General features: G+C 46.1%; 1 protein-coding gene across 1 annotated transcript; it reads right to left on the bottom strand.

The window, feature by feature from the left end:
• Positions 1–9,571: 9,571 nt before the first annotated feature.
• On the bottom strand, positions 9,572–99,631 carry NCAN (neurocan). Its single transcript, XM_087704958.1, has 14 exons — positions 99,613–99,631; positions 97,638–98,078; positions 92,409–92,583; positions 85,941–86,068; positions 73,713–74,006; positions 60,266–61,249; positions 43,195–44,571; positions 35,158–35,274; positions 28,603–28,716; positions 23,375–23,533; positions 22,153–22,235; positions 19,449–19,593; positions 12,489–12,671; positions 9,572–9,720 (listed from the first exon to the last, which is right to left on the bottom strand). Exons 1-14 carry the CDS (start codon positions 99,629–99,631, stop codon positions 9,572–9,574), a joined length of 4,368 nt encoding a protein of 1,455 aa, XP_087561084.1.
• Positions 99,632–144,179: the final 44,548 nt, after the last annotated feature.

The raw sequence follows: 144,179 nt of genomic DNA on the forward strand, positions 1-144,179 counted from the left end.
GCGTGCCAAACACTCTCTCATAGAAGCAGTAGGAAAAGATTTGGAATCCCACCACTGGTTGATATCCTTCAGGATCGACTGATTTGATCTCCTTGCAATCCTTGGCGTCACCCGAGAAAAGGGCGAACGCCAAAACCGCGCCCAACTAAACCGCATCGCTAAAACCGCGGTGTCATCAACGTGCCGACAACAGCGCGTCGACAACAGCGCGTCGACAGAAGGGCGATTTACAACAGCGCGTCGGCAGAAGTTTAAGTTAAGGTAAGGGTTAGGGTTAGATTTAGGGTTAGGTTTAGGTTTAGGGTTAGGGTTAGGTTTAGCGTTACGTTTAGGGTTAGGGTTAGCGTTACGTTTAGGGTTAGGGTTAGCTTTAGGGTTAGGTTCAGTTTTACAGCGCGCTTCTGTCGCCGCGCTGTTGTCGGCGCGATTCAGCGCTCATTCGTCGGAGCGCTTTAGAACATGCGGTTTTGTCACCGCGGTTTAGTCGGGCGCGGTTTTGTCGTTCGCCCTTTTGTCAGTGAACCAATCCATGGGACTCTCCAAGAATTTTCTCCCACCCCACAATTCATAAGCATCCATTCTTTGGCATTCAGCCTTCTCGATGATCCAGCTCTCACAGCCCTACAAAACCATAGCTTTGACTTTGTTGGCAAGGTGATGTCTCTGCTTTTTAATATGCTGTCTAGGTTTGCCATCGCTTTCCCCGCAAGGAGCAAGCATCTTTTAATTTCAGGACTGCAGTCCGCAGTGATCTTAAAGCCCAAGAAAATAAAATCTGTCCCCGCTTTCATTTCCTCCCTTTCGATTTGCCAGGAAGTGATGGGACCCAATGCCACGATCTTAAGTTTTTTTAAATGTTGAGTTTCAAGGCAACTTTTGTACTCTCCTCTTTCTATGATGGAAGTTTCAAAAACTGGCTTGCGTTTGTGATACTGTGGTGGATCCTAGAAAGAGACTTTGCCTACCGTGTTTCCCCAAAAATAAGACAGGGCCTTATTATCTTTTGACTTCCAAAATTTATTTATTTATTATACTTATATACCGCTTCATAGGGCTTTCAGCCCTCTCTAAGTGGTTTACAGATATATTTTTTTAGCAAATTGAGTCAGCAACTTGCCCCCATAGTCTGGGTCCTCATTTCACCCACCTCGGAAGGATGGAAGGCTGAGTCGACCTTGAGCCGGTGAGATTTGAACCGCTGAACTGCAAATCACAGTCAGCTGAAGTGGCCTGCACTACTGCACCCTAACCTCTGTGCCACCTCGGCTCTTGGCCTTATTTTTGGGGAGGTCTTATTATTTTTGAGGTGCAGGAGGCAGCGAGCGTGGTCACCTCACGGCTGCTGCTGTGTTGCAATATTTTTCGGGGAGGGCTTATTTTAGCGCATGCGCTCAAAAGCCCGATTGGGCTTATTATCCAGGGAGGTCTTATTTTCAGGGTAGATTTCAGATTTCTTCCCCCACCTCCTCCACTTTTTGAGCTCAATGGAATTTCCCAAGAGTTTTATTTGCTTATCCATCTTTCGCCGTTCATTTCGCTTCCCCAATCCTTGGGACTGCATTATGCCAAATAATGCTTGCATCGGTAGCCCTAATCAAATCCCACGTAAAAATGATTTACAGGCTGCATTGCTGTTTTCTCATTCTTGTCATTTATTATACTTTAAAAGGGACATTGGTGGGGAATGAGTTTTGTCTTGCCAGCTGTGTCTTGCAGACAGATAATGGTCCTATATGTTTTAAGTCCATGGCCCTGGCACTTTTCTGCAGGAAGCGCAGCTTGTGGGCAGGTTTCACACAACCGCCACTTTTAACCTGGATGCGAATCTTCGGGAATATAGCAGTAGACTTATATACCGCTTCATAGGCCTTTCAGGCCTCTCTAAGCGGTTTACAGAGAGTCAGCATATTGCCCCCAACAATCTGGGTCCTCATTTTACCCACCTCGGAAGGATGGAAGGCTGAGTCAACCCTGAGCCGGTGAGATTTGAACCGCTGACCTGCTGATCTAGCAGTAGCCTGCAGTGCTGCATTTAACCACTGCGCCACCTTGGCTCTTATAAAGGGAAGAGATAGTGACAATGGAAGAAAGCAGACGGCGGTCTTAGGAACTGTTAAAAAAATTTATTAAAATGTCCAGCAGTACAGAAACCGCAAGGGGCCTTGTTTTCTCTCCCCCACTTCCCCCCTTTTTTGTGGGGGGGGGAGGGAACCACCCAAGGGGCAGGAGGGAGGGGTTACACACAGAGGAGGACTGGACACTGCAGTTATGTTGAAACAGCAGAGGTTGGAAAGGTGCTGACGGCACACACCGTACTCACACTTTTGTGTTTGCGTGCCCCGCATCCACACATATAAACACATCCACACTTGTACATACACCCACAAGTCAAACCCGGCTTCAGATGGGACACGTTTCGCTTGTGCAGGGAAAACAGTTCAAAAGCAATTGCATTCGCAACAGGATGTGGTTGGGTTGCGCACATCACCTCAGGAACCGAAACGCCCACCAGAACCTTTCGGCAAGGACAGGGTTATATTTCCTGCCACCCGTTCCTGGGTAGTTCCTCTCTCTAGTATTGAGGGGGACCTCAAAGGTCATCTAGTCTAACCCTCTGCCAGTGCTGGAAAACAGGTCCTCCATGTGACTGCTTGATAATTCTATGGTCTGTTTTATTTAAAAGCCAAGTCCACCACTTTAGGAACTCTGCTTTTTTCCGCTGAGTGGGAAATGGAGACAAATAAAAAGATTTCCTCAAGGGAATTATTCTTCTCTCCGTCAAGGGGATCCCTGTGGTCAGAAAAATTAAGGCGGCAGCCATGGCTTCTTGGCAGTCCCGAGTGTGGCCACCATTTTGATCCCTTCTTCCCTGCAGCTGCCCTCCCGGATACAATTTTGCCTCACCAGATCTTTATATTAATTCTTCAGGCGAGGGGTGGGGAATGATGGCCCTTTTTATGATTTGTGGACATCAACTCCCAGAATTCTTGAGCCAGCATAGGGAATTCTGGGAGTTGAAGTCCACAAGTTGTAAAAGGGCCATTGTTCCCCACCCCTGCTTTAGGCCTTGGCTTGGATGCGAGCCCCACTGAAATCAATATAGGTGGGTACAAGGGATACAGGAAGTCCTAATCCTACACCTGTAGCCATTTAGAGACTGAAGTTACAGTGGCACTGAAAAAAACCGACTGACATGCAGTCTTTGCACTTACCCCCACCGCAACACCCTACAATCACGTGATCAAAATTTGGGAGTTTGGCAACTGCCATGTATTTACACTAGTTGCAGCATCTCGAAGCGATTTGACTGTGATTTGAAAACTTCCCAGGGGTGTTTCAACAAGTAGATTCAATGGGGGAAGCTGGTTATGCTTAACAACTATGGCGATTCACTTAACAACCATGGCAAACAATGATGTAAAAATGGGTCTGACTCACTGAACGATTGCATCTCATAGTGATGGAAGCCGCAGTCCCAGGTGCGGTTGTAAGTGGAGAACTACCTGTACTCATTTTGGAAAAATCTACCTTTGTGCGTAGTATAATTCATGGCAAAGGAAGTCTCCATAACAGGGTGACTATACAATTTCGTGCACTTTTTAGTTTAAATAACTTCACTTCCATGTAAAATATAAGCCATCTCTGGAATGCAGCAGAGGAAGAATTTAGCCTTTGTATTTACAGGAATGGTAACTTTCAACATCTCTCCCACCCTTTTGGAGGCCAAACATAGCACAATTTTGACTATGGAGATTCTCCGTCATCCAGGTCATGGTTGTCCCAAGGGTGCTTTTTCAAGAGGCAACTGGACTTTCTGTTTTTTTCTTTGAAGAAGACGTTTCACTTCTCATCCAAAAAGCTTCTTCAGCTCTGACGGAATGATGGGGAATGGGAAGATTTATTCTCCCCGCCTTCAAAGAAAAACCAGGAAGTCCAATTGCCTCTTGAAAAAGCACCTTTGGCACCGCAAAGTTTTGAGGGTCTCCAAACACATTCTGCGGTGATGACATAGGTCAGCCTAAGATTTGATTCAATCTACATTTTATTGAAACCGTGAACAAATTCTTCTCTCTGGTATTTTACTAATGGAGAAGTGAGTAGAAATTGAAGCTGCCAAAAGCCTTTATAAATCTCCTCCGTTTCACAGTAACCTGGGGACAGCAGAAATCCAATTTCATTTTGCCCCAAAGAATTTGGCCAGATCCCAGAGGAGAATTAAATCATAAACAGCTGGAACTGTCCTTGATGATCTGGAAGTGCCCAGAATAGCCAAAATATTTGAGGGGAGGGGGATCTCGTAAAGATTGAACAAAAAGCATTTCAATTTTTATGAGGGGATGGCATTCTTTAATACTTCTGGTGATGGAGAAGCTCTGGATGTTCACCCAGAAGCCTTATCTTCCTCTCTTGTATTTATCTGATCTCCTTTGCAAACACTTCTTTCCTTTTTCGATCAGAGAGATGCAAAGTGTTTCAAAGAATCACAGATGTAGCGATGTTGGAACCCTAGGAGGACCGATGAAAAGGCTGACTTATGTTTTGCCCGCAGGAGGATCTGATCCAAAGGACTGTGAGAATGCTTTCCCCCACACACACCCAAATTAGCGTTGTAGATGTTGGAGCAAAATGTAATTGACTAATGCAGGGCCACAGATTTTAATGCTCCAAAAAGGCAACGTGGACAGGGCCACCTTCCAAAAATGGTATCCACTGAAGGAGGAGGCAAAATGGATTCCTTAGGCCTTTGCATCACTTAAGACATGCATTTTGCTCTTTGTAATCCTCCCCAAACCAGCCACCCCCCTCCAAAATGGGGACAGCTGGAGTGGGTCTAAAAGGTATTGCTACAACCTGTGACAATAATCTTTTGCATCGTTTTCTTAGAGGGAGATTCCTAATTGTGAGTCCTTTGATGGAGGGATATATTTTTTCCCCTGGGGCTGGCGGAAGCTCTTTCAGTGAAAAACAGTTAAGGGCCATCTCCTTGAATTCTGCTTTGATGTTCTTGCATGGAGGAGGCTCGGGGTTGGACTAGATGACCTCTTAAGTTCCTTCCCACTCACTGCATCAATATCAAGGTTGGTTTTCTGCTCTTATCGCTCCTGCAAATCTGCTGGAAATCCAGGGCAAGAGACCAGGAGTTAAATATAATCCCCCCCACCTCCTTGTTGCATCTTGTTTCCTCAACCCAAAGTTTTTTTTCCAAGGAAAAAAACCCCCACAAAAGTCCAAAATGCAACTGGACTTTCATGGTTTTTTTTTTCCCCCTTGAAAACATTCCGCTTTTCATCCAAGAAGCATCCAAACTGAAGAAGTTTCTTGGACTGGAAGCAAAATGTTTTCAAAGAAAAAAAAACGGGAATGTTTTTCATCCATGACCTGGATGATTGAGAATTTCCATAAATCCTTGTTCCCTCAACTACACATCCTTGCGAGTGTGTCTCAGCCAAAGACGTCCAGATTTGAAACATTAAGAGCTGTTTTAAAAAGATAAAAAGATTAAATGAACTTTCACTCCATCCTGAGACACACACACCTCATCCCACCCACCCTCGCCATCCCGTCCCTAAATTTGACTCTGAATGAGCACTGAATGGCAGCATGGAGACTACTGATCAGATCAATGATAACATTGAGTATTGGCATGCCATTTTTCGAGGGTTCAAAAGGCTTAGCCTGACAACTGTCCTGTAAGGTAGGCCAGGACCAGAATTAACCCTGTTCTGAAATTGAGGCTGATCAAAGATGGCTTTTTTTAAGGCCACCTGGAGAATCTGAGATGAGGTTTGAAACGGGACATTTGCCCTCCTAGTCACTTTGCTCAGAGACCTCTGCTGAGAGAGTCAAAATGGCATCTTCAATTAAAGCTGCCATCTTCATTCTCCACCCCCCCCCACTCCCCTTTTCAGGTGTCTCAGACTTTCCTGCAACACATTTTGATCTTGATTTAAGTGTCAAAAGATGCTGTATCTTGAATTAAAGCAGAGTTTCCCCGACTTTGGCAAGTTTTAAGTTTCCGTGGACTTCAGCTTTCGGAATTCCCTGGTCAGCCATGCTGGCCAGGGAATTCTGGGAGTTGAAGTTCACACGCCTTAAAGTTGTCAAGGTGGGAAAACCCTGAATTAAAATGTACTTTGCAGCCAATTCAAGCACATCTCTACGGCCTGTGTCCTGCTCACAAAACACCTATTGACTGAATTTTATTTAGTGGCCACCGATGATGGGAGTTGTAGTGTCCAGAGATCTGGAAGGCCATTGCGGCCTTAGGATGCAGAGGCCACTGAAAGATTTTTGTCAAGGATGGCCTACATCTCCTTGTAGAGAAAGCCATCACGGCAAACAAATATCCGATTAACACACGCAGCAACATCACCAAGGATGCGCCCGGGGAGGGTCAAAAAAGTCAAGATGGTGGCTACATTTGTGTTACTGAGCCCCCTCCCTCCATTTTATTGTCCGTAAAAAGAGGCAGGTGTCAGGTCTGGAAGCCGTATTTTGCATTGGGCCTTCAGGCCTGCCACATTTAATGCTGTGGAGAAATGGGAGGAGGGATTATTTGGAGTATGGGAAGTATAGTTAAAATAACATTCCTTTCTCAGAGAGTCAAGGACATCTTGCCCTGCACCTAGAGTGGGGTGACTGGGAGGCATCTCCAGTTGAGTACAGTGCCTGATTGGGCCATGTGATGGACATGTGGGTTCAGATTCGGGTTTTCCCAGATGTGCCAATATGACATCTCTAATAAAATGGAACTTTGAGGAAACTCAAGCGTCGGAATCATCTTTCATTGGTGTGTGTGTGTGTGTGTTACTTGGATCCCTGACAGCAGGGATTTGATCACAGACTTCCCTGCAGATTCCCATTTCTGATTTAAGGTGAAAATATTCCTTTCCTTCCATTGCTTTATGCTGGGAATATTCAGTTTGCCTTTCAAAGCTGCATCTAGCCCCAGACAAGTGTTACCAAATTATTATTATTTTTTAATGTGACCAAAATAGACTTTATTAAATGCTTGGGGAATTTTAGTCAGGTAATTTAAATTATGTTTGAATGAAAAATAAATTTAGATCGAGGGGACTTTGCTGACAGAGGGCCTTGTGCTTATGGAGGCGAAGAGAGCAAACCACCAAAATTAGTATTTATATCGGTTGCCACATCATTCATGGCCATCAGATGGCAGCAAACATCAAAGCCAAGCACCTTCCTGCCATCTAGTGGGTTACTTGAGTTTTGCAACCTAGATATGCTAGTCCTAAGAACAAGAACAATACAGAATTCCTAATTTCTGCAAAATGTAAGCAAAAGAATTGAGGCCAGTTGGGAAAGCATCGCTAGATCTGACATCTTCACAACCTGTTTTAAGATCATGCTCCAGGCTCAGATTTCCCAGAGCCAGTATATTCTTGTGAATGTAGCTGCTGGGCTGGGCAGCATCTGTCTTAATTTTCCATCAGTAGCCCAAGATTGTGCTATGTCAGAGCTGTGGGGCATGGTGGGAAATCCATGACACCTTGGAGCAGTGCTTGTCAACCTTGGCTATTTTAAGATATATGGACTTCAATTCCCAGAATTCCTCAGCAACCAGCCAAGCTAAAAATCGATGAATCCTAAAGCTGCCAAGGTTGAGAAACATATACTATGTTCCTTCCACATCCTAACGATGATTCAAAGAAGCAATAGAATAAAAAGGAGATCAGAAAAGGAGGGACTTGAGGTTTTGGGGGAAGTTCATGAGAATCCCAGATCATGTTTGAAGAAGAGCTCAGCTTTCTCTGGATGTATTTGCAGCCTAAGGCAGTGGTTCCCAAACTTGGCAACTTTAAGACTTGTGGACTTCAACTCCCAGAATTCTCCAGCCAGCAGAGCTGCCTGGAGAATTCTGGGAGTTGAAGTCCACAAGTCTTAAAGTTGCCAAGTTTGGGAACCACTGGCCTAAGGAATTTAGTCTCCTGGCTGGTTTATACAACGGGCCTGTGATGGTGTGTGAGAATGGCCTTGGGAGCGGGAGCCACAGAAAAAACCATTTCCCAAGGTTTCTGTCCTTCTGTGGACTGAGACATCTTTTACAACCTGGTTATCCAGTCTGTAGTTCTCCCACCTGTCTGCCAAGGTCATTCCCACGTACCACGGATCTCCAAATGTGTCCACTTTAGGATTTTTGGACTTCAACTCCCAGAATTCCCCAGCCAGCCATATCTCAGGGCACCTATTTCCTTTAAAGTGGGAATGACAGATGTCATCCATCCTTGGAACAGATGGCAATCGAATAGAATCAGAATTGCCTTTCCCCTTTTGGATAAATCCTTGCAGAAGCTGGCTAAGTAGCAACAAGAGAGAACGGGCAGCAAAAAAAAAAAAAAAAGTCTTAAGCCAGCTATGTTCAATTCAGATAGTTTAGACCAGTGTTTCTCAACTTTGGCAACTTGAAGATGTCCGGACTTCAACTCCCAGAATTCCCCAGCCAGCATTCGCTGGCTGGGGAATTCTGGGAGTTGAAGTCCGGACATCTTCAAGTTGCCAAGGTTGAGAAACACTGGTTTAGACTACAATTCCCATCACTTGATCAGGCCCATGGTGGTGGGACATCCAAACCTTCAGAAGAGGCAAGATTAAGCCACCTGAATCTTGTGAAGAATGTCTCTCTTCTAAAACGATGCAAAATTTTGCAAAACTTTGTCCTCCTTTTGTTAATTTGCAGAAGGTTCTAATATGGGGAAGGAGGAGAGGCTCGGGGTGAGGTGGGGACTGAGGGGACCAAAGCAGAGCCGGCCAACTCTCCTCCAATCACTGGGCAATTGGATTGCCCCTCTGAACTTTAAGCTCCCGTTTTCCAGAAGATCTTTGCAACCAAGGTGAGCTTTTGCAACATCTCTTTAAAAAACGAGAGCTAATTCTCAGAAATTTGGGCTTGGCAGCCCCAATTTTGCTGGGGTGGGGCGGGGCGGGGGAGGGAGGAACATGTCGACATGACTGGAATCTTTTTTTTTTTAAGTGCCAGGTTTTCAGCGCATCTGCATGGATGCCTAGTGCAGTGATGGCGAAACTTTTCGGCCCCGAGTGCCCAAAATGAAACATGCGTGTGCGTGTGGACGTATGTGCGCCGGAATCCCGAAAACTTGAAGACCAGTTGGCCAGTGTGCATGCCAGCCACCTGGTTTCCTGCTTTCCGGTGTGCGCATATGTGCTGGCCAGGTGGTCTTCATGCACACTGGGAGTGTGCGAAGATCAGCTTGCCGGTGTGCATGTGGGCACTGGAAACCAGTAGAGCAGCTGGCGACGGCCCGCGTGCCCACAGAGAGGGCTCCGCATGCCACCTCTGGCACGCGTGCCATAGGTTCGCCATCACGGGTCTAGTGGGTATACACTGCACGGAATTGTGCCCTCCTGCAGCAGGCCCTGGGAAGGGGTACGAGAGGGGAAGAAAAGGCGATCAGCCATTCCCATCACACATGGAAACTCCGTCACATTCTGGATGGTCGGGAGGAAAATGGGGGGGAGGGGCTGGAGATACGGGAAGAGGGGCGGGGTGTCAAAGCTTGTGCTTCCATTGGGGGGGTGGGGGTGTCAGAGCTTAAAAGTAGTTGCTGCCATCCTCTGCCCAGTCCAGCTTCGGACGCTGCTTCTGGTGTTTCCTCCGGTCCTTGCGGGATTTGCGGTGGTGGTGCTGCCGGCGCTGGCGGTGATGACGATGGTGCCGCCGGGTTCTGTGGGACCGTCTGGCTACAAGGAATCAACAGCCAGGAAACACGGAGACATTACTCACTCAGCCCAGACCAGGTGGTGAATGCAACAAGGGCTAGCTTCTACCACAGTTCTACAGGCAGGCAGTCCTCGTTTAACAACTGCCTCGTTCAGGGACCGTTTGCAATGACAGAGGTGGTGAAATAAGTACCGTATTTTTGGGAGTATAAGACGCACTCCCCCCCCCAAAAAAGAGCATGGAAATCTTGGTGTTTCTTATACACTGAATACAGCCATTTTTGGCCTCCTGAAGCCCCGCCCCCCACATCCCATTTTTGAGAAAAATGGGCAAACCATGAGCCGTTTTTCGCACAAATTGAGGCATTTTTGCCTTCCCCCAGCTCCCAGAAGCACTCTGCAGGGTTCAGCAGGGCTCGGGGAAGGCAAAAATGCCCTCGTTTTTGTGAAAAATGGGCCGTTTTCTGCAAAAACAGGGGTGTTTTTGCCTTCCCCCAGCCCTGCTGAAGGATGCAGAGTGCTGCTGGGGGCCAGGGAGGACAAAAACTTCTTTTTCTTACTTACCTCTCCGAAATCTTATATAGCGTCTTATATACCGGTGCGTCTTATCGTCTGAAAAATACGGTAACTTTGCAACCAGTCCTTGCCTTTATGACCTTGGCGGGTCTGTAAAGCCACGGAAAGTTCAACTGCGATCGTGAACAACATTGCAGCTTCGCTTAGCAACCATTTCCTTTAACGACTGAGCTCTAGGTGCCAATTGTGGTTGCTAAACGAGGACTTCCTGTACTCCACTTTTCTAAAAGACATTGCCTGCACAAACATTGCACACCGAGAGCCATTTTGACAAAAGGGCAAAACTGCTGGACTAGAAAACTAGGAGATTCTGAGTCCTATTCCCTCCTTTGGCAGGAAAGGCAACTGGGTGACTTTGGGCCAGTCCCTCTCTCCTAGCCCATCCCACCCAGAGGTGGGTTCCTGCCAGTTCGCACCAGTTCAAATCTACCGAACCGGTTAGAAGAGGATCCATCAGTGGACCCGGAAAGCAGGCCACACCTACAGAAGAGGTTCCAAATTTTTTTAAAATCCACCATTGACACACACACACACACACACACACACACACACACACACACACACGGACAGAGACTCACACAGAGAGAGAAAGAGAAAGAGGAAGAAAGGAAGAAATAAATAAATAAATAAAAAGAAAGAAAAAGTGAGAGAGAGATGAAAGAAAAAAAGGAAAAAGGGACAGAGGGACAAAAGGAAGGAGAGAGAGAGAGAGAGAGAGAGAGAGAGAGAGAGAGAGAGAGAGAGAGAGAGAGAGAGAGAACACATGGCCGGCAAACCACTCCCACCAGGTCACATGGCCGGCAAGCCACTCCCACAAAGGAGGCCACACCCACATAGTAGGTTCGAAAATTTTTTGAAACCCACCACTGATCCCACTCCACAAGACTGTTGTAGTGGGAAGAGATGGAAGAAGCCTTATGAGCGACATTTGCAGCTGTACAAGCAAAAGTGGAATATAAATCAAATAAACAAGACATTCACTGATCCATACTGCATATTCGTTATCCACCTATATGTGTCCTGATGCCACTCCTCTCCCCCCCCCATATTTTCCTTCCTGACCTAGGTGTGAGCACCCAGCTGCCCTTGGCTGATTTTGGAGGCGAGTCAGACTTGATCACACCTTGAGAACGGGAGACCGCTAGGAAATCCCGTGATGTTGGAGCAGGATGTGGAGAGAAGAGTGGGGCAGGGCAGCGAAGGGCAGGGAAAGAGGGAGGAAGGAAGAAAGGGAAAAAAAGAAAGAGGGAGGGAGGGTGGAAGAAAGGTAGGATAAAAAAGAAGAGGGAGGAGAAAAGAAAGAATAAAAAGGAAGAAGGAGGGAGGAAGAAATGTAGGATAAAAAAGAAGAGGGAAGAAGGGAGGGAGGAAGGAAGGGATAAAAAAGAAAAAAGAAGAAGGGAGAGAGGAAGCAAGGAAAGTAATGTACACCAACGTGTTCATTTTTTAAAACAAGAAATATGCTGGTTTATCTGGAGGATGTACTTTCCCAGAATTTTTATCCTGTCCAAATACTCTGGTGCCCTTCCCCCATCCTCCCCCCGCAATTCTTTTTTCACCCCAAGGAGAAAAAGAGCTCTCCCACTCTGACCCTGGGAGTTGTGGGTTCTTAGAGCAATGCGAAAGGCACCGTGAACCCTTTCCAGGGGTGGGATTCCAAAAATTTCAGCCACGGGTTCTCTGCCCGGTTGCTGGGTGGGTGTGGCCTACTCGGCCTCCTGCACCACGGCAGGAGGGGGGATTTTCACCCTCCCCAGGCTTCGGAGGCCTTCCTTGAGCCTCTGGGAGGGTGAAAACAGCCTCCCCTGGGCTCCAGAGTCCCTCCGGAGGCCGGAATTAGGCCTGTTTCTGGACTTATGGAACTTCCGGGAGGACCATTTTTCACCCTCCCACAGCCCTTCACTTACCTGGCATCCAAAACAGGCTGCGCTGAGACTCCTGGGGAGGGGAGGGGAGTGGGCAGGGCCAGCCAGTCCTTGTAACTACCGGTTCGGCAAACCAGATGTAAAATTAGCATCCAGTTTACCTGAATCGTTCCGAACCGGCTGAATCCTTCCCCACTCCTGGCCCTTTGCCAGGTTTCCTTCCCCAGACCCCTTGAAGTCCTGCCCAGCCAACAGGGCAAGCAGGAAAGGGGAAGAGAAAGGGAGATTTCTCAGCCCCCCAGCCCTCCGTTTCCACCCTCATCCCTGAAAGTGATGGCAGGAACTCACGTTTTGTGCAGAGGACTTTGGGGTTCTCCCACAGGCCGTTGACGTGACATTTGATGGTGGGCAAATGTCTTTGGAGGAAGCCTTCTGCGCACTGGTATCGGACGGTCGAGTGAACACTGTACCTCTCCTTCTTCTTTCCGATGGGGGAAGCGTTTTCCACCAGAGGAGGCGGCCCACACAGCACTACAAAGACCATACAAGTTGTAGGAGGGAAAGCGTTAGAAACCCCCCTTTGCAACAGCTGGGGATTGATTTCGTTAGGCATTTCCAAAAGGCGGCCTTCAATTTTACAGTTTTTAGACTGATGGTTTCCAGCCCAGGGCCATTTATTTTCTTCCTTGGACATTTTCACCCTATCTACTAGGAATCGCAACTTAAATCACCTCGGCATCCGTGAGTGTCATAAGGCAGCAATTCTGCAAAGGTCTACTTAACCCGTGAGCGAGCGCTTTGGTGCGCCGAGTGAGCTACTGCCACTTATAACTTCAATAAGCAGATAGTCACGCATCGCGCTCGCTCGTTACCTCCCTGATAGACCTTTGCTTGCTCCGGTAACATCATCACTTTCCCGAAGTCCACGGCCGTAATAATAATTCCCTTTTAGTGACTCGTAAGGTCTGATTGTTCACCTCTCAACTGGCTCTGTGCCGATTGTGTTCTTGAAATGCGCAGAAGGAAAAAGGTCTACAGCCACGAGTAAACATTATCCGATTTTACTCTCATCATGTATTTTGGAAGTCTTTTCAAACTGATGCATGACCCGCCCCTTTGAGGCTAATGACAGCACTATGTCCTCCCTCTGGACCAGGGGTGAAATCCAGCTGGTTCTGAGAGGTTCTGGAGAACCGGTAGCAGAAATTTTGAGTACCTTGGAGAACCGGGAAATACAACCTCTGGCGTGGCCCAGAGTAGGGTGGGAATGGAGATTTTGCAGTATCCTTCCCCTACCACGCCTACCAAGCCACACCCACAGAACTGGTAGTAAAAAAAATGAATTTCACCACTGCTCTGGACCAAGGTGGGTTCCTGCCGGTTCTAACCTCTTCTATAGAAGAGGTTCCACAAATCTACAGTGCCATTTAGAACCGGTTCCAGCTCCCTCCCCCGCCCGTCCACACATCATCAAGATGAAGAGCCAGAGGAGGAATTCTGGGAGTTGAAGTCCACAAGTCTTAAAGCTCTCAAGTTTGAACACCCCTGAGAGTTTTTTTTCCTAAAGGGTGAGGGCTGCGAGGGTCTTGTAACTTGACAGCTTTAAGACTCGCGTGCTCCAAATGCCAGAGTTTCTGAGCCAACATTTTGGTTGCTAAGTAAGAGCGTTGTTAAGTGAGTTTCACCACATTTTACAAGTTGGTCACTCCCACCCAGTCACACGGCTGGCAAGCCACTCCCACCCAGTCACATGGCTGGCAAGCCACTCCCACAAAGCAGGCCACACCTACAGAAGAAGTTCTAAAAAAATTTGAAACCCACCATTGCTCTGGACACATTGCATGGAGAGGCCTACAAGTAAGAATCGGACAGCTTGCCACGACTAACTCACCACGGTCAACTCATTGTGGCCAATTCGCCACCGCCAACTCACCGCAGGAGAAGACAACAATTCAGTTTAATTATTTAAAATAATTAAAACATTATTCACATTTCATATAGTCTCTCCTTTGGCATCCTTTCTTTAATGATTCTATTCCACTATTACTTTGATGTTACTATAACTCTTGTCCCGCAACAAGTTGTCCTGTGGTGTGTTGGCCGCAAGAAAGTTGACTGCGGCGGGTTGCCATAGACCTCCTGTTGTGACCCACCAGTGGCCCGCAAAGTGGCAGAAGATTCAGAGAGTGAGGAGGTTGGGGAGGAACATGGGCCAGTCCTGGAGTCTGGGGAAGGCTCTGATGAGGGCTCTGTGTCGGAGGAAGAGAGGGGGCCAGGGCTGTCTAACAGTTATCAGCTGCCTTCAGAGTCAGACATCAGTGAGGCAGACAAACAGCTGGAGCCTGTTCCCAGTGTGCGCATGCGCAGAGTTGCCAGACGAAGGGAACAGCTAAAGAACAGGGGTCGACTTGGGAGTAAGGGGAAAGGGGAGGGAAGTTTGCAGGAGACAATTAATTCGCTTAATTGGTTCGTGATTCTCCGAGACTCCTTGCCAGGTTTTGTAGCTATCGGCCTGTCAGCTCTCCAAGCCAGATAAGGTCTGTGACTGTAAATCCTCCCTCCAAAGACTCTGCTGAATGTGAATGAGCAGAATTCACAGTCAGTTAATAAAAGGGGTTTTCGTCGGGACGAGGAGTTTGCTTCATGCTCTTGGGAAGCCTCGGTCAGAACACCCCCTAACAGATAGTCCTTGGCTTAGGAACATAATAGGGGCTGGAATTTGGTTGTAAGTCATTGTGGTTGTTAAGTGGATCACCACGTGACTGTTTTTACAGTGGGTCATTACAGTCGTTAAGCAAATCACATGGTTGTTAAATGAATCCAGCATATCCAATGAGTGTTTTTTGCCGTCTTCTGCCAGGAAACAGCAAAAAGAGACATATAATATAACTTCATATCATATAACTTCAAGATGTTACAACTGATTATAAAGCAAGTTGGTTATCAACCACCTGAAATGTGATCACATGACCACGGGGGGAAGGGTGTGGCAGTTGTAACTTCAAAGATGAGACGTAAATACAAGTAGTCCTTAACTTACCACAGTTCATTTAGTGACCGTTCAAAGTTACGACATTGCAAAAAATAACTTATGGCCATTTTTCACACTTACGACTGTTGCAGCATCCCCATGGTCACCTGATCAAAATTCAGACCCTTGGCAGCTGACTCACAGTTATGACGGCTGCAGTGTCCTGGAGTCACGTGATCCCCCTTTGCAACCTTCTGATAAGTAAAAGTCAATGGGGAAGCCAGATTCACTTAACAACCGTGTTACTTACCTAAAAACTGCACTGATTCACTTAACAACTGTGGCAAAATAGGTCTTAAATTGGGGAAAAAATTACTTAACAAATGTTTCACTTAGCAATATAAATTTTGGGCTTAATTGAGGACTTCCTGTAGCCTTTGTTGAGTGCATCATAATTTTGAATGGTTGTTAAGCTTGTTAAATGAGGATGACCTGCTAGCACTGATAATATTACCTACTTGGGTAATGAAATGTCTGCAAGAAAACAACCAAGTTCAGAGAGCACCAAAGACCCCACATGTTCATCCTGTTGCCCAAAACAAATGACATTGAAGTGTCCCTTTTAAGGCTACAGAGATGCTGGATTTGATGTTATTTTCACTATTTCCCTCCTGCATTTAATCAGATTCTCTGTGGATGTTTCTGTGTTCAGTGACATGGATTCAAATCTGAGATTGCTCTGCTTTACAAAGCACAATCAGGGAACAAGTTGAGTCTCTGCCTCAGAAGGTTTACAATCTGTGTTTTATCACTGTAAGAGATGCAAGGAGAAGGAACCGCATCCTTTACAAATTTAAAGGAAGAAACCATCTGAATTCTGAAGACACACTCAAGGGACTTTCTTTCTGCTTAAGCAATTTATTCAATGGTGGTTTTCAGCCGGTTCGGACCGCTTCAGGAGAACCGGTAGTGGCAACCTGCGTGTGGGCTTCTCCACCCTCCCCAGCTCTATGCTGTCCTATTTAGCCACGTTTTCTAAGCCGCGCGCAGGCATGCCAGCCTCACATGTGAGTAAAGGGCATGCGCGGAAGGCGCATGTGTCACGAAGCAGTTTCGGTGCATGGAGAACCAGTGGTAAAATTAGGTCAAACCCACTTCTGAATTTACTTACAGTATTTTTCAGAGTGCAAGAGGCAACTTTTTCTCCCAAAAAAGAGGGTGAAAATCTGGGTGCGTCTTATACACTGAATGCAGCATTTTTGGCCTTCCAAATCCCGCCCCCTTCACAAAAAATGTGGCGTGCAGAGGGTTTGGGAGGTTGGCAGAGTGCAAAAACTTTTTTTTTTAAATTTACCTCTTCAAAATCTTGGTGCGTCTTATACTCCGGTGCATCTTATACTCCGAAAAATACGGTATATCTTCAGATGTTCTAGGACCTTTTATCAATCTAACCGATGCCAAAGGGCCTATCTGGCGATGAAGTTATACTCCATGTTCTTGGGGTACGTGGGAAAGTGGGATTTCTATACTTAATTAATAACTTTTATCAGAGCTAATATATCATTAGTGCTGGAAATGGGAGACCCATTTCTCAAGTCTGTCACAAACAGCTGGAGGTTAATGTGACTTTTCCAACAAGCAACTTGGAGGGTCTTAATAGTTTTAATGGGAGAATTTCAAAGGCAAATTAACATAAGTGGGAGAAAAACGGCCCCAAAGGGGCTCATTTCGTTCCTGCCTCCACCAGCTGGATAACAGAGAAATTAGGCCCCCTGAGTAAGAACTCCAGTGGTTTTTGGAAATAATCTCTGATGTGGGGAAAGCCGCAGCTTTAGTTGTCCCCCTCCCCATCTCCCTTCTCTTTAAAGAAACTGTATGGATTAAGAAACTGTAAGTATGGATTAAGTGCGGTATTTAAAAAATCTCATTTCAGATAATCCTTGGGGCTTTGGTTTATATTTCTTTCTTTCTTTTGCTGCCAATCACCTCCGCTAGACCGATTAGATCCCACAGACTAGGCCTCCTCCGAATTCCATCCGCCGGCCAGTGTCGACTGGCGACTACCCGGAGGAGAGCCTTCTCTGTGGCTGCTCCGACCCTCTGGAACGAACTCCCCGTGGAGATTCGCACCCTCACCACCCTCCAGGCCTTCCGCAAAGCCCTTAAAAACTGGCTGTTCCGACAGGCCTGGGGCTAAAGAACCGTTGCCCCTATCTCGAATGGTATGATTGTTGCGTGTTTTTAAATTATGTATTGTTTTGTGTTGTTGTTAATTTGTCTGTATCCCCCTTCCCTGGTTTGAGTTGTGAGCCGCCCTGAGTCCCCCTTCGGGGGAAAAGGGCAGCATACAAATGAAATAAACATAAACATAAACATTTCTTTCCTCCTAGAGCAGGGGTGAGTGACAATGGCCCTTTTACGACCTGTGGACTTCAAGTCCCAGAATTCTTGAGCCAGCCAGGAATTCTGGGAGTTGAAGTCCACAGGTCATAAAGGGGCCATAGTTGCCTCCCCTCTTTCCAACAATCTGAAAAATGGCCTCTTGAAAACACACACACACACACACACACACTTACTTTCCCACAAGCACAGGTTGAATAGAAATTAGAAGGCAGGACAGGCAAGCTTCAGAGATTGACAATGTTTGCTTCTAATACAGGATAGTCCTCAATTTACAACCGGTCGAATTCGGACCCGACTTACGACCTGTGAGTTTGAAATTACAATGGACCTCCCTGGAGGATACTTACGATCTGGATTCAAAGTTATGACAGTTCCACCACTCCAGTGGTGAGTTCAGGATCCCGTTGCAACCTGTACGGTGCAATGGGGCCGGGCTTCCACCTCATGAACGTGCGCATGTGTACTTACTGCCCGCGATGCTCCGCAACGCTCCAGCTGCTCGGCGGAGCGTTGCACAGGTGACGTGCACTTTGTGCGCAGGAGCCCTGAAAACCTCAAATACCGGTACGAAGCGTGGGCGGGCGGATGGGCCCTCCAGAGCACTGTACCAGAACGGTACCTGGTGCTTCCGGCAGGCACCGGTACGCCCATACCAGGGTGTACTGGTCGGAGCCCACCATTGCCCCCCTCCCTCCCCAATGTGGTCACTTCGGTCAGTCAGAAACTAGCCTGAATTTATGGACATTGGCAGAATCCCACAATCATGTGACTGTGTTTCATGATGGTTTGGCTGAAAACCAGCATCGGCTTTTAGTTTTTTGCAAAGACGCACCATCGGTTCACTTAATGACTGCAGCATTCACTTAATAACCATGGATTTGTTTAACAATTGCTGTATAAAAACATGTTTAATCATGTTGGTCACGGGGAGACCTGATTTACGACCGTCATGAGTTATCAGCATGATGGGCAGGCTCTATTCTGGTTATATTTGGATCCAGGCTTCTTTTCGCCTAATAGCTGATTAGAACATAGGATCGGGTCAAACAGCATGGGAGTGAAATTGAAGAAAAATAGGTGACAATATGTGAAACTTAGCCCAGGAAAAAAGGAAGTTGTGAAAAAGAAACTCAAGATTGCTCCACCTTGAGTTGTTTTGATACAGGTAGTCCTGAATGAGCGACTACATTTCCGATTAAGATTATAAGTTGTGACAGTCGTAAACTAGGTCACCACATGACAGGACCGGTTTTTAACGACCTTTTTAGTGGCAGTTGTTAAACGAACGCTACAATTAAGTGAACCCGTTGTTCATTGTGGGCTAAGAACCAAGGTGGCGCAGTGGTTAGAGTGCAGTACTGCAAGCTACTTCTGCTGACCGCTGGCTGACTGCAATGTGGCAGTTCGAATCTCACCAGGCTCAGGGTTGACTCAGCCTTCCATCCTTCTGAGGTGGGTAAAATGAGGACCCAGATTGTTGGGGGAAATAGGCGGACTCTGTAAACCGCTTAGAGAGGGCTGTAAAGCACTGGGAAGCGGTATATAAGTCTAAGCGCTATTGGTGCTTTTGCTGGAAACTAGAAGTAAATTTTGGGGCAAAAACATTGTAAATTGCAGACATATGACTGTGGGATACTAGAAGCAGTAAATGTGGGTTGGTCACTGAATACCCAAAATGTGGTCATGTGACCCCCCCCTCCCCAGGAGGACGAACGCAGCTAACAGAACCAGGTCACAAGAACCTTTTGGGTGGTCCGTCATAACTTTGAACGGTCCTTAAGTGACCAGTCATAAATCGAGGACTACCTGTTTAAGGAGGGAAAAAGAAATGAAGGGCTCAAACCTGAGCCCGTGAGCAATAGCCAATGAGGATTCTCCAAGCTGGCCTGGAGGAAAGCATTTTTAAAAACCTGCAAGCGATGCATATATTTTACCTGTATCTTTTTTGCAGACGTAGGGAAGTTTGTAGTTACACGGGACATCGTTCCATTTGCCAGTCTCGTGGGACACCAGCACCACGCAATCCTCGCCGCCGGCAAAGAAATTATCTGGCTGGTTTTCACGCCAATTCTCGTATTGCTAGCAAACAACAAAGAAATTTTAAAAAAAATTCCCAAGATTGCACATTCGTTGCCTCTTCCTTTTCATTTTTCTTTTTTCTGGATCAGGGACGTCCAATCTTGGCCACTTTTAAGACTTGTGGACTTCAACTCCCAGAATTCCCTAGCCAACCATGGGAATGAATGGCTGGCTGGGGGATTCTGGGAGTTGAAGTCCACAAGTCTTAAAGTGGCCAAGATTGGGTGTCCCTGATCTACATCATGAATGCACAAAAGGGGTGGAGCTTGCATAGCATTGGCACAGTGCTGCTTTTATAATTTGCTGCTTGGGTTGTGTATCTCTGGGACACCACTATTCTAGTGGGGAAATGCCTTGTGTCATTTCCACCACTTAGTGGTTTCTCCGGAGTTTCAGCAAAAAAAGTCAAGGTGGCAACCCGAAGAATAGGATCAAAGCTTTGTCTGTTTTTTTTAATGTGCGTTGCACATAAATCATGCAACTCATATACATACAGGCAGATCGTACTGTTGTGTCCACCACCTGGACTGTTTCACTGCACCTGGCTTCATTGCACTTCCCATCTTTTATTTGCATTGATTTTATTGCAGTATCTTTGATTGTTGCGAGCCACCCAGAGTGGTTGACAGTGGGAAATCAATGTTTGCCATGCATTCCAGCGTTCTGTCCATTGATTACAGCTTGCTATTGATTCAGGTAGAGGAGAGCTTTTTCATGGCCCTTTTTATGCGTCGGCTCAGTGGCTAAGACGCTGATTTTGTCGTTCAGAAAGGTCGGCCGTAATGGAGTGAGCTCCCGTTACTTGTCCCAGCTTCTGCCAACGTAGCAGTTCGAAAGCAGGTAAAAATGCAAGTAGAAAAATAGGGACCACCTTTGGTGGGAAGGTAACAGTGTTCTGTGCGCTTCCCGCATTTAGTCATGCCAGCCACATGACCACGGAGACGTCTTCGGACAGCGCTGGCTGTTCGGCTTTGAAACGGAGATGAGCACTGCTCCCCCTAGAGTCAGGAACAGCTAGCACCTATGTGCAAGGGGAACCTTTACCTTTAAAGCTCAAATCTAGGAACAACTGTCTGAAAGAGAGACATCTAGCTTGGTGTGACATCTGTTGCCTGCTTCAACAGATGTCAGGCGCACACATTATATTGACTTATTGATTTATAAAATTTATATGGCCGCCCACTCACTTTCAGTGACCCCAGGCAGCTTACAAACAATAAAAAACACAATATGCAAAGAGTAAAAACAATATCCCTCCCACACAGACTCCTTTGAAATAGGGTTCTGAGGAGCTCTTCGGGATAAGATTGGATATTGCTAGTTTATTTCATGCTACCCATGCACAGGAATCTGAACGACTAACAGCCAAGGCGAATTGGCACCAGATAAGAGTCATTGCAGAATAACAAGGTTGGAAGGGACCTTGGAGGTCTTCTAGTCTAACCCCCTGCTCAAGCAGGAGATTCCATGGCAGTGATGGTTAACCTTTTTGCCATCACGTGCCGAAAGGGCACGCACATGTGTGCAACAGCGCATCTGCATGCCCACACCCATAATGCAATGTGCATGCACTCTGCACCTCCCCACATGCACATGTGACCGGGCACATGCGCCCACCCCCTCACCCATTTTTCGCTTCCTGGTTGGTGCAAGAGGACTTCCATGTCCAAAACAAGGCATGGGGAGGGGAGGGGGCCCTCACGCAGCACCCCCGTGCCTTGTTTTGGGCCTGGAAGGTCTCCTGCACTAACCTGGAAGCCTAAACAGGGCGTGGGCGTGCCGCGCAAGCCCCCAAAATGCAATGCGAGCACCCCCCGCGCATGCACGGTAGAGATCCAAAGACCAGCTGGCCCGCGGGAGGCGCAGGTGCATGCATGGCGGAGCTCGTGGGGGGGGGGCAGCTGCTGTAGCCGCAGAGAAGGCTCTGCATGCCACCTGTGGCACACGTGCCATAGGCTCACCATAACTGTCTTATGGCATTCCAGGCAAGTGGCAATCAAGTATCTTCTTAAAGACTTCCAGTGTTGGGACATTCACAACTTCTGGAGTCAATTTGTTCTACGGATTAATTGTTCTGTCAGGAATTTTCTCCTTAGTTCTCAGTTGCTTCTCTCCTTGATTAGTTTCCACCCATTGCTTCTTGTCCTGCCCTCAGGTGCTTTGGAGAATAGGTCTACACTCTCTTCTTTGTGGCTGCCCCAGGAGTGGGTTCCTGCCAGTTCTAACCTCTTCTATAGAAGAGGTTCCACAAATCTACAGTGCCATTTAGAACCGGTTCCAGCTCCCTCCCCCCGCCCGTCCACAGAGCGAGAGGAGGAATTCTGGGAGTTGAAGTTCACAAGTCTTAAAGCTGCCAAGGTTGGAGACCACTGTCTTACAGGACTATAGAGATTCCAAACTCATGGTGTGTTTGATCCAGCCCTGGGACTCAGCCTGGTCACCTCCTACTTGGGAGCTCCAATCTTGGCTGCTTCAATTGGCAAGAGTCAACCCAGAGACACGCAGCCCTCAAAAAAGATTGAACTGACCCAGCCCGAATCTCCTCTTGCACAGACTCACCAATCCGGTGTTGTCCGTCCACTGGAAATCCTGTTCCACGATGCGATCGTTGAGGCCGATCCAAGTGTTCTCGTGGCCAAAACCTGAGAGGGAGAAATGCTTGGAGTAAGAAAAATGCATTTCTTAGAGGCTTGACTAAGACCCCCCCAACCCTTTCGTTCACTGTAGTGTTAATTGATTCTGAATCCAAAAGAACCAGTTGCCTGGGCACTCGATCACCGCCCGGATATGTGGCAAAACTTCCCAGAAATGGGTGATACAAATGACCACATTCCCTGATGTGTGAACTTATTTTCGCTGTCCACCCTGAAGCAAACCTGGCTGTGGCCATCTTTACGGCCTTAGGGCTACCACAAGACAGGGAGGGGTGGGGAATAGTTAGCTGGGGTTTTGTAGTCAAAACAAAAGGTTTTTTCTGTGGGAACCAAGGACAGTTCAACTGGTGGTGGGGAAGAGGAGGAGTAGAGTAACCAAGCAACCAGCTGGCACCTGGTTTAGTCAATGTGACGACTGATGACTGGGGTGGGGTGGGGGTGGGACTTTCACTCTTTAGTTAGGTGAAAACCATGGGAACTTTCAGAGTTGGTTTTTACCAGTCGTGCCAATATGATGTATCCAATAAATTGCTTTTTGAGGAATCTACCTGCTTTGGAGTTCTGCTTTCAATGGCTACATTACTTGGAATGCTGACATCTGCAGGGTCATGTGGCCTTCCTCTCTTGGGTTCTACCACAAAACCGTGTTCGACTAAAGGGCGCTCGACGAAACCACATAGCTGACATCATCACAGCGCGACAACAGCACGGAGAAAAAAGCACACTGTAAACGCTAAACCTAAAATTAACCCCTAAACCTAAACCTAACCCCCCTAAACCTAATCCTAAACCTAACCCTAAACCTAACCCTTAACCTAACCCTAAACCTAACCCTAAACCTAACCCTTAACCTAACGCTAAACCTAATCCTAACCCTTAACCTAACCCTAAACCTAACCCTAAACCTAACCCTAAACCTAACCCTAAACCTAACCCTTATCTTAACTTGAATCGGCTTGCTTTCAAAGTGCTATTTAAAGCGCCCTTCTTTCTCCGCGCTCGCTGTTGTCGCCCTGTTGATGACGTCAGCGACGCGGTTTAATCGGACGCGCTTTAGTCGAGCGCGGTTTTGTCGTGCCACGCCTCTCTTGCTGTGGTTTCCTTCTCCCCCCAGAGTTCCAACTTACTGCTAATGAAATTATGTTCTTCCCAGGAATGAATGCTGGTGAGGTGTCCTGAGCGGCGTCGGCAATCCCTTTCCGCGTCTTCCCATGCGCGCCGATGGGCGAAGTAGCGATAGCAGTGACCCTGGAACTTGAGCCATGTGTGGTCGCAGCCTTCTGTGTCTGAAAGGAAGAGAAAGCATCCAGTGGGGCGCAATGAAAAGGTCAGCTTTATCTTCTTTTTAACGAGCGCACCAATTTGCAACTGACAAGCGGAAGAACTGTTGGAAGATATTCTCACGCTGGGAAGTGTCCTGATCACTTATGGCATTTTCTGGGAAGTGAAACCAGAATAGGATGAAAAGAACTAATGACTCTCCCTGCATGAGTGCTAGAGAGGTTACAGGTAGTCCTTAATTTGCAACCATCCTTTTAGTGACCATTCAAAATTACAACGGCACTAAAAGAAGTGTCTTATGGCTGGGTTTTGTACTGATGACCCGTGCAACATTACTAAGGTCATGTGATCAAATTTTGGGTGCTTGGTTATAAGCATATATCTATGATGATCACAGCACCCCAGGGCCATGTGATCACAACTTGTTTTTTTAAGAAAAAAAAAACTTTATTGAGGATTTAAAACATTAAATACAAATACCTTTAAAAAGAGTTTTGTATAAGTCACAATCCCTTTTGACAGTACTAACATAACCATTTACTATTCAAATACATTTTTATACATTCCTAATTATTCTTATATCTTATACATCTATGTTTCTAAGCTGTACATTTCATGTTCCTATTATTTATCCATTGATACCAGTTTTCCCAAACTGTATGGTATTCTGAGTCTTCCTTGTCCCTTAACAGAGCCGAGGTGGCACAGTGGTTAAATGCAGCACTGCAGGCTTACTTCAGCTGAATGCAGTTCTGCAGTTCGGCTGTTCAAATCTCACCGGCTCAGGGTTGACTCAGCCTTCCATCCTTCCAAGGTAGGTAAAATGAGGACCCGGATTGTTATTGGGGGCAATATGCTAACTCTGTAAACCGCTTAGAGAGGGCTGAAAGCCCTATGAAGCGGTATATAAGTCTAACTGCTATTGCTATTGCTAACTCCAAAGTGAGTTCATCCATTTCTGAGCAATGAAGAATCTTTTGGATTATGAAACAGTCTGTCAGCATGGTATCACTATTCCAACATTGCCAACATGCTCAGTAGCAGACCAGAGGTGGGTTCCTACAAGTTCGCACCTATTCGGTAGAACCGGTTCGTCAAATCTACCGAACCAGTTAGAAGAGGTTCCTCCAGTGGACCCGGAAAGCAGGCCACACCTACAGAAGAGGTTCCAAAAATTTTTGAAACCCACCACTGGTCCTCGGATATGATTATTCTACACTATCATGCTCATATTTATAAAACTCAGTGCCTCTGTGAAAGGTAAGGATGACTACTGCGTTTGTGGTGCAATCAGAACATTGCGTGTGTTGAAGTTGTTGTAACGCAAACCAAAGATGCCTTTTAAAAAACAAGTTTACATCATATTCTTATGCAGGCCAGTGGTGTGTGTGAAGTAATTTAAGGTGGTTCTGGCAAGTGTCGTCGGCATCTTCATATCCGGTCACATGGGTGGCAAGCCACTCCCATCTGGTCACATGGGCGGCAAGCCACTCCCACAAAGAAGGCCACACTCACATAGTGGGTTCAAACAATTTTTGAAACCCACCACTGTAGCAGACCCACCAAACTGGTAGCAGACTTCAGAGACACTGCTGGTTAGTGGCTTCCAAAAGCCGTTTGGGCGGGAAGGAAATAGGCTGTTGAGGACCACGTTGGATTAATGGCGGTCTTTCTCTCCAGTTGCTGAGCTAGTAGTTTCCCACACAAAGGGAATTTCTCAGCTGGCAAGCAGAGCAGGGGGCAAAAAAGGAGGCTCCCATCCTTCACTCTCATCATCCCTCTGAGTTTTAGAGAGTGTGTGCATGTGTGCCAGGCACACTTGTGTTCCCACTCAAAAGCCATGTCTCCTTTTTATAAAAAGAGGATTCCGGGTTTAATGGCCAGCTTCTGTCTGGAGAAATTAATGCAATATTCCCGTTTCAAACGATGCTTGACGTCTGTTTTGGTTCCTACAGCTGGCTTAACTGCATTGGTTGAAGATGTAGCGGCTGCCTTTGTGCAGAGGGCAAAGTTTGGCTGGCAGTCAATATGGCGTAGTGCTGTGATGTGCCCACTTGATTAATTTAAGATTCAGTGAACGCAGGAGGTGGACTAATTAATTGACCAAGATAATAGTGTAGGGTGAACTCAGCCGTTTAGCATCCTTGCCAAACCTATTAATGCAGAGTGCAGTTAAGGAAACAAGATTCACCCACACCTTCTGGAATGCATTTTACTGCTAAGAATTAAGGGTTAGAGTACAGAATCTGGAGATGAGTGATAGGAACTTTCTCCTGTCCTCTGATAGTGAGTTGAATAGGTGGGGCTTTCAAAACTTTTTAATCTTTTTTCCTTTGGGATGACTGATCGATGGACTAAAGATTAGTTTACAGAATCAGGTTAGGTGGACATGGAGAGAGATACTAGGTATCCACTAGAATGTAGATATTAGAATGGCAGATAAGTTGACTTTCTAGAACCGTAATGGCGAACCTATGCCAGGCGTGCCATAAGTGGCATGCAGACCCCTCTCTGTGGGCGCACGAGCCGTTGGCACCAGCTCAGTAGTTGCACCAGCCTCCCGCTGGTCTCTGCTGCGCATGTCCAGTGGGCGGGGCACATGTGGGAGATGTGTGGGCATGCACGGGGCGGAGGGGTCATGGGGGGCAGGGGGAGCACGGGAGTGTCTGTGTGCAGCACCACCCTGTGGCTCATTTTTGGTCCCAGGAGACTGCAGGGAGGCCTATTGGCCCAAAACAGGGCACGTGTGGTGGTGGGGTCATGCATGAATGCGCGATGGGGGGGGAGAGCACAGGGGTGTCTCATGTGCATGTACAAGGCAGCAGGGGGGAGTGCGTGGAGGTTGCACATTCATGTGCAGGGGCAGGGCACGAGGTATGTGAGCAGGGGTGGGTTCCTGCCAGTTCTAACCTCTTCTATAGAAGAGTTTCCACAAATCTATAGTGCCGTTTAGAACCGGTTCCAGCTCCCTGGCTGTTAGAAAGTGCCGTGAGCTATTGTAAGTTTTGCAACGGCTAGCAAACTTTGAGTACCAGGCTGTTTGTATGATTATGGACTATGTTATTTGGATTATCCCTTAACTGAAAGACATTGATGACTGACTGTCTTATCCGTGTATGACTTGGACTGTTTGATGGACTCTGATACCTCTATTGCCATGAAAGTAAAAGCCTACTTAAACTGCAGTGTCTCTGTATGCTGGTTTGTGTGTTCTCCAACACAACTCTCACAACGCTTCTCTGAACACACTCGCTCTCCCAACAGGGAGCTTACCTAACACACAGGATGCTGCAAAGGTCATAAACACATGCTGGCTCCCAACAACTGAATTTATTCATATGAAACAAGGATGCTGCAGCGGCACAGGTGGGTTGCGCCTGGTTCGGCCCGGATCGGGCGAACGGGTAGCAGTGGTGGCAGGAGGCTCCGCCCACCTGCCTAGATGCTTCTGCACATGCACATGCTCAGAGATTTCTGTGAATGCTTAGAAGTGTTGCGCACGCGCGAACGCATCTGAATCGGTAGTAAAAAAATTGGGAACCCACCAATTTGGTTGCAATTTTCAGGACTTTTTCAGTGCTCTTGTAACTTTGAATGGTTGCTAAATGAAACACACACACACACACACACACACACTACTGTCCTTGCCCACCTTCTCTGAGCTTGAAAAGCAAAATTGGACTCCATTAGACTAGCAATTGGATGGCAGACCACCAAGAGATCCTCTTCGCTGTGGACTAGACCAGGTAGATGGTGGCTGCCATCTCCTTCACTATTGCATCTTCATGGAGGCATCAGGATCAGGGGTGGGACTGAAAAGCAACTGGTTCTCTGCCTAGTTGCTGGGTGGGCATGGCCATGATCACCCCAGTCTCCTACACCATGGCAGGAGGGGGGCTTTTCTCGAGCCTCCAGGAGGGTGAAAACAGCCTCCCTTCGGTTCCGGAAGCTGGAAACAAGCCCATTTCCAGACTTCGTCCTCCCAGAGCTTCTGCGCAGGCCCTGCACCTATTTGGCATGATGACCGGGCCGTGTGAAGACTCCTGGGAGGGGCATTGCAGGGTGGGCAGGGCCAGCCAGTCCTTCCAGCTACCATTTTGGCGAACCAGATGTAAAATTAGCATCCAGTTCCCCCGAACTGGTCTGAACCGGCTGAATCCCACCCCTGATCAGGATGGAGCTCCATTTTATTTCCATGAGTATCTACAGCAATGGTAGTCAACCTGGTCCCCCACTTGTGGGCGTTCCAGCTTTCATGGTGGACGGTAGGGGTTTTGTCTGATACTAAAGCACTTTCCGTTTTTAAATTTAATTGACTTTCCTACTTTATAAATCACCATTACTGTGGAACTGGTGGGCGGTTAGAAAATTTTACTACTAACAGAGATACAAAAGTGGGCGGTAGGTATAAAAAGGTTGACTACCCCTGATCTACAGGGTTGTGGAATGTGACCACATGCGTGTCCTTGCATGAAGAGCACAAATTCTGCACCTCTGTCATTTCACCTCACGCCGCAGTAGACCCATTGAAACAACTGTGTGATTTGCAGAGTGAGGTCACGACGTGCATGACGTCGTTTTGACGTGGCCGTGTTTTTCAGCCAGACACACCTAGAGAACAGTGGTAGGATTCCAATAATTTAACAACCGGTTCTCTGCCCTAATGACCAGCTGGGTAGGCGTGGACCAGTGGTCATGTGACCGTGTGGGCGTAGCCAACTCAAAGTCACTCATGTCAATGGGCGCTTTGCTTTAGCTGTTACAATGTAATAACGGTTAACTGGAGAGGCGGTTTCTGTAAGCAGGGCAATAAAGATTAGGCTAGAAACAACACTAGAATGTTTCCTTCCTGCCTTCCTTACAGGATTAGCCCTGTAAAAATGGAAAAAACCAAAAGGGGATTTCTTCCAACAACTGGTTCTCCCAACTGCTTAGAAAGTTAACAACCGGTTCTCCCGAATAGGTGCGAACTGGCTGAATCCCACCACTGCTAGAGAAGCTGAACACGCTGTGCGGTGCTTTATTCCTCATCTGAATGATTTTTGCATAAAAAATTGTAGAGGGTCCTTCTCACCTCGGTTGCATAAGCTCCCTCCGTAGCTGGGCAAACACAGGCAGACAAAGGCGTTGATCTCGTCAATGCAGGTGCCGCCATTTTGACAAGGGTTGGATAAGCAGTCATCAATATCTGTGGGGAGAAGAGCAGGTGTGAAGGCCGGGACTCTGTCACATTATGGCTGCTGCTGCCTGGGATTCCCAAGTCCCCCTTCTGATTGCCCGGGTTCTGTTTTTCAGGAAACCCCAATACACTTTTTATTTATTTTAATTTATTTCTATCCCGCCTTTACAGTCAGTCCTCGGCTTACAACAGTTCATTTAGTGACCGTTCAAAGTTACAACGGCACTGGAAAAAAGTGACTTACGACCGTTTTTCACACTTAAGAATGTTCCCAGCAGCCCCATGACCAAAATGTGATCAAAATTCAGATGCTTGTGCAACCGGTTCATATTTATGACGGTTGCAGTGTCCCGGGGACCCATGTGAACCCCCTTTTGTGACCTTCTGACAAGCCAAGTCCATGGGGAAGTCAGATTCACTTAACAACCAGGTTACTAATTTATCCACTGCAGTGATTCACTTAACATCTGCGGCAAGAAAGGTAATAAAACGGAGCAAAACTCACTTAACAAATGTCTCACTTAACAACAGAGATTTTGGACTCATTTGTGGTCATGAGTCAAGGACTACCTGTATTATCTTTAGAAATAAATCTAGGCAGTGAACATATTCAACACACTTCCCTCTTCCTATTTTTCCACAACTCTGTGAAGTGGGTTGGGCTGAGTGAGAGGGACCCAAAGCCACCCAGCTGGCTTTCATGGCTAAGGCGGGACTAGAACTCCTTATGATTGGCCGAATATCACCCAGTTGGCTTTCGTGGCTAAGGCGGGACTAGAACTCTCAGTCTCCTTATAATTGGCCCAATATCACCCAGTTGGCTTTCATGGCTAAGGTGGGACTACAACTCAACGTCTTCTTATGATTAGCCCAATATGACTCAGTTGAGTTTCATGGCTAAGGCAGGACTAGAACTTCCAGTCTCCTTATAATTCACCCAATATGACCCAGTTGGCTTTCATGGCTAAGGGAGGACTAGAACTCCCAGTCTCCTTATGATTGACCCAATATGACCCAGTTGGCTTTCATTTGAATTGAATTTGAATTTATTATATTTCTATGCCGCCCTTTTCCCCGAAGGGGACTCAGGGCGGCTCACAACCCAAGTCATGGCTAAGGCAGGAGTAGAACTCCCAGTCTCCTTATGATTGACCCAATATGACCCAATTGGCCTTCATGGCTAAGGCAGGACTAGAACTCCCAGTCTCCTTATCATTCACCCAATACGACCCAGTTGGCCTTCATGGCTAAGGCAGGACTTGAACTTACATTTCCGGCTTTCTAGCCTGGTGCTTTAATTAATTTAATTTAACTAGACGGAATTGGCTTTTTGCATATACTGTAGCAGGCAAAAAAATGAACTTATGATTTATGGTTTTGAGGATTAGAAAAAAATATTATAAAAAGAGTGGGTTTTTGTATAACCATAGAGTAAGAGCTAACTTTGTAGTTGTACTTATAATTGCTGTAAAGAAAATCAGAAACTACTTTTTCTCTTTCATGGCTGGCTGGGGAATTCTGGGAGTTGAAGTCCATACAACTTCGAATTGCCAAGGCTGAGATACACTGCCCTGGAGAAATACTCCCAATGGATGCACTGAATCCTCTCGGGAAATCTAGTCTGTGCATATGAGTTGGCTTGAAACACAGACAAGCTCAGGGCTGGGGATGAATCCTCAGGGCTTATCTGAGTTGGAGGAACAGCAGCCAGCTGCATCCCAAGCGAAGATTAACAACACAGCAATCCAGCAGATAAATGCAGCTACATCCATCTGTGAGCCCGACAGCCGAGCATGTGCATAAAATTGGTGTGAAACGTCAAACCTCGCTTCTTTGGCTAACTGTAGCCATTTCGGTTCTTTCTTAGAACTTTAGAGCGAAGGGAGGATTGGGTCAAAAATATCTGCAAAAACAATACCTTCAAAACAGTGGTGGGACTCAAATAATTTAACAACCCGTTCTCTGCCCTAATGACTGGGTGGGTGGGCCTGGCTATGGTGGGCATGGCCAGGGAGTGTGACAGGCAGCACTCGGCCTCCTGCACTCCCCTGGGGGCAAAAATGGGCTGCGGGGAGACTCCTGGAAGGGGCGGGGCAGGAAGGGGCGGGGCCAGCCAGTAATTTAACAACTGGTTCGCTCAAACTGGTCCGAACCGGCTGAATCCCACCACTGCTTCAAAAGTATTTGCCAACAATAGCAATAGCAGTTAGACTTATACGAATAGTCCTCAACTTACAACAGTTTGTTTAAAAAAAGCCTGTAGAGATTCTCAGTCATCCAGGTCATTTATTTTCAAACAAACACACAAAACATATAACATAAAAACCTCTTCAACTACATATAGTGTGTCGATTGGTTACAAGATCTTTCTGCGTCGTTTCCATAGTCATCACTTGAGCTTTATCAAAAATCACACATTGTCAATCAAATATCTTTGTATACATTATTATTACACTTCATTTGTTTAATTATCACTATTGTTTCTCCATTTTAAACAAGGTATTCTAAATATGTATCCATTTATATTATAATGATTCATTATATCATCTTCAATATACCCAATAATAAAGAATTTTTTTTGCATCCTATTCTAAATCATTTTATTATTTTAGCATTAATGACATTCTCTAATAATTTTCAATTCCGTTTTTTTCCATTATTAGTATCATCAATCTAATATATATTTATACAAATTGTTATAATTGTTAAACATCCATTAAGCATAGCTATTATTACATCCTTTTTATATGAGGCAGATTAAATTTGAAGTAAATTTAATCTCTTTATGCTCTACATGGGGCTGCCCTTGAAAAGTGTTCGAAGACTTCAGCTAGTCCAGAATGCAGCCACGCGAGCGATCGTGGATGCACCCAGGTACACCCATGTTACACCTATCCTCCACGAGCTGCACTGGCTACCCATTGGTCTCCGGACACGCTTCAAGGTGCTAGTTGTTACTTATAAAGCCCTGCATGGCATCGGACCTGGGTACCTGAGAGACCGCCTCCTGCCAATTACCTCCCATAGACCGATTAGATCTCACAGGCTTGGCCTTCTCCAGGTTCCATCGGCCAGCCAATGTCGGCTGGCAACCGCCGGGGGAAAGCCTTCTCTGTTGCTGTGCCGGCCCTCTGGAATGAGCTCCCCATGGAGATCCGGACCCTTACTACCCTCCCGGCCTTCCGTAAAGCTACCAAGGCCTGGCTGTTCCGACAGGCTGGGGGCTGTTGAAATATCCAGCCCCGCCTCAATTGTGAATGTTGTGCATTTTTAAATTCTTTGTTTTGTCTTATTTATTTCCCTTTCCCTGTTTATTGTGAGCCGCCCGGAGTCCTTCGGGAGTGGGCGGCATACAAAACTAATAAACAACAACAACAACAACAACAACAACATCGTCAGGCCTGTAGTTATGTTCCTTTTAGGTTCTTTGGCCTGCCACACTTTCTATTATTTCACTATGCTGCTTCATTAGTGTAGTAATTGAGAGGGGGGAATAGAAAGGAGTAGAATTGTGGAATGTGTTGTTGTCATTCTTTTCTAGAAGCCCAAGGTCATCTTTTGTCTCCACACCTCTGCATCTGACTGGAACCAGCTGGGTGGAGATGCCAGCATGACCGAAGAAGATTGGACCATGTGATGGATTTGTGGGTGTGGGGACAAGATCATGAACTTTCAACTGGATGGAATCGCAGGAAGTTTTCAGAATTGGGATTTTCCACAGATGTCCCAACATGTCTGACTTATTAAATTGGAACTTTACGGATAGCTCTGCCTTGGACTCTGATTTAATTCTGCATGATATTTGGAACACTGTCATTATCCCAATTCTCAAAACTTCCTGAGATTCCATCTATTATGGCTTTTCATTACATCATCCTGAAATCATCCAATGATATTACATCTTTATATTCTATTCTATATGGACTCATTTATCTTTTATAAAAAGGCTTTTCAACATCGTCTCCATCATCCTCACTTACAGTTTGTATAAAATTTCATATTATCAATTTAGTATATATAAATGCCTTATTATCATTATTGATCATTTATTTGACTGTAGCTATTGTTACTTTATCTTATACATAGTACTCAAAGTTTAACTACATTTAACTAAATTTTATTGTGACATTTCCTTTCATCATCCTGTATCATTCCAGAAATAGTGCAGTCCAATATCTCTTGCCATTTGTAGAATCTGTATTCTAAGTGCTTTCTTGATAAGTCCTATGTGGACTTCTCTTGACAACTTGTTTTTCATTGGATATCTTATAAGAATTCGAAACCCTCCATCTGTTCCTTTCATCAGCTTGACTTTTGTTATCACTAGTGCTTCTGCCGAAATTACTCTCATTGTTTCTGCCAAATTTTCTCCCCTTTCTTCATCTATGTTTTGACATCTGAGATAGAGTTCCAGTTCATCGATCTCTCCTTTCCATATTTCGCACTTATCATTTCCTTCCGCACTCGATTTGCTGTCAGTGTCAACAATTTTCTTATCACTTTCATATGTCTCTGTGATTTTTTGAACTCTGTCTTCAAATTTCATCATTGTTTTATAAGTATTCTCAACTCTTCCCTCCGTCCTTTCTGTATTTTGATCTATAATTTCAAGTCTCTTTTCAATTCCCTCGGTGATTATTAAGAATTTTTGAATTTCTAACATAATTTTTTGCAATGTTAGTTCCTTTTCTTCTTCATATTGTGCCATTTTTCCAAGTTATAAACACTGCCACTAAAACATCCAAGGCTTTTGCTAGGTTTCAACAAATTCAGTGAAGTTTTTTCCACTGACCCTTTCAGTAAACAAAGCCGATAGCTTTGTAATATCAGATGTTGCCAAGCCTCTAGCCTCTCGATGGCAGTGTTACATCTTTTCCCTCTGTTTTTGACTCTCTTTTCTAAGCTCTGAACTCCGGAAATGAAAAAAAAATTGTTTAAAGATTACGATCCGGCTGAGCCTTGCGAAGAAAGAGGCTTTTAATCCATGAATACAAAAAATAGGAAAATTATAGAGGAAGAAGGGGGAAAAAAAGAACAGTCCAGTTTAAAAGTAAGAGGCTTTTGTAAAAAGTCCATCCATAGAAAACAAACAAAATTAAAGTGGAAAAAATAACATGATAGTTTTAAACCAGGGTTAATTCGCTGCTTGCTTCCTTCTGTCTTCAATTTTATTTTAACTCCAAGTTTTTTGGGTTTTCTCTTCTCTAATAATAAAGATTTTTCTCACCATTTCAGCACACTCTCCTGTACGGCTTCTGTTTCAGGGGCTTGTCCCAACCTTCTATAGTCATATTGGCTGCTTCTTTTGTAGCCGGCAAAAAGAGCTTTTTCCTGGATCAATCAGAGGCTTTGCAATGCCCCTGAGATCAGCAGCACATGACCTTCTCTATCACCGTTCCTTCAGAATGGTTTAGAACCAAAAAGGATTCTCCAGCAACAGAGATATCAACATCAATCCTGGAGCGCCAAGATTGCATGTCGTGTCGTAGCGACGTCAAGCTCCGCCTAACCTTTTGTGGCCTTCTGACAAGCAAAGTCAATGGGGAAACCAAATTCACTCCACAATTGGGTTATTAACTTACCAGCTGCAGTGCTTCATTTAAGAACTGAGGCAAGAAAAGTTGTAAGATGGGACAAAATTCAGTTAACAAGTGCCTCACTTAACAACAGAAATTTGGGGCTCCGTTGTGGTTGTAAGTCAAGAATTACCTGTATGTTCTGACCTAGGCTTCCCCAGCAGCACAAAGTCGAGTCCTTGCCCCGATAAATCCCTTTTATTTAATTTACAGTGAATTCTTCTCCAGAAAAGTCTTTCCTCTCCCACAGTCTTTCAAGTTGGTTCACAATTACCAACCTTTATCAGGCTTGGAGAGTGGCCAGGCCGATATCTTTCAGACCCCCAATATTTGGCAAGAATGCAGGAATGAACTAATTGTCTCCTGCAAACTCCACTCCCTTGTCGCTCCTCTTTTATTTCCTCTGGGAGGAGCCATTCACTATCCACCTGTACCTTTACTCCCAAGTCAATCCCTGTTCTTTAACTGTTCCCTTCGTCTGGCAACTCTGAGCATAGGCACACTGGGAATGGGCTCCAGCTGTTTGTCTGCCCCACTTATGTCTGACTCCGAAGGCAACTGATAATTGGCATACGGCTCTGCCCCCTCTCTGCCTCCGACACAGAGCCCTCATCAGAGCCTTCCCCAGACTTCAGGACTGGCCCATGTTCCTCCCCAACCTCCTCACTGTCCGAATCTGTTGTGGGACACAACACTGTATACTGCTTCACAGTGGTTTACAACCCTCTCTAAGTGGTTTACAGAGATAGCATATTGCCCCCCAACCATCTGGGTCCTCATTTTACCCACCTCGGAAGGACTACCAGTATGGGAATTGATTCCCGTAAACTTTTCCAACGGAGCCTCCCATACCCACCCACCCCAATCTCCTCACCTATTTCACAGTTTTCGCCTGTGAATCCTGGCAGACAGTGGCAGCTGGAAAGGTTTCCACTCGACTGGCAAGTGCCCCCGTGCAAACATGGATCGTTATCGCAAGGGTCACTTTCGGCTGCAAAAAAAGAAACAAGGGGGAGATGAGGAGGAAGGTTTTTTTATTTTTGTTGTTGTTCAAGCAATCCAAATTGCAGAGAGATTGCTCAGGTCCCCTGCGTTTGCTTATCTTCCACTCAGACAAATGAGTGCCCAATCTCTTCTTAAAAGTCTCCAGTGTTGGAGCACCCACACTAATTTATTGTTCTGTGAGGAAATTTCTCCTTAGTTCTAGGTTGCTTCTCTCCTTGATTATTTTTCATGCATTGCTTCTTGTCCTGCTCTCAGGGGCTTTGGAGAATAACTTGACTGTCTTCTTTGTGGTAGCTCCTCAAATATTGGAAGACTGCTCTCGTGCTACCCCCAGTTCAGTGGTGGGATTCAAATAATTTAACAACCAATTCTCTGCCCTAATGACCAGCGGGGTAGGTGGGGCTTGGTGGTCATGTGACTGTGTGGGCGTGGCCAACTCAACATCACTCACGTTGATGGGCGCTTCATCTTAGCTGTTACAATGTAATAAGGGTTAACCAGAGAGGCAGTTTCTATCGTGACCCGACAAATGCGCGAACGTCAAAAGCGCGCCGATAAAACCGCGGCGCTAAAACCGCGATGTCAAAAGCGCGCCGACAGAAGTGCGATTTAAGTTAAGGTAAGGTTTAGGGTTAGGTTTAGGGTTAGGTTTAGGTTTAGGTTTAGGGTTAGGTTTAGGGTTTGGTTTAGGGTTAGGGTTACAGCGCGCTTCTGTCGGCGCGCTGTTGTCGGCGCGCTTCAGCGCTCATTCGTCGGCGCGGTTTTGTCGGCGCGGTTTTGTCACCGCGGTTTAGTCAGGAGCGCTTTTATCATTCGCGCATTTGTGGTGGAACCAGTTTCTATAAGCAGGGCAATAAAGATTAGGCTAGAAACAACACTAGAATGTTTCCTTCCTGCCTTCCTTACAGGATTAGCCCTGTAAAGTGGAAAAAACAAAACAAAAGGAGGTTTCTTCCAACAACTGGTTCTCCGAACTGCTTAGAAAGTTACCAACCGGTTCTCCCGAATAGGTGCGAACCGGCTGAATCCCACCACTGCCCCAGTTGTTCATTTCATTATAGACATACCCAGTTCCTGCAACCGTTCTTCATATGTTTTAGCCTCCGGTCCCCTAATCATCTTTGTTGCTCTTCTCTGCACTCTTTCTAGAGTCTCCACATCTTTTTAATATTGTGGCAACCAAAACCGGATGCAATATTGCAAGTGTAATTACACTCCACAAATAGAATGGGTACACTCCAGACCATCATGACCCCCTCAAATACTGTTATGTCATGAGACCTTGGAGGCACCTTCTCTGTAGCTTCCCCAGTCCTTTGAACAGCCTTCCACTTGAGATCCAGAAAGCCTCTACCTTTTTAGCCTTCTGAAAGAACATGGAGACCAGGGTCTTCCCTGAAAGATTTGAGTTACGTCAGTGATGGCAAATCCATGACATGTGTTTCATGCCCAAGGCAGGACTAGAATTCACAGACTCCTGGTGACTGGCCCAAAGCCACCCAGCCAGTTTTCATTTTATTATTTATTTATCCCTTCATTTGTATCCTGCCTTTATTAGTTTTACAAACAACTCAAGGCAGTGAACATGTCTCACATACCTTCCTCCCCATTTTTCATTTCTCAACAACACCCCTGTGAGGTGGGTTGGCCAGAGAGAGGGTGATTGGCCCAAAAGCTGGCTATCATGGCTAAAGCTGGGCTTGAACAAGGCGGGACTAGAACTCACACTCTCCTGGTTTCTAGACTGGTGTCTTAACCTCTAGACCAGACTGGCTCTCTGTGTTTACTGATTTGCATTGTACAGGCAGTCCTTGACTTACAACCACAAGCGAGCCCAAAATTTCTGTTGTTAAGTGAGACATTTATTAAGTGAGCTTTGCCCCATGTTACGACCTCTCTTGCCACCGTTGTGAAGTGAATTGTTGCAGATGATAAGTTGGGAACCTGGTTGTTGAGGGAATCTGGCTTGCCCCATTGGCTCATTGGAAGGTCACAAAGGGGAAACCTGTTATCTCATGGTAGTCACAAATATGAACCAGTTGCCAAGCAACTGATCACATGATCATGGGGAATGCCGCGAAGGTCGTAACTGCGAAAATAGGTCGTGCGCCCCTTTTTTCAGTGCCGTTGAAACTTTGAACGGTCACTAAATGAACTGTTGTAAGTCGAGAACTATACTATCTGTATTCCTTAATTTACCGTATTTTTCGGAGTATAAGATGCACCTTCCCCCCCCCACAAAGGGTGAAAATCTGGGTGCGTCTTATACATCGAATGCAGCATTTTTTTGCCTCCAGAAACCCCTTTGCAAAAATGGATGTGCAGAGGGTTTGGGAGGTTTGCAAAGTGCTCCTGGGGGCTGGGGAGGGCAAATATGAGCAAAACCAGGGTTGTTTTTGCCCCCACCCAGCCCCCAGGAGCACTCTACAAGCCTCCCAAAGCTCTGCATGCCCCCCTCCCCCTTTTTTTTGCAAAAAACGAGGCATGCAGAGGCTTTGGGAGGCCTGCAGAGTGCAAAAACTTTGTTTTTTAAATTTACCTCTTCAAAATCATGGTGCGTCTTATACTCCGGCGCGTCTTATAGTCCGAAAAATATGGTAGCTAGTGAATTATAGGGAGCAGCCACGCTAGGAGGCCAAATGAAGGAGATGCTTCAGAGGCTGGGCCGTGGGAGGCATTAAATTGCACTCACTTTTTGCTTGTTCCCCTCTTGCCTGCTTGCCTGCCTGACATAGAATAACTATTCCAGCCCTCTGACCCAGATTGGCACCTCCCTGCCCTCCTCCTCTACTGGATTCCCATTATCTCAAGGCAAGCACTTTGCTCTGATGAGTGACATTGCGGCTGAGTGGGTTGCTTTGCCCTGCCTCAATTGGTCCTCTCTTGCTCAAAGGCCTTTCCTGATTTTTGCAAATGCTGGTGGAGCAAAGAACGGCAGCTCAAGTGCTCTGCTGTGTCTGCCAGCGTGTCGTCCCCCCCCCGCCACTTTTGCCTCAGAGCTTTGAACAGCTCAAATGCCGGTAGTGGCCCATGGCCTAGTACCTTAATCATTACACCAAATCTTAGGGCAGGGATGGCTAACCTTTTTCTAAGGTGTGGCAAAACGGTGTGCGCGCATGCTATCCCGGGTGTGCCTGCCCACCTGTGCATGCATGAGCGATCCCCCACATGGGGAGTGTGTGTGTGTGTGGAATTTTTGCCCTCCCCAGGCTCCGGAGGCTTTCCTGAAGCCTGGGAAGAGCGAAAATGGCAGCCTCCGGGGACATTGGGGTAGGCCGTGTTCACCCACTTTAGGCTTCAGGAAAGCCTCCGGAGCCTGGGGAGGGTGAAAAACATGCCCAACAGGACAACCGGAAGTTCATTCCCGAACTTCTGGTTGGGCCATTGGGCCTGTTTTTCATCCTCTCTAGGCCCCGGAGGGTTTCCTGAAACCTGGGGAGGGTGAAAACGGTCTCCCCCAGCCCTCTAGAACAGTGTTTCTCAACCTTGGCCACTTGAAGATGTCTGGACTTCAACTCCCAGAATTCCCCAGCCAGCGAATGCTGGCTGGGGAATTCTGGGAGTTGAAGTCCAGACATCTTCAAGTGGCCAAGGTTGAGAAACACTGCTCTAGAAGGCTGAAAACCAGCTGGCCAGCACACATACGTGTGCCGGAGCTGAGGGCTGCTGAGGGCTGCCGTGCTGGCAAATATGGCTCCGTGTGCCACCTGTGGCACGTGTGCCATAGCTTCGCCATCACGGTCCTGGGGTTTTCTTAGAATTTACAGGACTAGAACTCATAGCCTCCCAGTTTCTAGCCTCGTGCCTTAACTGCTGGATCCATCTCGCTGTGCAGTATCTCCTTCCAGCATCACATGGAGTTGTGAAAATCTGGGAGGGGGAAATCATTTTAGTTAAAGTATTCCAGAGAGGGGCTAGCTAGATGGGGGCTACGTCTGCCCTGATTCACCTTTGGCCCTTCCCGTCTGAATCCCTGCAGAGTTGTACAACGTCTGGGCAGAAGTTACGTCGTAATTCCTGATGCACCAACAAGAGGCAGGTTATTTAAGGCTGGGGAAATCATTTTATCTAGATTCAAAGGTGCTTTACTGTTTCCGTGAAGCAAGTCACTCCATCCTAACAATCTAGGGCAGACAGGGGTATTTTACGGACCGCGGGTCACTTCCCACAGGCTCTTCCAATCCAGCCTGTGGCAGTGTCGGTGTCGGCAGAGTTGGCAGGTGGCGGAGTGGTGTCGGGAACACCACAACATCCCACCACAATTTCTCATGTGGCCCATTGAGAATATTAATTGCTCAGCCCCGATCTAGGGAGTAAATCACAAATTCTTACTTTTGCAGTCAAGTCTAATGTTCCTATCGAAGTTAAGTATGTAATCATTGCTCTCATGACACGCATGCATTTTGCAACACAGGTAGTCTTCGACTTACAATAGTTTGTTTAGTGACCGTTCGACAGCACTGAAAGACCATTAGGACTTATGACCGTTTTTCACACTTACGACCACTGCAGCATTCCCCATAGTCATGTGATCAAAATTCAGACACTCGGCAACTGATTCGTATTTATGATGGCTGGGGTTTTGTGATCCCCTTTTGCGACCTTCCTACAAGCAGAGTTAATGGGGAAACCAGAGTCGCTTTACAACCAGGTTACTAACCTAACCTAAGAGCCAAGGTGGCGCAGTGGTTAAATGCAGCACTGCAGGCTACTTCAGCTGACTGCAGTTCTGCAGTTCGGCTGTTCAAATCTCACCGGCTCAGGGTTGACTCAGCCTTCCATCCTTCCGAGGTGGGTAAAATGAGGACCCGGATTGTTGGGGGTGATATGCTGACTCTGTAAACCGCTTAGAGAGGGCTGAAAGCCCTATGAAGCGGTATATAAGTCTAACTGCTATTGCTATTGCTAACAAGTGCTGTGATTCACTTAACCACTGTGGCAAGAAAGACCGTAAAATGGGGTAATACTTGCTTTACAAATGTCTCACTTAGCAACAGAAATCTTTTTAAAATGACAGAGGAACTAGGAATTAAAGATGGTTGGAGGGAATTAAAACCAGAGGAAAAATATATACTTTCTATTCAAATATGCATAAATCATGGTCAAGAATTGACATGACATGGAGTTCACCGGAACTGCAAGAGAATATACAAGAAGTACATGTGGAGTCAAATACCTGGGCAGACCATAACCCAACAAAGGTAAAATGGAAAGGACAAACAAGAAAACCAAGATGGACATTAAAACAGTCAGTATTGGAAGATAAAAGAGTTTGTACAGGAAATGGAGTTCTTCAAAAAGAATAAAAACGGAGAAACGCCCCTGCAAAATGTATGGGATACTGCTAAAGCATGTTTCAGGGAATTAGTGATCTCCAATATAGGAAGGAAGAATAAGGAGAAGAAGAAAAGACGAAAGGAATTAGTAGAAGAATATAAAAGACTTGAAGCGGAATTACAGAGCGAACCACAAAAAACAAATGGTAAAAATCAGACGGAACTAGTAAAACATGAATTAAATATTTTAGAGAAAGAGGAACTAGCACAAAAATATCAAAGCAGCCAAAAGAAAACAAACTATTTGAAAACAGAAATAAGCCCAGGAGATGGTTGGCATTTAGACTCAAAAAAAAAAAAAGGGGGGGGGGAAACGATACAAAAGTTACGAGACGAGATGGGTACAATCCGGCATAAAAATGAAGATAAGAAAAATAATAATAAAAGAATTATATGAAAAAAACTATATAGCAAAGCCGCAGAAATCTTGGCCTCAATTGTGATTGTAAGTCAAGGGCTTCCCATACTCACAGTTCTGTGGCCCAAAGGAAGAAATATAGGGGAATTTTGGGGTCTCGTGTGTGTGTGTGTGTGTGTGTGTGTGTGTGTGTGTGTGTGTGTGTAAGGAAACTGTGGGGAAGCATTTTGTATATTTAGCAGGGGGATGGGGAATCTATGGAGCCGTGTTAGTCGTCTGGGTTCCGCGAGGAGGACATGCTCTGCCTTGTAACCACATTAGGAACAAGAGAATAAATCCAGCTAATCAATACCCCGAATGTATTTTCCGCAAAAGTGCATTACGAGCTTTGCAAAACACAGAGACTTTAACACGGTTGTGTTAAAAGCCCCGTTTCGAATCGTAACGAGTGACAGTCCCAAGGGTTTAGCTGTTCGAAGCCTTTGTAGTTAGGGGGGGGGGGAAGCAACATCCAAAAAACGCTTTTTGCGGAACAGGATTCAGTTAGCTGCAAGTGTCGCTTGTCACAGTGGGGAGTCTTGAATAGCGCGGCCCTTCCAGCAAAGCACAAATTATGCCAACTGCCAATTTTTCTCTCTCCTCTCTGGCTCTGGAAAGGTCCCCTGTTCCTTTCTACACCTGGAGAAGATTCAACTTGCAACCATTCATTTGGTCACTGTTCTGAGTGATCCTGTTTTCCTGAAAATATGACTCACCTTGAAAAGAAGCCCTTATTGTCAGGCCTGCAGCCATCTTTTCTTCTGGATCTTTGGCCTGCCACACTTTCTATTATTCTACTATGCATTTTCTATTCTAGGAAAATGAGAGGGGGGGATTGTAAGGAGTGAGATGCTATGTAGCCATAACAACGTTCTTTCTAGAAATCCAAGGTCATCCTTTGTCTCTGCACCTCTGCACCTGACTGGAATTGGATAGGTGGAACTGCTAGCATGGCAGTGGGAGATTGGACCATGTGATGGACTTGTGGATGTAGGGGCAAGATCTTGAACTTTCAACTAGGTGGGGAAAACCGGGAAGCTTTCAGATTCGGGTTTTCACAGATGTGCCAACATGGCTCTCTTAATAAATCGGAACTTTGAGCAATACTCTGGTTTACTTTTGGAGGCTATTTGGAATGCTGACACCTATCGGGTTTTTGAGCACATGTTTTCATCATATGCTAAAATTAAGCCCTACCTGTAAAATTAGCCCTAATTAAGATCCTGCCCACTCTGGGGTGTAGGGGGTGGGGCACACAGATAAAAATTAAGCTAGGGTGGGGATGGATAGAGCTGCCCTACTTACCAAGCCTCACACACCCCAACATCTGCCTCACCTTGCAGGCCAACTTCTTCTGCAGCCGCTTGCCACCACTTCCGTATTCGTCCCTGGCCTCCATTTTGCCATCAGAGGTTTCCAGAAAGCCCCCTGTAGCTGATAACAGAGCTCCAGAGCTCTTTTATCGGCTACAGATGCCTTCCGGAAAGCCTCTGAAGGCGAAATGGAAGCCAGAGGACATTGCGCAGGTCAATCCAGAGACTGTTTCTCAGCTGCAGAGGGCTTTCTGGAAGGCTCTGACAGCAAAACAGAAGCCAGGATTGAAGCGTGTGAGTGGCGGCAAGGAGCCACAGAAGAAGTGGACCGGCAGAGGGCTCCTGCTGGGAGGGGCTGTTGGTGCTGCCACAACAAGGTGAATCAGTAATTAGATTCCCCTGAAAAGAAGCCCTAGCTGTTTTTTCAGGGGTCCAAAGAAAATAAGACTGGGACTTCTTTTCGAGGAAACACAGTACAACAGCACTGAAAAAAGTGACTTGGATGGGCCTTCAACTTCCAGAATCTCACTTGATTGTGGCTGGGATTTTTGTGAGTTGAAGTCTATTCATTTTCCCTCCACCTCAAGCACAAAGTCCAGAAGTGGTTTCCAAGTGAAGTGAAAACAGAGTTAACTATAGCTTTTTCTTTGATTAGGACAGTCAATTTACTCATCTCCGTTAATTCAAAAAATGAAACTTTGAATGAAACCCTTCCTGTGGCTATGTAAGGATGGGGAACTCCTAAGAACGTATATGCAAGAAGGAACGGAGCTGATGTATGTCTGGTGGCCTATCTGTCTTCACATCACATCTTCTTCCCTCCCCACAAAGACACTGTGCAAAGGGGGTGGGATTCTTACCAAGCAAGCTGTCATTCATCTCCTGGGCCCACACCAGACGGGGGATTCCTTTGAGTGCTGGTGCATCTTCTTTGTCTTCTCCGCTCCCACTGTCAGTCTCCATGGGAAGAAAGTCTCCAGTGACAGAGAGGATGTACCCTTCCTGGTCCATCTTGGCTTCCGCTTCTCCCTCGGTGGGATAGATGGAAGGTTGTGAGCTTGGAACCACAAGCGAGTTGTCGAAGGCAGCTGGCTGCGGCATGTGTATGAACGTTGAGGTGCTGTGGAGCATGAATGGAGTCCTCACCTCAGGCAAATTCAAGGCTGTGGTCTCCTCTCCGTACTTGGCCTCATCTGGAAGGGATTGAGCAGAAGAAAAGAAGACGGTGTGATTGTGAGCAGGAGGTCCTGCAGTGGCACTATTTGGCCAATGGTAGCCACCATTGTCTTCCTCTGAGCTTTCGTGGCGACTTTGCTCTACCGTGGTGGATTCAAGGTGGCCCTCCGTGCTTTGAGTAGCCTGTTCCCAACTACCTTGTGCCTCAGAAGGATCTAGGACTTCAGTAAACGTGGAACCATCTGGAGGCCCCAGGATTGCTTTGTTTGCTCTGGTGGTCTCCATACTATCTTGGTGGTTGTGCTCCACCAACCAGGCCTCAGTTTTCTCAGGGAGGAATTGAGCTTCCTGCAAATACACATTTCCTGGTGTTGGGGAGATGACGTCTTTTGGGGAGAATGTCACAGCTTCTTCTCCCCTCAGTTCAGACGCTTCTTCTGAATGTTGGCTGCCCTGTTTCAAGACGGTGTCTTTTCCCGCAATGTCGAGGAGGCTCATTGTCTCCTCTTGGTTAACAAAATGCAGAGTTTCTGGTTCCGTTTCTCCTTCAGCATCTTCTGGAAAGTTTTGGTGGCCCTCAAACACAGGTCCTGGAAGTTCTTCGCCAAAGCTCATTGTTTTGAGATGATGTTCTCGGGAGCCGTAATCATACTCTCCACTTGACTCATCAATGTGTGGCTTGTTCCTCCGGTGGTCAGAGGACACGAGGGATTCTGCTGGGGTAACCCCCTGTCCATGGCCAGAAAAGTCACCTTCATGGTCTCCAGCTTGGGTCATCCCTTGAAGATAGTCTCTTCGCATGCTGGTCCCCACGGAAGCAAGTTCAGGATCGTATCCTGTAGTCACAGCAACTTTCTGCAGATCAAGTAGAACATTAGCCGAGACAGGGAATGATATGGGAACGTACTCATTGTATACGTCCTTCTCCTGGCTTCTTGGTCCAGAAATGGTCCAATATCCTTGGTTGGTTCTTTCAGCACTTGTGTCTTCCAAGGAATGAGGTGTTGATGCAGGAGAAAAGGTGGTTTCCTTGGGGCCTTGATTCTCAAGCAATGGCAACCCTGGAAAGATATATGCAGAGGATTAAAACATATGCATATATTAGGAGTGTACAGTGCTTCCAATCTAATTCCCAAAAATGTTTCAGAACATGCAAGGGTGTGAATACAGCATCTGTCACTAACTTTTTAAAGTACCATATTTTTCGGAGTATAAGACACATCAAGATTTTGAAGAGGCAAATTAAAAAAAAAGTTTTTGCACTCTGCACACCTCCCCATAATGGCCCTTTTTTCGCAAAAACGGGCCTGTTTTTTATCAAAGAAATGCCATGTATAGCTTTTAGGAGGATTATAGAGTACTCCTGGGGGCTGGTGGGGCAAAAATGAGCAAAAAAATGGCCTATTCTTTGCTCAGTTTTGCTCTCCCCAGATCCCAGGAGTACTCTGGAAGCCTCCTAAAGACTATGCATGGCCATTTTGGTGAGGGGGTGGGGTTTTGGGAGGCCAAAAATGCTGTATTCAGTGTTTACGATGCACCCCGATTTTCACCCTCTTTTTTGAGGGAAAAAGATGCGTCATATACTCCGAAAAATACTGTAGCCCTGGCTTTTCCTGGGATCATATACTCAGGACAGCTTCAAATCTTAGTGTCAGGCCTGGAAGCCCTCTAATAAAATGGAACTTTGAGGAACTTCAAGCCTTGGAGTCTTCTTTTGTTGGGGGTTTTACTTGGAACCCTGACATTTAGGACAAGATGCAGCTGCTTTAAAGAGTTACAGAAGATATTGGGTTCATATCTCCATGTACTCCAAAATACAGTTTGAAACAGAAGGTTCCTATCCAGTAAAAGAGACACAGTGAAACTGTTACAGAAAATCAGGAGACTCGGACTGCGAGATCCACACCTTATGTAGCTCCCCCTCAATTCCTGGCAATAAAAATTTCCCTTGGGGCAATTTGAGTTTTTGTCTCAACTGCTCCCTTTGACCAGGTTTGTGGTCCACTTGATCTGTCCCTTCGGTAACCTTTTTGGTTTTCTTTCTCCTGGCCCCACCTGATGGGACCGTTTGTTCTTTCTAACCAATATCTGATTCAACCTTTTGTCTCCCTGGGTCTCCTACTTCTTCAGTGTCAACCATTTCATGTCAAAGATACACAGGTGGAGGGCATTGATGTCAGAGACTCTCTCTTTTCTTTTTTGTAAAACAAAAACAAAAAACCACTTAAAGACGTCAACAAAGACAAACATGCAAATTAAAACAACACAGGAACTAAATGTTTCGTCGAGACTCTTCTTTTTCTTTTTTCTTTTCCCTCCTTGAGGCTTGTTACCCATCCTGGTAACTGACTATATCTCAGTGTTTTTTCTAAGAGTGTTGTATCCTGTCCACCCAGGACTACACACCTTACAACATTTTTCTTCTTCTTCTTTGTTCTGGGGTGCTCAGTGTCTTCTCTTTTCTACTCTTTGGATCTCCCAGCAAGCGCTGGCCTATTTTTAAAGATCCAAAGTTTTCTATAACTATCTTTAGATCTTCCAGCAAGCGCTGGCATATTTTTAAAGATCAAGATGTATAGAGTAACATGTATTGAAGAGGCGTTTGAGGAATGCTTCCTTCACCACCCATGTTCTAGGACACTTGCTACTGACCTGAGGCCCCGGAGAATCACGGTCACCAACAGGAACTGCAGTGACTTAACCACCCACATAATTGTAGAGCCTCATTAGCAGTGACATGCGGTAAGGTTTATGGCTGGTGAGGCACTGACACAGTGGTGGGTTTCAAATTTTTTTAGACTTGTGGACTTCAACTCCCAGAATTCCACAGCCAGGCATGCTCAGTTCCGATTTAAAGCGACAGCATTTGTTTTTCTCCTTTGTGAAAAAGTTTCCTTCATTCTTTTTCTTCTCCCTCCCCCTCCTTCCTCCCTCTCTCCCTCCCCCCCTCTCAAACAGACACACGCACACAGAGAAATTGGATTGGACTATCTCTCCTACCCCCTTCCCTCTCACACTCATTCTCTGTCAAACAAACAAAAACACAGAAGTTGGATTGGATATATTTTCCAATGGCTTGAATCAGTGAAGCTGGGCTTATATTGTTTTATCCAGATGTGTGTGTGTGTGTGTGTGTGTGTGTGTGTGTGTTTGAAAAGGCAATGTGGCTCTGCCTGCAATCAAACCACACTTGGGGAGGGATCTACAGTTGAGGATGAAGTTTGAATTCCTCCCCCTCCCTCCGACCCACACGTACCTTTTCCAGCTGAGCCGAGGTGGCGCAGTGGTGAAGTGCAGCACTGCAGGCTACTTCAGCTGACTGCAGTTCTGCAGTTCAGCTGTTCAAATCTCACCGGCTCAGGGTTGACTCAGCCTTCCATCTTTCCGAGGTGGGTAAAATGAGGACCCGGATTGTTGTTGGGGGCAATATGCTGACTCTGTAAACTGCTTAGAGAGGGCTGAAAGCCCTATGAAGCAGTATATAAGTCTAACTGCTATTGCTATTCAACTATTCAGCTATTCAACTATTGCTATTTCAACTCTGCTCTTACTGTCATCATGAAAAGAAAAAAAATGTAAAAGGAAAAAGGCAAGAGCTGAGGTCAGGCTGAGTTAGTTGCTGCCAGAGTCACCGTGGATGACTCTGCTTAACTGTTTAAAAAAGCCTCTAAAAAGCACCCCCTACTGGAGGAGGCAAGAGAATGATGTGCCTCCCCTACGTCAGGAATTTTTAGGCTTTTAACCCTTTCTTAACTCTGCTCGGGTGATCATAAAACGCCTAAAGTCAGACTAGATGAGGCACGTCATTCTCCTGCCTCCTCCTGTAGAGGGCACTTTTTTAGAGGCTTTTTAAAACAGTTAAGCAGAGTCATCCACGGTGACTCTGGCAGCAACTAGCTCAACCTGACCTCAGCTCTTGCCTTTTTCCTTTTACATTTTTTTTTCTTTTCATGATGACAGTGGTGAGGCTCTGCCTCCCCTGACTGCACATCCCTGCTCATTAGGATACGCTGGTTCTGTTAGGAAGGAATGCTATCCCGGGCTCATGGGGGGTGATTGGGCCCCCTCTTCCACTCTCAACCGAGTGGGTCTACAATTTCCACAATACTTGCTTGCACGTGTCTTCTTATCTCAGCCGGTATTATTTATGAGCTTGTCTTGATCTCGCGGTAATTCTTGGATCGGTCGGTGTCCACCAAGTGCCCAGGGGGGGTCGTGAGTCTCCTTCCAGAGAAACTCTCTGTTGGCGCCTGAAGGTAGGACTAGACGGCCTCAATTGGGCACTGGTCGGTCCGTGCCGTCCTCAGCGAAATATCGCTCCTCAATCTCCTGGCTGAGGCTCACCATAAATGTTGCAGAAAAATCAGGAGAATCGGACCACGAGATCAAGAAAAGCTTTATTTGGCCAAATAGCTCAGATAGAGATAGCAATTTCTAACATCTGAACAGCGTTCTAATCACAACACACATTCTTATAGTATGTTCAAAGCATCAAAAACACGGAAATATGTTAGCTCATTTCTATTGGTTAAGCAGATTATATCGTGCTGCCCTTTCATGTCTAGGCTGCAGTTGGCATGCAGGAAGTACTAGTTTCATACTGACTTGTATGGTTAAGCTCTATGTCTGACTCCCAAGCAAGTAGGCAACTGACTTGGCCTACTTACAGCAGGTGTTGTGGTTTGACATTTGAATTTCCTGAGTTCAAGCTTCCTATTCTTCTTCAAGACTCAGTAAATGTTATGGTTATCCTAGCAAGGAGGAGCTAAGCTCAATTCAAAGACGTTATTAATTTTCTACTTTTTCTTTAAGTATATTTTGAACTGTTTTTGTTAGACTTATACCTTGTATTGGTTCTGGGAAGTCAGGGGGGGGGGGGAAGAGTGGGGGGGTTGGGGGAAGGGTGGGAGGGAGCTGAGTTTACTAAGTTGGAGGAGGGGTGTTGGATTTTAAGGTATTATGATTGTACATGTATACTGCTAATTTTTTCTTTTTTATGTATATTGAAATGGAATTATAAATACCATCAACACAAAAGGGAGTTTGCTCAGAAGCTGAAATACACCAAGTGAATTAAAGGAAGAGTGGGAAGCAGAGGAGAGAAGAAAAATAGGAAGAGAGGGGCAGGAGAGAGGGTGAGGGGCAGAGGTGGGTTCCTACCAGTTCGCACCTATTCGGTAGAACCGGTTCGTCAAATCTACCGAACCGGTTAGAAGAGGTTCCACCAGTGGACCCAGAAAGCAGGCCACACCTACAGAAGAGGTTCCAAAAATTTTTGAAACCCACCACTGGGAAGGATCTTGTAACTTGACAGCTTTAAGACTTGCATGCTTCAATGCCAGAGTTTCTGAATAGCTACTTGGACCGACCTAAGTACTAATTCATAATTTCATATCTGGTCACATGGGTGGCAAGCCACTCCCACAAAGGAGGCCACACCCACAGAGTAGGTTCCAACAATTTTTGAAACCCACCACTGGTGAGGGGGGAAGATGAGGTGTATAAGGAGGAGTGGTAAGGGGAGAGAGGAGAAGGAGAAAGGAAGGGGAAGTAGAGTAGAAAATGATGGCGGGAAGAAAGGATGTAGAAAGGGGGAGGAGAGAGGGGGAAGAAAGTGTCGGATAAGGTATAAATATGGTGTATGGAGAGCAGAAGAGCCAATAACTGATTTTTTTTCCCCTTTGGTAGTTGATGGTAAGATGAATTGATGTAATTACTTAATAATACAACATGACATTGACTATGTAATAATATACATGTGATTATATGCTATGAAAATGGAAAATAAAAATTTTTTCTATGAAAAAGACTCAGTAAATGTATAACAATATAGAAGGGATAGATGGGCCCTCAGGAGATCTTCTAGTCTGACCCCGTTTCATGTTCACTCTTATGTCCAAATCTCGCTTTATGTCCTGCCTTAAAACCTCATTTTAATGTACAGGTAATCCTCATTTAGCGACCATAATTGGGACTAGCAACCTGGCCATTAAACAAAACGGCTGCTAAATGAAACTGCCACTGTGCTTACGATCTTATTTCAGTCTTGCTATGCTCTGTAAACTTCCAAAGATTGTAAATGGGAGGATTGGTCATAAAGTTACATTGTCATCACCATCATAATTGTCGATGGTCACTAAATGAGACAGTTGCCAAACGAGGACTACTGGTACAGTAATGGTGAGGGAATATCTCTAGCTTGTGGGGCCCGGTGGCCTAGCGATTAAGACACTGTGTGGTTGGAAGGTTGTTAGTTCAAGACCCAAATACCCAGAGGTGGGTTCCTACCAGTTCGCACCTATTCGGTAGAACCGGTTCGTCAAATCTACCGAACCCGTTAGAAGAGGTTCCACCAGTGGACCCAGAAAGCAGGCCACACCTACAGAAGAGGTTCCAAAAATTTTTGAAACCCACCACTGGTCCTTGGATATGATTATTCTACACTATCATGCTCATATTTATAAAACTCAGTGCCTCTGTGAAAGGTAAGGGTGACTACTGCGTTTGTGGTGCAATCAGAACATTGCGTGTGTTGAAGTTGTTTTAACGCAAACCAAAGATGCCTTTAAAAAAAAAAAGTTTACGTCATATTCTTATGCACGCCAGTGCTGTGTGTGAGGTAATTGAAGGTGGTTCTGACAAGTGTCGTCGGCATCTTCATATCCGGTCACATGGGCGGCAAGCCATTCCCACAAAGGAGGCCACACCCACAGAGTAGGTTCGAACAATTTTTGAAACCCACCACTGCAAATACCGCATGAGGGAGCGAGCTTTCATTATTTTGTCCCTGCTGCTGCTAACCTAGCAGTTTAAAGGCATGTAAATGCAAGTAGATAAATAGGTACCATTTCAGAAAGTTAACAGTGTTCTGTGCACCTGTTGGTCACATGACCACAGAAGCATCTTCGGACAACACTGATTCTTCGGCTGTGAATTGGAGATGAACACACACACACACATACACACACACACACACACTCACCAGTTGGACACAACTGGGCAAGGGAAACCTTTTATCTTTTTATCGCTAACTTAGAAAGGTCCATTAAACTGAAGAGAAGGGCACCATAGTATTTTCATCATATAACGGTGCTATTATCATGCAAATAAAACATACCATATAGAAATTTAGTCCATGGTGTGCAAAGTTCATTGCTGGCTCAGGAATTCTGGGGGCTGAAGTCCACAAGTCATAAATTTGCCATAGCTACCCACTATGATTTTGATGAACTTGACTTGAAATCTGTTAAACCAAGATTTCAGTCTCTATGCCACCTTCTATTAAAGTTTCTCCCCTTCCCCTCTTGCTCGCTCCCCCATGGCCAGCCCATCTGTCTGGGTGTTAATAAGCCCAGGGAATTGGCACCTCTCCATCTGGGCCTCCGAAAGTGCCTGCGTGGAAGGGCTGCATCATAGGCATTTGGCAACGGTTACAATGCCAAGGAGCATGTGGGAATGGTTTCTGTGGCAACTGCCTCCTTATTAGATGCATCGCCTTGCAACTATGGTCCTTTGAGCTAATGGGGTTGAGCAGGGGGATTCCTAAATTTCTAAGGTTCTTAATCTCCCTGGGAGGGTTTGGGGCTGGGGTTGAGAGTGGGGGGAGAGAAGGAGGGCTAGGATAAGCAGAGCAAGATGAAGAGTCTGTAGGAACACCCTTGAATGTTGTGGAGTTTGTAGGGACGTGTGTATGTGTGTGAGAGAGGGAGAGGGAGAGGGAGAGAGAGAGAGAGAGGGAGGGAGAGAGAGAGAGAGAGAGTACAGCAGAAAGGGAGGGGAACAGATTCTATAGCAAGAATTGGCTTTCAGTATTTACATATCTACCTATTAATTGCTCTCTACTTTCTTCTCTGTACCTGTCTATGTCTATGTCTATGTCTATGATAGGTTTGCCTAGCTCTTTACTTCTTTATGGTTGTCTATCTCGCATGCTTTCCTTTTCTTTCCTTTCCTTTTTCTCTTTCCTTTTCTTTTCCTCTCCCCTACATTCTTACTCCCTCCCTTTCTTCTCCCTTCCCTCCCTTTCCTTTCCCTTCCCTTCTCCTCTTTCTCTTCTCTTCCCTCGCGTTCCTTTTTCTTTTTCCTTTTCTTTTCCTCTCCCCTACATTCTTACTACCTCCCTCCCTTTCTTCCCTCTTCCCTCCCTTTCCTTTCCCTTCCCTTCTCCTCTTTCTCTTCTCTTCCCTTTCTTTCTTTTTTTCTCTTTTCTTTTCCTCTCCCCTACATTCTTACTCCCTCCCTCCCTTTCTTCCCTCTTCCCTCCCTTTCCTTTCCTTTCCCTTCTCCTCCTTCTCTTCCCTTCCTTTTTCTCTTTTCTTTTCCTCTCCCCTATATACTTACTACCTCCCTCCCTTTCTTCCCCCTTTCCTTCTCCTCCTCCTCCTCCTCTTCTCTTCCTTTCTTTTTTCTCTTTTCTTTTCCTCTCCCCCCTTCCTTCCTTCCTTCCTTCCTTCCTCTCCCTTTTCCTCCCTTCCTCTTCCTCCCATGAAAATGCAATCCCCTCAGTCCAGAATATCTAGTCAGTTTCAGCACATGCCTTTTGTTTAAAATTCAGAAAGATCTGGTCAAGACTCAGCTGTTTACAAGACAAAAGAGGCTGACTATTTTTTTGGGGGGGGGGGGAAACGGGACAGTATTACTGGATGGGTCTTTTGTTAAGAGGAGCTCATGTCAGAGCCCAGCGAGGGGGGCTTTTTTCTACCGAAGGATCGTGACTCTGAAATGCCTTCCAAATGTGCCAGATTATCAAAGCTGTGTCTTTTTATACACCAGCATGAAAAGCATCTCTGTGCATTATCACTGGCTTCTCCTCAGTTCCAGCCAGCAAAAAAAAAATGTCTTTATCCTTTTCATTTGGGGATTTATACTTTATTATTCCATATTGTTCGTGGCACCTGATCCCTGTACACTATCTTTTCCAAGCTTTTTTTTTTAAGCAAATATATCAAATCAATGTGTGAACAGTGTGGCACCTGGGTGTCATACATTCTAATACAAATAAAACTAATAAAATTAATCATAATTATTACATTCAATCAACTTATGTTTTTCTAATAATGATACACATTTATATTAGGTTGGAATCTGTCATTATTCAATTATTCCATGTTTCCTCTTATTATGATTATGATTGTGATTGTGATTGTGATTGCTTATTGCTTATTGCTTATTGCTTATTGCTTATTGCTTATTGCTTATTGCTTATTACTACTTTTATTTTATTATATCAAGATTTATACACTAATATCCCCCCTTATTTCTATCACTTATTCTAGCTTTCACTCTTTGTTAAAAGACTTTACACTGTACACTATTTTGAGTGCCCACCAGAATGAGGGATGAAGCCTAAACAAGCATAAATACATCACTTTTTCCAGGGGCCATAAGAATGCAAAAGAATATAGCCAGGTTAATTAAATAAAAAAAACAATAATGACTCCATCTGGTTCTTTTTCCAAAATGCCCACAACAGGGCATGATGGTCTGCCCCAAGTTCAGATAGACTTCTCCTGAATGGGACGGCTCACAATATTTGGACATTCATACTGTCAGTGTTTATTTTAAAAAAAATAACAAGGAAATTTCCCCAAGGACACTATGAATAGGATCAAGAGAACTCAAAGATTTGCAGAGATGTAAATACCTTAGGTCAAACCGCCTCTAGGTTTGTAACAGATAAAATCTTGGTTTAAAATCATTCATTTAATGACCATTCAAAGTTACGATGGCACTGAAAAAGGTGACATGTCAGTTTTTACACACTTACGACCGTTACAGCATCTCTGTGGTCACATGATCAAAATTTGGATGCTTGGCAACTGACTCATATTTATGACGGTTGTCCTGGGGTCATGCGGTTATCTTTTAAAACCTTCTAACAAGCAAAGTCAATGGGGAAGCCAGATTCACTTAATAACTGTGTTACTAATTTAACAACTGCAGCGATTCACTTAACAACTATGACAGGAAACGTCGTAAAATGGAGCAATTCTCACAACAACCGTCTCAACAACAGAAATTTTGGGCTGAATTGTGGTTATAAGTCAAGGACTACCTGTAGAGGAGGAAGTCTTAATTGGACAGGACTGCTGATCTATCTATCTATCTATCTATCTATCTATCTATCTATCTATCTATCTATCTATCTATCTATCTATCATCTATCCATCCATCCATCCATCCATCCTGTCTGTCTGTCTATGTATCTCTCTGTCTCTGTCTGACTGTCTCTATTTATTTATTTATCTATCTACCCATCTATCTTCTATCTTTACTTATCTCTCTCTCTCTCTCTCTCTCTCATATCTATCTATCTGTCTATGTATGTATGTATGTATGTATGTATGTATGTATGTATGTATGTATCTATCTATCTATCTATCTATCTATCTATCTATCTATCTATCTATCTATCTCTTCTATCTTTACCTAATCTTTCTCGCTTTCTCACATCTCTCTCTCATATCTCTCTATCTCTCTATCTCTCTATCTCTCTCTCTGTCTCTCTGTCTATCTATCTATCTATCTATCTATCTATCTATCTCTCTCTCTCTCTCTCTCTCTCTCTCTCTCTATCTCTATCTCTATCTCTATCTCTGTCTATCTAATCTCTATCTCTCTCTATCTCTACAATCTGCCTGTCTGCATGCCTGCCTGCCTATATATCTATATATCTATATATCTATATATCTATATATCTATATATCTATATATCTATATATCTATATATCTATATATCTATATATCTATATATCTATATATCTATATATCTATATATCTATATATATCTATATATCTATATATGCCAGTTCTGCAACCCAGGCCAAAATACCACTATCTTACCACTGTCATAAGTCCCCTTTCTAAGGTAGGTCATAATTTCAAATACTTGCTAAGTGACCGATCCTAAGTGGAGAGCTACATGTATACCAAAGCAGGTTAACTTTCCAGAATTCAGTTCTTTCTATCCTGATTTCTGGTCCTTTTCTCCCTCCCTTCCCCATGCCAGCTCTGGCAGCTGCCACCCTACAGCTCAGCGTTGTACCAGATGCTTATTCTTAATTTGAGCATCGGCAACGATTCACCCAACCCCCTATGCAGCCGTAAGTGTCAAAATTACGCACACTTGCAAAATAACTCTGTCTTCAGAGACCGCTGCTCTCTCTCCCCTCCCTCTCTTAATTGGTGCTAACACTTTTCAGCCGAAATTATGCCTGAGTGCATTACATCAGGTTGCAAACATGTGCTAATTGGCACCAATGGCTACTGAAAGCTCTTTCAGGAGGCAGAGTTTAAAAGCTGCACAGGAAACTGTGATTTTTGGCAGGAGAAGGAACGAGAATTTTAAAAAATCCACACAAAATCAGCAACCCAAAGGCGGAGTGGGTCTGAAATGGGAGGGCTAAGAGAATTCCATCTGATCCCTCAAACATAAACACGGGGATCTTCCTAATATCCCTCAATATATATTATAGATGATATTCATTATATTAATGGAGTTAATAGGAGTGATTCTGGGTAGCTTGATATAGGAAATAGCACAGAAACCTATTGTTCTCACCAAAGCTTCCTCAGCTGCATGAAGCCAAGTCCTCGTCCCGATAAACCCCTTTTATTTAATTTCCAGTGAATTCCTCTCCAGCAAAGTCTTTCCTCTCCCACAGTCTTTCAAGATAGTTCACAACTACCGATCTTTATCAGGCTTGGAGAGTGGCCAGGCCGATATCTTTCAGACGCTGCAATACTTGGCAAGAATGCAGGAATGAACTAAGTGTCTCCTGCAAACTCCACTCCCCTTTCGCTCCCCTTTTATTCTCTCTGGGAGGGGCCATTCATTGTCCACCTGTGCCTTTACTCCCGAGTCAGACCTTGTTCCTACATGTTATCTTCGTCTGGCAACACTGCACACGCGCACACTAGGAACAGGCTCCTGATGTTCGTCTGCCTCACTGATGTCTGACTCTGAAGGCAGCTGATTACTGGCATATGACCCTGGCCCCCTCTCTGCCTCCGATACAGAACCCTCATCATAGCCTTCCCCAGACTCCAGGACTGGCCCAGGTTCCTCCCCAACCTCCTCACTCTCTGCATCTGCTGCCAGATCCGCTAGCTGCTGGCGGGCCACACCTATTTCCTATATCAAGCTACCCAGAATCGCTCGATAGTGAGCTGGGCGGCATATAAATTTAATAAATAAATATCAATAGCACTTAAAGGTGATTCTCAAAGGTGGTTTTTCAAAAGGCAACCGGACCATCTTTCCCTGAGGAAGAAGAAGACATTTCACTTCTGGTCCAAGAAGCTTCATCAGTTCATGGATGAGAAGCAAAACATCTTCTTCTTGCATTTTTGAGACAATCATGGCATGGATGACTGAGAATCTCCACAGACACTTAAGACTTATATATCGCTTCACAGCACTATCTAAGCAGTTTACAGAGTGAGCATGTTGCCCCCCTCCAACAATCTGGGTCCTTATTTTACCAACCTTGGAAGGATGGATGGCGGAGTCAACCTTGAGCTGGTCAGGATCGAACTCCTGACAGTGGGTAGAGTCAGCCTGCAATACTGCATTCTAACCACTGCACCACCACAGTTCATGTTAAATCAGGGGTGTCAAACTCAATTACACTGAGGGCCGCATCAGGGCTGTGGTTGACCTCGGTGGGCCAGGCGGGCATGGCTGGCTGGGTGGGTGTGGCCAGCTTGACGCCACTCCCAAAACTGCTGCCATGTTTCTTCTTTGCACTGGGTAGACCAGGCCGAAGTGATGTGGGCTCGGAATGCCCCTAACATTTTCCAGGATGGCCCCATGGGCCGGATCTGATCATATGGCAGGCGTTGTGTTAGACACCCCTGTGTTAAATGTTAAGGCTGCACAAGTGATAGAAGAGATTGCTTGAAAATCTTCTTGACAACCCCGTGAGGTAGAGCAGGCAAAGGATAACATTTGCATAGCGCTTTAGGGCCAAATGGGGGTTTGAACCCAATCAAATCAGGAAAGCAGTGATTATTTCAGAGGGGGCACTGGGACAGGGATGGTATTCACTTAGAGCCGAGGTGGCGCAGTGGTTAGGGTGCAGTACTGCAGGCCACTTCAGCTGACTGTTATCTGCAGTTCAGCGGTTCAAATCTCACCGGCTCAAGGTTGACTCAGCCTTCCATCCTTCCGAGGTGGGTGAAATGAGGACCCAGACTGTGGGGGCAATATGCTGACTCTGTAAACCGCTTAGAGAGGGCTGAAAGCCCTATGAAGCGGTATATAAGTCTAACTGCTATTGCTATTGCTATTACCTACCCTACCAGTTTGCAAATGTGAATGTGTGAATGCGTGCATGCGCTCCGGCTTCAGCGCATGCATCTTGGCTAAAAAAAAGTGCCTAAATAGAATGCCATAGAGCAGTGATGAAGGACCTTTTTGTTGTTGGCTACAAAAAATGCGAGGGTGCGTGTGCAATAGCACGTGTGCGCATGCACCAACATCCCATAATGCAATTCACATCCCCACATGTGCATGTGTTCACATGCACCCCACGCTCCCCCTCACGTGGGGGGGGGGCAGGTTAGGCTGTTTTCGCCCTCCCCAGGCTCCAGGAAAGCCTCCGGAGCCTGGAGAGGGCAAAAAATGGGCCCAACGGCCAACCGGAAGTTTGGAAATGATCCGTTTCTGGCTTCCGGGTGGCTAGGGAGGCAGTTTCTGCCCTCCCCAGGCTCCAGGAAAGCCTCCGGAAGGCTGAAAATCACGTTTTACCCCAGAGCAGAGTTAATATTCTGCCGGTTTGGACCGGTTCGCCCAAACCACCCACTCTGGCTGTATGGCCGTGATGGCGAACCTATAGCACGTGTGCCACAGGTGGCCATATCTGCTGGCACGTGAGCTGTCAGCTCCAGCGCGTGCCAGTTGAATTTCTGCGATGGGTTTGGGCAAACCGGTCCGAACCAGCAGAATACCAACTCTGCTCTGGGGTAAAACTCTGAACACAGCTCTCCTAGATTGCGTGAGAGTTTTCCGCAACAGAGACTGATGTAAGTAATTCATTAACATATGGCGAGTGAGTCAATTCTTCCACACCTACTCCGGGGCTCCCCTGTGTGATCTCTTAACTTTAGCAATGAATGTATGTGAAAATTGTAATAAAGAACGGAAAATTCTGCTCCTTTTTATTCCCTCTCTTTATAAATTAAATTTAGTGGCCACAGGCAATGCACCGAAGAAGTAAACAAGCTGCCCTTCCCTTCTCTGGAGATGAGGGAGGATATAAAACTGAAGTGCAGCGTTGGCTTGAAACGCCCACAGGTAGTCCTCAACCTGCGGCCACAACAGAGCCCACAATTTATGTCGTTAAGCGAGAAATTTGTTACGTGAGTTTCCTCCATTTTGCCACCTTTCTTGCCACGTTTGTTAAGTGAATCACTGCAGTTCTTAAATTAGTAGCATTGGTTGTTAAGTGAATCTGGCTTCCCCGTTGACTTTGTCTGTCAGAAGGTCGCAAAAGGGGATCATGTGACTCTGGGACACTGCAACCGTCATAAATGTGAGTCAGTTGACAGTCACTAAATGAACTGCTGTAAACTGAGGACTACTTGCACTTATCCAATATACTGTGCCCCTTTTGTGGCTACAACCAGTATTATAGGTAGTCCTTGACTTATAGCCCATTCATTTAGTGACCATTTGAAGTTACAATGGCACTGAAAACAAAGGATTGATGACCAGCCCTCAAATGATCTTACAGGAGACCAGAGTCACGTGAATGAGATTCGGGCCCTCGGCACGCAGCTCACACTTACAATCCTTGCAGCATCCTGCAATCATGGGTGGCCACCAGGACCATTCTAGTGGTGGGATTCAATTTTTTTTTACTACTGGTTCTGTGGGCGTGACATGGCTTGGTGGGCGTGGCTTGGTGGGCGTGGCAGGGGAAGGGTACTGTGAAATCACCATTCCAGTGGTGAAATCTATTTTTTTACTACCGGTTCTGTGGGCGTGGCTTGGTGGGCGTGGCTTGGTGGGGTCTTGGGCCAGTGTGGTCATGTCACTGGGGGATCAAAAGACAGAAATTCACTTTAACGACATCCTGCTGGAGCAGGGTTGAACTAGATGACCGCTAGGTACCCTTCTAGCCCTGGATTATCCTCTGAAGCTGGGCCTAGTGCCACATTTGTAGTCCTTCCTTCCTCTCCTTTTTCCCTCCCTCCCTCCGTCCCTTTCTTTTTCTTTCTTTCTCCCATCTTTCTTTCTCTCTCTGTCTCTGTTTCTGTCTGTCTCTCTCTCTCCTTTTCTTCTTTCTTTCTCAACACCCCCCAACCCCCATTTTTTGCCTAGCAGGCCTCAGGGAAGCCTGCTAGGAGCAAAAACAGAGCCCTTACCCCCCCATTTTTGGCTGTGTGATGTGAAATCGGCGGAACTTTTTAAAAAACTTTTTTTAGTATTTTTTATTATTGGTTCGGGCAAACCATCCCGAAACAGTAGCCTTTCACCCCTGCCCTATTCCCTCCCCATCCTACTAACCTGCTTTCCAGCTCTATACTCTTGTGCAGGGCAACAGAAGAAGACCCAGCTGATCAGCTGGAACTCAGGAGGCAGAGAATAGAGAGGGCGAGGCCAGCCAGAGGTGGTATTTGCCGGTTCTCCGAACTACTCAAAATTTCCACTACCAGTTCACTAGTACCGGTCAGAACTGAATAAATACTACCTTTAGACCACACTGATTGTTTCTGTATGAGAGACAAATTCCTCGCATGCCTAATCACACTCGGTCAGACAAAGTATTCAGTTCGGTTCGGTTCACCATTTGTGACCTCCTCAATGGGCTACTGACAGGCATAGTCAGTGGGGAAGCTAGCCAGGTAGGTCGTAAGTCGTGATCATGCAATGACCATGGCAAAAACGTTCATAAAATGAGGTTCAGTTACATGATGCCTCGCTTAACAACCACACCGCTTAATAATGAATATTCCGGACCCAATTGTGAGTATAAGTAGAGGACTTCCTGTCGCGTACCAATTCTGGTTACTGTAATATTGTCCTGCAATAACTCTGATCTGCTTTCCCTTCACAATGCTGTGGGATATGAACAGCAATATTAATAGCACTTAGACCTATATATCACTTTACAGTGCTTTATAGCTCTCTCTAAGTTAGGGGTGTCAAAACTCAAGATCTGGCCCCTGGGGTGCTTAGATCTGGCCCGCGGGGCCAGGCTGAAAACAGGGAAGGAGCTGTGGTGCCTCTGCCAGCAAAAACGGAGCTCGGGAGGGCCGTGTGCTCCTCTCCCAAGCTCCGTTTTCTCTGTTAGAGTGCTGCAAGAGGCCATCGCAGCCAAAAACAGAATGCGGGAATGCAGTGCACCCTGGCCACACCCACCCCAGCAACACCCACCCGGCCCCCCAAGGTCAGACACAACCCTGATGTGGCCCTCAATATAAATCAAGTTTGATACCTTTGCCCTAAATGGTTTACAGAGTCAGCATATTGTCCCCAACAATCTGGGTCCTCATTTTAACGTCCTCAGAAGGAGGGAAGGCTGAGTCAACCTTGAGCCAGTGAGAATCGAACGCCTGGCAGTAGGCAGTGACCTAGCTTGCCCATACTACATTCTAACTACTGCTCCACCACGGCTCTGCAAATGGGATCCAAGCCCAGCCACCCTGATTAGGAAAGATCCCTCTTCTTAAGGTGCTTTTACAATGTACAGGCTCCCGACGCCCGGCGGAAGGCCGCTGCAGCAGAAACCAAATTCCAAATCAACTTACTGTTTTCGTCGACTTCGTTGGACAGCGAGTAGTTTAGACCTCCCCCAAGAGGAGAGGCAGGACTAGGGACCATACCAGCTGGAGTCTCAATGGCATTGTCTACCATTTCGTGCCCTGCCAAGGCCAAGACGGTCAGTGTAGTGGGTAGCATGGTGCTGCCCCCTGGGTTCCCATCAACAACCAGCTCGTCTTTCCACTGTTCCTGGAAGTACCCCCCGTTCAGTCCTGTGTAAACGTTCTGATTCGATTCAGGGATGCCAGCCGTAGCTGGTGTGGCCCCAGTGGCAGTGGGTTGATCTTTTGGAGAAGTGGGGGAAGGAATTAGGAAAGGGATTGTCGGATGCTCCTTTAGGATTTGAACTTGGGATGGTTGCGGAGAAGCAGTAGTATCCTGTGGGAATAAACCCTCCGTATTTCCCCGCACCCAGGTTGGAGTGACCAGATGAGGAACCGCTCCTGGTGAGATGCCATCTTCGGCGTCTCCCTCCAAAGGCATCTTGCCCAACATCGAAACCACGCTCAGCGACTCTTCAGTGACGTTCGTCTTATCGGCATCATCAATTACAGTGAAGCGTTTGCCATCGTGAAGGACATCTACAGAGGGTTCTGTGGGAGCCCCTCTAACTTCCCCATTGAGAAAAGGGACACTGGGTACCACAGATCTCTCTTCCACGCTTTCTCTTCCAACTGGGAGAGCCGTTACCATCTGGAGCTGCTCATCTTCTTCCAGTAACGGCACTGCCACTTTGTGTAAGGGTCCGTAAAGATCCTTGGCTGATTCTTTGGAATCTGCTGACATGATCGCTTCCCCGTTTTCCCTGGGGAATAGCTCATTCTGGCTCAGAAAGGACAGGTCAGGATCGTGCTCCACCAAGATGTTCTCCATTCCTGATTCGTGGCTTCCCTCCGAATATTGGTCCATGGGCTGATGGACAAATCCGTCTACAAAGGATGCCCTCTCTGGTATCTTGGCCAACTGATGCCCTGCAAAGGGATTTTAAAGAAAGAGAATTGTAGATTTAGGAAAAAATCAACCCCTGGGGGAAATCCTTTTCTGAACAGGTGCTTTCCAAATTGACACTCCAGAAAGGGTATAGAGAAGAGGAACAAAGATGATTAGGGGACTGGAAGCTAAAAGATAGAAGGGATAGTTGCAGGATTTGTTGTGGCCCACCAGTGGCCAGCAGAGCTGGTGGCAGATTCGGACAGTGAGGAGGTTAGGGAGGAATATGGGCCAGCCCTGGAGTCTGGGGAAGGCTCTGATGAGGGCTCTGCGTTGGAGGCAGAGAGGGGGCCAGGGCAATTATCTGACAGTTATCAGCTGCCTTCGGAGTTGGACATCAGTGAGGCAGATGAACAGCTGGAGCCTGTTCCCAGTGTGAGCATGCACAGAGTTGCCAGGCGAAGGGAACAGCTAAAGAACAAGGGTCGACTTGGGAGTAAGGCCACAGGTGGACGATGAATGGCCCCTCCCATAGGGAATAAAAGAGGAGCAACAGGAGAGTGGAGTTTGCAGGAGACAATTAATTCATTCCTGCATTCTTGCCAAATATTGGGGGTCTGAAAGATATCGGCCTGGTCGCTCTCCAAGCCCAATAAAGGTTGTTAATTGTGAACTATCTTGAAAGACTGAGGGAGAGGAAAGACTTTGCTGGAGAGGAATTCACTGTAAATTAAATAAAAGGGGTTTATCGGGATGAGGACTTGGCTTCATGCTGCCTAGATCACGAAGCTTTGGTCAGAACAGAATTGGATATGTTTAGTTTAATGAAAAGAAGAAATAGGGATGACATGATAACAGTCTTCCAATATCTCAGGGGTTGCCACAAAGAAGAAGAGAGCCAAACTGTTCTCCAAAGCACCTGAGGGCAGGACAAGAAGCAATGGGTGGAAACTAATCAAGGAGAGAAGCAATGGAGAACTGAAATTTTCTCAGTAAGACCAATTAACCAGTGGAACAACTTGCCTCCAGAAGCTGTGGGTGCTCCACCACCAGAGGTTTTCAAGAAAACATTGGACAACCATTTGTCTGAAATAGTATAGGGTTTTCCTGCTTGATCAGTGGGGTTGGACTAGAAGACCTCCAAGGTCCCTTCCAACTCTTTCATTCTGTCACTCTGTTAAATGTGCCGGACTTCAACTCCCAGAAGCCTTAGCCATGGCTGTCCTGACTGAGGCATTCTGGGATTTGAAGGCCAGCACACCTGAGGTAGAGAATTGGCAAGGGCTGTTCTAGGAAAATTAAAAGAGAGAAAAGAGAGATTAAAAAACAAATCAGCCGGCGAGGCATGCAAAGATAGGATAGAAAGCATTTATATTCAAAATAGGAAAGGGGGAGAAGGGAGGGGAGAAACATTCACTCGTGCAGCTCAGACAGATGCGTCCAAGCAACGCCTCTGGCATACTAATAGGCATTCCCTAAAGCCCAGAGTGTGGGTGTGCATGTGTGAGCATTAAGAGTGAGTGCAGAGAAGGCTGGCGTGGAAACATAATTAACTTAGAAACGATCGTCATCATTATTCCAGTCTATCTTGGACAAGCTGTCCCAGGAATCTTGCTCCCTTATGTGTCGAAAGCAGAACTCTGAACCTGGATCAGGACAGGTGCAGTGGTGGGTTTCACTTTTTTTTTAAAAAACCACATATTTTTTATTTCCATTTTTGTAACATACAATCACACGTATGTTATACATAGCCAGTATCATATAGTAATAACTAATGATTACATCAGTTCCTCTTATCATCAACGCCCCCCCCAAATAAAAACCCATTATTAGCTCTTCTGCTCTCCATACACCTCTTTCTTCTACCTCTCCCCTACTTCCTATCTTCCCTCCATCATCCTTTCCTTCTCTACTTCCCCTTCCCTTCTCCTTCTCCTCTCTCTACATTCCACTCCTCCTTATCCTCATCCTCCTCATCTTCCCCCCTTACCTTCTCTCCTATCCCTCCCTTCCCATCTTTCTCTCTACATTCCACTCCTCCTTATCCTCCTCATCTTCCCCCCTTACCCTCTCTCCTATCCCTCTCTTCCCATCTTTCTCTCTACATTCCACTCCTCCTTATCCTCCTCATCTTCCCCCCTTACCCTCTCTCCTATCCCTCTCTTCCCATCTTTCTCTCTACATTCCACTCCTCCTTATCCTCCTCATCTTCCCCCCTTACCCTCTCTCCTATCCCTCTCTTCCCATCTTTCTCTCTACATTCCACTCCTCCTTATCCTCCTCATCTTGTTTAGCAATAGCAATAGCAATAGCAGTAGACTTATATACCGCTTCATAGGGCTTTCAGGCCTCTCTAAGCGGTTTACAGAGAGTCAGCATATTGCCCCCAACAATCTGGGTCCTCATTTTACCCACCTCGGAAGGATGGAAGGCTGAGTCAACCCTGAGCCGGTGAGATTTGAACCGCTGACCTGCTGATCTAGCAGTAGCCTGCAGTGCTGCATTTAACCACTGCGCCACCTTGGCTCTTCCCCCCTTACCCTCTCTCCTATCCCTCTCTTCCCATCTTTCTCTCTGCATTCCATTCCTCCTTATCCTCCCCATCTTCCCCCCTTACCCTCTCCTCTCCCTCTCTTCCCATCTCCCTTCTGTTTCCCACTCTTCCTCTCATTGGTGTATTTCCGCTTCTGAGCAAACTCCGATCTATGTGGATAGTATTTATACTTCCATAACAATATACTTAGTTTGGGTTTCACATTTTGTTACCACTGGTTCGCAGGCGCCACTTCCACGCATGAGCCCGGCCTTCTACAGATGCCCTTGGCTTGTGTGCGCCCCTTCCGTGCATGCGCCTGGCCTTCCACAGATACACTTTGCTTGCATGCACCCCTTCCATGCATGCATCCGGCTTTTTGCGTGCATGCGCTTTGCTTGCGTGTGCCCCTTCTGTTCATGCGCCCAGCTTAAAAAAAACATGCCTAGATAGGACGGCTTAGAGCTGGGGCGGGTGGACAGGTCCACCCGCGATTTCCGCTACCGGTTCAGGCGGACCGGTCTGAACTGGCTGAATACCAAATTTGGACAGGTGGTCCTCGACTTATGATGGTTGCTTAGTGACCGCTTGAACTTATGCCAGACCTCCCCAGCAGGGGTGGGTTCCTGCCGATATGACTACCGGTTCGGTGCCCGAAAATGTTTGCTCCGTGCACAGGCGCATTTGCACTTTAAAAGGTCTGTGCATGCGCACAACATTAAAAAAAGGGGGGGGGAATTATATTTTTTATATTTTTATATAAATATATATATTTATATTTTTTCAATGAAGATTGTTCTGCACATGTGCAGAACAGAAAATCAAGATGGAACCGGTTCAGTCACATGTCCGGCTGAGTTACTACCTACTCGGCCGAACCAGTCTAAACCGGTAGGAACCCACCTCTGCTCCCCAGGGCTTCTTACAACCCACATTCAATGTTCCAATGGGTGTCTCCCTCTCTGGTCACGTGGCCACATTTTGAGCACTTGGCAACCAGCCCCCAATGATGGCAGTTTGATTGATCACATGACTGATCACATGACTGGTCTATGTTTCCCGCCAGATATCTGGCATTCTGGTTTCCACTCCCCCCCCCCAAAAAAAAAACCAAACAGAAAAGAAAACTCATCATTTCTTGACCCTTCATAATTACAACAGTACAAAAAGCAGTGAAGGATGGATCATTGTTCACAATTTAAGAGTACCACCGCATCCCCATGGTCATGTGATCAAAATTCAGGCACCTGGCCACTGACTCATGTTTATGAACCGTTGTAGGTGGGTCACTTGATCCACCTATTATGACTTTTTGTTCAAGCAAAGTCAGTGGGGAAACCAGTTGTTCACTTAACAAGCATGTTACTAGTACAACAACTGTAGTGATTCACTTAACAACTGTGGCAAGAAAGGTCCTAAAGTGGGGCAAAACTCTCTTGACCACTGGGTTGCCTAGTGACAGAAATTTTGGGCTCCGTTGAGGTTGTAAGTGAGGAACAATCAGTATAGCTCTTAAGGAGGTAGTCCTCAACCTTACGACCACAACTGAACCCAAAATGTATGCCGTTAAGTGAGTTTTGCCTCATTTTACGACATTTCCTGCCCAAGCAGTTAAGTGAATCACTGCAGTTGACAAGTTAGCAGCCTCATTGTTAAGTGAATTGGGTTCCCCCCATTGACTTGACTTCGTCAGAAGGTCACAAAAGCAGGATCACATGTCCCCGGGATGCTGCCACTGTCATAAGTATGAACCCATTGGCAAACATCTGAATTTTGATCATGTGACCATGGGGAAATGCTTCAAAGGTCGTAACTGTGAAAAATGGTTGCAAGCCACTTTTTTCCCAGTGCCGTTGAAATGTCTAACCGTCACTAAATGAACTGTTGTTAAGTCAAGGACTCCCTGCATTCCCCTCCCACCATTATTTCACCATCTTTTTGAACTCAGAGAGATGGGAAGGGAAATGGTAACGTGTTTCCCTGAAAATAAGACATTATTTTCTTTTGACCCCCGAAATAGGCACTTGGCCTTATTTTCAGGGAGGCCTTAATATTTTTGAGGTGCAGGAGGCGGTGAGTGTGGCTGTTATATTTGGGGGGGAGGGCTTATTTTTCGGGGCAGGCTCCTCCGCGAGCTGCACTGGCTACCTATTAGTCTCCGAATCCGCTTCAAGGTGCTGGTTGCTACCTATAAAGCCCTACATGGCATCGGACCTGGGTACCTGAGAGACCGCCTCCTGCCGATTACCTCTCTCAGACCAATTAGATCGCACAGGTTGGGTCTCCTCCGGATTCCATCTGCCAGCCAATGTCGGCTGGCGACTCCCCGGGGGAGAGCCTTCTCTGTTGCAGCTCCGGCCGTCTGGAACGATCTCCCTGTTGAGATCCGGATCCTTACTACTCTCCCGGCCTTCCGCAAAGCCACCAAGTCCTGGCTGTTCCAGCAGGCTGGGGGGAGGGGGGGGCTGAGAAGCATTTACCTCCACGGAAATTGTGAATGTTGGTTTTGTTTTTAATATGTTGTCTTTGTCTTGTTTTCCCCCTTTCCCTTGTCTTTTGTGAGCTGCCCGGAGTCCTCCGGGAGTGGGCGACATACAAGACAAACAAACAAATAAATAAATAAATAAATAAATAAATAAATTTTAATGCATGTGCTCATTGGACTAAAATTGGGCTTATTATCCAGGGAGGTCTTATTTTCAGGGAAGAGTAAGTATAACCCGAGAGATGAACTCCGCCATGCCTGGGCTTGTATGACATATTAAGCAGGCCTGTTAAACAACCGCATCTGGACCAATACGCTAAGCTTGAGGAGTTCCAACCGAGCCTGCTGGTTAGTTTATGCTTCAATGTATACATGAGCCGAGAAAATGAGAATGCAGTAGCTGACTTGAGCATTTTCAGTGAGCACAGTTGGGGATAGAAAGCAGTCCAGAATGGATGACACACTTCAATGGGTCTTTATTGGGAGGATTAGCATATTGGGGTTCTGCAGGGGGTTGATTTATCTTCACGCAGCCCCTGCAACGCTGCAGTCATCATAAACGCATGCATTTTTTTCGTTTTTTGTTTTTTTAACCAAGCACCCAAAATTATCATGTGGCCTTAGGGATGCTGCGATGTCGTAAATGCAAGAACCGGTTATAAGTCACTTTTTTTCCAGTGCCATTGTAACTCCGAACGGTCACAAAATACATAGTTGTAAGTCAAGGACTGTATTGTTTCTATGGTGGTGGGCTTTTTACAGAAGCCAGAAGGACAGAACTGGAAGGGACCTTTGCTCAAGCAAGAAACCCAATGCCACTTCAAGCAAATGGTTGTCCAATCTCATATTAAAAACCACCAGTGATGAAGCAGCTACAACTTTTGGAGGCAAGTTGTTCCACTGGTTAATTGTTCCGTCGGGACATTTCTCCTTAGTTCTCGGTTGCTTCTCTCCTTGATTAGTTTCCACCCATTGCTTCTTGTTCTATCCTCAGGTGCTTTGGAGAATAGCTTGACACCCGCTTCTTTGTGGCAACCCCTGAGATATTGGAAGACTGCTATCATGTCTCCCCTAGTCCTTCTTTTCATAAGACTAGAGATACCCAGTTCCTGCAACCGTTCTTCATATGCTTTAGCTTCCAGTCCCCTCATCAATTTTGGGCTGTTTTCAGGGGTGGGCTGCTATGGATTCGGCCTTCCGAAAAGCTATCAAAAGCTATCAAAACCTGGCTATTCCGGCAGGCCTGGGGCTGTTGACCTCTGGATTGAGGTCCAGCTCCGCTTAGACTGGGTGCATGTTGTGTCTTTTTAAATCTGTTGTATTTTATTTGTTTTTAATCTTTTTTAAATATTTTTGTTTCGGTAAGCTGCCCGGAGTCCCCCGGGATTGGGCGGCCTATAAATTTAATAAACAGTAACAGTAACAGGAGAATCTCTAGCTAACATTATGGCTAGTTCAGAAAACCTCCAAATCCCACCCCTGGCTGGCTGCTCCCAGCCACCCCAACCCGCCCCTCTCAGGAGTCTCCACGTAGCCCGTTTTGGATGCCAGGGCTTGAGTGGAAGCTTGGGGAGGAGGAAAAATGGATCTCCCAGAAGTTCCCAAAGGTAGGAAACGGCCCATTTCTGGGCTCCCGGAAGGCTTCCGGAACCTGGGGGAGGTTGTTTTTGCCCACCCAGAGGCTCAAGGAAAGCCTGGGGAAGGCGAAAACGTCCCCGCCTTGATGCTGGAGGCTGACTAGTCCACGCCCACCATGGCCACGCCCACCCAGCAACTGGGCAGAGAACCCATTGCTGAAAATTTTAAAGCCCACCCCTGGGTGTTTTGCAGGGGTGGGTTCCTGCCAGTTCTAACCTCTTTTATAGAAGAGGTTCCACAAATCTACAGTGCCATTTAGAACCGGTTCCAGCTCCCTCCCCCCGCCCGTCCACACATCATCAAGATGAAGAGCGAGAGGAGGAATTCTGGGAGTTGAAGTCCACAAGTCTTAAAGCTTTCAAGTTTGAACACCCCTGAGTTTTTTTCCTAAAGGGTTAGGGGTGCGAGGGTCATGTAACTTGACAGCTTTAAGACTTGCACACTTCAATGCCAGAGTTTCTGAGCCAACATTTTGGTTGCTAAGCAAGAGCGTTGTTAAGTGAGTTTCACCACATTTTACAAGTTGGCCACGCCCATCTAGTCACATGGTTGGCAAGCCACTCCCACCCGGTCACATGGCCGGCAAGCCACTCCCAAAAAGCAGGCCACACCTACAGAAGAGGTTCTAAAAAATGTTGAAACCCACCCCTGGGTGTTTTGATTCCTTTTTATGGAGCTGCAACCGAAGGCCTATTCTCCTAATAAAACCCTCCTATAACAGAAAGGCTAAGGAGAGTAGGAGGGAAGGGAGGGGCACCCCATTTTTCTCCGGGTGAAAAACCCAGATTCTGTTTCCTTCAGCCAACTCCCCTTCCCTCTCCGCCTCTCTGATTGAGAAGGCAGGATTGAAGGGGCAATTATTGCCAAAGCTCTGAGCTGCAAGCTGGTTCGGGGCCCAGGGACTCAATTTTTCCTTTTGTCAGCCGAAGCTGCTGGCGCACTCCCTGACCAGGCGGGCTGATTTATGAAGGGGCTGCTGGAAAGAGGACTGGAGACACGGCACACCGCCTCTTTCAAGCCCCTCTTCCCTTTAAATAAAGCGAAGTGCCTGCCCTTGTTTACCACTGGTATCTCAGCCTGGGTTATAAATCCCGACGTGTCCCTTTCCCCCTCCCAGGTTGTTATCCGAAGAAATTGGGAGATGCCATACAGCTGCAAATAAGCAATTGACAATTTGGGGAAAGTCTTCGGCTCCTCAGCAAGGCACTGGGGAAACTGCAACAAAAACTCCAGCTAATTAAGGAAGATGGGCGAGCAGCAGGAAATCCCAAGCCGAAATAGTAGCAGTATTGTGCTGACCCACAAAAGAAGAAACAACCGATGCAAGCCGATTTCATCCCTGGCTGTTTTGAAGACCGGAGGCCAGGGGTGCTCGCAGCTGCAAGTCACAAGGGACACGTGTGCACCAGTGGTGGGATTCAATTTTTTTTACTACTGGTTCTGTGGGCGTGGCTTGGTGGGCATGGCATGGCTTGACGGGCGTGGCAGGGGAAGGATACTGCAAAATCCCCATTTCCTCCCCACTCCAGGGGAAGGATACTGCAAAATCCCCATTCCCTCCCCACTCCGGGGGAAGGATACTGGAAAATCCCCATTCCCTCCAATTTCCAGGGGAAGGATACTGCAAAATCCCCATTCCCTCCCCACTCCAGGGGAAGGATACTGCAAAATCCCCATTCCCTCCCCACTCCAGGGGAAGGTTACTGCAAAATCCCCATTCCCTCCCCATTCCAGGGAAAGGATACTGCAAAATCCCCATTCCCTCCCCACTCTAGGGGAAGGATACTGCAAAATCCCCATTCCCTCCCCACTCCAGGGGAAGGATACTGCAAAATCCCCATTTCCTCCACATTCCAGGGGAAGGATACTGCAAAATCCCCATTCCCTCCCCACTCCAGGGGAAGGATACTGCAAAATCCCCATTTCCTCCCCACTCCAAGGGAAGGATACTGGAAAATCCCCATTCCCTCCCCACTCTAGGGGAAGGATACTGCAAAATCCCCATTCCCTCCCCACTCCAGGGGAAGGATACTGCAAAATCCCCATTTCCTCCACATTCCAGGGGAAGGATACTGCAAAATCCCCATTCCCTCCCCACTCCGGGGGAAGGATACTGCAAAATCCCCATTCCTTCCCCGTTCCAGGGGAAGGTTACTGCAAAATCCCCATTCCCTCCCCACTCCAGGGGAAGGATACTGGAAAATCCCCATTCCCTCCCCACTCTAGGGGAAGGGTACTGAAAAATCCCCATTCCCTCCCCACTCCAGGGGAAGGATACTGCAAAATCCCCATTTCCTCCACATTCCAGGGGAAGGATACTGGAAAATCCCCATTCCCTCCCCACTCCGGGGGAAGGATACTGGAAAATCCCCATTCCCTCCCCATTCCAGGGGAAGGATACTGGAAAATCCCCATTCCCTCTCCACTCCAGGGGAAGGATACTGCAAAATCCCCATTCCCTCCCTGCTCCAGGGGAAGGTTACTGCAAAATCCCCATTCCCTCCCCATTCCAGGGGAAGGATACTGCAAAATCCCCATTCCCTCCCCACTCCAGGGGAAGGATACTGCAAAATCCCCATTCCCTCCCCACTCCAGGGGAAGGTTACTGCAAAATCCCCATTCCCTCCCCATTCCAGGGGAAGGATACTGTAAAATCCACATTCCCTCCCCACTCCGGGGGAAGGATACTGTAAAATCCCCATTCCCTCCCCGTTCCAGGGGAAGGATACTGCAAAATCCCCATTCCCTCCCAACTCCAGGGGAAGGATACTGCAAAATCCCCATTCCCTCCCCACTCCAGGGGAAGGATACTGGAAAATCCCCATTCCCTCCCCACTCTAGGGGAAGGGTACTGCAAAATCCCCATTCCCTCCCCACTCCAGGGGAAGGATACTGCAAAATCCCCATTCCCTCCCCACTCCGGGGGAAGGATACTGGAAAATCCCCATTCCCTCCCCATTCCAGGGGAAGGATACTGCAAAATCCCCATTCCCTCCCCACTCCAGGGGAAGGATACTGGAAAATCCCCATTCCCTCCCCACTCTAGGGGAAGGATACTGTAAAATCCCCATTCCCTCCCCACTCCAGGGGAAGGATACTGTAAAATCCCCATTCCCTCCCCACTCCGAGGGAAGGATACTGCAAAATCCCCATTCCCTCCACATTCCAGGGGAAGGATACTGCAAAATCTCCATTCCCTCCCCACTCTAGGGGAAGGATACTGCAAAATCCACATTCCCTCCCCACTCCAGGGGAAGGATACTGCAAAATCCACATTCCCTCCCCATTCCAGGGCAAAAATACTGTAAAATCCCCATTCCCTCCCAATCACCTGGGACTCGGGAGGCAGAGAATAGATGGGGGCAAGGCAAGTCAGAGGTGGTATTTATCGGTTCTCTGAACTACTCAAAATTTCCACTACCGGTTCTCCAGAACTGGTCAGAACCTACTGAATACCACCTCTGGTGTGCAGTACGGCATCGTCATGCAAATACAGCTAGTTCTCAATTTACCGTCACAACTGTCTCCCAAAATTTCTGCTGCTAAGGGAAACATTTCTTAAGTGAGTTTTCCCCACTTTACAACTTGTCTTGCCCCTGTTGTTAAGCGAATTGCTACCGTGGTTAAGTTGGTAGCACGGTTGTTAAGTGAATCTGGTTTCCCCATTGACTTGGCTTATCAAAAAAGTCACAATGTGTGTCCAATCACACTTGGCCAATAAAGAATTCTATACTATCCTATTTTACAAGGATCACCCTGAATTGTTTCTAAACTTGAGAATCTGTTGCCTGTTTTCATTGCATTCTAATAAGTCAAATCCGTATCATTTTGGACACTTTTTGGACCAGATCTGATTCTTAAAGGAGGTTTTGAGCTTCGCCTTCTACTTTCCTCGTGTCATTGTTTGATTAATTGGATTTACATCGCTCTTTCCCCCCAGCAGGTCTATGCAGCTCTGTAGGATTCTGCCTTCCAATTATATATCCATAAAAAAACAGAGAACTTCAGAGGTAGGCTGGGCTGAGAAACACTGACTGGCATTAGATCATTCTTTTCTATTTTGTGCGCGGTGTCTTTGCTTCTATTTGTGTCACGGCAACTTTGATGGTTTTGCCAAGCTGGAAAGCAGGGTATAAATTAAATCAATCCATCAGTAACAGGGATGCTTTTTGGAGAGGCTGACAGTGAATTGCTCACATTAACAATGCTCTTTTTCCCAGAGCCTTGAAAACCCAGGCACCAATAGGCCAATTGTGCTTTTTTGCAATGCAGACACAGGGACCAAGAGAGAGGCCATTTAGGCTGGCTTTTGCCGAGAAAATAATTGCAACCATTACTCAGGCTGAAAACCAGCTTCTTACATAGAAAGTTCCTAGTTCACGGTTGTGAATAATAGGGGGTAGCTGAAAACAATTTCTTCCTTCAGACGGGAGAAATCTCTCAGCCTACCCTGACCTCACAGATTCTGATTGCATTCGCCCTTTATTCAGAGACATGTGGACTAGAATCTTTGCGCTTAAATGGGGTCTGTGGCTCAGGAAAGAGAATCTCTGCCTGCAGATCTTCGCTAGTTTAAATGAAGATACCTCCACTTGAAAGAATTAGGTATAGAACGTAATGCTCAGCAGGTGAGCAGGATTGGCCAGTATTTGGATAGGAGAGGGCTGGGAAGCCCAGATTACCTTGGAAAAATTGGTAAAGCATCTAGAGATGGATAGATAGATAGATAGATAGATAGATAGATAGATAGATAGATAGATAGATAGACAGACAGACAGACAGACAGACAGACAGACAGACAGACAGACAGACAGACAGACAGATGATTTGATTTGATTTTGATTTTAACTTTATTTGTATGCCGCCCTTTTCCCTGCGGGGACTCAGGGCGGCTCACAATTCAGGGGGAGGGAAGTACAAAACAAGTTAAACACATAAAGACAATACATTAAAAAACACAACAGTCGTACTATTCGGGTGGGGTTGAAGTCTTTAGCCCCAGGCCTGTCGGGACAGCCAGGTTTTAAGGGCTATGCGGAAGGTCTGAAGGGTGGTGAGGGTACGAATCTCCACGGGGAGTTCGTTCCATAGGGTCGGAGCAGCCACCGAGAAGGCTCTCCTCCGGGTAGTTGCCAGTCGACATTGACCGGCTGATGGAATTCGGAGGAGGCCTAATCTATGGGATCTTATTGGCCTAGTGGAGGTAATTGGCAGTAGGCGGTCTCTCAAGTACCCAAATGAGAGAGAGAGAGATGATACAGATAGGTATGTACAGTGGTGGGTTGCCAATTTTTTTGCTACCAGTTTGGGGGCGCTTGTGCGCACGCGTGATACTTCTGCACATGCGCAGAAGTGTCTGGGCAGGTGGGCGGAGCCTCTTGCCGCCGCTAATACCGGTTTGCCCGATCCAGGCCACACCGGAAGCAACCCACCTCTGACTAAGTAGATGGTAGATGGATAGATGGATAGATGGATAGATGGATAGATGGATAGATGGATAGATGGATAGATGGATAGATGGATAGATGGATAGATAGACAGATAGATAGATGATAGATAGATAGATAGATAGATAGATAGATAGATAGATAGATAGATAGATATAATAGATGATAGACAGATAGACAGACAGATGAGAGAGAGATATGATAGAGATAGGTAGGTAGGTAGGTAGGTAGGTAGGTAGATGATATCCTGGAAACATATCCTGGAAACATCTATAAAATCAGGGCAGCCCCTCTGTGCTTTTAAACTCTTTTAAAAAAAGGGATTGCATCCTGCCCAGGACATTTCAAGCAAGCAGATTCCAAATCAAGTAGAAGAAACACAAATTGAGATGTAATTTTACCTTTGTAGCAGTAAGCATCAAATTTGGATGACGGATCCGGGAAGCCAGTGCGGTTTGAGAATTGGTAGGTTGTCCTTACGCCAGGTTCATCTCCGCCACATTTCTTCCGTGGGGTTCGGATTGGATAGCGCACACTTCCGTCAGCCAGCCACCCTGGGTCACACTGGTCCAGCCCTTCCTTCCAGGCGAGGTATAACTGCCCCGTGGTTGCTAGCTGAGCCCCTCGACTCAGGCAATGCTTCTGGGCCATTTGAAATGTCAGCCGACCGGCGCTGGTTGCATAAAACACTTTTCCTGAAATCACAGGAAAAACATCATAAGATTGGACCCACACAGGACATTACTACACCTCCGGTTTTCCAATGGTATACAGGCAATCCTTGACTTACAACCACAGTAGAGTCCCAACTTCATGTTGTTAAGCAAGACAGTTGTTAGGAGTAGTGCAGTGGTCTAGAGGTGGAACTCTTGCCTCACAATCAGGAGGCTGTTTATTTGATCCTAGGTAGAAGCAGATATTCCTATGGGCACAATGAGGATATATCTGCTGAATAAAACTCTGCATCGGCGACAGGAGTGGCATCTGGCCAGTAAAAACTCTGCTCGCTCTATTCAGTTGCCCAGACTCCACCCCACAAGGGATTATGGAGTCGTTAAAAGATGATGATGAAGCAAGAAAGTTGTTAAGTGAGTTCTGACCCATTTTCTTGCCACAGTTATTAAGTGCGTCACTGCAGGTGTTAAGTTAGTAACTCGGCTGTTAAATGAAGTCTGGCTTCCCCATGGACTTTGCTTGTCAGAAGGTCACAAAAGGGGATCACATGACCCCGGGGGGAACACTGCAACGGTCATAAATGCGCAGCAAGTTGCAAAGCGTCTGAATTTTGATCGTGTGGCCATAGGGCTGCTGCAATCGTTGTAAAGTGTGAAAAACGGTCCTAAGCAGAGGTGGTCTTCTGCTGTTCGGACCAGTTCAACGAACCGGTAGTGGAAATTGCAGGTGGCTCCGCCGACCCACCCTGGCTCTATGGCATCCCATTTAGTCCCCTTAACAACTGCCTTGCTTAACAAGAAGAGCCGAGGTGGCGCAGTGGTTAAATGCAGAACTGCAGGCTACTTCAGCTGACTGCAGTTCTGCAGTTCCGCTGTTCAAATCTCACCGGCTCAGGGTTGACTCCGTGACCTGTCAAAACCGCACTCGACTAAGCCGCGCCCGATTAAACCGCGTCGCTGACGTCACCAACAGGGCGACAACAGCCAGCGCGGAGAAAGAAGGGTGCTTTAAATAGCGCTTTGAAAGCAAGCCGATTCAACTTAAGGTAAGGGTTAGCTTTAGGGTTAGCTTTAGGGTTAGGTTAAGGGTTAGGGTTAGGTTTAGGGTTAGGTTAAGGGTTAGGGTTAGGTTTAGGGTTAGGGTTAGGTTAAGGGTTAGGGTTAGGTTTAGGGTTAGGTTAAGGGTTAGGGTTAGGGTTAGGTTTAGGGTTAGGTTAAGGGTTAGGTTAAGGGTTAGGTTTAGGGTTAGGTTTAGGATTAGGTTTAGGGGGGTTAGGTTTAGGTTTAGGGGTTAATTTTAGGTTTAGGGTTTACAGCGTGCTTCTGTCTCCGCGCTGTTGTCGCCCTGTTGATGATGTCAGTGACGCGGTTTAGTCGGGCGCGGTTTAGTCGAGCGCGGTTTTGTGGTGGAACCAGTTGACTCAGCCTTCCATCCTTCCAAGGTGGGTAAAATGAGGACCCGGATTGTTGTTGGGGGCAATATGCTGACTCTGTAAACCACTTAGAGAGGGCTGAAAGCCCTATGAAGATGTATATAAGTCTAACTGCTATTGCTATAGTCCCTTTTTTAGCCAAAGCGCATGCGCGGAAGGCTGAGCGCATGTGCGGACAGAGCACATGGAAATGTGCGCACACGGACCAGTAGGGAAGGTAAGTGAATACCACCCCTGATCCTAAGTCACATTTTTTGGTGCCGTTGTAACTTCAAACGGTCATCAAATGAAGGGCTGTAAGTCAAGGATTACGCATACATTCCCATGTGGTTTTAGAAACATTTAGCTTTTTCCATATTACATGTCTAAAATCAGGGGGGCTTGCTTGGTTTATGGCTCAATGTATTGTGTGAAAAATTGATTTGTTCAATAGATCGTCCTTGACTTACCTTCAAAGTTACAATATGACTGAATAAAATTGACTTACGATTGGTTTTTACACTCACGGCCATTGCAGCATCCCCCGTGGTCATGTGATCAAAATTTGGGCACGCATGTAATTCTGACTGTCCCAGGACCGTATAAGCACCATTTGTAACATTCCCAGCCGGCTTCCGACAAGCAAAACTGCTTGGAGAAGCTGTTTTATACTTAATGTGATTCACTTAACAGCTTCAGTAATTCACTTAGCAACTGTGGCAAAAAAGGTTGTAAAATGGGGGACACAATCCCCTTAACAACTGCCTTGTTTAACAATGGAATTGTTGGGCTCAATTGTGGTTGAGGACCACCTGTAAAGCAAGTTCAATTTGCTGCTGGACAGAAAAAAGTACCGTATTTTTTGGAGTATAAGATGCTCCAAAGTATAAGACGCACCTAGCTTTCGGGGAGGAAACAAGAAAAAAAAATCTGCCTCCCAGCAATTTGCCTCCTTAGCAATAGCAGTAGACTTATATACCGCTTCATAGGGCTTTCAGCCCTCTCTAAGCGGTTTACAGAGAGTCAGCATATTGCCCCCAACAATCTGGGTCCTCATTTTACCCACCTCGGAAGGATGGAAGGCTGAGTCAACCCTGAGCCGGTGAGGTTTGAACCGCTGAACTGCTGATCTAGCAGTAGCCTGCAGTGCTGCATTTAACCACTGCGCCACCTTGGCTCTCCTTGCAGCAAACAGTGTGTTTCAGTTTCAATTTCAGCACAGCCTGATTATCACAAGCAGCTGATTGTCGGTTGGATCATCCTCCCAACAATCAGCTGTTTCAGGCTACAGTGATTGCCTTAGCCTATTGCCGTCTCTGCCCGCCCCGTTTTCAGCCTCCGCATGTCCCATTTTCTGCCTGCTCCAGGCAGCGGGTATCGGAATGGGTGGAAAATGGGGCATGCGGAGGCCAAAAATGGGGTGCATGGAGGCAGCAATAGGCAATGGCAATCCCAGCAGCCTGAAACAGCTGATCGTCGGGAGGCCGATCCAACCGACAATCAGCTGCTTGTGCTAATCAAGCTCTGCTGAAACTGAAACAGGCTCTTTGCTGCAAGGAGGCAAATTGCTGGGAGGCAGAGGCCAAAGGGTGGGGGCTGGCAGGACTGCATTCAATGTATAAGACATACCCAAATTTTCACCCTCTTTTGGGGTGGGGAGTGCGTCTTATACTTCAAAAAATACAATATTTCATTTGAAAGGATGGGGCTGTTTTTCAAAGAGGTTCCTTCAGCTCTGTTTGTTTAGGTTAAATCTGTCTTTATTCTTGGTCTGTTCAGCTTCAAAGAGGCATCTGGGTGTTAAGGGAGGGGGGGGGACTTCATTACTTAAGGAAGAAAGCCCAGTGAAGATAAGTTGCCCAGCCTTCTTCTCTCCAGACATAAGCGAGAGAAAAGTAGTTAAGTGGCAGGCTGATTTATCAAAGCTACCCCGTCTTTCCGATCTTCCCCTCAAGGCTCTCAGGAGACAGAACAACAGTTTTGATGGCCTCTTTCATTTCACGAGGAACATTCCCCCCCCCCCAAAAAAAAACAAATAGCCGCATCTGTTTCTTTGGATGGAAAGATGGATAAGAGCCGAGGTGGCGCAGTGGTTAAATGCAGCACTGCAGGCTACTTCAGCTGACTGCAGTTCTGCAGTTCGGCTGTTCAAATCTCACCGGCTCAGGGATGATTCAGCCTTCCATCCTTCCGAGGTGGATAAAATGAGGACCCGGATTGTTGGGGGCAATATGCTGACTCTGTAAACCGCTTAGAGAGGGCTGAAAGCCCTATGAAGCGTTATATAAGTCTAACTGCTATTGCTATTGCTAAGAGAGGTTGACGCAACAATCCTTCAGGATTCACTTTTGCAGTGGTGGGTTCCTACGGGTTCGGACCGGTTCGGCTGAACTAGTAGTGGTTTGGCAGCCTGGGTCGCTGGAACCAGCAGGGACCCAGGCCTGCCACGTCCCCAAAACAGTTCTCCGGGCAGCGCTGTAAGCGCTGCCATCTTGTTTTTTTGCTTCTGCGCATGCGCATAACAATTTCTGCTGGTTATCACCTTTAAAGCCCTACATGGCTTAGGACCCGGATATCTACGAGACCGTCTTCTGCCGCACACCTCCGTAAGACCGATAATATCGCACAGGATGGGCCTTCTCCAGGTGCCATCAGCTGGACAATGCCGGCTGGTGACGCCTCGGAGTAGGGCCTTCTCTGTTGCTGCTCTGGCCCTATGGAACGAGCTACCCCCAGAGATCCGGGCCCTACCCACTTTCATGGCCTTCCGAAAAGCTATTAAAACCTGGCTATTCCGGCAGGCCTGGGGCTGTTGACCTCTGGACTGAGGTCCAGCCCCGCTTAGATTGGGTGCATGTTGTGTCTTTTTTTTTTTAATTGTTGTGTTTTATTTGTTTTAATCTTTCTTAATTTTTGTTTCTGTAAGCCGCCCGGAGTCCTCCGGGATTGGGCGGCCTATAAATTTAATAAACAGTAAACAGTAAACGATTGCACTGCGCATGCACACAGGTGCGCAGCGCACGCACGAGCGAACCGGCAGTAGTGCCTATCGGAACCCACCCCTGCACTTTTGGTCAACAACGTGTGGGTTTGTGTGTCAGTGTTACCTGTTTCCAAACAAAGCTGAAGCGACATTTATCATCCCGCCACAGACATTTTGGGGATTGCCTGCTGGCATCTTGGGAGCCCGGACAATAAGTGAGAAGATCCAATTTCAGGTTTGAAAACCTGATTGATCGGTGGTAAATAAGGAAGGCCCTCGGCAACCTTTCGTGAGCTTCAATGGCAAATCAATCCACTAATGTTGCATTTAATTAGGGAGAACAAATGATAATTGCCAGGGAAGTGGATTAAGGACATCTTGCTCCGAGTTTGAAGGTGGTTTTTTTAAAAAACAGCTTTTCAATTCAAATGTGTTTCTGAACACTGTTATCATTATATTTCATGAACAGCTTTTGTTTGCTGATTTCATTCCCCCCCGGAGCATGTTTTTCAGGATTTGAAGTTTCAGTGACATGGTACAAGACTCAACATTTAAATCAGGGGCTCCCGAAAGAGCAGCTGATGATTCTGGAGTTTCAACTTCAATTATTTCCAGGCCTTATTTGTTGTTTTGTTTTTAAGTTTGGATTCCGAGGATTTTGTTTTTAGTTTTGAAATTCACAGTTTTTGGTTCTTCAAGCTGCTTCTCTGTTTTCCCCATCAACTTCTTCCCATTCCATCCTCTTCCTCCTCTTTTCCCCTCCTTCATGTCCCCTCTCTGCCTTTCTCCTTTTCTCTCTTCACTTCCCACTCAGCTTCATTCTCTTCTATGTCTGCTTCTCTCGCCCCATCTTCCTGTTCTGACCTAGGCTTCCCAAGAGCATGAAGCAAACTCCTTGTTCCGACAAAAAACCCTTTTATTAATTTACTGCCAATTCTGCTCATTCACATCCAGCAGTCTTTCAAAGGAGGATTTACAGTCACAGACCTTATCTGGCTTGGAGAGCTGACAAGCCGATATCTGCAAAACCTGGCAAGGAGTCTTGGAGAGTCACAAACCAATTAAGCAAACTAATTGTCTCATGCAAACTCCACTCCCCTTTCGCTCCTCTTTTATTTCCTCTGGGAGGGGCCATTCATTGTCCACCTGTGGCCTTACTCTCAAGTCGACCCCTGTTCCTTAGCTGTTCCCTTCAGCTGGCAACTCTTTGCATGCGCACACTGGGAACAGGCTCCAGCTGTTCGTCTGCCTCACTGATGTCTGACTCCGAAGGCAGCTGATCACTGGCATATGGCCTAGACCCCCTCTCTGCCTCCGACACAGAGCCCTTATCAGAGTCTTCCCCAGACTCCAGGACTGGCCCAGGTTCCTCCCCAACCTCCTCACTGTCTGAATCTGGCGGGCCACACCACTTCCTGTCTTTCTTCTTCATCTTTTCCTCTTTCTCATGGACCCCCCCCCCAATTCTCTCTTCTCCATTATCTGCTTCAGCTTCTCTCTCTCTCATCTTTCATCCAACCCTCCTTCCCTATTCATTGCTCTTTGGCCAAAGGGCTACAACTACTATTTCTCATCTCTGAAGCACCAACCAAACCAGGTTTCTTCTACACCATCATAGTTAATGGCTGGTTTTTCTAGAAAAGAATGAGGTGGCCACCTGGCCAGAAGTCTCTAATCCATCTTATGTCTATTTCTATTGCTGAAGCAACATTCGAACCTCTGTAAAAATGGCCAGACATACCTTTTTATTAAACTAGCCAGGATAGGTACCCTGTGGGAAGCCAAATACTTGCTTGGGGCCAGCATCAAACTGTTGTGGCCCACCAGGGGCCAGCAGAGCTGGCGGCAGACTCAGACAGTGAGGAGGTTGGGGAGGAACATGGAGTCTGGGGAAGGCTCTAACGAGTGCCCTGCATCGGAAGCAGAGATGGGGCCAGGGCTGTCTGACAGTTATCAGCTGCCTTTGGAATCAGAGATCAGTGGGGCAGAAGAACAGCTGCAGCCTGTTCCCTGTGCGCATGCGCCAAGCTCCCAGGTGAAGGGAACAGCCGACTCGGGAGTAAAGGCACAGGTGGATAGTGAATGGCCCCTCCCATAGGAAATAAAGAGGAGCGAAAGGGGAGGGGAGTTTTCAGGAGACAATTTGTTCAATTCATTAGGGTGAAGATTTGTTCAAGACTCCTGGCCAAGTATTTTCTTGTGCAGCGTTGCGAAGATATCAGCCTGGCAGCTCTCCAAGCCTGATAAGGTCTGTGGTTGTAAATTCACCCTTGAAAGACTGTTTGCCGGGACTTTGCTGGATGTGAATGAGAGGAATTCATATTAGCTTAATAAAAAGGGGTTTTGTCGGGACAAGGAGTCTGCTTCGTGATTTTTGTAAAGCCTAGGTCAGAAACCCAGTTTTGAATGGAACCTCATTCCATGTTCCCTTCTAAGTTTTAATTAAATGCAATTTCCCAAGGATCGGGGATTTCTCATCTTTTTATGTTCCTCTGTAAACCGAAACAAGGGATGTACACTAGACATGCGAAGAAGGGATTCAGCAACTTGCTTAAGCCAACACCTTTTGGGTTTAGGCAGGACTGGGGCAGACGGAACTCCATTTTGTAACACAAGTGATGCTCAATTGGGTTAATCAAGATCAAGCCAGCCGTAGCTCTTTTCTAACAATCAGCAACAAGAGTTTCCAAGGAGCCTCTAAGAGAGTGGCATTTCATTTGCTTCTGGCAGGTATCATTCAATCAACAGCCATCTGCTCCAAATAGGTCCTTGAAGTCCATTTCACTGCTTCCCAGAAAGACCAATAAAATGTCTCTGACAAGCCTCAATAGCCTGTCCTACTAGAGCTGTTAGAAAGTGGTGTTTAGAGGCAGATTAATAAATAGGGAGCAAATCAATCAATCAGTCAATCAATCAATCAATCAATCAATCTATCTATCTATCTATCTATCTATCTATCAATCATCTATCTATCTATCTATCTTCCTTCTCTATCTATCTATCTATCTATCTATCTATCTATCTATCTATCTATCTATCTATCTATCTATCTATCTATCTATCATCTATCTATCTATCATCTATCTATCTATGCTAGTTCTGCAACCCAGGCTAAAATATATCTTCCTTATCTATCTATCTATCTATCTATCTATCTATCTATCTATCTATCTATCTATCTATCTATCTATCTATCTATCTATCTCTATCCATCCATCCATCCATCCATCCATCCATCCATCTATCTATCTTCCTTATCTATCTATCTATCTATCTATCTATCTATCTATCTATCTCTATCTATCTATCTATCTATCTATCTATCTATCTATCTATCTATCTATCTATCTATCTATCTACCTATCTATCTTCCTTCTGTATCTTCTATCTATCTATCTATCTATCTATCTATCTATCTATCTATCTATCTATCTATCTATCTATCTATCTATCTATCTATCTTCCTTCTGTATCTTCTATCTATCTATCTATCTATCTATCTATCTATCTATCTATCTATCTATCTTCCTTCTGTATCTTCTATCTATCTATCTATCTATCTATCTATCTATCTATCTATCTATCTATCTATCTATCTATCTATCTTCCTTCTGTATCTTCTATCTATCTATCTATCTATCTATCTATCTTCCTTCTGTATCTTCTATCTATCTATCTATCTATCTATCTATCTATCTATCTATCTTCCTTCTGTATCTTCTATCTATCTATCTATCTATCTATCTATCTATCTATCTATCTATCTATCTATCTATCTATCTATCTATCTTCCTTCTGTATCTTCTTTCTATCTATCTATCTATCTATCTATCTATCTATCTATCTATCTATCTATCTATCTATCTATCTATCTATCATCTATTGATCTATCTATCTAAATGGCTGTGTCTGTCTGTCTGTCTGTCTGTCTGTCTGTCTGTCTGTCTGTCAGTGGTGGGTTCCGGATCCCAGTGCAACCGGTACAGTGCAACAAGACCGGGCATCCACCACATGAACATGCGCACACTTGTGCAGCATGCACATGTGTACTTCTTGCCCGCAATGCCTCTGCAATGCTTCCGCCTCCGCAACGCCTCTGCGATGCTACAGCTGCCGTGTGCATATGCGGAAGCCCCCAAAACTTCCAATACTGGTAAGGAGAGCAGGTGGGCAGGCCCTCCGAAGCACCGTACCAGAATGGTACCTGGTGCTCCCGGCAGGCAGTGGGCGTAACCCACCACTGGTGTCTGTGTTCCAGCATAACTCTGGAATGCCTTGAGAAATTTCGACCAAACGTGGTATACAGATGACTTACTTTCTGGAGAAAAATACTGCGGGGGTAAGACACCCTTAAAACCCCTCAGGGTGGGTGTTCTGTTAAGATGCAGCCTGTTTTACCTTTCAATGACTTCTAATGTACTGCCGTAAAATGGCTTCTACTGTACAGCGCAGTGGAGTTGCCATGGTAACGGCTTCACAGTACTCCACAAGGGGGCTCCCTCTGGTCAGGGAGAAAATCCAACATTAGAAATTACGTTTGGTCCGGACATTTTCCCCTTATAAATAAATACCCGGGCAACGCCGGGTTATTGGCTAGTGTATGGTAAAACCTATTTCAAGTTTTGGAAAAACAGCATGGTGTCATTGCCTTGAAAAATATTTGAGGTTTATTCAGCTCTGTGTTTTAGCTTAGCTTAGAACGTGCAAATTCAAACAGTACAGGTAGTCCTCAATTTACATCCTGTTATGACGGACTTCCCTGGGGATATTTACAAGTCAGTTCCGAAGGCCTGATGGCCACCATCCTCACAGTCACATAACCACATCTTGGGTGCTCAGCAAATGGCCCACATTGATGGCTGTTTGCAGCATCCCGCAGTCACGTGTGACCACATGTTACAACATTTTTGCCAGAGAAAACCAGCATTAACTTCTGCTTTTCAGCAAAAAAAACATTGGCTTGCTTAACGACTACAGCATTCACTTAATGACTGCTGCAAAAAAGGTCATAAAATTGGATCAGCCACCAAGTTGACCTGATTCATCGCCATCCCGACTTATAACTGCGGTGGGCAGGCTCTAATATGGTCATAATTTGAGGACTAATTGTAGAAGTAAAGAGAGAAACGAAAAGAGGCCACTGGGTTTTAAAAGCCGTAAGCAGATGCTACATTTGCATTCCTGCAATCTTCAAAGCGGGCCTTTTGGATGGAAGCCCCAACCAACTTCCCAACCCTAATAATTAAATCAACAATATTTAATGAATTTAATGGAAATGAAACTCAGTCAATTCAATTGGGGTTTTTTTTTTTCTCCTCCTAGTTCCACTCAATCTTTACTATCTATCTACCTTTTAGCAGAAAGCCTGTGGCCTTCTAACCTGGGGAATGACGGGAGCTTTGCATGTTTTATGCATTTTCTGCCTAAATTCCATCCATTGGAGTTCAGGGGATACCAAGTCAGAGATAGAGAAAACATTCCAAATTCAAAACATTTCAAGCTTGAAATGCCCAATTTCACAGTCAAATGAATGATTGAGAATTTAAAATACCGATTTCAATTGTGCTGGAAGTATTTAATAGCGTTCCAACCATACCAGAAAAGTCAGTGGGGAAGCCAGATTCACTTAACAACGGGGTTACTAACTTATCAACTGCAGTGATTCCTTAACAATGCATTAATTCATTTGTAAATTCACTTTGCAAATACCTAACTTAACAACAGAAATGTTGGGCTCAATTGTGGTCATTAAGTCGAGGACTGTTCTGACCCCCTCCGCTGTCCAGTAACGAAAGCCGAGACAAGCTTAAATGGAATGTCCTTTAATAACAAGACCAGAATCTCGGTGGCTGAAAGCCAAACAAACAAACAGATAAAGACCTTGGCAGCAAGTCCGACAAACCTTGGCAGCAATCCAGCCTGCCAGGTTAGTTTCTCTTTAGTCAAAGCGTTGACTTCTGCAAGAAGGGTGTGGGACAAGCAGTCTCTTTTATAGTCTGGAGAGGAGCCTAATGACCACCAGCTGAGCGTAATTACCTCCTGTAATTGCGTAATTGTTCCTGACGCCAAGTAGATCTTCGATGGCGTGCATCCAGGAACAACTCACTGCTTGAAAACGGACCATTTAGAGCAATGATGGCTAATCTTTTTGCCATTGCGTGCCAAAAGCGAGGGGAGCGCAGGGGGGGGGGTCGTGCGTGGGCATGCCCACACCCATAATTCTATGGTCGCAACTCCCCCCGCATGTACATGCGACCCCTGCCTGCGTGCACGACCCCCCCTCCCCTCCGCTTTTTGCACGCGATAGATCCGTTTTTCGCCCTCCCCAGGCTGCAGACGCTTTCTAGGAGCCTGGGGAGGGTGAAAATGGCCTCCCCCCTGAGGGTTCAGGGCAACCCGGAAGTCCGTTCTCAAACTCCAAGTTTGCGCGTTCAGTTGTTTTTCGCCCTCCAGAGACTTCAGGGTAGCCTCCGGAGGGCGAAAAATGGCCCAAAATGAAGGCCGAAGTCAGCTGGCCAGCCCTGGAACTGACAGGGCAACGCCTCGCGTGCCCTAACAAATGGCTTCTCGTGGTTCGCCATCATGGGTTTAGAGCCATGTGGTTGTCCTCAAAAGAGTATGTATGGTCCTGGACTTACAACCATTCATTTAGTGACCGTTCAAAGTTGCAACAGCACTGAAAAAAAGAGACAACCGTTTTTCCACACTTACAAATGTTGCAGCATCCCCATCATCAAAATTCATGATCAAAATTCAGATGCTTGGCAGCTGGTTCATATATACATGGACCATTGCTGTGTCCCTGAGAGACCGCCTCCTGCCATTTACTTCCCAACAACCAATAAGATCACACAGGTTGGGCCTCCTCTGGGTGCCGTCGACCAGACAATGCCGGCTGGCAGCCCCCCGAGGGAGGGCCTTCTCTGTAGCTGCGCCGGCCTTATGGAACGAGCTACCCGCGGAGATCCGGACCCGGGAGTGGGCGGCATACAAATTTTATTAAAGTTACAAAGTCCCAAGGTCACGAGATTCCCTTTTGCGACCTTTGGACAAGCAAAATCCACGGGGAAGCCAAATTCACTTAACAACCGTGTTACTAACTGAACAACTGCAGCGATTCACTTAACAGCTGGGGCAAGGAAGGCCGTAAACTGAAGCAAAACTCATTGAACAACTGTCTTGCTTAACAACGGAAAATTTTGAGCTCGATTGTGGTCATGGGTTGAGGGACACCTGTATTGGAACAAGAAGATGTCGGATAACTCTTTGTCTGAGGTGGTGTAGAGTTTCCTGCCTGGGCAGGGGGTTGGACTAGAAGACCTCCAAGGTCCCTTCCAACTCTGTTATTCTATTCTATTTCCAGAACCCCTGTTTTTAATCCAGTACAGGGGATTCCAAGTGAGAAAACTTTTTGGCTCTGCTACACAACCGCACGCAGGTTCCAAACCCATTGGTGCACCAAGCAGAACATTCTCTCGTTTCCCCCCAAAAAAATAGAACTATGCATTTTGCCCCCTGGAAAGAGTTCAGTAAATCCAGTATATTCTGCTCATAACTTGCCTTGGAGTTCTCTGGAGTAGCAGTAGACATCGTATGCTTCGCTGGCATCTCTCTTGCCATAGCTGCGGACTCCTGGGAGGCTGTTGCGATCACCATAGCAACCAGGTCTTGACAGGGTGATGGGATACCTGTACGAAGATGGCAGGGGGGGAGGGGGGAGTGGAATTGAGGGATGGGAAAGAATGCAGCTGTTTTAAACTCCATCACTAAAGGCTTCTGACAGCCATAAAGGAAACTGTAAAGACTTCAGGAAAAGCATGGAAGGGTTTGAGTTAGTGGTGGGATTCAGCCGGTTCGCACCTATTCGGGAGAACCGGTTGTTAACTTTCTAAGCAGTTCGGAGAACCGGTTGTTGGAAGAAATCTTTTATTTTTTCCCACTTTACAGGGCTAATCCTGCAAGGAAGGCAGGAAGGAAATATTCTGGTGTTGTTTCTAGCCTGATCTTTGTTGCCCTGCTTACAGAAACCGCCTCTCCGGTTAACCCTTATGACATTGTAACAGCAAAGGCGAAGCGCCCATCGACCTGAGTGACATTGAGTTGGGCACGCCCACCCAGTCACATGACCACTGAGCCCCGGCTACCCAGTCATTAGGACAGAGAACCGATTGTTGAATTATTTGAATCCCACCACTGGTTTAAGGGGCAATGGTCTCGATCCTTGAGATTCTGGAAAGAGTGCAGAGAAGCGCGGGAGGGCCGAATCAACAGGGCTGGTGTGAAAGTGTGTAGGCACGCACATATGCACATACGTAAATTGGGAAAAAAAATAATTCACCTCCAGAAGGAAAGCCATGCAACTGTACAGATGGTCCTCGTTTCACAACGGTTCATTTAGTGATCGTTCAAACTTACAACCCCACTGAAAAAAGTGACTTAGGACGGTTCACACTTAAGACTGTTACAGTATCTCCATGGTCACATGATCAAAACTCGAATGCTTGGCAATAAGACTCATATTTATGACGGTTGAAGTATCCCGGGGTCCTGGGATCACCTTTTTTGACAAGCAAAGTCAACAGGGAAGCCAGATTCACTTAACAACTGGGCTACTAACTTAACAACTGCAGTGATTCACTTAACAGCTGTGGCAAGAAAGGTTGTAAAATGGGGCCAAATTCCCTTGACCGTCTCGCTTAGCAACAGCGTCCCTATTTTTCTGCTTGCATTTTTACATGCTTTCGAGCTGCTAGGTTGGCAGGAGATGGGACAAGTAACGGGAGCTCACTCTGTTACGCGGTGCTAGGGATTCGAACCGCCGAACTGCCGCCCTTCCTGATCGAAAAGCTCAGCGTCTTAGCCACTGAGCCACCATGTCCCTTTGCATGCATGATGTATGCTTATTTACATTTGATTTCTAATTTCCGACTGAGCTCACGGGAGCCCGGAAGGGGCCACCAAAGGGCCAGTTGTTGGCTGGGGGTATAAAATGCCCCAGGTCTGTTATAGAGTGTATTAGCAAGAGTGTATTAGCAAGAGCCGAGGTGGCGCAGTGGGTAGAGTGCAGCACTGCAGGCCACTTCAGCTGACTGTTATCTGCAGTTCGGCGGTTCAAATCTCACCGGCTCAAGGTTGACTCAGCCTTCCATCCTTCCGAGGTGGGTAAAATGAGGACCCGGATTGTTGTTGGGGGCAATATGCTGACTCTGTAAACCGCTTAGAGAGGGCTGAAAGCCCTATGAAGCGGTATATAAGTCTAACTGCTATTGCTATTGCTAGCAGAATCTTGCTCTGTTAAAGAACAAAAATCAGCTGTTCTGTGTCCCCCCCCCCCCAAACACTTCCTCCTTTTCCAGGGCTGAATAATAATTTTCCTTCTCCCATCTTTGTCTCAAGACCAGGCCCGAATTCTTCTGCCAAAGGACTCAGCCTTCCATCCTTCCGAGGTGAGTGAAATGAGGACCCGGATTGTTGGGGGCAATATGCTGACTCTGTAAACCGCTTAGAGAGGGCTGAAAGCCCTATGAAGCGGTATATAAGTCTAACTGCTATTGCTATTGCTATTGCTAAACTACCCTTCTCGCCTTCAACATGCCTTGTCATGAATTGTCAAGTGTCCTTCTACTAATCTGCATCTTCCAAATGGCAACCTCCGAATCGGTCTCTTGCGGTGAGCAACGACCAATTTTCCCCTGGTTCAGTTCTTTTATTGCTCTTTTGTGCCGTTCTGCTCAATTCACTCCTCTTCCCTAATTCCAATTTAACTAGGAGAATTTATAAAATTAATTCCAGTATTGGGTGTTCTGTATGGCCTTATTTTTGCCGCTTAGTTACTCTTATTCACTAGCAACTTCCACGGATTCCCCTTCTCCATTAACTGATGATTGCAGGCGCGTTGATAAAATAATAAAGGATACTAGGGGGAGCGAGGAGTAGCAAAGTCCCTGTGTTTGGGCAGACAATTGCAACAAGGTTTTTTTGTGTGTGTGTGCAGCAAATGTCGCTTCACAATGGGAAAGGAACGCATCAAAAGAACTGATGAGCCAACAGATATATCTGAAGGATGTAGACCAGAGGTGTCAAACTCAAGGCCCTGGGGCTGGATCCAGCCCACGGGGTGCTTAAATCTGAGCCATGGTGCCATCCTGGAAACAGTGCCCTGGAAACAACAGAGGCCCACAGGGCCTCTGCCAGCAAAAAGGGAGTTCCATTTTTCACTGGCAAAGGGTTGCAGGAGGCCATAGCAGCTGAAAACGGAGCTCACAAGGGCCACAGGCAGAACTTCCAAGCTCTGTTTTCACTGGCAGAGGGTTGCAGGAGGCCATCACAGCTGAAAATGGAGCTCACAAGAGTCATGGGCGGCCCTTCCAAGCTCTGTTTTCACTGACAGAGGATTGCAGGAGGCCATTACTGCTGAAAACGGAGCTCACAAGAGTCATGGGCGTCCCTTCCAAGCTCTGTTTTCACTGGCAGAGGGTTGCAGGAGGCCATCACAGCTGAAAATGGAGCTCACAAGAGTCAAGGGCGGCCCTTCCGAGCTCTGTTTTCACTGGCAGAGGGTTGCAGGAGGCCATCACAGTCGAAAACAGAGCTCACAAGAGCTATAGGCAGCCCTTCCAAGCTCCATTTTCATTGGTAGAGCACTTGGGCCACCACAGGCGCTACCGACCTCAGTGACGTTGAGCTGGCCACACCACACCCTGACCACATCCCTTCACCCTGGAAGTCAAACACAACCTGATGCAGCCCTCAATGAAATAGAGTTTGACACCCCTGCCATTCCAATGCATTGGCCAACATTTACCGTCTGGATGGATTGTGGGCCTCTAAATGTTGCTGAACTACAATTCCCAGCATGCCTCCTGTTTCAGCCTGCAGGTAGATGTTGCTGGGACCTGAAGTTTACCGACTTTTGGAAGGTGACAGGTTACCTACGACAGGGACATAGGGATTGTGGCTGGACTGAAAGTAGTGTCTTGCATACATGCATAATTGTAAGCATAAAAACAGAGCTATAATACGCTGTGCAGGTAGTTCTCAACTTACGACCACAATGGAGTCCCAAATTTTTGTTGCTAAGCGAGACATTTGTTACATGAATTTTGCCCCATTTTACGACCTTTCCCGCTACTGTTGTTAAGTGAATCCTTGCAGTTCTGAAATTAGTAAGACCGTTATTAAGTGAATCGGGCTTCCCCCGTGACTTTGTTTGTCAAAAGGTCTCAAAAAGTAATCAGATGAGCCCAGGACCGTCATAAGCACGAGTCAGTGGCCAAATATCTGAATTTTGATCATGTGATCATAGGGACACTGCAACGGTCACGAGCCGAGGTGGCGCAGGGGTTAGGGTGCAGTACTGCAGACCACTTCAGCTGACTGTTATCTGCAGTTCAGCTGTTCTAATCTCACCGGCTCAAGGTTGACTCAGCCTTCCATCCTTCCGAGGTGGACAAAATGAGGACCCAGATTGTTGGGGGCAATATGCTGACTCTGTAAACCGCTTAGAGAGGGCTGAAAGCCCTATGAAGCGGTATATAAGTCTAACTGCTATTGCTATTGCTATTAAGCGAAAAAAGCAGTCGTAAGCCACTTTTTTCGGTGCCGCTGTAAATTTGAACGGTCACTAAGTGAACCTTTGTAACTTAAGGGCTACCTGTAGCATGCTATGTCAATGATTGGCCCCTCACAACAGGCCGATTCCCATTTTAGCTTAGTCTAGGATGCTACGCTAAATTTAGCTTAATCTCTGTTCCATGCGAAATTCTTAGCCACAGCATGTAAAATCCCATAGTTGCTCTAACTAATCAACTCCATTGTTCAACTGAACCTACAAGAGGGGGAAATGTTGTTCATCAAATCTACCCTTCTTTAACTAAAATCTCTTCACACTTGCCTTGCTTTCTACAGCGTTAGCGGTTTCTCTACTTCTTCTATATCAGATTTTCAAAGAGCACAGTGGCTCGCGTGGGAGTGCTGCTATGTTGTACGGTTGAGCTCCCATCCTTTGCTCCAGCTCCTGCTGAGGACATCAAAGCAACCCCCAACTGGGCAACATGATGTCACCCGCTAATCCTTTCAACCTGGAAGTGGCGGCGTGCTTCTGACACGAGTGCAAATCCTTTTAGGATTTCAGCACAACTATCATGGACAGCCATGTAAATGACTCTGTATTCAGATCTGATAGGCAAGAGGGCAAGGAGTTCTGAAGTCTGCTACCGGTTCACTTCGCGCCCATATGCGTGCTTTGCGCGCATGCGCACCACAGGAGCTAAGAAGCCTTTTCTGAGTCTGAAAAGATAAGTAGAACAGCGGGGGGCGGGGAACAGCTGTGCCACGCAATTTAGATTGGCGAGAAAGCAGGATTTCGTGCAGCACAGCTGATCTTCGGAACTTTTTTTTTTTACTTTATTATACTACCGGTTCAAAAAAAGATGCTAAAAAAGTTTTTAAAAGTTTTTTTAAAAAGTTCCGACATACAACTATCAGCTGTGCATGCGATTTCTAGCAAATATAAATTGTGCAGCCCGGCTGATTGTCACACAGCTGGCTACCGGTTGGCCCAAACCGGTAGCATTTTTTACTATCGACTTGGGCGAACCTGTCAGTCAAAATAAATGCCCTTGATTTTATGCTTAATAACGGCAGCAAGACTGTTGGTGGCGCAATACTGGAAGAAGGAAGATTTGCCTACTATTCAAGAATGGACATTAAAACAAACTTAGCAGAGATGGCTAAAATATCAGCATATCTCAAGGACCATTCAGATGAGAAATATAAACTGGAATGGAGAAGATGGATTGACTGTATTCAAAATAAATACAGGACTAAGAAATTCCAGATAGTTTATGACTGAAAAGGCGAGGAATGATATAATCTGTTTAGAGTTAGCCTAACAAAGAGGAGTTAAAGCACAAATGAAAGAGGATACTAACTTTCTTTTAGTTTATTTTAAAATATCTTTGTTAAAGATTTATACCCTGTATTTGCTCTGGGAAGTCGGGGGGGGGGGGGGAAGGTTGGGAGGGGGTTGGGTTTGGGTGGGGAGGGCGGGGGAGGGGAGGTAAATATTTGTAAAAGCTTTTTTTAAAAATGTCAATTAAAAAAAAATTAAGGATTTTACCACCAGTGCATGGGTTATATAAGCTTTAAAAATACAACAATATGTGTGTGTGTGTGTGTGTGTGTGTGTGTGTGTGTGTGTGTGTGTTTGTTTTATTTGTGCTGATAAATAAATAAAGGGAGACTAGTATAGATCTATTTCAAGCTATTTATACTAGTCTCCCTTTATTTATTTATCAGCACAAATAAAAAACACAAATATAACAAAGGCAACAGTAAAAATATTGGGTTTCTGTCGTGATGGACTCTTGTGACGAGCCGATTGACAGATGATGGAAGCAGTTAGCTTCCTCCCATAATTGGGGCTTACCAGGGGTTGTGACTCTACATATATATATATAAAATATTTGCGCCCAAATAAATAATTTCCTTTTTAAATACATATTAAAAAAAATGTGTGACACCAGCCAGCTTGCGATTTATTGAGCTTTTCGACCCCTGGTAGGCCAACCCTGGATAAATCCAAGAAAAGAAAAGTTTCAGAAGGAAACAGAACGTTTAATTCAACTACATATGCTAGTTTTGTAGCTGCTCAGGAAATAGTCAGGCCCCGGAAGGGTTTTGTGGCTCCCGGTGTTTTCTTTTTTGTGGGAAACGGGTCCAAATGGCTCTTTGAGTGTTTAAGGTTGCTGACCCCTGGCAGCCCAAAGTCCTCTTAGTTTAGCCTGCAGTTATATTTCACTGCAATAAAATAATCAAAATATACCCGAGCACCCTTTGGCCATGTAACATTTGGAAATTCACAAAATTTCCTGTACAGGGAGACAGGAAAGGCATCCCCTCTTTTTTTCTTGGAAAGAAAAAGAAAGTCAGAACAAAAGCATCATTCATCTGGTACTAATTCAGAGCAGAAAATTGGATCATCCCCTCGTGCCTCAAGCTAGTTAGAATGTACATTCCTCCATGTACCTAACAGTGTGGTCGGAGAGCCATCCGGCATCACAGTTGTCGTAGCCATCCTCAAAGGCCACCTCAAGATGAGCAGGAGACGCCACGACAGCCGAGTTCTCTTCGCAGGCCTTCTGCGCCTCTGAGAAAGTCAAAGCGTAGCGGTTGCTAGCCGCTCGGTAGTGAAAAACCACACCTGGGCAGGGTTGAAAAGTGAGAAGACAAGGAGATGTGAATTAGAATAGAAGAGAGCAGGGAGGGACCTTGGAGGCCTTCTAGTCCAGCCCCCTGTTCAAGCAGGAGATCCTATACCCGTGATGGCAAACCTATGACACACATGCCACAGGTGGCAAGCGGAGCCATATCTGAGGACACGCCAGGCGTTGCCCTATATGAGCTCCAGCGTAGATGGGCACGCTGTCCAGCTGATTTTCGGGCTTCCGGAGGGCAAGGGAAGGCCGTTTTCGCCCTCCCCAGGCATTGAAGAGCCGAGGTGGTGCAGTGGTTAAATGCAGCACTGCAGGCTACTTCAGCTGACTGCAGTTCTGCAGTTCGGCTGTTCAAATCTCACTGGCTCAGGGTTGACTCAGCCTTCCATCCTTCCGAGGTGGGTAAAATGAGGACCCGGATTGTTGTTGGGGGCAATATGCTGACTCTGTAAACAGCTTAGAAAGGGCTAAAAGCCCTATGAAGCGGTATATAAGTCTAACTGCTATTAGGAAAGCTTCCGTAGTCAGGGGGGGAGGGAGGCTAAAAACGGCCCAACGGGCATACCGGAAGTCCGGAGGCTTCAGTGAGCCCTGTGAACATGCGCAGGGGAGGGGGAATGGGGGGGGCAGGGGGGATTGGTTTCTGTGCGCATGCACAAGAGGGAGAGCATTGCATTATGGGTGTGGGCACGCACGTAGACACGTGCTATTGCTTGTGCTTGCGTCCTTTTGGCACCCTAGCAGAAAAATTGACCTATACCGTTTCAGACAAGTGGCTGTCCAGTCTCTTCTTAAAAATATCAAGTGATGAAACACCCACAACTTCTGAAGGCAACTTCTGTTCCACTGGTTAATTGTCCTCCCTGTTAGGAAGTTTCTCCTTAATTCCAGGTTGCTGCTTCTATCTTTGATTAATTTCCAGCCATTATTTCTTGTCCTGCCCTCTAGTCCTTTCGAGTATAATTTGAGCCCCTCTTGTTTGTGGATAGAAGCATATACCCTGTGTTTTCCCAAAAATAAGACCTGGTCATCCATCTCTCTGTCTCCCTCCCTCCCTCTCTCTCTCTCTTTCTCTCATCTCGCTATCTCTATCACCTACCTATCATCTCTCTCTATCAACTATCTATCTATCTCTCTCTCTATCTATATCTATCTATCTATCTATCTATCTATCTATCATCTATCTATCTATCTATCACCTACCTATCATCTCTCTCTATCATCTGTCTGTCTATCTATCTATCTATCTTCTATCTATCTATCTATCTATCTATCTATCTATCTATCTATCGATCTATCGATCATCTATCACCTACCTATCATCTCTCTCTATCATCTATCTATCTATCTATCTATCTATCTATCTATCTATCTATCTATCGATCTATCTATCGATCTATCTATCATCTATCACCTACCTATCATCTCTGTCTATCATCTCTCTCTCTCTCTATCTATCTATCTATCTATTTATCTATCTATCTATCTATCACCTACCTATCATCTCTCTCTATCATCTCTCTCTCTATATCTATCTATCTATCTATCTATCTATCTATCTATCTATCTATCTATCTATCTATCTATCTATCTATCTATCTACCTATCTTCCTTCTCTATCTATCTATCTATCTATCTATCTATCTATCTATCTATCTATCTATCTATCTATCTATCTATCTATCATCTATCTATCTATCTTCTCTATCTATCTATCTATCTATCTATCTATCTATCTATCTATCTATCTATCTATCTATCTATTTATCTATCATCTATCATCTATCTATCTATCATCTATCCATCCATCCATCCATCCATCCATCCATCTATCTATCCATCTATCTATCTATCACCTACCTATCATCTCTCTCTATCATCCATCCATCTATCTATCATCTATCTATCTATCTATCTATCTATCTATCTATCTATCTATCTATCTATCTATCTATCTATCTATCTATCTATCATCTATCTATCTTGCCACTAAAAATGGCACCAGGTCTTATTTTGGGGGGGATGTCTTCTACTGACTCACCTTGCAATGGCGGCACCAACAGCCCCACCCAGGAGGAGCCCACTGGCCGCCACTTCTTCTGCTCGCATGCATCGTCCCCAGCCTCCGTTTCGCTGGCAGAAGCCTTCAGGAAAGGCCTCTGACAGTGAAATGAGCTTGTGAGGCATCGCATGTGTCAATCCGGAGCCTGTTTCTCCTGAAGGCCTCTAACAGCGAAATGGAGGCGGGGGCGACGCCTGCGAGGGATGGCAAGCAGCCACCGAAGAAGTGGGCTGGCAAGGCGAGGCAGGTGTCAGGGCACGCGAGGCTTAGCTGCAGCTGTCCAAAGGTAAGTAGGGAAGCTCCACCACCCCCCATCCCCACCCTAGCTTGATTTTTACCCGTGGGCCTCATCCCATCCCATGCACCCCAGAGTGGGTGAGGTCTTATTTTGGGCTTATTTTGGGGGTAGGACTGCTATTGGGTGCATGTGTAAAAATCAAGCTAGGCCTTATTTTTGGAGTAGGTCTTATTTTCGGGGAAACACGGTGGGTTCTAGATTCTAAATTGAGGATAGAGGCATATAGAAGCTTATTTACAGGTAGGGCTGGTTTGGTAGCGTAACCCGTCAAAACCGCGCTCGACTAAACCGCGCCCGACTAAACCGTGTCGCTGACGTCATCAACAGGGCGACAACAACCAGCGCGGAGAAAGAAGGGTGCTTTAAATAGCACTTTGAAAGCAAGCCGATTCAACAAGGTAACGGTTAGGTTTAGGGTTAGGTTTAGGGTTAGGTTAAGGGTTAGGGTTAAGTTTAGGGTTAGGTTAAGGGTTAGGGTTAGGTTTAGGGTTAGGTTAAGGGTTAGGTTTAGGGTTAGGTTTAGGGTTAGGTTTAGGGTTAGGTTAAGGGTTAGGGTTAGGGTTAGGGTTAGGGTTAGGGTTAGGTTAAGGGTTAGGGTTAGGGTTAGGTTAAGGGTTAGGGTTAGGATTAGGTTAAGGGTTAGGATTAAGTTTAGGGTTAGGTTAAGGGTTAGGTTTAGGGTTAGGTTTAGGGTTAGGTTAAGGGTTAGGGTTAGGGTTAGGGTTAGGTTTAGGGTTAGGTTTAGGATTAGGTTTAGTGGGGTTAGGTTTAGGTTTAGGGGTTAATTTTAGGTTTAGGGTTTACAGTATGCTTCTGTCTCCGCGCTGTTGTTGCCCTGTTGATGACGTCAGCGACGCGGTTTAGTCGGGCACGGTTTAGTCGAGCGCAGTTTTGTCGGTGAACCTTTTGGTAGGATGGTTAAAGGCACGGAAACAACATCTGCTGGGTGAATTTGGACCCATGATTCTCTGGTCAGCTTACCAAGAAAAATGCAAGGCCTTTCCAGGCAGTTGCCAGGAGTAGAAAAAACAAAATGACTTTCTAGTGAGGAAAAAAAACCCAAAACCAAACATATGGAGCAACACTTAATCAATCTTGGCTGATGAAAACAGATAAGAGGGTGTCTATCTGTTCTTGGCTGATCTCTAAAGCTAAGCAGGGTCAACCGTGGTCAGTTCTTGGATGGGAGAGCGCCTGGCTGAATGGGAAATTAAACTCTGGGGAAAAGGTTAGGTCCAGCCCCTTCTGCGCTGCAATGTTGCTAAGATATTTGCGACGGAGGCAATCTCACAACCCAAGGGCATCTCCTCTCCTTTTAATAATAATAAAAAAATATTGTGAAATGCAGCCTTTGATGATTGCTGTCTCAATTCTTTCGGAAGGAGCTCTTGCACACCGGTTGCGCGCAGCACAACCTTCTCCCTCCCTCTTCCTTTTTTTTCCTTTTGTGACATGCCTCTTACTTAGAAAGCTCTGTGACAGAGGTTGTCAAATTATTGAACTTCATAAACCACCATGAAGTCCTTTAATTAGCATACAAGGGAGGCTCCAAGTCTACGTGCAATCACAACCAGAATGGGGTTTTTTTGTAGTCTTTCATTAACGCACACCCACACACCCCTTTGATATAAAAGCAAGGGAGGAATACGATTAAACCAATGGGAACAAAAACTAAGGCTGAATTGATTCTCACGATGCCCTGTATCAAAAAAATTTTTTTGGGGGGGGGAGTATAAATGACTAACCCAGGGGTGTCAAACTTGTTTTCATTGAGGGCCGCATCAGGGTTGAGTTTAACCTCGAAGGGACGGGGTGTGTGTGTGCATGGCCAGCTCAACATCAATCATCGAGGCTCCGTTTTCAGCCACGATGATTTCCTGCAGCCCACTGCCAGTGAAAATGGAGCCCACTGGCAGAGGGTTGCAGGAGGCCATCGCGGCCAAAAATGGAAGCCGGGGTGCGTGGTCCTTCCAAGCTCCATTTGCGCTGCCAAATACACCACAGGTGGGTCCTTCGCTGTTTACAGGACAGGTCCGCGGGCCAGATCTAAGGACCCTGCAGGCCATATGCGGTCAGTGAGCTTTGAGTTTGACACCCCTGGACTAATCGCTTGGGCCTGCCACATAAATGAACACATAAATGTGTTCTGAAGGGACTGGCATTATCGTATTTTTTCGGAGTATAAGACGCACTAAGATTTTGAAGACGCAAATTTAAAAAAAAGTTTTTGCACTCTGCAAACCTCCCCAAAACGGCCCATTTTTTGCAAAAACAGGCCCATTTTTTGTCAAAAAAAGAGCTGTGCATAGCCTTTAGGAGGCTTATAGAGTGCTCTTGGGGGTGGGGGGCACAAATTGGCCTGTTTTTCACTCATTTTTGCCCTCCCCAGCCCCCAGGAGCACTCTGGAAGCCTCCTAAAGGCTATGCACAGCCATTTTGTATAAGATAGATAGATAGATAGATAGATAGATAGATAGATAGATAGATAGATAGATAGATAGATAGATAGATAGATAGATAGATAGATAGATAGATAGATATGGAGATGGAGATGGAGATGGAGATGGAGATGGAGATGGAGATGGAGATGGAGATGGAGATGGAGATGGAGATGGAGATGGAGATGGAGATGGAGATGGAGATGGAGATGGAGATATAGATATACCGAGTCCTTTTCTTACCTGTAACTTCCAGAGGGACCAAGTCTTGCTCATCATGAATCCCAGTGACTATCTCACATCGATAAAGTCCCGCATCACTGGCCCGAGCGGACAGAAACAAGAGGGTGGCGTTTTCTCGGTGGTGGGGGTATCCGGGCAAGGCAATTCTACCCTCGTAGTTTTTGGAGATCTTCACCACGTTATCCTTGGCTACCAGCACAGAGAGATCTTCCGGCTGTCCCGTGGCGGATTGTACTTTGCTCCACTTGATACGGGGGGGATCAGACAATTCACTGGGATTCGATGGGCCGGAGCCTTGCAAGAGAAACAGGCACGGCAGAGACACCGGTTCTGCCAGCCCGACCCGCACCGGCTGATGGCTGACTTTGTGGATATGGATCACTTTCCCAGGGTCCTGGGAACCTAGGACAAAAGATGGCCATGAATTAGAGGAGATGCATGCTCAGATCAAGGAAGTTCTGACCTAGGCTTCTCAAAAGCATGAAGCTGACTCCGCGTCCCGATAAAACCCCTTTTATTTAGTTTCAAAGTTCCTCTCCAACAAAGTCCTGGCTAACAGTCTTTCAAGAGATTTCACAACTACGGACCTTTATCAGGCTTGGAGAACTGCCAGGCTACACCATGGTTGCCTCCCCAGGCTCCGGAGGCTTTTCTTGAGCCTCCAGGAGGGCAAAAACATCCTTCCCAGGCTCCGGAGGCCCTCTCGAGACCAGAAATGGGCCTGTTTCCGGCCTTCCCAAACTTCCGGTAGGCCCATTTTTCACCCTCCCCGAACCTCCGTGCACGCCCTGCATTTACCAGCATCCAAAACGGGCCACGTGGGGACTCCTGGGAGGGGCGGGGTGAGGTGGGTGGGGCCAGCCAGGAGTGGGATTTGGGGGTTCTCCAAACTGCACAGAATCTTAGCTAGAGGTTCTTCCAAATCCCTGCGAACCCCTAGAAGCCCACCCCTGGTTGGAAGGGTTAGGCCTTGGTGGACTTCTAGTTCAACCCCTTGCTCAAGCAGGAGACCCTCTACCATTCTGGACAAGTGGTTGTCTAGATTCTTCTTGAGAACCTCTAGTGATGGAGAACCCACAACTTCTGGAGGCAAGCAGTTCCACTGATTAACTGTTCTCACCAGTGGTGGGTTTCAAAAATTGTTGGAACCTACTCTGTGGGTGTGGCCTCCTTTGTGGGAGTGGCTTGCCACCCATGTGACTGGATGGGAGTGGCTTGCTGCCCATGTGACTGGATGGGAGTGGCTTGCCGCCCATGTGACCGGATATGAAATTATGAATTAGTACTTAGGTCGGTCCAAGTAGCTATTCAGAAGTTAGTGGTTAGAAGCAATCGTAAAGCAAGATATGGAATTAAAACCAGAAATATTTTGTTGGCTATTTGAAAGGGAGCATAACATATATTTAATTTTACACATGTTAGCAGCTGCTTGGAATTGTCTTTGCACAACAGTGGAAAAACAGAGATATGTAAATGAATAAATATTACAATGTGCAGGAATAAATAAATTGACAATTAAAATCAAGAAGGCTTTGAATACTTTTTTCATGTGGGATTGGTTTTAGCAATTGCCAACTAATGGAAACAGAAATTAGAAATCCAAAAGTATGAAAGAAAACACCAATTATGTAAGGAAAGGTCCCTAAAATGTATAAGGAAATATTACTAGAGCATTATTAATGCGTAGATAACTGCGGGACATTACACACCCACCAGTGATGGGTTTCAAAAATTTTGGAACCTCTTCTATAGGTGTGGCTTGCTTTCCGGGTCCACTGGTGGAACCTCTTCTAACCGGTTCGGTAGATTTGACGAACCGGTTCTACTGAATAGGTGCAAACTGGTAGGAACCCACCTCTAGTTCTCACTGTCAAGAAACTCCTCCTTAGTTCTAGGTTGGCTCTCTCTTTAATGATCTTCTACTCGTTAACTTCTTCTTCAGCCCTCAGGTTCTTGGGAGAATAGGTCAACCCACTCTTCTCTGTGACAGCCATTTAAGTACCCCTTTTTGTTCTCTTCTCCTTTGTCCAATAGGCATAGTCTTGCAATCAAATTCTGTCCATTTTCTATGTGGTTTATTAATTTATTTATTTGCACTGTTTCCCCAACAGTAGTCATTTATAATTGTCTGCTTCTTTCTTCCTTTCCCGTGTCCATCGGCAGACCCGACAGCCTAGATTTATGTTATTCAACTGATTTCCTGATTCCAGTAATTGGCTTCAATCCAGCCTATTCAAATTTATGATCACTGTAATCTGTAGATCACATGACACGTCGTAGAGATTCTCTGGTGAAATTTGAAAAGCACTTCGCTGTCAACCCTATATTACTGCTAGCATCGGTTTTTGAAGATAAAGATTTGTTGGGAAAATATGGGGATTGGAAAAACCAGTCTTTTTGGTGCTGGAAAAAGTACCGTATTTTTCGGAGTATAAGGCGCACCTTTTTCCCTCAAAAAAGAGGCTGAAAATCTGGGTGCGTCTTATACACTGAATACAGCATTTTTTTTTTGCCTCCTGAAACCCCGCCACCTTCACCAAAATGGCCGTGCATAGCCTTTAGGAGCCTTGCAGAGTGCTCCTGGGGGCTGGGGAGGGCAGAAAAGAGAGAAAAATGGGCCATTTTTTTGCTCAATTCTGTCCCCCCCAGCCCCCAGGAGCATTCTATAAGCCTCCTAAAGGCTATGCATGCCCCCTTTTTTGACAAAAAAACGGTCCAGTTTGCGTGAAAAACGATCCATTTTTTGCTCATTTTTGGGCCCCCACCCCACAGGAGCACTCTACAAGCCTCGTAAAGGCTATTCATGCCCCCTTTTGAAAAGAAACGGGCCCATTTTTGCAAAAAATGTAGGTGTGGCCTGCTTTCCGGGTCCACTGGTGGAACCTCTTCTAACCGGTTCGGTAGATTTGACGAACCGGTTCTACTGAATAGGTGCGAACTGGTACGAACCCACCTCTGGATGCTGGCCTCGAAGCCCAACCTACTTCATGGTGGTGCTATGAGAATGAAGCCAGAAACGAATATACATGGAACCCGCTTCCAGCTGGGGTAGTGGATCGATTATTATTACCAACTGTGTTCAAACATGCTTGGAATGAACACATTTGTCTATCCTCTGACAAAAACGAAATAATTTCTTTTTCCCAAAAATAAAACCCCAAAGGGCAAAACTCGATGGATCACTAGGTCTTTTTCTGCTGTGACTTTTCTATGTTTCTATGTCGTCTTGAAATGAAGCGTTGGCTACAGGACAGAGAGAGCCAGTTGGAATTGAAGTGGTTTTTTTCCCAGCACTGCGCAATGCTTTAGTGCAATGTTTCTCAATCTTGGCAACTTGAAGATGTCTGGACTTCAACTCCCAGAATTCCCCAGCCAGCAAATGCTGGCTGGGGAATTCTGGGATTTGAAGTCCGGACATCTTCAAGTTGCCAAGCTTCAGAAACACTGCTTTAGTGTCTGTTCTGAAGCGGTGAACACAGCACCTGTTGGTTGAGTTTAGAAAAAAGACACAGCAGCTTAACGAGTTGCTTTATTGTTGCTTTTATGAACGCCAAGAGTCCCTGGAAGTCGGCAGAATTTAATATATTATATTCTTTTCTGCTCACAATGGGAAGACACAGCTGCCAGTTCATTAGCTGGTATTGGCCTTCACACACATTGATTTCTTCCCAAGAACTTGAGATGTTGTAATGTATCGGTGGAGCACATCAGGAGTGGGGTTGCTGCCGGCGTTACGGCCAGTTCGCAATGGGCGTGCAACATGCATGCGTGTGCGCCAGACATGCGCAACCTCGGTGCGTGTGTGCCAGACACATGCAATATGTGCGTGCATGCACTGTTCAATGTAAATTGTTCTGTGCGCATGCGCCGAACAATTTACAGTGAACTGCACAGTCACTAAAATCCAAAATGGCGGCGGCCAAGCGGCAGTGAGGGAAACGGTTCGGGGGCGTGGCCGGCCTGGGTCGCTACCGGTTCTGCAACCCAGGCCTGAATTCCACTACCGGTTTGGCCAAACTGGTCCGACCCGGCAGCAATCCACCTCTGGAGCACATGTGAAGATCTAAGCCAGTGTTTCTCAACTTTTGCTGGCTGGGGAATTCTGGGAGTTGAAGTCCAGACATCTTCAAGTTGCCAAGGTTGGGAAACACTGATCTAAGCCGTGTGGCCTTTTGTGATTGACACATGGAAATATTATCAATGTGTAGATTTTTTTTTAAATTCCATTTAAATTTTTGAAGTATGTCCGGGTTATGCTATCGTCTTTCAATTTTGATCTTCAGATCTTAATACTTTGTGATCTTTTCCAATCCTTTGTCTTCCAGTCTACCATCTCCTGGTATCTCCACATCAATTATACACACACACACACACACACACACACACACACACACACACACACACCATTCAACCACAGTTCAGTCTGGGGTATTCTGAGCCAAGACTTTAGCAGTTTGTATTTGGAAATGCCACAATATTTTGCTCTGCTCATTTTCAACTACTTTTTTCAACTCTCCGTTCTCACCAATTTTTCATTACCAACACATGATCATTTTAACAGATGTTCCAGTGAATCATTTTGGTAACCGTGCTATGTTGTTGTTGTTGTTTATCATCAGTTTGCACAATCTTCTTGCACAAGCTGAGTATCTAATCTATTGTTCCTTCTGCTTCTTTGCGCAATCTGCCCTTTGAATCCATTTGATTATTTTTTTCAGTTCTGGCTTTGGTTGTATTAGTTCGAATAGCTTGCTCTTGCACAGCCAAAATCAAGCCTTCAGTTTCTTTTTAAAGTTCCAGTTGCAAGACATTGCCAGCTTTTATCTTTATCCACTGTCCCCTTGGTCTTTTGTAGAAATTGATCCTCTACTGCATTCATCCCTCCAACCAGGCTGCTTTAACCCATTGCGCTCCTTCAGACTCTAGTTCCCTAATATTCTGCCAGTTTCTCTGCAGCATCTCCTTTTACATTAAGGATGAGGGTGAAGAAGTGAGGGGCATTTATTGCTAGAAGAGGTTGTTGGAAGTTAAAACCCACCCCTCTCCTGGAGAAGTGAAATATTTCGGGATACACTAAAAAAGCAGAACATTTCCCCTAAAAAGAGAAGTAGAAACTCAAGAGAGGCACAAAACCCAGCTCCCCCCCCCAATCTTTGATAATGGACCAATAGCAATAGCAGTTAGACTTATATACCGCTTCATAGGGCTTTCAGCCCTCTCTAAGTGGTTTACAGAGTCAGCATATCGCCCCCACAATCTGGGTCCTCATTTTACCCACCTTGGAAGGATGGAAGGCTGAGTCAACCCTGAGCCGGTGAGATTTGAATCCCTGAACTGCAGATAGCAGTCAGCTGAAGTGGCCTGCAGTACTGCACTCTACCCACTGCGCCACCTCGGCTCCATTAAGGTCTGAGCCAGTCTATTCTACATAACAGGCAGAGCCATTTCATTGCCACCAGGTTTCAACCAAACTTAGCACACAGACAACCTACAAAGCTAGCTATGACCTCTGACAGCAACCAATCAGGATACTCTTCCTGTGCCCCAGGAAGCTCAAAGCCCAGGAGAGGGTATAAAACAAAGGGACTTTCAGCAACTCGCTCCTTTTTTTCTTCACCCAAAATCTTGAAGCATGAGAACCCTTTTCTGCTCAGGAACTCCAGCCATGTAATTCTGTTCAGGAGCTCAAGCCATGTGGTCCTCTCCACAATTAAACCATCTTTCCAAACAGCCTCCATGTTTCCAGTGTCTTTTTCCCCACTTGGAACTGAACCCAGAAGGACGTTTTTTCCAACAAGGTGATTGTGAATGATACGGCTAATTGTGAAAAGCTTTAAAAGGACTAATGCTTTTGCCCCCTTTAACACCAGGTTTTAAGCTTTGAGAGGAACTAGCCAGACGCATCCATGGGAGAGGAATTGTGCAAAAAGTCAAGATGGCAACTAATGATTGGGTGACTAAGCCCTGCCACATTTGCATGTGCGTCACATTTAATTTAATCTTAATTTAAGTTTAATTTAAGTTCAATTTAATTTAATATCATTTAATTTTTAATTTTAATTTGGGTTTAAATTAATTTAAGTTTAATGTGCTAATTTTAATTTATGAGGCTTTTTATGGCTTGGCACTGGGTTACTTATAGAGCCACATTTTCTCGGTAAAGTTGTCCCCAACTACTGCCAGGAGAAGCATCCAGGCTGAACCTCATTTTCCGGAGTCAGGAAGACTGAAATCCAGAAGCATTGTTTCATTCATTCATTCATTCATTCATTCGATGTATATGCTGCCCATCTCGCTATCCGTGACCCAACAAAAGTGCACCAACAAAACTGCGGCGCTAAAACCCCGATGTCATCAACGCGCCCACAACAGTGCGCCCACAACAGCGCGCCGACAGAAGCGCGATTTAAGTTAAGGTAAGGGTTAGTTTCAGGGTTAGGTTTAGGGTTAGTTTCAGGGTTAGGTTTAGGGTTAGTTTCAGGGTTAGGTTTAGGGTTAGGTTCAGGGTTAGGCTTAGGGTTAGTTTCAGGGTTAGGTTTAGGGTTAGTTTCAGGGTTAGGTTTAGGGTTAGGTTCAGGGTTAGGCTTAGGGTTAGTTTCAGGGTTAGGTTTAGGGTTAGTTTCAGGGTTAGGTTTAGGGTTAGTTTCAGGGTTAGGTTTAGGGTTAGGTTCAGGGTTAGGCTTAGGGTTAGTTTCAGGGTTAGGTTTAGGGTTAGTTTCAGGGTTAGGTTTAGGGTTAGGTTCAGGGTTAGGCTTAGGGTTAGTTTCAGGGTTAGGTTCAGGGTTAGGTTTAGGGTTAGGTTTAGGGTTAGGTTCAGGGTTAGGGTTAGGGTTAGGGTTAGGGTTAGGTTTAGAGCGCACTTCTGTTGGCGCGCTGTTGTCGGCGCGCTTCTGCGCTCATTCGTCGCCGCAATTTAGAACTCGCAGTTTTGTTGCCACGGTTTCGTTGGGCGCGCTTTTGAGAGCGTGCATTTGTCGGGGAACCGTCGCTATCATGTGATTCTGGGTGGCTGACATGATAAAAACAGTATGATTTTCAGCAACGGGGACAGCCCAGTGGAATTACCTTCTGTTAGAAATATGTCTGTGGAGATTCTCAGTCATCCAGGTCATAGTTGCCTCAAAAATGCTTTTTAAAAAGGCCAGTTGCCTTTTGAAAAAGCAACTTTGAGACTTTCTGCTGGAAGTTCTTCGGTCTCCAACAGTCTCTGTGTTCTGGATAACATTGAAGGCAGCTTTCGTGGAGGACCTATGGGGGTCCAATGGAACGTACTTGTTGAAAGTTATAATTGCACTGTGTTTTTATACCCTGATTGATATTGTATTTGTTTATTTTTGTGAGAATCGCTGAGATTGCAGCAGGCTGTCAATCCGATTAATAAATAAAATTAATCACACAATTGTCCAGACTGGACTTTTGGGATACCGTCCCCAACGAGGATGCCTTTATTACCTATCTAGTAGCCACCAAAGGAGGAATTAGAATAGAATAGCAGAGTTGGAAGGGACCTTGGAGATCTTCTAGTCCAAACCCCTGCTTAGGCAGGAAACCCTACATCACTTCAGGCAAATGGTTATCTAATCTCTTCTTAAAAACTTCCAGTGTTAGAATAGAATAGAATAAAATAGAATAGAATAGAAGGGACCTTGGAGGTCTTCTAGTCCAACCCCCTTTGTAGGCAGGAAACCCTATACCGTTCCAGACAAATGGCTATCCAACATCTTCTTAAAGACTTCCAGTGTTGGGGCATTCACAACTTCTGGAGGCAAGTTGTTCCACTGATTAATTGTTCGAACTGTCAGGAAATTTCTCCTCAGTTTTAAGTTGCTTCTCTCCTTGATTCGTTTCCACCCATTGCTTCTTGCTCTACCCTCAGGTGCTTTAGAGGATAGTTTGACTCTTTTCTTCTTTGTGGCAGCACCTGAGATATTCGGAAGATTGTTTTCATGTCACCCCTAGTCATTCTTTTCATCAGACTAGACATACCCAGTTCCCAGTTTTACAGTAGCCTTTCCCTGGAGTGGGAAGGGAATGGAGATTTTACAGTATCCTTCCCCTGTCACGCCCACCAAGCCATTCCCACAGAACCAGAAATAAAAAGTTTTGACTCCCACCACTGCGCTGACTCCTTTACAGCCCTTGAACTGCCTCTGTGCATCCCTTCTTAGCTTCCTCTCCACCCATTATGCAGCTGTGGGCTCTGCTGTCTCTTCTCTGACTGTTCCCTAGACAGCGTTTCTTCACCCTGATTCTCAAGGTCTTTCTCATCTATCACTGCAGGTTGTCATGAGGCTGACTTTATCTTGTCCCCCACGCTTGAGGGAGAGAGAAAGGCTTAAATTATCCCCCGCTGTACAATGATAAAGTTGTCTTTTTTTTTTTTCCTGACAGTCTCCAATGACAGTCTCCAGAGAATAAAATCTGTTCGGCTTTGTCATCCATTACCCCGAGGGAAATCTCACGGGTTGCCTTCAAACACCATCGGTCTGCAATGCGATGACACAAGTACAGGTAGTCCTCGACCTGCGACCACAGCTGAGCCCAGAATTTATGTTACTAAGCAAGACAGTTGTTAAGAGAGAGGTTTTTCCCCCCATTTTATGACCTTTCTTGCCACAGCTGTTTAGGGAATCACTGCAGTGAATAAGTTAGTAGCCTGGTTGTGAAATGAATCTGGTTTCCCCATTGACTTTGCCTTGTCAGAAGGTCGCAAAAGGGGATCGCATGAACACTGCAACCTTCGTAAGTACATGCCAGTTGCCAAGCATTCAGATTCTGATCATGTGACAGTGGGGATGCTGCAACAGCCATAAGTGTGAAAAATGGTCCTGTCACTTTTTTCAGTGCCGTTGTAAGTTTGAATGATCATAAGTCAAGGACTACATATAGTTATGAGCGTGCTTCAATATACCCATATAAAGCTTCTACTCGGTGAGTTGTACTGGTTGCCAATTGGCTTCAGGCAGGGATGGGTTGCTGCTGGCATTACTGCTGGTTCGGCACGCAAAAAAATTTGCGAGTTACTATCTACTCGGCTGAACCGGTCCAAACTGGTAGGAACCCACCTCTGGCTTCAGGTTGCAATTGATGGACAACTCTAAAGCTGTTCAGGGCTTAGGTAAAGGTAAATGATCCCGTTGCACATAAGTGCTAGTCGTTCCTGACTCTAGGGGGTGGTGCTCATCTCCATTTCTAAGCTGAAGAGCCAGCGCTGTCCGAAGACATCCCCATGGCCCTGTGGCCGGCATGACTAAACGCCGAAGAGACATGGAACGCTGTTACCTTCCCACCAAAGGTGGTTCCTATTTTTCTACTTGCATTTTTAAGTGTTTTCGAACTGCTAGGTTGGCAGAAGCTGGGACAAGTAACGGGAGCTCACTCTGTTACACAGCACCATGAATTTGAACTGTTGAACTGCCGAGCTTTCTGATTGACAAGCTGAGCATCTTAACCACTGAGCCACTGCGTCCTTTCGTTCATGGTTTAGGATCTCATTATCCACAGAACCGTATCTCTCTAAGTATCTCCAGTAGGATCAGCGTGTTCTGGATCGACTCCATGAAGAAATGTCACTTTTATGGGATGCTGGAGGTACCATATTTTTCGGAGTATAAGATGCACCAGAGTATAAAACGCCCCAAGATTTTGAAGAGGCAAATTTAAAAAAAAAATATTGCACTCTGCAGACTTCCCAAAAATGGCCTGGTTTTTTTTTTCCAAAAAACAAAAGGGCATGAATAGTCCGCCTTCAGTCTCAGAAACTCATTGGTTGAATTTGGGTCAGACCAGTGGTGCAATTCAGCCGGTTCTATCCGGTTCGGGCGAACCAATAGCGATGGCGGCGGGAGACTCCGCCCACGCGCCCTGATGCCATCACATCTCGTTTTTGACGCTCTGCGCATGTGCACTCCCATTTGTGAACTGGTAGCAAAGATAAGTTGATTTCACCCCTGGGCCAGATCCTCCCTCTCATCCCAAGAGCCAATCAGATGACGAGGGGAAAGGGTGGATTAGGAATGGGGAGACTGAGGTTTTAATCCCCCCACTCCACATACACACTTTGCCTTAGAACAGTGTTTCTCAACCTTGGCAACTTGAAGATGTCTGGACTTGGAAGTCCCAGAATTCCCCAGCCAGCATTCGCTGGCTGGGGAATTCTGAGACTTGAAGTCCAGACATCTTCAAGTTGCCAAGGTTGAGAAACACTGCCTTAGAATCTTCCTAGGAATCTTTGGGCCAATCCATCCTTCTCAGCTTTAGACTGGGAAATCGAAAGGTGCCCCAGAAGTGGATAGGGGTTAACCACTTCTGAAAATTTAATTGAAATTAAAGTAATTCAATTTAGGTACCAACTTCCCGGCAGTGTTTACATCGAATAAATTAAATTAAAATGTAGTCAAGACAACTGCCTGCACCTGTTGACACAGTCGCCAGAAAGCAAGGCTGCCTCAAAAGACTACGACAACAAAAAAATGGTACTTGCAAAACAAACAAACAAACAAACAAACAGGTGTGGAAACTGGTTAAAACGAGCCAAGATGGCGCAGGGGTTAGAGTGCAGTACTGCAGGCCACTTTAGCTGACTGTTATCTGCAGTTCGGTGGTTCTAATCTCACCGGCTCAAGGTTGACTCAGCCTTCCATCCTTCCGGGGTGGGTGAAATGAGGACCCAGACTGTTGGGGGCGATATGCTGACTCTGTAAACCGCTTAGAGAGGGCTGAAAGCCCTATGAAGCGGTATATAAGTCTAACTGCTATTGCTACTGCTATATGACCAGGAACAGAGGCCACTGAGTTAGTGAGGACCCATCTAGTTTGTTCTGACTTAGGCTTCCCAAGATCATGAAGCAGACTCCTCGTCCCAATAAAACTTCTTTTATTTAGGTTAAAGGGAATTCCTCTCCATCAAAGTCCTGGCAAACAGTCTTTCAAGAGATTCCACAACTACAGACCTTCATCAGGCTTGGAGAACTGCCAGGCCGATATCTTCCAAACATCATGCTGTAGCAGCAGAACTGCCAGGCCGATATCTTCCAAACGCCATGCTGCCAAGCAGCTACTTGGCAAGAAGTCAGGAATAGACCTTCACTCTAATGAATTGAACTAATTGTCTCCTGCAAACTCCACTCTCCTTTCTCTCCTCTTTATTCCTTATGGGAAGGGCCATTCACCGTCCACCTGTGGCTTTACTCCCAAGTCGGCCCTTGTTTCCTTAGCTGTTCCCTTCTCCTGGCAGCTTTGCGCATGCACACATCGGGAACAGGCTCTAGGTATTCTTCTGCCCCACTGATCTCCGAAAGGTGGCTGATAACTGACGGACGGCCCTGGCCCCATCTCTGCCTCCAATGCAGAAAAACTTGTCAGAGCCTTCCCCAGACTCCAGGGCTGGCCCATGTTCCTCCCCAACCTCCTCACTGTCTGAGTCTGCTACCAGCTCAGCTGGCCGCTGGTGGGCCACAACATAGTTATTTGCAAGTTCAAAGATGGCATGCATGCACTTCGGCAACTTAGAAAAACCTAAAGGGGTGAGAAGAGAGAGAGAGGGAGGGTGAGGGAGGATGAGGGAGGGAGGGAGGGAAGGGAGGGGGAGAGAGAGAGAGAGAGACCCGATGTCAGCCTCCGCTTTGCTGCTGCTTCGGTTGCCACTGAAACGGGGAGGGGGGGCATGGTATTTGGGAGGGGACTCATTGTTGTGCTGGAGGAAGATTCTAGATTTTGAACTGTCCACCTTACTGCGCATGTGGAGGAGGAGTGTTTCCCACCAAGGCTAACGGAACCAGCATTCCATCCTGGTGATGCCTTTCGAAGTTATCTCACACCTGACAATTGGGAGAATTATGATTGGACTGTGCACGGGATGCCAAGGGGAGGGGAATGAATTATACAATATATTATTCGCTTTCACGCCTAAATAATCAGACTTCGCTTAGCTTCGCTTCTATTCATTTATAATTAGTAAAAGTACACTTGATTTCTACCAATGGAGTCCTGTGGTTTTTCTTTCCTGATTTTTGAATGAAGAAGGGCTGACACCCAACCTTCTGAACATTTTTTGGGGGGGGGAGAAAAAACCACATTCCTCCCTACGTGTATGATATGACATCCCCACTTTGGATTGTTCACTCAAAGGTTCGCTGTGGAACTGTGAATGTCGCATCCTTTTTCTTTTTGAAGAGGCAAACATAATCAAGGACACTTACTGAGTGGTACGATCTGCTTCCAAATATGGTTATTAAGGAACATAAAATGCAAAAAAAGGTCTATTTGGTTGGTAGGTATATTCATTCCGTTAGTTATTAACTTGATACATGGCCTCTTCCTCTTTTAGCAGGCAATTGGGGCTACATTCAATAAAATATTGATTACATTTTGCCATGCTACCAAGGAGGGCAAAGAATTCAAAAGGGAAGTTTATGCCACCTTAATGCAATTAAGGGGTGATCCTGAAACATCATGCAGCATTTTTTAAAAGCTCGGGGTCAAGGAGAGTTTTTATTATCTATTTAAAGCAGAGGAAGGAGGGGAGGAAACAGCTGAGCTGTTCTTGGTAGCTCCCTTCAAACCAGCTGCCTAATAAATTACATGTAGTCCTATTTTTTTTAGTGACCTTTCAGGGTTATTTTTCCCCCAAAGTTTTTTTTAACAAACATATAATATAATCCAGAGTACACCATTACATCTTGACAAAAAATTTTTTTTGAATATTCAATAATATATCAATTCCACTTGCCATCAAGCCTCGTCACTTTTTATTGGCGCTTCTGCTTTCCATACACCATGTTATAGTCTCAATTCTCCTCCTCTCCCTACCTCCTTTCTTCCTTCTACCATTTCTCTCTTCTCTACTTCCCCTTGCTCGCTCTCTCTTTCTCCTCTCCTCTTTCCACACCTTCCCTTTCTCCTTCTCTTTTCCTCCCTTCTGCTTCCCTCTCTCCGGTCTCCTCTCTTTCCTTCTCGTTATCTCCCTTCCACTTTCTATTTTGCCTGGTGTATTTCCGCCTTTTAGCGAACCCCATTCAATATCAGTGGCATTAATTATTATATTCCAAAAAACTATTTTCCATATTTCTGATTTTACATACCTTCTCCTTTTAAAGTTATACTTTTATATGAGCTCCATTTGTTTCCTCCCCCACCCAACCTCTTTTTTGGCCAAAGTGCGAGATGGATTTTAGTGATCTTTCAAAGTTATGACAGCACCACTTTTTTCAATGCTGTCCTTGCGCTTATGACTGCCATAGTAGAAAGAGCCAAGGTGGCGCAGTGGTTAAATGCAGCACTGCAGGCTACTGCTAGATCAGCAGTTCAGCGGTTCAAATCTCACCGGCTCAGGGTTGACTCAGCCTTCCATCCTTCCGAGGTGGGTAAAATGAGGACCCAGATTGTTGGGGGCAATATGCTGACTCTCTGTAAACCGCTTAGAGAGGGCTGAAAGCCCTATGAAGCGGTATATAAGTCTACTGCTATTGAATATTGAATAGTATCCCGCACAGTCATGTGATCGGTATTCAGGTGATATGATGATCAGTGGTGGGATTCAAATAATTTACCAACCAGTTCTCTGCCCTAATGACCAGCGGGGTAGGCGGGGCTCGGTGGTCATGTGATCATGTGGGTGTGGCCAAGTCAATGTCACTCAGGTCGATGGGCACTTCGCCTTAGTTGTTACAATGGCAATAAGGGTTAACTGGAGAGACAGTTTATGTAAGCAGGGCAATAAAGATCAGGCTAGAAACAACACCAGAATGTTTCCTTCCTGCCTCCCTTACAGGATTAGCCCTGTAAAGTGGGAAAAAACAAAAGGTTTCTTCCAACAATGGTTCTCCGAACTGCTTAGAAAGTTACCAACCGGTTCTCCCGAATAGGTGCGAACTGGCTGAATCCCACCACTGATGATGACCCAGGGCGTGGCATGAAAAAAACTCAGCCAGAGAACAGGTCTAACTCCTCTTTATTGCTCCAACTTTGCCCCCAAACGTCCCCATGTTTACTACAAGTCCTGGACCAAAGCTCTCTCACACGCACCTACAGCAGTCTCTGTCTGTGAGTAGTCCAGTTAGCCAGGTTAGTTAAACAGTAACCAGAGCTAGCAGTCCAGTAAGCCAGTAACCAGAACAGGAAGTTCAATGAAGCAGGCAAACCCCACAAGACAGAGCACAGTAATCTCCAGGCATCGGCAAATGCACACGAGGCTCCACAGATTCAACGTCCCTCCTGCTCCTGCCTGTCTGCGGGCTTTTCTAATCCTGAAAAGCCTTGTCCGGACTGACTCTGCCCTTTCCCAGTTTCCTCAAGACCAACGGAGCCACCCTCTCGATCTCTTGTCAGCTCATCTTCCCCCGCAGATTCAGACTCAGATGGAGGCACGACAGGTGGTGAGCAACCAGCATATATTTATGACAATTCCAACATCCCATGAATCACCGTTTGTGACCTTCCTAGCCAGCTCCCAATAAGCAAAGTCAATGGGAGAAAGCTGAAATTGCTTAACAATCCTGTGGTTCATTTAACAATAGCGGTGATTTGCCTAACAAGCACGACCATGGAGATGCAGCTATGGCTGTAAGTGTGAAATATGGTCATAAGTCCCTATTTTCTGTGCCATTGTAACTTTGAATAGTCATTAAACTAACTGCTGCTCCAGCTATGGGATTTTTCCAGAGCATGAAAATATAGTTTTTTTTCCTTCTACAAAAACCATAAACTCTCATGGAATATGACAGCTGTGTTTGACGGTGGGGCAGAGACCAACACGGACAAGACCATCTCATTTCTCCCCCTCCCCGTTTCTTTCCTCCCCACTTCCCCACTCAGAAGGCTTCTGACTCATTGCACTTAGCAATAGCATTTAGACTTATGTACCGCTTCACAGTGCTTTACAGCGCTCTCTAAGCAGTTTACAGAGTCAGCATAATTGCCCACAAACAATCTGGGTCCTCATTTTGCCCACCTCGGAAGGATGGAAGGCTGAGTCAACCTTGAGCCTGGTGTGAGATTCGATCTGACAAACTGCAGGCAGTCAGCAGCCAGCACAATTAGCCTGCAGTTCTACGCTCTAACCCCTGTGTCCCTGTGGTTCATCCTGGAGATTTGAAATGATCTTTGACAGGGAGAGGCCTTTGGAATCAGACCAAGATCTACACAGTACGAAATCAGTAGAAGCCACATATTGCTAATTTATCCCATTAATCCCATCAAGGTTGACTCAGCCTTCCATCGTTCCGTGGTGGCAGAGGTGGGTTCCTACCAGTTCGCACCTATTCGGTAGAACCGGTTCGTCAAATCCACCGAACCGGTTAGAAGAGGTTCCACCAGTGGACCCAGAATGCAGGCCACACCTACAGAAGAGGTTCCAAAAAAATTTGAAACCCACCACTGGTCCTTGGATATGATTATTCTACACTATCATGCTCATATTTATAAAACTCAGTGCCTCTGTGAAAGGTAAGGATGACTACTGCGTTTGTGGTGCAATCAGAACATTGCGTGTGTTGAAGTTGTTTTAACGCAAACCAAAGATGCCTTTTAAAAAACAAGTTTACATCATATTCTTATGCATGCCAGTGCTGTGTGTGAGGTAATTTAAGGTGGTTCTGACAAGTGTCGTCGGCATCTTCATATCCGGTCACATGGGCGGCAAGCCCACAAAGGAGGCCACACCCACAGAGTAGGTTCGAACAATTTTTGAAACCCACCACTGCGTGGTGGGTAAAATGAGAACCCTGATTGCTGGGGTCAAGAGGCTGGCTCTGGAAACTGCTTAGAGAAGGCTGTAAAAGCACTGTGAAGCAGTATATAAGTCTAAGTGCTAAGTGCTATTAATATAATAATCATCTTTCAAAGAAAAAGGCAGGTGAACGTGTGTGTGTGTGTGTGTGTAGGTGTGTAGTCAGCGCAGTATTGTGCAATTAGGAACCTAATATTTTGATCCAGAGGGCGGTTTGTCAGGTATTGAATGATAGCAAGAAAAGGACGTCCAGCTGACATTAGTGGTGAGCATTTTGAAGCTGTGTTTCCTTTCTTTTACCTTCATTCTTTATTCATGCTTTCTTACAGTTACCATTAATAATTAATTGCCTGTATATTATTTGCAACTTGGAGTTTACTACTCCTGTCTGGCTTGCTTCCTCTGAGTGGCTTAGCAATAGCAGTTAAGACTTATATACCGCTTCATAGGGCTTTCAGCCCTCTCTAAGCGGTTTACAGAGTCAGCATATTGCCCCCCAACAATCCGGGTCCTCATTTTACCCACCTCGGAAGGATGGAAGGCTGAGTCAACCCTGAGCCGGTGAGATTTGAACAGCCGAACTGCCGAACTAGCAGTCAGCTGAAGTAGCCTGCAGTGCTGCGTTTAACCACTGCGCTACCTCGGCTCTATTGAAGCAATGGCTTGAGAAGGAGAGAGCTTTGGTCATGTGTCGGGGGCAGCTCTTGGCCCATGGGGAGGGGAAGGAGATGCTGGTTGCTGAAGAAGTCAGGGGAATCCTATAGATCTTCCCATTGCTGAACCAGTCTATCTGGGAGCAGGGAGAGGGTTGGGGGCAACCTGTACAAAGGGGTGGTAACAAAAGGGTCCAACCTATTTTCTAAAGCACCAGAAGGTGGGAGAAGAAACAATAGATGGAAACTGATCAAGGAGAGAAGCAACTTAGAACTAAGGAGAAAATTCCTAACAGTGAGAACAATTAAGCAGTGGAACGACTTGCCCCCAAAAGTTGTGGGTGCTGCAACACTGGAGCTATATAAGAACAGATTAGACAAGCGTTTGTCTGAAATGATATAGGGTTTTCTGCTTGAGCAGGGGTTTTTAACAGATTAACAGAGTGGGAAGGGACCTTATAGGTCATCTAGTCCACAAACACACACACACACACACACACACACCGCTCAAGCAGGAGACCTGCACCATTTCTGACAAATGGCAGTCCAGTCTCTTCTTGAAAGTCTCCAGTGATGAAGCTCCCACAACTTCCGAAGGCAACTTCTGTTCCATGGGTTGATTGTTCTCACTGTCAGAAAGTTCCTCCTGATTTCTAGGTTGAATCTTTCCTTGATCCGTTTCCATCCATTATTCCTTGTCTGGCCTTCAGACTCCTTGGAAAGTAGCTTGATTCCCTCCTCTCTGTGGCAACCCCTCAAATATTGGAACACTGCTATCATGTCTCCCTTGGTCCTTTTCTTCACTAGTTGGACTAGAAGACCTCCCAGGTCCCTTCCGGCACTGTTATTCTGAGAATATTCTTCTTAAATTCAAATTGAGATGAGCATTGAAGCGATTGGGCTTAGGAAAAAGCAGGATAGAAAAATGACTGAGGAGAAATTTCCTGACAGTGAGAACAATTGATCAGTGGAACAGAAGTTGCCTCCAGAAGTTGTGAATGCCCCAACACTGGAAGTCTTTAAGAACAGTCCAACTCTCCGCTTAGGCAGGAAACCCTGTACCATTTCAGACAAATGATTATCCAATCTCTTCTTAAAAACTTCCAATGTTGGAGCATTTGCAACTTCTGGATGCCAGTTGTTCCATTGATTAATTGTTCTGTCAAGAAATTTATCCTTAGTTCTAGGTTGGTTTCTCCTTGATTAGCTTGCACCCATTGCTTCTTAGTAGTGCTTTGGAGAATAGTTTGACTCTGTTTTCTTTGTGGTAACCCCTGAGATATTGGAAGACTGCTATCATGTCTCTCCTAGTCCTTCTTTCTATTAAACTAGACATACCCAGTTCCTGCAACCGTTCTTCATATGTTTTAGTCTCCAGTCCCCTAATCATCTTTGTTGCTCTTCTCTGCACTCTTTCTAGAGTCTCCACATCTTTTCTACATCGTGGTGACCAAAACTGAATGCAGTATTCCAAGTGTGGCCCTACCAAGGCATTATAAAGTGGTATTAACACTTAGCGTGATCTTGATTCTACCCCTCTGTTTATGCAGCCTAGAACTGTGTTGGCTTTTTTGGCAGCTGCTGCACACGGCTTTTATTTTTTTCCCCAGTCAAAATAATCCATGACAAAGTCATAACCTCAATCTTGTTGAGATGTTAAAGAATGCTATAGACTTCAAAAGTGCTACAGGTGGTGCTCAACTTAAGACCACAATTGAGCCCAACATGTATGTTGCTAAGTGAGAAATTTGATAAGTGAGTTTTAGCCCATTTTAAGACTTTTCTTGCCGCAGTTGTTAAGTAATCCTTGCAGTTGTTAAATTAGTCACACGGTTGTTAAGTGAATCTGGCTTCCCCGTTGACTTTGCTTGTCAGAAAATTGCATGACTCTGGGACACTGCAACCGTCATAAATACGAGTCAGTTGTCAAGCCTCTGAATTCCAATCACGTAACCATGGGGATGCTGCAACGTTGTGAGTGTGAAACATGGCCATAAGTCAGTTGTTTCAGTGCCACTGTAACTTTGAATGGTCACTAAATGAACTGTTGTGAGTCAAGGACCACCTGTATTTGTTGAAAAGAGGGTCATTAAGAAATTCCCAACGGATCAAAGAAAAATCCATCAAAATAGAAAAATGTTCAGAAGCCGAGAGCCCAGAACACAACTTCAAATAGCATCTAAACAGATTTTTCTGGGAACCCAGAAGCACCTGGGAAGAGCAGAAAGTCAATAGAATTCCTCCCCCCGCCCCAATTTTTCATCATTGGGGTTTCAGGATTACAGGCAGAGCAATAAATTCTGTCCAGATAAAGCAAGCTACTCGCACACCCCTATCATTTCCCACAATGGTTTCACTCACCCAGAACTGAGAGAGGGAGGAGATAGCCAAGCAGGAACCAGCAGCCGACATCTTGCATTGGATGGACCATCCTTAATCTGGAAGAATAAGGGGGGGGGGGAATATGAACCTCCAGTAGCAAAAATTGTTCCCTTTGTACATATTTTCCTTCCCTAAATACCCCTCTTTCCTTTTACCCCCTTTTCTACCTTGCATTGCATTTTCTTCCTTCTTTCCTGCATTGCATATCTTTCTTTTTTCCCCTTCATTACCTTCAAAATGTTTTTACTTCCTTCTCCTTCCCTTCTCATTCCCCTCTTCCCCTTTCTTTCCTCTTCCCTTCCCTTTCCCTTCCTTTAAAATGTTCTTTTACTTCCTCCTTCATTTCTTTTTCCTTCTTCCATTCTCATTCCCCTCTTCCCCTTTCTTTCCTCTTCTCCTCCCTTTCCCTTCCTTTAAAATGTTCTTTTACTTCCTCCTTCGTTTCTTTTTCCTTCTTCCTTCTTCCATTCTCATTCCCCTCTCCTTTCCTTTCTTCTTTCCTTTTCTTTCATTTTCCCTTTCTTTCCTTTTTCCTTTCCCTTTCCCTGCCTTTTTTCTTCCTTCCTTCCTTCCTTCCCTCCCTCCCTATTTGCTTTCCTTTTAATCTCCCCCTTTACCCACTCTTTACTTTCTTCCATACCGCTCCTCCTCTTCCTCCTTTATTTTCCCCAGCATCACCCTTTCCCACCCATTTCCTTATCCTACCCCCACAGATGCACAGGCTGGGCTCTGCCTATTGCAATCCTATTTGCCCTCAGAAGGAACTATGCATGCAAATAGATTTCTTAAAACAAGCCAACCCATCCCCCTCCCAAACATTCTTAAAGGTCTGAGAGGCCTGGGTATAATTCTTGCCTCTAGCTTTCAGCAGTTCTTTTACTGGGGAGGGGGGGAAATGATGGTGGTGGTGGTGGTGGTGATGGTGGAGCTGAAAATTGGAAAAGCAAAGCTATACATGGCCAATACTTGAAAAGTATTGAAGGCAAAGCTGACCAAAAGCTAACTTGGAACTGGTTAAGATCAGGAGCACTGAAAAAAGAAACAGAAGGCTTTATTTTGGCAGCTCAAGAACAAGCCTTAGCCACAAATTGCATGAAGGCAAAAATTCAGCATGTTACCACCAACAGCAAATGTCGCCTCTGTAATGAGAAAGATGAGACAGTCGACCATTTGATCAGTGGGTACAGCAAAATTTCGCAAACAATGCCATGACCGAGTTGCTAAAATCATTCACTGGAAATTGTGCCAGAGGTTTGGATCTGAGTACAGCAAAAACCCCTGGGAACATCAGGTTGAGAAGGTTCTAGAGAATGAAGAAGTCAAGATCTTGTGGGATTTCAGAATTCAGACTGACAGGCACATGGCCCCACAACACACCTGATATAACAATAGTTGAAAAGAAAAAAAGTTTGGTTCATTGACATTGCAATATCTGGTGATGTGCGAATTGAAGATAAATAGCAAGAAAAAAAATCACAAAGTGCCGGGACTTGCAAATTGAAGTTGAGCGACTGTGGAAAAAGAAATCGAGTGTTGTCCCGATTGTAATTGGAGCCCTTGGAGCAATACCGAAAGGGCTACCTCGGTAGTTGGAAATTCTAAATTTATCGGACTTGAACATTCTGACTCTACCAAAAACAGCTTATATCCTCCAACGTTACCTTAATAGTTCCTAGGTCCTTGGTTAGGACTCAAGCTGTTGAGCTACCAACCAGCCCCAAAGGCTGTGAATCTCACCAAAGATTAACCAATAAGAACAACAACAACAACAACATGTAACCGGATACCCATTGTCATCGGGGCACTTGACACCATGTCCAAGAATTTTATAAAACACATCAAGAAATTGCAGCTTCCTGCAATAACACCAGGGGAACTGCAAAAAAACTGTGCATCATACATCTTAAGAAGGTACTTGGTTGATACCTAGGATGCTGGCAGCAACCTGTATCAACCATTAGCACCAGTCAATGGTATTTGTGGTGCATTTTTGAATGTTCAGTGGAGTGAGTTTCATGTTTAATGAGTAAAAGAAATAATAACAACAACAATTAAAAACAAAATCTGTGTCACTTTTCACAGCAGGGTAAATATTTCCCTCCCAGCTTGATCTCTACCTGGGGATTGTTTCAAAAAGCAGTAGCTTCTTGCGTCAACCTTCCAAATGTCACAAAAACATCTGAATAATAAGTTTCTCTATGGAGCCCTTGGTGGTCCCTGAGCTCGGCTGTTTGCTTGCAGACATTTCATTACCTGACTAGATAACATCATCAATGCTTATGAATGTCGGGCTCACTCCCTGTTTATATATACTAGTTTGCCTTGCCAATGATGGTGGAGGTGGTTTTCTCCTTGGTAGTTTCCTAATTAGGTTAGTTTTCTGCTTGATCATTTGTCTGGTGTTAATCCCTGCTTATCTGGGTATTGGTTGCCGGAGAGAATATGTTCTGGTCTTTCTGTTTCCTTCCTAATTTCTTATTAACTCTTTTAAATAGTATGCAAATGTGATTTATCTCTATAGAAATCAAGGAACTACCAAGAAGAATTTATCCACCGCCGCCAAACAATGGCAGAGCAAACTACTGTAATATAAACAAGAAGCAAACTCCGCTCCACGCTCACTAGCACTGATGATGTTATCTAATCGGGTAATGAAACATCCGCAAGAAAACACCCAAGCTCAGAGAGCATTAAGGACTTCACGGTGCTATGCCAGAAATCCTTTTTTATCGGAATACATTTCACTGTGTGTGAGCTGATCAGTTGGGTTGTTAGTGGTTTGAATAGATCAGGGTGTCAAACACGATTTCATTGAGGGCTGCATCAGGGTTGTGTTTGACCTAGGAGGGCCTGGGGAGTGTGGCCAGGAGGGGGCATGGTCATCATGAGCGTGGCCGAATGGGCATGGCCATGGTCATGGCCAGAGGAGCCGAGGTGGCATAGTGGTTAGGGTGCAGTACTGCAGGCCACTTCAGCTGACTGTTATCTGCAGTTCAGCGGTTCTAATCTCACTGGCTCAAGGTTGACTCAGCCTTCCATCCTTCCGAGGTGGGTGAAATGAGGACCCAGACTGTGGGGGCGATATGCTGACTCTGTAAACCGCTTAGAGAGGGCTGAAAGCCCTATGAAGCGGTATATAAGTCTGACTACTATTGCTAACTATTGCTATGGTGGGCAAGACACGGGAGTTGTGTCAGGGGCACCTGTGGTAGCCCAACGCTAAGGCAGTGCTAAGGCAGGATTTCCCTGAGACCCTCTCTGACTCTCATTATAACCTTCCTTCCTTCCCTTCTTTTTCCTTTCCTCTTCATTCTTTCTTCTTCCTTACCTTCTTCCCTCCTTTTTCCTTCCTTGCTCTCTTCCCAGCTTTCCTTTTTTTCTTTGCCTTTCCTCTTTCCCTACCAGAAAAGAGCGGAGGCTGAATGTATCCAAAATTGTGCTAAACCTGAATTATGGCCCTTCCTTTCTATCCCGGCATCTCAGTTTCCCAAAATCAATTATGAGCGTAACCGAGAAATGTTTACTTTAGAGGGAATTAAATGAACCGCAGCCTTTATCATTAGATAAGCCTATAATGTTGGAGTTTGAAAGCAGGAGAGAAGGTATCTTCTCTATTCATTCATCAAATCCATGAATCCCCTACAGGGCTCAGGTGTGCCAGCACTATTTCTCTTTGAGGAAGCAACTTCCCTCCGGAGGTTTAGATGGCTCCAGCCCTGCTGGGTTTCCAGGGGGTGTTAAAGACCTACCTTTTTCTCATTTACTGGGGGCCAGAATGTTGATTGGGTCTGGTTTCTGTATGGTTTATGATGTGCTTTGGGTGAGGTTTCCAGCCTCAGTTAAGTAAAGGTAAAGGTTCCCCTCGCACATATGTGCTAGTCATTCCCGACTCTAGAGGGTGGTGCTCATCTCCATTTCAAAGCCGAAGAGCCAGCACTGTCCGAAGACATCTCCGTGGTCATGTGGCGGGCATGACTAAACGCCGAAGGCGCACGAAACACTGTTATCTTCCCTCCAAAGGTGGTTCCTATTTTTCTACTTGCATTTTTACATGTTTTTGAACCGCTAGGTTGGCAGAAGCTGGGAGCTCACTCTGTTACGCGGCACTAGGGATTCGAACTGCCAAACTTTCTTGTTGTCAGGCACAACAAGGGGTGTAGAGTTCCAACTGGCTACTTTATTTTTATCTGCCTATAATATAGGAATCTCCCCCAAGCTGCAGCTCTCATCTGGGAACGGAGGTGGGTTTTACTACCAGTTTGCTGCACGCACATGCACACTTCAGTTTAAATTGTTTTTCGCGCATGCAGAGAACAATTTACAGTCAACTGCGCCCACTACTAAACAACATGTCAGCAGCGGCAACAGCGACCGGGGAACAGGTTCAGGGGCATGGCCAGCCTGGGTCACTGCTGGTTCTGCGATCCAGGCCAAAATACCCCTACCGGTTCAGCCGAACCGGACTGAACTGGGAGCAACCCACCTCTGCCTGGAAAAGACCAGATAAGGCTCAAAAGTTTTCGGTGGGAGGTTAGACTGGGCCCTCTTGTGTTCACGTAGTGAGTTCTAGGCTAATTCCCTGCTTGACCACCCCCCTCCTCCCAAGTGGGACTCTTGTTTTCCAACATCTGGACTGCATTCCTCAAAGAATAGTTTCATTGGACATATCATATTGGCACAGGCTGGTAAAAACCGACTCTCAATGTTCCTGTGGTTTTCACCTAAGTAAAGGTTTTTATCCTTTCCCAAACAATCAGTCACATGGTCCAATCAAAGTGCCATCTGGTTGCCTGGTAACTTCACTCCTCCTCTCTCCCATCACCTGTGGAAGTGTCCTTGGTTCCCAGGAGAAAGTTTTTTTTTTTGTTTTGGCTCCAAATATTTTGTTTTGGCTACCTCTATTCCACCACCACCCTCTTCCTCAGCTCCAGGGTGGCAGCACTGAAGCCTCAAAATGGCCTCTGTCAGGTCAGCTTCAGGGTTGACAGTAAGCTGGAGAAGAACGCAAGAAGCACAGGAAGGAATGAAGTCCCGTCCATGGCCTCTCAGCAATGCTATTCCTCCTTCCCATCACAGCTAATTATTTCTGATGGCGAAGCCAAGATGTCTCCCTGTCTGGGAGAAAGTCAGAATTTGCATTTCAATGGAATGGATCCAGGCATTCAAGTGTGCAATAATGTCACACTGATTTTCCCTTGGGGAGGAAAGGGAGGGGTCTCCGCGAGGAAAAGATTTCTTGCAAATCTCTGTGTTCGGCTTTTCCTTCCCCTCCCTGTCAAAGGAACTGTCTGGTTCAATAACAAATCCATAACCCAGCCATCAACAATAAATGGTAAAGGAGGAATTATAAGTACCCACAAGGGTGTTTAACACCAGATGGGCCTAGATTCAAATATCTTGATTTCCTCGGTTGGGATTCATCAAACATAATAATATCTCTTGGCTTCAAACTCCCTCACAGGGTTGTTGGGAGTACAAAATACTGGTACCATATTTTTCGGAGTATAAGACGCACCTTTCCCCCGCAAAAGAGGGTGAAAATCTGGGTGTGTCTTATACACTGAATACAGCATTTTTAGCCTCCCCAAACCCCGCCCCTTTTGCAAAAATGGCCATGCATAGCCTTTAGGCAGCTTATAGATTGCTCCTGGGAGCTGGGGAGGGCAAAAAAGAGCAAAAAACGGCCTGGATTTTGCTCATTTTTGCCCCCCAGCAGCACTCGATAAGCCTCTTAAAGGCTATGCATGCCATTTTTTTGACAAAAAACAGGCCCCAAGCCTCCTAAAGGCTATGCATACCCCCCCTTTTTTTCTTTTTACAAAAAATGGGCCCGTTTTTGCAAAAAAACATGCCCTTTTTGGGAGGTCTGCAGAATGCAAAAACTTTTTTTTAAAATTTGCCTCTTCAATATCTTGGTGTGTCTTATACTCCAAAAAATACAGTACTCCTCAACTTACAACAGTTCATCCCAAAGGGGCTTTTTTTTCCCCCAATTCATATTTTCTGATCATCTTCTCCGGCAGCATAGTTCAAAGACCTCAATTCTTTGGCACTCAGCCTTTCTTACGGTCCAACTTTCACAGCCATCCGTTGCAACTGGGAAAATCATAGCCTTGACTATACGCACTTTTGTTGGCAGGGTGATGTCTCTGCTTTTTAGTATGCTGTCTAGATTTTCCAAAGCTTTCCTTTCCAGGAGCGAGCGTCAGCATATTTGAACATCAAAATTCAGCTGCTTGGGAACTGACTCACATTTATGACTGTTGTGTCCCTGGCTCAGGTGATCCCCTTTTGCGACCTTCTGACAAGCAAAGTCCATGGGGAAACCAGATTCGCTCCACAAGCGTATTACTAATTGAACAACTGCAGCGATTCACTTAACAACTGTGATAAGAAAGGTCATAAAATGGAGCAAAACTCACTTAACAACATAAATGTTGGACTCAGTTGTCGACATAAGTCAAGGACTACCTGCACTAATTTAACAATTGCCCTGATTCACTTAACAAAGGAGGCAAGAAAAATCGTAAAATGGGGCACTCACTTAACAAATGTCTCACAGCAGCATAAACGTGGGGCTCAATTGTAGTCGTAAGTTGAGGACTATCTGTAGAAAGGATACAAATGAAACGGATGCAAAAATATTGAAAAGCAGGGACTGAAAGGCCTTAAAGAGAGTCAGTTCCATCGGCTTTGTTAAGGATCCATGCCTCCTGAATTCAGGTGGGAACAGTGGTGGCCCGGTGGTTGAAATACAGTATTGCAGGCAAACAGTCACGAGTTCGATCTTGACCGGGTTGAAGGTTGACTCAGCCTTACATCCTTCCGAGGTCGGTAAAATGAGGAGTCAGATTACTGCGGGGCAAAATGCAAACAATGCTTCTATATTGTAAACCTCCCCCCCCCCCCAAGGAGTGCTGCATGGGACGGTCTTGCTTAGCAACGGAAATTTGGGGGCTCGGTGGCGGTCCTAAATCAAGGACTCCCTACCAAAGTGTCCTGACAAGACTAGATTTTCCTCCACAAAATGGGATCAGTCTAGATGGCCTTCAAGACCGCTTCCAGTCCTGGGATTCTAGGTGACTGGCCATCCCTGGCACGAGACACGGAGCACAAAAGCCACAAGATGGTCTTATTTTATGGCACCTTTGAAAGAGCCAGAAGCAAAACTTCCCCTCTTGCACATCTGTGCCAGCTGGTGTTTGACTTCTGTTTGCTCAGCTAGGAGGCCTGGGGTGCCAATACGGATGAGTAAATAGCCCATATTTTATTTAAATGACAAACATTAGCCTCCGCGTTTTCAGTTCTTAAAATGGAGGCCGTGGAGTAGATTAGGAGTAGAATCAATTCAAACCATCCACTAGGCTTACAAATTTGAGGGTGTTTTTCCTCCCACCCCCCTTCCCACTGCAATATTGTCTTCGGAATTTCCCGGAGGCCACTCATGGAAACGGGAGTTTAACTTAATTTTTCTTCTCTTCTCTTCCTTCCTTGTCACTAATCCTACAGCTTATCCCGACATCGCAATATGCTCGGCTAAGAAGTGATGTTGTTTGTGTGTAAATGTGCGCTGGTGCGTATCTCGGCATTGTTTTATTCGTCAGAAACGGCAAATAAATAAAAAAAGAAGCCTTGAGGAACAAGGCAGCACACAAACAAGAATGAGTCAGAAGAACAAACGGGGTGGCTGGATGGGTGGGGGGAAACAATCAAAGAAACTTCTTCAAGCATTTTGTCTTTTTTTTTTTTCTAATTAATTTTATCTCGCCAGGAAAATCCATACTTGTTCTGCTGAGCCAATAGGAGATTCAGGAGGAGCAGGAATTGTCTACCAAGGGAGGCAAGTCAACTTTCACTTGAGTGTTGATTAAATTTCAACAGAGTGATTTTTCGAGCCGGAGAATTGGTCCAGACTCCAGAGCGAGCAAGAAATGGTCCAAAGTCTTTAAGGCATTAGTGGTAGCAATAGCAATAGCAGTTAAGACTTATATACCGCTTCATAGGGCTTTCAGCCCTCTCTAAGCGGTTTACAAAGTCAGCCTATTGCCCCCAACAACAATCCGGGTCCTCATTTTACCCACCTCGGAAGGATGGAAGGCTGAGTCAACCCTGAGCCGGTGAGATTTGAACAGCTGAACTGCAGAACTGCAGTCAGCTGAAGTAGCCTGCAGTGCTGCATTTAACCACTGCGCCACCTCGGCTCTATGATCAGGACTACCTATACATGATTTTACGCAATGAGAAGTCTCTAAAGATAGGATCAAGGATAGGCAAATTATGACGGCAGCATGCATCACCTTAATGCAACACAAACAGGAATAGCACTTATATACCGCTTCATAGTGCTTTTACAGCCCTCTCTAAGCGGTTTTACAGAGTCAGCCTATTGCCCCCAACAATTGGGGTCCTCATTTTACCCACCTCAGAAGGATGGAAGGCTGAGTCAACCTTGAGCCTGGTGAGATTTGAACTGCCAAATTGCAGGCAGCGACAGTCAGCAGAAGTAGCCTGCGTACTATACTCTAACCACTGCGCCACTGTGGCTCAAAAGCCCTGAAAAAATAACTTTTTTTTACTTAAATCATCCCAGCACCCCCACAGTCACATAATCAATGTTTAAGTCCTTGACAACTGGCATATATTTATGATGACTGCAGTGGTTAGAATGCAGTATTGCCGGCGAACTCTGCCCACAGCCAGTGCGTCCCATGGCTCATATTCTACCCCTTTCGTATGTGTGATAGCACTAGCGCTTAGAGTTATATACCGCTTCACAGCCCCCTCTAAGCAGTTTACAGAGTCAGCATATTTTCCCCAACAATCTGGCTCCTCCTTTTACCAATCTCAGAAAGATGGAAGGTTGAGTCAACCTTGACCCTGGTGAGATTCGATCTGCCAAACTGCCGGCAGCCGGTGATCTGCAGAAGTAGCCTGCAGTACTGCACTCTAACCACTGCGCCACCGCAGCTCTTATAATGCCCCTATGAAAGGAACGGAGTTTGTCTATTGCAATGATGCAACCTTAATTTTGTCATTTGGATAGAAGCGGTTTTCTCTTTGAAAAAGCTCCCACACACGTTTACACTGTTTCAGGTGACTCTGAGGATAGAAAGGGAACTCACAGAGCTAATGGCCAGATGGCTGCAGAGAATATAAATCCTTCCATTCCCTACCAGTCGGTTTAAAACGAAGAAGCTTCTTGGATGAGAAGTGAAAAGGAGGGAAAAAAATCAAGAAAGTCCAGTTGCCTTTTGGAAAAAAGGATATTTGGGACTTTGGTGCCACCATATGACCTTGGGCCCATGGCTCTGGAGCTTTCAAGACCACATCTGAAATCTTGTGAGATCTCACACAAAATCACTAGGGTCTCATAAGATCTTCCAGAAGGGATCATCTGCATATTACAAGGTGGCTGAAATGTCAGCAATTCTAGGAGAATAGTCCAGCAGTGTTGCAAAAAATTACCGTATTTTTCGAAGTATAAGACACACCTTTTTCCCTTAAAAAAAGAAGGTGAAAATCTGGGTGTGTCTTATACACTGTGCTCCTGGGGGGCTAGGGAGGGCAAAAATGAGTGGAAAATGGGCTATGTTTGCCCCCCCTCAGCCCCCAGGAGCACTCTATAAGCCTCCTAAAGGCTATGCACTGCTATTTTTTTTCCAAAAAACAGGGCCGTTTTCACAAAAAAATGAACCATTTTTTGCTCGTTTTTGCTCCCTTCCATCCCCCAGGAGCACTCTACAAGCCTCCTAAAGGCTATGCATGCCCTTTTTTGACAAAAAGGGCCTGTTTTTGTGAAAAACAGGCCATTTTTGGGAGGTCTGCAGAGTGCAAAACTTTTTTTTTAATTTGCCTCTTCAAAATCTTGGTGCATCTTATACTCCGGTTGTCTTATACTCTGAAAAATACGGTGTATGAATATACTGGTATATACGCTTTCCTGGCTGGTACCTGTCAGGCAGTGTTGGGCTAAAAAATTTGATAACTATGGTCTAGAGAAGATATTTTCTAACTGGCAACTGGGTCTCACATCTCCAGAGGTAACATAACCTAGTACAGTGATTCCCCCAACCTTTCTGGCACCAGGGACCAGTTTTGTGGAAGACAATTTTTCTACAAACTGGGGGAAGCGGGGGCAGTGGTGAGATTCAAATAATTTAACAACCAGTTCTCTGGCCTAATGACTGGGTGGATGGGCGTGGCCATGGTGGGCGTGGCCAGGAGATGTGAGAGGCAACATTTGGCCTCCTGCACCCTCCTGGGAGCATTGGGGGGGCCAGGGGGCACCCCCACTGCATTTTGGGCCAAGTAGGCCTCCCTGCATTTACCTGAAAGCCAAAACGGGGCACAAGTGTACTCCTGGAAGGGGCAGGGCAGGGCAGGGCGGGGCCAGCCAGCAATTTATCAACTGATTTGTCTGAACAGGCCCGAACCAGCTGAATCCCCCCACTGGGATGCGGGGGAATGCTTTCATACACAACCTAGATCCCATGCATGCTAGATAAAGCTTATGTCAGCGTTCTGAGTAATGCATCCATTGAAAGCCTAACTCTAAGGTAGATTCCTCAAAGGATATGTTTATAGGATAGATCATATCGGCACAACTGGTGAAAACCAACTCTGACAGTTCCCACGGTTTTCACCTAATTAAAAGAATTAAACTCCCTCCCCTCTCTGATGTCACTGGTCACATTGTCCAATGAAGATGGAAGGCAGGCACTTCTCCTCTTTTAACAGCCACCTGTTTCAATGACCTTGGTTTCCACCAGAAAGAATTTTGTTTTGACTGGAACTTGGCTATATATTTCCCGCTTCCTTCTCCCTCTCAGGCTTCGTGGTACAAGATGGCTTCAGCCAGATTCACTTCAGAGTTGCTTTGTTCACTCTGCTCGTGCAGCCCGGTTCCCAATAGGCCATGGTCTGGTACTGGTCCATGGCCCAGAGGTTGGGAATCCCTGGCCTATTACCCCAAAGGTTTTTGTTTTTTTAAAAGGCAACTGAACTTTGCTTTCCCTCGAAGAGGTTTCACTTCTCATCCAAGAAGCTTCTTCAGTTCTGACTCCGAACTGAATCAGAACTGAAAAAGCTTCTTGGATGGGAAGCGAAACCTCTTCAAGGAAAAACAAAGTCCAGTTGCCTTTTTTTAAAAGCAGCTTTGGGACAACCATGACCTGGATGACTGAGAATCTCTATAGTAGCCTACTAGGCAACAGAGCAAGGACTGACCAGGTGTTCTGACCGAGGCTTCCCAAGAGCATGAAGCAAACTCCTTGTCCCGACAAAAAACCCTTTTATTAATTGACTGTGAATTCTGCTCATTCACATCCAGCAAAGTCTTTCAAGGGAGGATTTACAGTCACAGACCTTATCTGGCTTGGAGAGCTGCCAGCAGATATCTGCAAAACTTGGCAAGGAGTCTCAGAGAGTCACAAACCAATTAAGGGAACTAATTGTCTCCTGCAAACTCCACTCCCCTTTTTCTCCTCCTTTATTTCCCCTGGGAGGGGCCATTCATCGTCCACCTGTGGCCTCACTCCCAAGTCAACCCCTATACTTTAGTTGTTCCCTTCGTCTGGCAACTCTGCGCATGCGCACACTGGGAACAGGCTCCAACTGTTCGTCTGCCTCACTGATGTCTGACTCCGAGGACAGCTGATAACTGGCATACGGCTTTGGCCCCCACTCTGCCTCCGACACGGAGCCCTCATCAGAGCCTTCCCCAGACTCCAGGACTGGGCCATGTTCCTCCCCGACCTCCTCACTCTCCGAATTTGCTGCTACCTCCACTGACCGCTGGTGGACCACAGCGGATCATGTCTTTATAGCCAAATGTCTTGACTTCCGATCGGCCTGATTGGCATGTCTTTTAAAGCAATCACCCCTGAATTCAGGAGAGCCTCTCTCCCTGTGCAGGGTTGCAGCCAGTCCCAGCAAGGTAACGGCGGCCTTTTGATGAACGGTTTGTGGTGTTCAGGATGGCTGTGTTGCTAACGGCGTTTTAAAGCCGAGCGTAAGCTGCTATGAATCTAAACACCAGGAAATATGAATATAGGTGCGGCAAACACTTTCTCAGCCCCGCCAACTGGAAAAAAATTGATATTGCCACCTTTCTGGTGGCAAACACAAGGAAGCCTTCACTTCATTTATCAGCATGAGCAACTGTCTTTCCCTCCCTCCCTGTGGCCCACTCCACAGTTTAAAGACTCTACGACCAAGCCTGTGATTAATAAGGTGCAGCCTAGCATTTTCCTGCACAAAATTGCACAAAGCACATAATTCTCTGTAGGAGCAACGTCTTTTTTGGGGGTGGGGGTGGGGAATGAAAGATTTCATCAGCCCTGAACCAGCGGGCATCTGAGCCCCACATGATTTCTCCCGTAGAATATACCGATAGACAGAATTAAATTAAAATAAAACCAAATGCCCTAATCATTGTCGTCGACGCATTGGCTGGCCAGCTTGAAGGTGGGAGGAAAAAGAAGAATAGAAGGGAAAACAGTATCAGGAGGAAACTGAAAAGCTTGTGTTGGGGGTCACTTACACCGACACAAGTTGGCTCAGCGATGGAGCCACACAGAATAACTTCTCTCTCTTCAGCCTTGGTTGAGAATAAAAAGGCAAAGGTAAAGGTTCCCCTCGCACATATGTGCTAATTGTTCCTGACTCTAGGGGGCAGTGCTCTTCTGCGTTTCTCTCTAGTGTCCCTCTAGTGCAGTGTTTCTCAACCTTAGCAACTTGAAGATGTCTGGACTTCAACTCCCAGAATTCCCCAGCCAGCTAATGCTGGCTGGGGAATTCTGGGAGTTGAAGTCCGGACATCTTCAAGTTGCCAAGGTTGAGAAACACTGCTCTAGTGTCAATGCAATGAACATGAATTTGGGCAAACTCCAAGAGGCAGTGGAGGATAGGGCGGCCTGGTATGCTTTGGTGCATGGGGTTGAAAAAAGTAGGACAAGACTTAGCAACTGAACAACAACAAAACTATTCTTCCCTTAGATAGAAAGTCCATACAGAGAGTGGTGAGGACAGCTGAGAAGATTATAGGAAGCTGACTTCCCATTATACAGGATCCTGCTTATAAGCGCTATGTGCTTACAGCTGAATACATTGTTAGAGACCCCACACACCCACTTTATGGTCTGATTCTGTTGCTCCCCCTATGGGAGGAGGTTCTCGAAGTAAAATTGTGAAAATCGAGAACAAAACATCACATATACATGTATCTTGGGATGGAGATGAGGCAAAGGTGTGTTTCTCAGCCTTGAAGATGTGTGGACTTCAGCTCCAGGGATTTTCCGGCCAACAAGGGTGTCCTGCTTTCTTGCCTAATAGGTTTGTTTGCTATGATGGTGGCACCCAATTTTTTCGGCATCAGGGACCAGTTCCGTGGAGAGAGGTTTTTCAACAAGCTGGAGGTTTTCATGTGCTGCCTGCATCCTTTAGATCAGGGGTCTGCAACCTTGGCAACTTTAAGTCTAGAAGACTTCAATTCCCAGTGTTCCCCAGCCAGCTTTGGAATTCTGGGAGTTGAAGTCCGCCAGGCTTAAGGTTGCCAAGGTTGGAGACCCCTGCCTTAGATGGGGTTTTGCTTATTTGCGCATCCCAGTTTCTGGCATGCCATGGACTGGTGCCGGCCCACAAACCAGAGGTTGGGGACCCCTGTGGTATGATACAAATAGTCCTCAACTTACAATCATTCATTTAGTGACTGTTCAGTTACATCACCACTGAAAAAAGTGACTTGTGACCGTTTTACAAATGACCCTTACAGCATCTCCATGGTCACATGATCAAAATTCAGACCCTCGGCAACTGTCTCATATTTATGACGGTTGCTGTGTCCGGTGTTCATGTGATCCTCTTTGGCAAACTTCTGACAAAGTCAATGGAGAAGCCAGATTCACTTAACTAGGTTACTAACTTAACAACTGCAGTGATTCACTGCAGGCCGTAAAATGGGGCCTGTCTCATTTAGCAATGGAAACGTTGGGCTCAAATGTGATTGTAAGTCGAGGAGGACTAGATGTACTGTATTTTTTGGAGTATGAGACGCACATTTTCCCTCCCAAAAAGAGGGTGAAAATCTGGATACATCTTATACACTGAATACAGTATTTTGGGCCTCCAGAAACCCTGCCCCCTTTGCAAAAAATGGACGTGCGGAGGGTTTGGGAGTCCTATAAAGTGCTCCTGGGGGCTGGGGAGGGCAAAAATGAGCAAAAAACGCAGGAGCACTCTACAAGCCTCCCAAACCCTCTGCATGCCCTTTTTGTTTTGCATAAACAGTCCATTTTATGCAAAACAAATTGGGCAATTTTTTGCTTGTTTTTGCCCCCACCCTCCCAGGAGCACACTACAAGCCTCCCACAGCTCTGCATGCTATTTCCCCGCCCTTAAAAAATGGGGTGTGCAGCGGGATTGGGAAGCCTGCAGAGTGCAAAAACCTTTTTAAAAAAAAATTACCTCTTCAAAATCATGGTGCATCTTATACTCCGGTGTGTCTTATATTCCGAAAAATACGGTATTTCATGTAGTTTTTACCTCAAATCAACTGGGTAGCTAGTTCTACTCCTTATTTCTAGCCCTGCCTTTGATTTATTTTATTTTTTTTAAAAAAGAGTCATCAGCCCTTCAGATATTTGGAAACTCTTAACTGGAGTCATTTTTTTCTGCTCTTGAGGTTAAACAGGTTTTTCAATTGTTCCCTTAAGAATTGGAGTTCAGAACCTTCCTTTATTTCTTCTCCAGTGCTATGCTAACACACCAATCTCTCCCCCCGCCCAAATGATTTGAAGCCTTTTTAGACTGAGGCAGACTATACATTCTGTCTCTCTATCCACCCACCCACCCACCCATGCATATATTCATACATACATACATTCACCCAGCCATCTGTCTATCTATCTATCCATTCATTCACCCATTTGTCCCTCTCTCTCCCCTCCCTCTCTCTGTCTCCCCCTCCTTCCCACAACACATCCACACACATCTCCCAATCTCTCTCTCACACCTATTCATTCTTTCATCCATCAATCTCCCTCTTGGATGAGGTCCCTGGCTGCACCGCCATGGATCTCATTCCCTCCCCTCCCAATTCTTGAAAAAGACATTCTCCAACCAAAATAAAAGTGTTCCATCCCATTATAAACTTTGTTTCAAGGTTCCAAGTAACACCCCCAACGAAAGAAGACTTGAGTTTCCTCAAAGTTCCATTTTATTAGAGATGTCATATTGGCACATCTGGGAAAAGCCGAATCTGAAAGTTTCCAGGTTTTCCCCACCCAAGTGAAAGGTCCCTGCCCAGCACCCATATGTCTATCACATGATCTAGAGCCGAGGTGGCGCAGTGGTTAAATGCAGCACTGCAGGCTACTTCAGCTGACTGCAGTTCTGCAGTTCGGCTGTTCAAATCTCACCGGCTCAGGGTTGACTCAGCCTTCCATCCTTCCGAGGTGGGTAAAATGAGGACCTGGATTGTTGTTCGGGGCAATATGCTGACTCTGTAAACCGCTTAGAGAGGGCTGAAAGCCCTATGAAGCGGTATATAAGTCTAACTGCTATTGCTATTGCTATTGCTAATCAGGCACCATCCAAATCAGGAATCACCTCATCGCAGCTGCAGGGCCAGGTGACCTTGGCTTCCTGAGAAAGAATGTTATTATGGCTATATATCACCCACTCTCTGTATAATCCTCCCTCCCATTTTCCCACGGTAGAAAATGTGGCAGGCCTGAAGTCCCAAAGGTAAAAGATGGCTTCCGGGTCTGACTCTTTGGCTACAGACAAAAGATTGAATGTGCACTTACCACCATTGGAAATCAATGTTGCCTAACCCAAGTGCTTTCCAGCTGAATGGACTTCAGTTCCCAGAACTCCCTACCCCGAAAATACCATTGCTGGGAATTCTAGGAATTGAATTCTGGAGGTCACTACCCATGGAGAAGATTATGCTTAGCTCTAAAACATGGTTAGCCAATGACAAGAGCTCAATTCACTCAGCATGCTGTAATGATATTTTGGCTGTGAGGCCAAAAAAGTTCAGTCCATTTTCTCTCATGTGGAGATGTTATGGGCTACTCTTCTTTCTACCTTTAACTCCTCTCCTCAATTCAGGGATGATGCCAAACTTTTGTGGTAAACCAGTGTTTACTTGTGTTTCCCTTCCCCTCCTTTGGGTTTGTGCGCCGCCCTGAGTCCCGCTGGGAATGGGGCGGCATATAAATAAAATGAACCTTGAACCAGGAAAACAAAGTTATAAATACTAGTAGGGGGGACCCTGATGTTCTCTGAGCTTGATTGTTTTCTTGCAGATGTTTCATTATTCAAGGTGTTTGTTATTACCTTTAAAGCCCTACATGGCTTAGGGCCAGCGTATCTGCAAGACCGCCTACTGCCACACACCTCCCAACGGCCGATAAGATCCCACAGGGTGGGCCTCCTTCGGATGCCGTCAGCCGGACAGTGTCGGCTGGCGGGCCCCCGGAGTAGAGCCTTCTCTGTGGCTGCTCCGACCCTGTGGAATCAGCTACCCCCAGAGGTCCGGACTTTACCCACTCTCATGGCCTTCAGGAAAGCTGTTAAAACCTGGCTGTTCCGGCAGGCCTGGGGCTGTTGACCTTATTGTCAAGGTCCAGCCCCGATTATAATATATGCGTGTTGCAGGGGTGGGTTTCTCGCCCCGTTCCAACCGGATCGGTTGGAACGAGGCCGGCGGTGTCCTCGCGCATGTACGCGGCGTCCTCGCGCGTGCACGCGGCGCGTGCATGCGTACTAGCGTCTGCGCGATGCTCCAGCTGCTCCTGGAGGATCGCGCAGGCGCTGTATGCGTTCTGCGCATGCGTGGAAAGCGCAGAATTCGTAAAAACCGGGTAAGGAGCGGGCGCGGGTGTGCGGGCGCGCGCGGGCGCGGGGGGGGCGTCGCCATTCTTGGAAGTTACTTACTTCCGGGTTCGGCGACCAACCGGATCGCAGGGACCGGTGCGAACCGGTCGAAACCCACCCCTGGCGTGTTGTGAATTTTTAAACTATTCTTTTATTTTGCTTTTCTTTTTCTTCTTTCTTTCTAAGCCGCCCGGAGTCCTCCGGGATTGGGCGGCCTATAAATTTAATAAATAATAATAATAATTACCTGACTAGATAATATCATCAGTGCTTGAGAGTGTCGATCCGCTCCCTGTTTATATACAGTAGTTAATGGGGGTGGTGGTTTTTTCCTTGATAGTTCCCTGATTAGAGTAATTGCTTGTTTGTTTGTCTGGTGTCAACCCCTGCTTCTCTGGGTGTTGGTTGCTGGAGAGGATATGTTCTGGTTTTTTTGTTATCTTCTTAACTACAGGTAGTCCTCGACTTACAACATTTTTTTAGTGACTGTTCAAAGTTACAACTGCACTGAAAAAAGTGGCTTATGACCCTTTTTCACACTTACAACCATTGCAGCATCCCCAGGGTCACATCATTTACATTCAGATGCTTGGCAACAGGTTCATTTTTTATGAGGGTTGCAGTGTCCCGTGGCCACGCGGCCACCTTCTGCGACCTTCTGACATGCAAAGTCAATGGGGAAGCCAGATTCACTTAACAACCGTGTTATTAATTTAACAACTGCAGTGATTCACTTTAAAAAACGGGGCAAGAAAAATGGGGCAAAACCAGGGATGGTAATTCACTTACTTTCCCTATCGGTTCGCAAATGTGAGCATGTGTGTGGGCGCACTCTTTGCTCAAGCATATCCCATCCGCACATGCGCTCAGGCTTCCATGCATGTGCTTTGGCTTGAAAATGTATCTAAATAGGACGGCATACAGCTGGGATGGACCAGTTCAGGCGAACCAGTCCGAACCAGCTGAATACCATCTCTGGACAAAACTCACTTAACAAATTTCTCAACTAGCAACATAAATTTGGGCTCAATTCTGGTTGTAAGTCAAGGACTGCCTGTACTATTTTTATTCTGGAGAATAACCCAGCCCAGAGATGCTTCCCTCCTCCTTGCCTTTAAATACGAAAGAACTCAAAGGGGTCAAGTCTACAACGCTTTCTCAGATTACACCTCCGCCTTAGACTCAGGTTTCTCTTATCTGCCCATTGTGTTGGTTGCGGCTTTTCCTCCTGTTCCTCAAAGCTGTTCTTATGACAGCCCATTACATCGCCTTCAGCTCCCAAATGAGAGAGTTTCAAGGGTACAATAGGTCAGGATATATATATTTTCAGGGTTTCTGGGGAAGCGAAAGGTTGGCAATGGAAGCAGGGCCTTTTGTTCTGAGTACTACCTTTAGATGAGAAGAAGAGAAAGGAAACAAAATGCTATCACTGAACCTTAATGATTTTGCCACTGAATGTTGGCAGCTCTTTCTCTCCCTTGCTTCACACAGGACTCTGTGCCTGCTGGGCCAATGTCTTTTGGCAAAGGCCTCCCACTCTTGGCTCATCTCCAGGCTGTTATCAGCTCCTCCAAAATGGAAACCCCCCTGCGTTTGCTTCAGCCTCAAGGTTTGGAGGTCGCCAGAACGCTTTCATTATCCTGGAAGCTCAACAATGCTCGCAGGTCGGGAATGAGCCAGAGAGAGAAAGAGAGAGAAGGAGAGGGAGACATGGCGAAAGAAAGAAAGAAAGAAAGAAAGAAAGAAAGAAAGAAAGAAAGAAAGAAAGAAAGAAAGAAAGAAGAGACAAAGAAAGAGAGGGAAGGATGGAAGGAAAGAAGGAAGAAGGAAAATGAAAGAAAGGTGAGAGAGACAAAGAAAGAGAGGGAAGGATGGAAGGAAGGAGGAAGAAAGGAAGGAAGGAAGGAAGGAAGAGGGAGGGAGGGAGGAAAAAGAAAGAAAGAAGAGAGAGACAAAGAAAGAGAGAGAAGAATGGAAGGAAAGAAGGAAGGAAGAAGGAAAATGAAAGAATGGTGAGAGACAAAGAAAGAGAGGGAAGGATGGAAGGAAGGAGGAAGAAAGGAAGGAAGGAAGGAAGGAAGAGGGAGGGAGGGAGAAGGGTGGGAGGGAGGAAAAAGAAAGAAAATTGAGAGAGAGAAAGAAAGAAAGGGAAGGATGGAAGGAAGAAGGAAAAGATATTTGAGGAGGGAGGGAAGGAAGGAAAAGATATTTGAGGAGGGAGGGAGGGAGAGAAGGAAGGAAGGAAAAAGAAAGAAATTAATCAGTGGAACAGAAGTTGCCTCCAGAAGTTGTGAATGCCCCAACACTGGAAGTCTTTAAGAAGATGTTGGATAGCCATTTCTTTGAAATGGTATAGGGTTTCCTGTCTAGGCAGGAGGTTGGACTAGAAGACCTCCAAGGTCCCTTCCAACTCTGCTATTGTATTGTATTGTAAAGAAAGGTGAGAGAGACAAAGAAAGAGAGGGAAGGATGGATGGATGGATAGAAGGAAGGAAAAGATATTTGAGGAGGAAAGGAAGGAAGGAAAAATATTTGAGGAGGGAGGGAAGGAAGGAGGAAGGGAGAAAGGAAAAGATATTTGAGGAGGGAGGGGGGAAGGAAGGGAGGAAGGAAGGAAGGAAGGAAGGAAGGAAAGGAAAAGATATTTGAGGAGCGAGGGAAGGAAGGAAGGAAGGAAAAGATATTTGAGGAGGGAAGGAAGGAAGGAAAGAAAAGGAAAGGAAAAGATATTTGAGGAGGGAAGGAAGGAAGGAAGGAAGGAAGGAAGGAAGGAAGGAAGGAAGGAAGGAAGGAAGGAAGGAAGGAAGGAGAAATAGGTGAGGGAAGAGAAGGGGTGAATAAACTTGGTGAATGAGGAAAATATGCTGCCTAGGAAACAACCAGACAAGAGAGAAGAGACTCACAGTCATTGAACAGTGAGTGAAAGAACCTTAGGAAGGATCCACTCGAAGGCGTCAACCAATTAAAACTGGTGGCAGGAGATGTTTACATCTTCAGACCTTTGAGAGTCGGCTAACGTAGCCTCCCAATAAAGAAGAATTAGTTCACCTAATAATCCTGTTTCCTGTCGGCTTCACCTGGAAGGGCTGACATCAATCTCGCAAGTCTGAAGGCGCAAACCTCCCATCGCCGCTTTTAACCACTTTATTTATTAATTACATTTATATGTCACCCATCTCATGCTTCGAGGCGAGAATCTGAATGGCTGATGATCCATTAGAGGGCAGGTCGTTCCTAAGTTGCTTGCTCTGACCATTAAGCTTCTGTCTCTCTTGTTGGGGGGGGGGGGTAAGAAAAGACTGGAGTGGGGGTAGTGGACATATTGCTAACTTGGTTTTTGGCATGTTATTACTCCTGGTTCAAGAGTGGTTGTGGTGGCCTAGAGGTGGAGCTCTCGCCTCCCAATCAGGAGGCTGTGAGTTCGATCCTAGGCAGAGGCAGATATTTCTCTCTCTGGGCACGATGAGAATTTATCTGCTGAATGTAACTCCTCATTTGCAACAGGAAGGGCATCTGGCCAGTAAACACTCAGCTCCATTCAGTTGCCCAGACTCCACCCTGCAAAGGGATCATGGCCGTGATGGCGAACCTATGACATGCGTGCCAGAGGTGGCATGTAGAGCCCTCTCTGTGGGCACGCGTGCTATCGCCAGCTGGTCTTCATGCACGCTGGCCAGCTGGTCTTCATGGCCGGGAAACGGCTGAAAAACTGCTTGAAAATGGCCTGAAAAACGGTCCAAACACAACTAAGCACACACTGGCCAGCTGATCTTCATGTTTCCGGCACTCCGGCACACACCCACTTGCACATGAGTTCCAGTTTAGGCACTCAGTGCCGAAAAGTTTCACCATCACTGGATTATGGGGGTCATTAAAAGATGATGATGATGACTCAAAGTTCAAACCATCGGAGAGCCCCGATGCCTTTGGAATTGTGAGTCCTTGTGATAGGCGTTTTGCCACTCAAACAGCATCCAGGATAGCTGTGGCTTATCACAAAAGCTGCCTTTAGCCACACGGAATAACCGAGGGTGTTTCTTTCCTCTCATGCTGCCCAGAATGTTCTCAATCCTCACCTCTCTTCTCGCCTTCTATCTGAGCACTTCCAAAGCAGGCCTATTGTGGTTCCACCACAAAACCGCGTTCGACTAAAGCATGCTCGATGAAACCGCATAGCTGACGTCATCACAGGGCGACAACAGCGCGGAGACAGAAGCACGCTGTAAACGCTAAACCTAAAATTAACCCCTAAACCTAAACCTAACCCCCCTAAACCTAATCCTAAACCTAACCCTAAACCTAACCCTTAACCTAATCCTAACCCTTAACCTAATCCTAACCCTTAACCTAACCCTAACCCTTAACCTAACCCTAAACCTAACCCTAAACCTAACCCTAAACCTAGCCCTAAACCTAGCCCTAAACCTAACCCTTACCTTAACTTGAATCGGCTTGCTTTTAAAGCGCTATTTAAAGCGCCCTTCTTTCTCCGCGCTCGCTGTTCTCGCCCTGTTGATGATGTCAGCGACGCGATTTAATCGGGCGCACTTTAGTCGAGCGCGGTTTTGTCGTGCCACGGCCTATTGTGGCTTGCCAGTTGCCAGCAGAGCTGGCAGCAGACTCAGACGAGGAGGTTGGGAAAGAACTTGGGCCAGTTCTGGGGCCTGGGGAAGGCTCTGATGGATGCTCAGCATCAGCACTGAGATAGAGCCAGGGCTGTCTGACATTTCTCAGCCGCCAGAGAGGCAGCTGCCTTTGGAGGCTGCTATGAGTGAGGAGGAAGAACAGTTGGGCCTGTTCCAGATGCGCATATGTGCAGAGCTGTTAGGAGAGGAGAACAACGGAGGACAAGGAGTCTACTTAGGAAGCAAGGGTAAAGTGACCAGATTTTAAGATGGGTAAAGCGGGACACCATTGACCGGGGGAGTGGGGGGGGGGTGCTCGGAGCACCTGAGCTGTAAAAAAAAATGAGGGCTGTAAATGGTGCATTTATAGCCCTCTCTGAACAGTTTACAGGATGGAAAGGGGAGGGAGGCGAAGGAAGGAAGAAAGGAAGGAGAGAAGGGAGGGAAGGAAAGAGGGGAGGGAGGCGAAGAGAAGGGAGGGAGGGAGGAAGAACTTGGCTTTCCCGAGAACGGTCTACTCCGGGCCGGAGAGGGCGAACCAAGAAGTTTAGACGGGACTTCGCTGGCGGTTGCAAAGCAGCCTTCCCCTGATTGCCTTCCCTCAATGCCCCCCAACCCTTTCAAAAGCCACCCCCATCACCAGCCTCTCCCAACCGGATCTCCGCCTGCCTCCCCTCGGCTCACCCGGACCAGGTTGCTGACGGTGGCTTGCATGGCATGGCTGCAGGGAGAGTGGCGCACGAGAGAAGCGGGCAAAAAAAAACCTTCCGACAGCTGAGCCGCTTGGCCCGGGACCGAGCCTCCTCCTCACTGCGCTGCCGCCGCCGGAACCCCCCCCTCCGCCCAAGGCCGTCGGACAGCTGTCGCAAAAACATTGTGCGTCGGCGCGCGCACGTGCAGGAGGGGAGGGAGCCTCGCCCCTCATTGGGCGCTGTGAGCGAGGCGAGTGGAGGAAGGGAAACCACTGCCCTCTAAAGGCCACATCGGGAACGACACTTCAGAGAAATAAAAACTTTTTTTAACGGCGTCCTTTTTAAAATTGATGATTCGGCGTCTTTTCTTTCTTTTGGAAAATCGGGACTTTTTGAACATGCCACGGGACACGGGACAAATTTTGAAAAATCATGACTGTCCTGCCAAAAGCGGGACATCTGGTCACCTTAAGCAAGGGACGTGGATGCTGAACAGCCCTTCCCTGCCTGGGGAATAAATAGAAGGAAAGTGGAATGGTTGTCATAGGAGACAACAGTTCGGATTTCTGAAGATTTTGCTCATCATGTTTCCTGCCACATAAATTGCTTGCCAGAACTTAATTTGCAGCCTTTGGGCTGGGAGCTCACAGCCTTGCAATTATCACAAGGAATTGACAAGGCGTGTTACTGCAATTAACTCTTTGAAGGGCTGTTGCCTGGACTTTTCGGTGTGTGAATGCAATTAATTCACAGGAGATAAATAAAGACGGGTTTTTCGTGACAAGGCTGGTTCAGAACAAGGCCCTGGACTCCTGCTCCTCTCGTTTTCATCTCTTAAAGCTCCCATGGGTGTCTCTGCGCTACTTGGAGGCAATGCTGGAAACCCAGATTATGCTGGTACATTGCAACAGACCACCATCCTTTTCATTTAAAAAAAAATGTTAAAAATTAAAGTCTCCTGATGATTGGCCCAAAGTCACCCAACTGGCTTTCATGACTAAGGTAGGACTAGAACTCACTGCCTCCTGATGATTGGCCCAAAGCCACCCAGCTGGCTTTCATGGCTAAGGTAGGACTAGAACTCACTGCCTCCTGATGATTGGCCCAAAGCCACCCAGCTGGCTTTCATGGCTAAGGTAGGACTAGAACTCACTGCCTCCTGATGATTGGCCCAAAGCCACCCAGCTGGCTTTCATAGCTAAGGTGGGACTAGAACTCACTGCCTCCTGATGATTGGCCCAAAGCCACCCAGCTGGCTTTCATAGCTTAGGTGGGACTAGAACTCACTGCCTCCTGATGATTGGCCCAAAGCCACCCAGCTGGCTTTCATAGCTAAGGCGGGACTAGAACTCACTGCCTCCTGATGATTGGCCCAAAGTCACCCAACTGGCTTTCATGGCTAAGGCGGGACTAGAACTCACAGTCTCCTCATGATTGGCCCAAAGTCACCCAGCTGGCTTTCATGGCTAAGGCGGGACTAGAACTCTCAGTCTCCTGATGATTGGCCCAAAGCCACCCAACTAGCTTTCATAGCTAAGGTGGGACTAGAACTCACATTCTCCTGATGATTGGCCCAAAGCCACCCAGCTGGCTTTCATGGCTAAGGCGGGACTAGAACTCACAGTCTCCTGCTTTCTAGGCTGGTGTCTTAACTACTAGACCAACCGTGCTTGGATTGAACTCTAGATCTCATCCCCATGCTGACAGACTGGGGTGGGGGGGTGGGGTGGTGCCTTCAGGACACCAATCTCCAGATCCCAGAGAGAAAAAAATAAAATAAAACCGGGGCTCAGCCATCCTCTTCCCTTTGGACCCTGGCATGGCTCGAGGGCACAAACTGTTCCTGCCGACATGAAGCGGGAAGATGCCATAGACATCGTGTGGTGTGGGAGGGAGGTTTTAATATCTTGCCAAGATTTAAATTGCATTTTATGTGACTCTAATCCCCCCTCATTAGATTGACATATTCATGTGGCTTATGCATTATTCAAAAGGTAACAGATGTGGGGGGGGGGTTGAGAATGGAGACGGGGTGGGAGGAGTGGGGGGGGGGCTTGCCTGTGAAATCTATCTATCCCCTTGCAGCTTTTTTTTTTTTTTTTGGCTAAAAACCGACTGGCTAGCTTGGAATTTTATCTGCTGCAAAATGCATTCTTCTGACTCCAGAAAGTAGATTTCTGACGCTTTGTTTTGGAGCTAGGCCTGTGATGGCAAACCTATGGCACATGTGCCACAGGTGCAGGGGTGGGTTCCTGCCAGTTCTAACCTCTTCCATAGAAGAGGTTCCACAAATCTACTATGCCGTTTAGAACCGGTTCCAGCTCCCTCCTCCCGCCTGTCAACACCACGCTTGCCCCGTCCGCCGCTCACTGATTGGCTGGCTCACCAATCACCTCACCCGCCTCTAAGAGTCCTATCTAAGCCTTAAAATCTTAAAGTTGTCAAGTGTGAACACCCCTGGGTTTTTTTCTAAAGGGTTAGGGGTGCGAGGGTCTTGTAACTTGACAGCTTTAAGACTTGCACACTTCAATGCCAGAGTTCCTGAGCCAACATGACTGGAGGAGGAATCCTGGGAGTTGAAGTCCACAAGTCTTAAAGCTGTCAAATTTGAACACCCCTGGGGTTTTTTTTCTCTAAAGGATTAGGGGTGCAAGGGTCTTGTAACTTGACAGCTTTAAGACTTGCATGCTTCAATGCCAGAGTTCCTGAGCCAACATTTTGGTTGCTAAGTAAGCGTGTTGTTAAATGAGTTTCACCATATTTAACAAGTTGGCCACGCCCACCCAGTCACATGGCTGGCAAGCCACTCCCACTCAGTCACACAGCTGGCAAGCCACTCCCATCTGGTCACATGGCCGGCAAGCCACTCCCACAAAGCAGGCCACACCTACAGAAGAGGTTGTAAAAAAAATTGAAACCCACCACTGCACAGGTGGCATGCAGAGCCCTCTCTGCGGGCACGCAAGCTGTCACCCACCTCAGCTCCACTGCGCCTCCCGCCAGCCAGCTGATTTCTGACTCTGCCGTGCATGTGTGAGATTTGCGCGCATGCATGGAGGGGTGAGGGGCCGTGTGAACAGGGGGGGTCATGCCCCCCGCACAGCACATTTTTATCCCAGGAGGCTTCGGGGAGGTCGTCTGGGCCCAAAATGGGGTGCGGGGCAGTGTCCGTGCACATGCGGGGGAGGCAGGGGGAGCATGGGGGATGTCTCACATGCATCGCAGGGGGGGCGGGGCATACAGGGGTGTCACACACACATTGCATTATGGGTGTGGGCTCACATGCGCGCGCTGTTTTGCCATGCGACAACAAAAAGGTTAGTCATCACGGAAGCTTTTTTCTTCCTTTGAGGAGGGGGGCTTACTGTGTCCCCATCCTCAGAAAGGTCTGTGTTAACGAAGAAGGCAAATAGGTAGGAAGTCTTGGGTTTGAAACCCAGTTCCTTCTCGCCAGAGGTGGGTTCCTACCAGTTCGCACCTATTCGGTAGAACCGGTTCGTCAAATCTACCGAACCGATTAGAAGAGGTTCCACCAGTGGACCCAGAAAGCAGGCCACACCTACAGAAGAGCTTCCAAAAATTTTTGAAACCCACCACTGGTCCTTGGATATGATTATTCTACACTATCATGCTCATATTTATAAAACTCAGTGCCTCTGTGAAAGGTAAGGATGACTGCTGCGTTTGTGGTGCAATCAGAACATTGCGTGTGTTGAAGTTGTTTTAACGCAAACCAAAGATGCCTTTTAAAAAACAAGTTTACGTCATATTCTTATGCATGCCAGTGCTGTGTGAGAGGTAATTTAAGGTGGTTCTGACAAGTGTCGTCGGCATCTTCATATCCAGTCACATGGGCGGCAAGCCACTCCCATCCGGTCACATGGGCAGCAAGCCACTCCCACAAAGGAGGCCACACCCACAGAGTAGGTTCGAACAATTTTTGAAACCCACCACTGCTTCTCGCTGTGAACATCTGCAGGACTCTTTATCATCTTCTCCGGCCACTGGAAAGGTTCGGGCAGTTGAGCATCAAAGATTGCTTTCTGCTTTTTCACCTCTCTCTCTCTCTCCCTCCCACCCCCACAAGAGACAGTTTTTTCTAAGAAGCTGCTGAAAAATTGCGTCAAGGAGACAAGTCTGCGTGGGGATGTATTTCTCTCCCTTTCCCTCGTTTTATTGTTCTTTCTGTACCATTTCTTTAAATCGGCGGCAGGGAGAAATATTACACGTCATCTCAAACTGTTGTAAGAAGTAGCATGACGTTCCGGTCTGTTGTATAAATGTAGTCTATGTCTTTGTATTTGTGTGTTTAAAATTAAAAAAAAAATGAAAAATAATAATAACTGAAGTGATTCATTCAACAAATGTGGCACGAGAGGTCATAAAACCTTTCACTTAACAATATGGATAAATATGATATTGATATTGATGTGGGGAGGTTGTCAAAAACCTAAATAAAATGGAGTTGCTAACTCAGTGTTTCTCAACCTTGGCAACTTGAAGATGTCTGGACTTCAACTCCCAGAATTCCCCAGCCAGCATTCGCTGGCTGGGGAATTCTGGGAGTTGAAGTCCAGACATCTTCAAGTTGCCAAGGTTGAGAAACACTGTGCTAACTGGTTGAATATAATAACAGAAAGATTACTAAACAAAGCCCAAAATATATGGAATGTAGATAAATATGAAACTGACATGGGGATGTTGTAAAGCAGAGGTTTGCCATTCACTTTTATACATGACAATTAAACTGAGTGGCAGATTGACTGGAAACCACAACAGAAGGACATTTAAGCATGGGTTAAAATATATGAAACATGGATATACATAGAACTTTTAAGATGATGAAATAAAGCGAGATGTTTACCGTTGGTTATACTATACAACAGATTAAGGGAATTGAAATGAATATTGAACAGCGAGGTTTGCCATTCATAGACAACTAAATATAATCTAATCCAAGACATGAAAAAGTTGGGAACATGAAATACACTTATAATGGGAAACACTATTGAGACTTAGAGGCAGAATCACAAATTGGGGGTGCGTAAGGATGTATAATTATATAAAGATAACGATGAAAATAGCTGGGAATTGTAACCAGATCTACAACTCAACCAAAATTAGGCTGGGGGGCGGGGTTTAAAAGTACAATTACTACATAGAAGAGTGGGAAGAAAAGGAGAGAGGTAAGGGAAGGAGAGAGGGATAGGAGAGAGGGTAGGAGGACGGAAGAGGAGGAGAGAAATGAGGAGTAGAAAGAGGAGAGAGGAGTAGGAGAGAGGAAGGGGAAGTAGAGAAGGGAAGGAGGACAGTGAAAAGAAAGGAGGTAGGGAAGAAGATGAAAGAGGAAAAAGAAAGTGAACACACAATTATAGTGTATGGAGAGCAGAAGAGCCAATAACTGGTTGTTGTTTTTAATCTTTTCCTTATGGGAAGTTGATGGTAAGATGAATTGACATAAACATTTAATAATACAATACGTTGTTGGCTATATATTAGTATACATGCGATTATATGTTATGAAAATGAAAAATTAGGAAAAAAAACACCTTTCACTTAACAACGTTCACTTAACAAATGTC

The sequence above is a fragment of the Thamnophis sirtalis genome, unplaced genomic scaffold (assembly GCF_051295495.1).
Source record: "Thamnophis sirtalis isolate CommonGarterSnake01/CBP01778 unplaced genomic scaffold, rThaSir2_p1.2 scaffold_1, whole genome shotgun sequence".
NCBI classification, from domain to species: Eukaryota; Metazoa; Chordata; class Lepidosauria; order Squamata; family Natricidae; genus Thamnophis; species Thamnophis sirtalis.

Coding starts and splice junctions, on each gene's coding strand:
- NCAN (XM_087704958.1), bottom strand. Junction 61,250..73,712: donor TGATGCTTACTGCTACAAAG/GTAAAATTACAT, acceptor ATCCCTTTGCAG/GGCATCAGTTGGCCAAGATA. Junction 22,236..23,374: donor AGAACATAATTTCATTAGCA/GTAAGTTGGAAC, acceptor TCTCCCTCTCAG/GTTTTGGCCACGAGAACACT.